At 42.2% G+C, this 144,179-nt stretch overlaps 2 protein-coding genes across 2 annotated transcripts; one reads left to right on the top strand and one right to left on the bottom strand.

The window, feature by feature from the left end:
• The first annotated feature begins 27,446 nt into the window (after positions 1 to 27,446).
• Positions 27,447 to 43,309, top strand: LOC124555499. The gene is made up of 2 exons (XM_047129426.1): positions 27,447 to 27,576; positions 40,968 to 43,309. Exon 2 carries the CDS (start codon positions 40,983 to 40,985, stop codon positions 41,910 to 41,912), a length of 930 nt encoding a protein of 309 aa, XP_046985382.1. The 5' UTR covers positions 27,447 to 27,576; positions 40,968 to 40,982; the 3' UTR covers positions 41,913 to 43,309.
• A 22,477-nt stretch (positions 43,310 to 65,786) lies between these two features.
• LOC124556646 (guanine nucleotide-binding protein G(f) subunit alpha) lies at positions 65,787 to 136,105 on the bottom strand. The gene is made up of 11 exons (XM_047130613.1): positions 135,980 to 136,105; positions 126,823 to 126,948; positions 108,227 to 108,299; positions 105,929 to 106,103; positions 103,630 to 103,727; positions 103,493 to 103,547; positions 99,177 to 99,323; positions 88,566 to 88,696; positions 70,997 to 71,124; positions 68,122 to 68,180; positions 65,787 to 66,673 (listed from the first exon to the last, which is right to left on the bottom strand). The coding sequence occupies exons 2-11, from the start codon at positions 126,932 to 126,934 to the stop codon at positions 66,470 to 66,472; spliced, it is 1,182 nt and encodes a 393-aa protein (XP_046986569.1). The 5' UTR covers positions 126,935 to 126,948; positions 135,980 to 136,105; the 3' UTR covers positions 65,787 to 66,469.
• Positions 136,106 to 144,179: the final 8,074 nt, after the last annotated feature.

Raw genomic sequence — 144,179 nt, 5'->3', positions numbered from 1 at the left:
ATTTCACTTCTACGCCGACACTTTGTTCAATTTATAGTGTTTCTCCCATCATGCATTTATCTGTTGAATTTCAGTTCCAACATTTACTGTTGATCAAGACTTTTTCAACAGGTTAATGCAGAGAAACTTAGTGACAAGTTAGAGACTAAATTTGAGACTAGTAATACAGAGTTCAGTGAGGTGTTGGGTGAAAGGATTGAGACCAAGGTAGTGATATAACAGATAAATTAGAAATAAACATCGTCACTTTGCAAGGACAGATACATAGTGTAGAACAGAAATTTGAATCCATGGATGGAGATGTTGCAAAACGTTTGGTGTATTTAGGACACAATTAAGAGAAGAACTGCATTCAGATTTTGATGAGACTTTCTGCTGTTGAAGGTAAGCTTCCCACCACTGAAGAAGATCAGACTAAATACCAGAATTTATTATTACTGCATAGAACGAACCGTTAAAATCAGAAATTCAGAATTTAATGGAAGAACGAGACAACAATGAGGCTGAGTTAACAGAGAGATTTGAGGTAGTGCCTAGTCAAACAGTTACCAGTATGATTCAAGAGCCGGTGACAAATTATACAACATTACTACAGAGTTTCTAAAAGAATTTTCAGGATTTGATAGTTCAGAGAAGGAGATATCAGAGAGTAGGGAAGAGATTAAGCAAATAGTCGACAAGGTTGGTGATTTGGGAACTTCTGTTGCACAATTGGTTGTTGATCCTAAACAGAGTTCCAGTATGACAGTACCTGTGGTTATTGGTGAATCTGAGAAGGTGAGATCATTATTAAGGTTTAGGGAAGAGCAGTTGGAGATTAAGTGAGGGAGAAGAGAATTAGGTCAAAAACTGAATCAGAGAATATCTAAGATTGAAGAAAGGTTAAGTGAAGGTCACTGTTATAGCAGAGGTCGTGTGCCTGACGCCATGAAGATGAGCCAGAGACTGTGTCACATTATGAAAGGACTATAACTAATCATAGTCATAGCATTTTAATCGGAAAATATAAATTTTGGATGAATGTCTGGTTTAATCAATTGAAGACATAAAGTCTGAACATTAGTCCTTTATCACATTTTTGGCATTTTATTTTACAGGTTTGTCTTGATCACACAAACTTTGGTACTTCACTATTACCGGTTTCGGCTACTGTCATCTTCAGATGTGTTACAAACAAAAGCAGTGTGTAATCAACTTAGTTCAGTTTGCTGAAACTAAATCTATAAATGGCCTGGTGCTGCATAAGAAAGATAAAAAGTGTTTACATGATTAACAGCCGTGTATACCAGCCATACATACCATAACATATTCTGATGTAGTATCAACGTGAAACTAAACATGTAGGTACATAGCAAGTGCTGGTGATGATCAGAATGCGTCTGGTAGTTATACAAAGAAACTGAGGCCAGTAGAGGGCACTACAGCTAGAGTAAATTATTAATCAGTATCGCCAATGTAATGGTTAAAATGCGGTATGCATAGTCACTAATTAAAATTACTTCACATAGCAAAACGAGCGTCTGACAAGAAAACATATACTGACATACTATATGTGGAATTAGATCCATACTTGAAACCCATATAAAAAGTGCAAATACTAACAATGTGAAGCTCCTGGTCTGGCATAATAAAATATACAATTATATAAAAGCCAATATAAAAAGTATAAGATTAAAAACACATGTTTAAAATGAAATCTTCCAGCCTGAAAGATCAATCACCGTAAACGTAATTGTAAGGTAATTAACGAAACAGTGACTACTAATTAAAAATTAAAAAATCGATAGTCGATAATTCTTCCGGAGTGTGGTCTCCATGGCGGTACGTCGTGGCTTCTCTGTATGACTTTGATGTTTTCCCGCAGTGAACTTCAGAGCTATGATCAACACGATGCTAAAACTGCCACTCACCCCTAATGACGATGTGGAAGAATTAAATGTGATTAGACAAGTAGCCAAGACAAACTGATATAAGGATCGTGATGTAATGAAACTTTGTAATAAACTAAAATCAAAAATATGTGACAAGAAGGAGACAATAAAACCAAAAGGCAAGAAGTTTGTTGCTTTGACGTACAATGGTGCATTTTCCGAGAGAACTGCGCAGGTTTCCAGAAAAACGAAAATAAAAACTGGATTTCAAACGAAAAGTACAGTTGGTTGTAGGCTACGCCACAAAGTTGACAACAACAGCAACAAATATTTGGAATCTGGTGTCTATAAGATCAGCTTCCAAGACTGGGGTTGATGATGATGTTTGGTTTGTGGGGCGCTGAACTGCGCGGTCATCAACGCCCGTACAAATTCCCAATTTTTACACAATCCCATGTAGCCACTGTCACGAATGATGACGATGATGAGAACAACACAAACACCCAGTCCCATGGCAGAGAAAATTCCCCAACCCGGCCGGGAATCGAACCCGGAACCTCGTGATCCAGAGGCAGCAATGCTCACCGCCAGACCACGAGCTGCGGACAGCTGCCAAGACAAGTTTTATACCGGTCAGAAAGGAAGGAATTTCAAGACTCGTTGTAGAGAGCATACGTATAACCAAATTAAGAGCGCTTTCGGTACACATTTGGACAGAAAAAACCATTCGCTAGGAAACACAGAGAATAATGTGAAAGTGTTGCATAGGGTGCCAAAGGGGCAGCTACTGAACCCACTCGAGGAAATGGAGATTCATATGCACAGAAAACGGCAACTGGAATTACTGCTGAATGAACAGAATGAGTTTAAGCTAAATGCTTCTTTTGATGTATGCAGAAACCTATTAGTTTGAGCATCGTCGAGCGCCCCAGCGGATGGACGTGCGGTCCTGTGCACGGGCCGCCGGCGACGAGCAGACTGGGCCTTCCTCCGCAAGTTCCGCCACAGGGAAACAAGAAAGTGATACAAAAAGCCACGACATGCCGCCATTGAGACCACATTCCGGATGTATTATCGACTATCGATTTTTTAATTTTTAATTAATAGTCACTGTTTCGTTAATTACCTTACAACTGCGTTTACGGTAATTGATCTGTCAGGCTGGAAGATTTCTTCTTATAGATGTGTTTTTAATCTTATACATTTTATACTGTCTCTTATACAATTGTATGTTTTACCGTGCCAGGTTAGGAGCTTCACATTATTAGTATTTGCACTTTTTATAAGGGTTGTACGTATGGGTCTTATTCCACGTATAGTACGTTAGTACATGATTTCTCGTCAGATGCTCGTTTTGCCATGTGAAGTAATTTTAATTAATAACTACGCATACAGCATTTTAACCATTACATTTGCCGTATTGATTAATCATGTACCCTAGCTATAGTGCCCTCTGCTGGTCTCAGTTACTTTGTATAAATACTAGACACATTCTGATCATCACCAGCACTTACTATGTACCTATATGTTTAGTTTGACGTTGGTGCTGTATCAGAATATTTTATGGTATGTATGGCCGGTATACACGGCTGTTAATCATGTAAGCACTTTTTATCTTCCTTATCTTATAGATTTAGCTTCAGCTAGCTGAACTGAGATGGTTACACATTGTTTTTCTTTGTACCAAATCTGAAGATGGCAGTAGCCGAAACTGGTAAAGGTGAAGTGTAAAAGTTTGTGTGATCAAGACAGGTCTGTAAAATAAAGTGTCTGGTTTTTATTGCAGTCATTTCTTATACATCAAAGAGTTTCATGTGTTCAGATATACAGGGTGGAGAAAAATTCTGTCATGAAATTTTAACTTCGGATAGCTGATGCCCGTAGGAACCAAAATGACTATGTTGTGTAGGTCGACAACGCACCATTTTTAAACTACGGCAATTTGGCGCCACGCCATGATTTCGGAAGAGACAGAGATGCGTTGTCCAGAGCATCCAGCAACAGGGCAATCGCGCGGCCAATCGGAGTGCGTGGTGCCAAGTTTCCGTAGTTTAAAAATTGTGCGTTGTCAACCTAGACACATTAGTAATTTTCGTTCCTACTGACATCAGGTATCCGGGGTTAAAATTTCTGTTATTGCTTCCATATTGATCTCAAGCAGCACAAGAAATGAGTCAAACATAGTATTCTGATGATGCAAAATTTTAATCGTCCTGTTTGTAGCAACTATGCTCGATTCCTTGAACATACATAATTGAAAAAACAGTTTCTGTACATTCCTTACAGTTCTCCAGAGTTCATTCGAATTTGTCTCATGAAACTTCCTTCAAGCACATGACAGCTTATTTTTGCTGATCTAGATAAAGATCATTTGGAAGATTTTCAAAGTTTACTACTGAAGTTGGAATACGCAGGTAGTGATGAGAATGATTATTGTCCGAATGATAATGAGTTCTTTTATACTGATCCGTCACCTTACAGAATCAGAAACTACAATCCTGGACAATTTGATTCGTATCATGATAGATGGAGAAACGGCAGAGGTTGGCATCAAGATGAAGTAATGATTTCGGAAGAGACAGAGATGGATGAAATGCTACACACTTCGGTTATAATTAAGGAAGTAAGGGAAATAGTTGAGGTTGTCACTGAATGATAGTGGCTCAGGTTCTTGCATTGTGGAGGTGCGATGGTTCAAATGGTTCAAATGGCTCTGAGCACTATGGGACTTAACTGCTGAGGTCATCAGTCCCCTAGAACTTAGAAATACTTAAACCTAACTAACCTAAGGTCATCACACACATCCATTCCCGAGGCAGGATTCGAAACTGCGACCGTAGCGGTTGCACGGTTCCAGACTGTAGCGCCTAGAACCGCTCGGCCACTCCGGCCGGCCATTCAAAGAAAGAATACGTACAGTGACGAGGAAACAGCAGGATCGTGCAAAATTAGTTGATATCGACTTTAACCTACAGAGTATAGACTGTGACGTCTATGGATTCAATGCAAATAGTATGGGCACGCAGTCTAGTGGAGTACTTTTGAATACATTTTACGATAACTGTCTTGAGCAGTTAGTTAGACAGCCCACATGCACTGGAAATATTTTAGACCTTGTAGATACAAACGGCCTGGTCTTACCAGAGTGTCAATATAGAGATAGGGATTAGTGATCATGACGTCATCATAGCGATGATGGTTACTAAAGTTAATAAATCCACGAAGAAGTCTAAGAGAATATTAGTGCTAGAAAGAGAAGCTACAATGTCGTTAGCATCCAACTTAGACGTTGGATGGACATCATTTAGTTCCAATATGACGGACATAGAGGAATTATAGACGAAGTTTAAACTGATTTTAAATAGCGTTCTGGAGATGTATGTTGCTGAGTAAGTGGACTAAGGACGGAAACGATCCACTATGGTTTAACAATTTTCGGAAAATGCTGAGAAAACAGAGAGTACTGCATTCGCTGTTCAAAAAAGAAAGCACAAATGAAGACAGGCAAAAGACAGTGGAAATTCGTGCATCTGTAAATAGATCTACGTGAGAATCATACATCTTCCACCGTCATACCTTAGCAGAGGTTTTGTCGAGAAATCAAGAAAATTCTGGTCATACATAAGATCGTTAAGTGGGTCGAAGGCTTCTTTCCAGGTTGGTTGATTTGGGGGGAGGGGAACAATCAGCGAGGTCATCGGTCCCATCGGACAAGGGAAGGATGGGGAAGGAAGTCGGCCATACCCTTTCAAAGGAACCATTCTCGCATTTGCCTGAAGCGATTTAGGGAAATCACAGAAAACCTAAATCAGCATGGCCGGGCCGGGCGTTGTGGCCGTTCGGTTCTAGGCGCTTCAGTCTGGAACCGCGCGACCGCTACGGTCGCAGGTTCGAATCCTGCCTCGGGCATGGATATGTGTGATGTCCTTAGGTTAGTTAGGTTTAAGTAGTGCTAAGTTCTAGGTGACTGATGACTTCAGATGTTAAGTCCCATAGTGCTCAGAGCCATTTGAACCATTCAGCATGGCCGGGCGCAGGTTTGAATCGTCATCCTCCTGAATGCGAGTCCAGTGTGCTAACAACTGCGCTACCTCGCTCGGTCTTTCTTCCCAGTCACTCGTTCACAAGTCTGGTGTGGCAATAGAAGACAGCAAAGTGAGAAAGAAACTCTTAGACTTCCTAGCTACAAACAGACCTGATCTTATCGAGTCAGTTAACGTAGAGAAAGGTATCAGTAATCGTAAGATTTTGATAGGAACTATGACTACGTGTGTTATAAGGAATGTTAAGAAAGGTAGGAAAGCATTTTTGCTTAGCAAGAGTGACACGATACAAGTTGCAGAGTATCGAGTTTTCAGCATCGAATATTCAGTGCTGATGACAAAGAAGTGCGGCAAAAATGGGAACAAATTCAAAAGCATCGTTCAGTACGCCTTAGACAAGTATGTTCCGAGCAAGGCCTTAAGGGGTGGGAGAGACCCACCATGGTTTGATAGCTGTATTACAAAACTGCTACGTAAACGATGATAAGTCAAAATTTTGTAGGCAAACAAAAGCTGAACAAAGCGGAACGCGTAAGGAGACCAATGAGAAAAGCGTTCACTAACTTTAGAAGTAAAATTTTGTCAACCGATCTGATTGAAAACCCCACGAGGTTTTGGTCTTACATAAAATCAATAAGCGGATCGACATCATGTATGCAGTCACTCAGTGACCATACAGGCACCCAAACGGAAGATACCAAAGAGAAGGCCGAATTACTGAATTTTGCTTCCGAAATTGTTTCACCCCGGAAAATCGTAATATGGTTTCCCCTTTTAATCACTGTACTAACGTCGAAATGGCAGATATGGAGGCAATCGATCGCGGAATAGCAAAGCAACTATAATCGCTTAGTAGTGGAAAGGCATCAGGACCAGATCAGATGCCTCTAAGATTCTACAGAGCTTATGCGAAAGAACTTGCTCCCTTCCAACAGTAGTTTACGGCAGTTAGCTGGAGCAACGGAGGGTACCTAGCGACTGGAAAAAAGCAGCACAGGTCATTCCTGTATTCGAGAAGAGTTGTGGGGTAAATGCACGTAATTATAGATCTATATCATTGTTGTGAATCTGTTGTAGAATAATGGAATATGTTTTATGCTCAATAGTTACGACGCTTTCGGAGAACGAAAGTGTCCTCTGTAGAAATCAACGCGGATTCCGCAGAGATCTTACGAAATTCAGTTCGCTCTGTTCCTCCATGAGATCCATAGCGCTGTAGACAACGGCGCTTAGGTTGAGGTCGTATTCCTTGACGGAGGAAAGGCATTTAACACCGTCCGCACTGCCTTCTAGTGAGAAAAATACCTGCTTACTGAGTATCGGACCAGATCCGCGAAACGATTCAGGACTTCCTTGCAGAAAAAAGTCAACATGTCGCTCTTAATGGAACAAAATCTACAAATGTAAAGGAATTTTCGGAGAACCCCAAGGAAGTGTGATAGGACCGTTACTGTTTACAATGTATGTAAATAATCTAGTAGAAAGCGTCGAAAGCTCTTTAACACTGTTCACAGATGATGCGGTTCTGTATAGCAAAGTAGGAACGCCACAAGACAGTACTGATTTGCAAAATGACTTACAGAAATTGACGAATGGTGCAGTCTCTGGACGTTGACACTGAATGCAAACTAAATCTAACGGACTGCGCTCACATAAAAAAAGAAATCCACTACTGCACAACTACACTGTTGACGACAAATTGCTTAAATAGTATGTAACGTAAAATATCTAGGAGTAGCTATCTAGAGCGACCTTAAGTGGAATGACCACACAAAACAATTAGTAGGAAAAGCAGACACCAGACTGAGATTCATAGGAAGAATCTTAAGGTAATGTAACTCATCCACGAAAGAAGTGGCTTGCGAGAAGCTTCTTCGACCGATTCTTGAGTATTTTTCATCAATCTGGGACCTTTACCAGGTAGAATTGATAAAAGAGATGGAGAAGATCCTCCGAATACTGGTGCATTCCGTCGCGGAGTCGTTTAGTCGGCATGTGAGCTTAAAAAGATGCTGCAGTCGCTACAAGAGAGGCGTTGTGAATTACGGAGAGGTTTACTATTGAAATATCGAGAGTTCTTTCCTGGAGAAGTCGTACAACATATTACTTCCTCCCACGTACATCTCGCGAAATGACCAAGATGAAAAAATTTGAGAAATTAGAGCCAATACGGAGGCATACCGACAATAATCTTCCCTACGACTTATTTCCGAGTTGAACGGGGAAGGAAAAATCAGTTAGTGGTACCAGAAGTACTCTCCACGACACACTGTCGGATGGTTTGCGGTGTATTAATGTATATTTAGATACAGAACGAAAACTGAAATTTTAAATTTCGCATTTAAGAGATCATTCGTGCTGGAGAATCCTGCAAATATAGCGTCGTTCGACCATCGCATAGACACCCTTATGAAGGGCACAGACACAGGCATCTCTGGCGTAGAGGAGCAACTGAAAGAGTTGCAAACAAATGAGTCGCCAGACCCACATGAAATTTTGTTTTACGGAGAGTACTGTAAGGCATTGAACCCCTACTTAGCTTGCATTTATCGCAATCTCTCGCCTAGCGCGAAGTCCCAAGCGACTGGGAAAAGCGCAGGTGACTCCTGCGTATAAAAGGGTAAAGGAAGGGACTCGCAAAGTTACGGATCCTTATCCTCAACATCGATATGCTACAGAGTTCTCGAACATCTTCTGAGTTCGACTATTATAATGAGACGGGAAAACTTCTGACCACAAATCAGCACGGATTTAAAAAGCATAGCTCGTGCGAAACTCAGCTTGCCCTTTTCTTGCGTGATATCCTGCGAACAATGGATGAAGGGCTACAGGCAGACTCCATATTCCTAGATTTCCGGAAGGCGTTTGACACATTGTGCAACTACTGACTGTCAACGAAGACAGGAGCCTACGGAATAGGTTCCCAGGTATGTGAGAGGTTCAAAGACTTACTAGGTAATAGAAAGAGTACGTTGTCCCTGACGCCGAGTGTTCACCAGAGACAAGGGTATCGTCAGGTGTGCACGAGGGAAATGTGACCGAGCGAGGTGGCGCAGTGGTTAGCACACTGGACTCGCATTCGGGAGGACGACGGTTCAATCCCGTCTCCAACCATCCTGATTTAGGTTTTCCGTGATTTCCCTAAATCGTTTCAGGCAAATGCTGGGATGGTTCCTTTGAAAGGGCACGGCTGACTTCCTTCCCAATCCTTCCCTAACCCGAGCTTGCGCTCCGTCTCTAATGACCTCGTTGTCGACGGGACGTTAAACACTAACTACCTACCTACCTACCAGGGAAGTGTGATAGAACTCATCTTATCCTCTGCATATGGACAGGGTGGGCAGCAATTTACGGCTTTTTGGTGATTTAGCTGTGGTATACGGGAATGTGTCACCTTTTAGTGACTGTAACATGATACAAGATGACTTAGACAAATTTGTATTGGTGTGATAAATGGCAGCTTGTCTAAATGTAGAATAATGCAAGTTAATGCAGATGAGAAGGAAAAACAAACCCGTAATGTTCGAATAAAGCATTAGTGGTGTGCTGCTAGACACAGCCACGTAGATCTGGCGTAAGGTTGCAAAGCGATATGAATGGTCGACTTCGGTTTATTGGGCGAATTTTAGGAAAATGTAGCTGATTTCTAAAGAAGACCTTGTATAGAACACTTGTGTGACCCAGTCTTGAGTGTTACTCGAGTATTTCGGAACCCCACCAGACCGTGTTAAAGGAAGACATCAAAGCAATTCAAAGGCGTGCTGCTATATTTGTTACCGGTAGGTTTGATCAACGCCCGAGTATTACGCAGATGTTTGGTGAACTCAAATAGGAATCCCTACAGGGAAGACATCGTTCTATAAGCGAAACACTATTGAGACAACTTAGAGAACCAGCATTTGAAGCTGACTGCAGAACTATTCTACTGACGCTACGAGCATTTTGCGTGAGGACCACGAAGATAAGATAAGACAAATTATGACTCGTACGGAGACACATAGAAGTCGTAATTTATTTGCTCTATTTGCGAGTGCAACAGGAAAGGAAATAACTAGTAGATGATCCTTACTGCCACGTCTTAACAAGAAATTATATTGACATCTACTGTAAAACCATCAAACACTGCGCATACACCCAGTATTAAATAAATCGTGCTGTGAGAGCATAACATATTATTATTCGGTGAGAAGTACACGACATTCTACATTTGGATTCTTATTTTTTTCTCACTTCTATTAATATTATGACCAATAATAGCAAAAACGAAACTCTAAAAGTGAAATGCACACGCCACGTCACATAAATGTAACAGCTTCCATGAGAACAACATCCAACGATTTGAAGAGAACAATCGGGAAATGCTTGCGTTTCGACATGTTGCAGAAGAAAACTCGTCCATTTATTTCAGCAGAGTCAAGGTTATGTCTTTACAGACTTTACTTGCAGGCCCCAACTGTCTATAGTGAGGATTCATATCAACATTGATGTTCTGGAATAGAATCAGCTCCTTGGCCAAACCAAATCACCTTCGACAAATCTGTTGATTACCGACCATCACTGTTCCCATCAAAAACACAAATATTATTGTACTTTACTGATTAAAGCTGTGTACCGTGACTCGAAGTCAAAACCTTGCCTTTCACAAGCAATGTTCTGACCACTCAGCTATCCGGGCACGTAATAGGACTTATCGTCACAGTTCAACTCCTGCTAGTACCCCCCCCCCCCCCACCCTCTCTCTCTCTCTCTTCTCTCTCTCTCTCTCTCTCTCTTCTACTTTCCAAACTTCACTCCGTTCTGAGATGGAGTGTGCTGCAGAGTAAAAGACTGATTCTGGAGACGTGGATTATTGTTACCAAGAATATGATCAACAGCTCGCCTATACTGCCGATGAGGCTTTCGCACCACCTTTAATAGTGTCCCTATAAATGCGCAGTAGCAACGGATGCGAACAATATGTCTGGACTGTCATTTCGCAGATTAAATTGTCTCGGTACTGTAATTAACAACGCTCAAGGATTTTTATTGCTACTCTAACCTCTAGCAGCGATTTATACGTCTGAAAAAGCAACATTAAATCTATAACTAGTTGGGTACCTTAATTCACATGTCAGAGGAAAGTAAGGACATAGCACCTTCTACTCGTAACTTAAACTTAAAATGAGGGTGTAGTGTGTATAGACACAACATATTCTCAGAATCTAGTACCACAGGACAGTAGTGGGCAACAATATGCAAAACAGATTTTGTCGGTTCGTCTCAAAAGTCTGCCGCTGCCGCAACGCAAAAATCGCTTTAGGTGGGTGATCGATACAGCTCATATGATGCGACTTCCAAATCGATTCCTTATCGACGTTTCCACAAAAAGGTTTTTTTATACAAAATTTTATTTATTGAGGCATTTTGAAACATCCTCTCATATTCAGCCGGTTGGCGTCGCACATAAGGGTATTTTGCTGTAAGGTATGGCTAAAAGTCCACTTTTCAAATACGAGTAGTTCCCGGAACGCATAACTGCCTGCGATAATCTGATAGATCGTGCATGACTGAAGCAGTGTGTTATTTGTTTATAGTACACTGATTTGCGGTATAGCTAGTCTGTATTTACGTCTCGCTTGCAGTGCATCTGAAACTTCTATAGTGGCTTGAAATCACTCTGCTTTTGTGACTGTGTTAAAGTGTGCTTTTACTTGAAATGTGTTGAAAAGCAACATGTATTCCGAAGGTCCGGGTATGTACCGTTATTTACAATTATTTTCATTGGAAATTTGGGATAAGGTCTTATGGGACCAAACTGCTGAGGCCATCGGTCCCTAATCATACACACTACTTACTCTAACTTAAAAGTTCCGAGAATTTGGAAATGTTGAGGGTTCCAAAGGGGTTAGAGATATTACTTCATCTCCCTCACGAGGAGCTAGATACAGATAAGCATTAGATCGGAGCCGTAGAAACTTAGAACTAAAAAAACGACTTTCATATATCCAAGTCTTGTCAATCTTTGCGGGAGCATTGCCTATTAGGAAACAATACGAAATAACCTAAACAGCTGAGAAGAAAGTCTATCCCCGTTACAGTATCCCTCAAGAGGCTAAAAAGCAGTGCTACTCAGTGACTCAATCCTGTCAGGTGACTGCCCCATGTGCGGAGACTCAACTTAAAGCCTTGTTTAATCATATGTGTAAGCGGTTAATATTACGTTTGTGAAAGGTTTTAAATGATCTTTCAAATGATGACATAAATGCGTTGGAATTCATATGTAATTCGGGCTATAATAGCTCACGCCAAACCCAGTTTAAACAAAAATTTGAAATCAACCGTGATTCTGATGCGAACATATTTCAGTCATCTTTAGTGCCTCTATGACCTATTTGTCACACCAATAAAGACCAATTTGTTTGGAAAAAATCCTACACCATCGTCTCCTCGCTGTTTCAGAATAATAAGTATTAGATTTATTAATGAAGAAATTTTTTATATCAGCAAGCAAATTAACCATTAAAAGAAACAAAAATTGCAGGAACGTAGAGTGATTTATCGATAAAACACACATTGCTGATCACTATGGCAGTTGCAAAGTTCTGCAATGCAGCAACAGAGACATTATCGACAATGACATACTGCTACATGTGCAAGGCTACCTCAAAAGACTTTAATGAATTATCAAAAACCAAAGTAGTAAATACAGAAGATTTTCAGTTCGGCCTGTCTATAAGCCACGCCCAAATTAGATTTTTTGAATATTTGTTACAATTTTCCCAAAAAAATAAGCATTGGCAAATCCATTCAAAAGAGGAAAAGATACTTGCTCAAGCGAGGGAAAATATCACACAAGAAATGTTTCGAAATCGATTAGGATTATCTGTAGATATTCCCAAGCAAGACTATGGAAATAGTAATGATGGAAATACCAGTAGAAGATGTACTGTAGACCCTGAAACATCGACAGAAATAACAGTTGTAGATCTGCAGCTCATTTATCCATTCAGGGTTATTCTAGAAGCTATTTGCAGTGGACATAAGATAGACGTAGACAAGGTTTCTGCTCGTACTGTTGAAAAGGCAAGACTGTATATTGACTTATATCTATGACATCCTATGTCTCCTAGTGTAGAGTAGATTTTGGTGCACTGCCCAACTGTCACTGAACATGCCCCATTACCCACAGGCAATTTATCAGAAGAAGTAGACAAGACCTGCAATAAGCACTTTCGTCTGTACAGACAAACGTGTGCCAGGAACTTCTCACAAAAAGAATGCAGTCGGTAACAAGTATGAGGCCGAAACGAAAGAAAATCAGCAAACCTTTGCTACAAGAAACATTACATTTAATGTTCTTAAGCGAAGAATGGGTTAGGCAGGTCCCTCAGGATGACAATGATGATGAGAGGAGTCCCCAATAGAAACAGACTGCTCTTACGAGCAAGGCTGGGAGGCATCATCTCAATAATACATTGTACTGTAGCTAAGAAATAAAGAATCTAATAAAAGCACCATAATTTTGCTTTATTTCATGTTACAAAATATGTAAACACCTTATTATCCTAAAAATATGTTCTCTAGGGTCTCACAGTACAGAAAATACCAAACACTGATTTTCGCCAATTTTTTGACATGAAATACCTTATGTGCGTTGTCCAGATGGTGATATGTTTTAGCAAGATGACTTGTTATCACCTTCATGCGGTCGTTATGATTGCTTTTTGCTGGAAGCCTTCTTAAACGTCCCGTCCCTTGAGCGGCATTTAAGACGGCGACAAAGAGAAGACAGTTAATCATCAACATTCCTGAATATGGTAGTTGGCTTGACGAAATATCGTACCATTTTGACGACACCACCCGGTAGAATACCTGGGGACATTTCTAACTCATCATAAACAGGAGAAGCCTAAAATCAAATATTAATGCATTGCTTTTAAATGAGTGGGTCGTGTCTTCAGTGACGCAGAACTGAAGTCTTTTTCTAGTTTAGTGACACAGTATTTGCAGATAACTAATTAATCATTTTAAAAACAATCACACACCTCATCTGGTGTTGTAACACTTCTACCAGACTTAATTAGCAAAGAGAGTGATATTACCAAAAAAGAATATCTTTGCTCAGTGTGAAACACTAAAATTTAAATCTGAGAATCTTTCTTGAGTTATGACATCAGGAACATAATAATGGGTCCTAACAGGATGTAACACCACTAGAGAAAGTGCAGCACATACAGAGACGTACACCTATCGTTATTTATAAGGCTTATAATTTAAAACAGTGATCAGCCATTACAGGTTTCAGATTTATTTCAAATCTACCTTCAGAAGTAGTTAACTCGAGACCATTAATACTTAAATAAACTGATTTAAGCAATAGTTGTGACTGGTTGCTGTTTTAAATTACAAACTTTCAAACTGCAGTACAGCCACGGTTCTCATAATATCCGCTTTCGACAAGATAGTGTCATATCGTTATTTTTCTCACTAAAAATTGAACAGAAAAAATGAAACTATAAACTACCCGCTGTTTTTCGAATTATAAACATATGTGAATATACGAGTACTTATTCTCGTGTAAAATATTTGTTTAAATGTCTGGAAGAGGAAAACATTAGGAGCATTTCGTAACTGGTCCATAGTTTATTTAGACCAATGTGGGTATCCACTCAGAACTCTCATTTCTATTTCTGTCTTTCTATTTACTCATCAAAATTAGCAGCACTGTCTTCCACGCTGGAATTTAGCATCATTTTCGTCGTAAGTTTGTTGATGTGAGCTTGACATGCACGGGCAGACTTTTGATGTATTTGTCGTTGGAATCGCGAGGAAAGTGGTGGGAACCTCTCTCGATTGTGGAGCATAAACACAATTTTTCCTCCTAAAAGTAATCTGTGGACCTTAACTTTCAGGTTTTATCTCAGTTTCTGCGCGTGTGACACATTATCGCCGATAAGACAAAGGCTTCCTTCCACACGTAGATGTGCTTCTAGTGATATTAACAGAGATAACCTATTACGGAGCAGATCACTGGTGTAGCTTTTCATACAGCAGTTATTAACTGCATGTAACTAGTGAAATGGCACAATAATGACACTCTGGACTCGTATACTGAAGAAGACGGGTTCTTAATCCGGTCCGGTAATCATGGAGTAAATTTTAATTCAGGATGACTGTTGAGATACTTCATTCACCAGAGTGCTAGTTCCACCTGTCACCTCAAATCAGGAGAACTGATGCTGCAACTATAATAATCCTCCTGTGCGTGGAATGTTAAATCCTGTGTACATAGCGCAAATCCGAATTGTTCATCCCAAGGGGTTGGACAAAAATATGGAAACACCGCGATAAATGGATGTTCCAACGTAGATGCAGATGCTAGTGAAGCTTGCAGTTGACGCTGTTTTATTTGAACACGAATGGCACCTGTTCTCAATACGTTGCAATAGTCAATCGTGGTCTGAACAGTGTTTGGTGTAGTTGTCAGTACATTATGTAGGAAAACAAGTGAATTCGAACGGGGGAAAATTGATGGTGCTCTTAAGATGGGTTCTCCTGTAACCAATGTAGCACGAAGTTTTTTGGGTTTTCAAGAGCCACCATAACGAAGATTTATACCGCATAGAGGGTAAGCGGAAAAACATCATCCAGTAAGTTAGAACGCAGACGAAAGTGTGTGCTAAGTGATCGTGACAGACGATCTTTGAAGAGGATTGTGACGAAAAATGAGAGGACGGCACTTGAAAAAAGTTACTGCAGGACCGAATGTCGCACTTGCGAGCACTGTCAGCACCAAAACACGATAGGAGTTCTACAAGTTGAAAACTGAAGGGCGAGACGGTATTGCGAAACCACTCGTCAGTGATGTATGTGCCCGCTGCAGGCAAACGTTGGGCCGAAGCCATAAAATCTGCAATGTGGAGCAATGAAAAATAGTCATTTGGTCAGTCCAGTCTTATTTATCACTGACTCCAATTTCTTGTCGAGTTCATGTCCCAACAATGACACGTGGCTCTACGATGATGTGGGCAGTCATATTGTGGTATTCCGTGGGCTCATGGTTACTCAGTAAGGTCACGTTACTTCCTAGGACCATGTGACCAATTTGGCTGATCAGGTTCATTCCATGTACAATATATTTTCTCAGAATGAAATTTTCACTCTACAGCGGAGTGTGCGCTGATATGAAACTTCCTGGTAGATTAAAACTGTGTGCTGGACCGAGACTCGAACTCGGGACCTTTGCCTTTCGCGGGCAAGCGCTCTAGCGACTGAGCTACCCAAGCACGACTCACGCCCCGTCCTCACAGCTAATTCCGCCAGTACCTCGTCTCCTACCTTCCAAACTTCACAGAAGCTCTCCTGCGAACCTTGCAGAACTAGCACTCCTGGAAGAAAGGATATTGCGGAGACATGGCTTAGCCACAGCCTGGGGGATGTTTCTAGAATGAAATTTTCACTCTACAGCGGAATGTGTGCTGATATGAAACTTCCTGGCAGATTAAAACTGTGTGCCGGACCGAGACTCGAACTCGGGACCTTTGCCTTTCGCGGGCTAGCGCTCTACCGACTGAGCTACCCAAGCACCTTCCAAACTTCACAGAAGTTTGGAAGGTAGGAGACGAGGTACTGGCGGAATTAAAGCTGTGAGGACGGCGCGTGAGTCGCGCTTGGGTAGCTCAGTCGGTAAAGCGCTCGCCCGCGAAAGGCAAAGGTCCCGAGTTCGAGTCTCGGTCCGGCACACAGTTTTAATCTGCCAGGAAGTTTCATATTTTCTCAAATTGTGACAATTGTGATGCTGAGTTGCAAGACGACAGGACACCCGTTCACACTGCTCGCGTAGTCCAGGACTGGCTTTGTGGGCACAGGGGTTAACTGTCGCATCTCCTCCAGCCACAACAGTCACTAAATCTCGAGATCATTGCCCCTTTGTTATCTACTTTGGAGAGGAGAGTTCGTGTTCACAATCCTCCTCCTCCATCATTACGCGAACTTGGCATTTTTTTTGCAGGAAGAGTGGTATAATTCCCTTGAAAACCATACAGGACCTGTATTTATCCATGCCAAGACGACTGGAAGCTGTTTTGAATGCCGGCAGTTTTCCTACACCATATTAGGCACGGTAATGTGTTGTGTTTCTGATGTGGCCGCGCGGTCTTGGGTGTCTTGCTGTTGTGCGCCCGGATCTCCCCGTCGGAGGTTCTAGTCCTCCCTCGAGCATGGGTGTGTGTGTTGTCCTTAGCGTAAGTTAGTTTAAGTTAGATTAAGTAGTGTGTAAGCTTAGGGACCGATGCCCTCAGCAGTTTGGTCCCATAAGACATTACCACAAATTTCCAATTTGATGTTTCCATGTTTTTGTACAACCCGAACTTATCTTGACACCTCATAATCGTCTGTACTTACCAGTCCAACTACTTTCAAGCTCGTCTTCCTATTTATTTCATATTACACACATAAAAAAAAAGTTTTGCATCACCTCGTTTCCGAGAGTTCCGGAACCCGTACAGAAAATTGGAATAGACATCAACTTAAACATCACTTCCGCCATTTTTATTGCTCATGAAAACCACACAGTGCATGTTGTACTACCATACAGCGAGATTTTCATATGTGGTGGCCCAGACTGCTGTACACACCGGTACCTCTAATACCCAGTAGCATGTCCTCTTGCACTGATGCATGCCTGTATTCGTCGTGGCATATTATCAACAAGTTCATCAAGGCACTGATGGTGCAGATTGTCCCACTCCTCAACGGCAATTCGGCGTAGATCCCTCAGAGTGGTCGGTGGATCACGTCGTCCATAAACAGCCCTGTTCAATCTATCCCAGGCATGTTCGAAAGAGTTCATGTCTGGAGAACATGCTGGCCACTCTATTCGAGAGGTGTCGTGATCCTGAAGGAAGTCGTTCACAAGATGTGCACGATGGGGGCGCGAATTGTCGTCCATCAAGGCGAATGCCTCACCAATATGCTGCCGATATAGTTACACTATCGGTCGGAGGATGGCATTCACGTATCGCATAGCCTTTACGGCGCCTTCCACGACCACGACCACGACCACCTTCCACGACCACCACAAATATTGGGTACGTCGGCCCACATAATGCCACCCCAAAACAGCAGGGAACCTCCACCTTGCTGCACTCGCTGGACAGTGTGTCTAAGGCGTTCAGCCTGACCGGGTTGTCTCCAAACGTCTCTGCGACGATTGTCTGGTTGAAGGCATATGCGACACTCATCGGTGAAGAGAGCGTGATGACAATCATGAGCGGTCCATTAGGCATGTTGTTGGGCCCTTTCCGTACCGCGCTGCTTGGTGTCGTGGTTGCAAAGATGAGCCTCACCATGGGCGTTGGGAGTGAAGTTGCGCATCATGTAGCCTATTGCGCTCAGTTTGAGTCGTAAAACGACTCCTGGGGCTGCACGAAAAGCATTATTCAACATGGTGGCGTTGCTGTCAGGCTTCCTCCGAGCCATAAGCCGTAGGTAGCGGTCATCCACTACAGTAGTAGCCCTTGGGCGGCCTGAGCGAGGCATGTCATCGACAGGTCGTGTCTCTCTGTATCTCCTCCATGTCCGAACAACATCGCTTTGGCTCATTCCGAGACACCTGGGCACTTCCCTTGTTGAGAGCCTTTTCTTGCACAAAGTAACAATGCGGACGCGATTGAGTCGCGGTATTGACCGTCTAGACATGGTTAAACAGTCAGGCAGCAGTAGCCGACCGCGACAGACGCAGCAACAGATAAGTAAGCGCTTTTGTGCCGTTTTCGAGTTCCTAACCAGGAGCGAATTTTATTGTGTCATCTGTGTGCTTTAATAGTTCAGTTTCTTGTGTTTCTGCGTGTAAATTTAACATCTAATAGCCACAGTTCTCGCGATTTCGTTTGCGTCAGAAAGTAAACCGATTTTGTGACATATTAAAAGTTCCTAATCAGGGGAAAATTATTTAGTTTCACTTGAGTGCTTCGGTAGTTAGGTTTTTGAATATCTGTGTATTACTAGACACAGTTCGTGCGTTTTCGTCTGGATCTACAGTAGAGCTGCGCAGCACGTGCCGATAGTCCGTTTATCTGAATAGTTTAGTTTTCCACTGTCTTTAGTATGGACAGGGACTGCGATTGTTGTGTGCGGATGCGAGCCGAGTTGGTGACTCTTCGCTCTGAGCTTCAGGCTGTGATGGCTTCCGTTACACAGCTTGAGGCTGCAGTGGATGTGCGCCACTGTTGTGGGCCGGCCGCAGGGATCCAACGGACGTCCAGCACGTCAGAGTCCTCCGAGCAGTCCTCGCCGGTGGCAAACCCAGTTACTGCTCGCACTGGGGTCATTCCTGGTGGAATGACTACAACTGATCAGCTGTCGGACCCCCTCCGTCTAACAGGCGTTGTTCATATCTTTGGGCGGGTTTAGTGACAACTCTGAACAGTCAAAGGGACTGTGTCTGTGATACAATATCGACGGTCAACATCTATCTTCAGGAGTTCTGGGAACCGTGTTGATGCAAAACTTTTTTTGATGTGTGTATTATTACATTTATACCGTCTGGTTCCAAATATTTTACCCTGTGAATAGTTTCGTAATACCATATTTCCTTTACGTCACAACATGGTTATTACTTTGTTGCCGATTTTTCTACCACATTTTCTGTGTTTTGGCTGCTGTTTCTTCGGAATACAGCATGTCCTGTCCAACTGTATGAGTGGCTATTAGTAAACAATTACGAAAAGAGTCAGCTTTATACTATCGGCATTGCGTTAGTGTTGTGGATGTAGTTTTGGTGTGTACTATGTTGTTATGTAGTTCCAATGTACTCACATTTGTTGGAGGGCTTGCAGATGTTTTAAATAGAGAAAAACATAACTTTTGCACCTTGTTCGTAATACAAAACGTTACGCCATCTTTCTGTTCGCGTGTGTCGCGAGAATGTATCGCATTTTGCGAGAAGATTTGGAAAATCATAGCAGGTGTTCTAACGACTTCTGTTCCTTATTTAAGTCTGTGTGTAATACGGGAGTGGTTTTTTGCGTGTGCGTGTGTGCGTGAGTGTGTGTGTGTGTGTGTGTGTGTGTGTGTGTGTGTGTGTATGAGTGTGTGTGCATGTGTTCCCGTTCTGTGTCCTGCATCAGTTCGCTTAGAGCAACAAATAGTGTGTTGCTGCATTTTTTTTTTTTCATGCAGACTCGGACCAATGAAACAGTTTCAAGATAAAATGACAAAGCATTTCTTTCCCAGTAATTTACAAACAGAAATTCCTCAACTGTGCAGAGGGAGAGAAGGAGAAAGGTGTAGTAAAACTTTCACAATTAAATGGTGTTCATACTCCAATCGAATTTCAGAACTTTCAATACGCACGTGGAGTAATTAAAACTCCTAATAGAGGAAAGACTCCTCGCTCCCAGCACATGTCTACAGGAGCACAGTCCACAGAAAAGACAATTTTACTGGTGACTGCAAGCATAGGCTGCAAGCAGAGGCTGTCGTGATTGTTGTCCATATAAACGTCACTACGTGCACTGAGGACGTCGTATTGATGAACGTGTGTCACGTTACTCGTTTCAGCACTGCTACAGGGTGTTCTACTGCCATAGTCCTCTCATTCTGCTCACCTGCCGTCGAAGACAGGTTCACGCCTGGAAGAAAGTGATCACTTACCCATCTGGCTCCTTTTGTCAGACAGAATACTTCTCAAAAGCAGAGCTGATTTGGTAATTGTAGAAGGAAGGGTTACCCGCCAGTATGTTGCAAGAATGGTAGAACCTCTTGTCATATCCTTCATGACTTGTTGTAACACGACCGCTGGTGTGTCATATTAATACATGCTGCATTACGTCTCTTCACTGCAAAGATCTAATTGTTTACTTTCTTATTTTTAAGAAGCGGACAGTGAAAGGTACAACTGGTACGAGTTATTGGCGGATTTCAGAAGGTATGGTTTATTACTGAAGTTATTACTCCTCTCAAAACATTACAACTACACTTAGTTTTGGAGACATCCATAATACCACATTACAACATCAGTAGCTTCACTCTGAAACTTTAAGAACGCCAGAACGCAGAGCGAATAATTATCCTGAATCCGTTGTTTCCGAAAACGCACGTCCCACGCGAGTGCAGCCGCCCAACGACAATGATACACTCACACAGACTACTGTGAGTGTGCTTAATGACGTGAGAACACAGGGCGAATAATTAGCTCGAATACATTATTTATTCACAAACGTCTCACGCGAGAACATTTAGCAAGAGCGGCCAGCCTGTGTCGACTCACTATCAACACTGTTATGCCAAGCTAGCGCACGAACCAACAATCACAATTTCAACAGCTTTGTCAGAAGGTAAAGATTACTCTTAAATGCTGGATACGGCTAAACCAGTAATATACTTTTAAGACAAAAACACAGACGCACCACGAAGGAATTATCCGAAAGAGATGGAAATCGGTAGATGTGATGTGCATGTACAGACAAACAAATTCAGGAGAATTGGATGATTTATTCAAGAGAAAGAGCTTCACGAACTGAGAAAGTCAATAAAGCATTGAAAAACCTCTCGCCATTATGAAATCAGTTATTCGGCTTGTCACTGATTGATAGAACTGTTGGATGTCTTCCTGAGGGTTTAGCCCCTTACAACATCCGTCGGAACAAATGAAATAAACCACCTAGCTCCGTCCATCTTTTCCCCAGAGATTTTAGTGCAGTCTAGCCAGGGCAAAAATTTAGAGTAGCAGACTCGATAACTGCGCACAAACATGACACATAAGTGACAAATTTCGTCAAGTTATATGAAACGAACCGACGGCACGTCTCAAGGTGTAGAACAGGCGAGACATGCGAGCCTCCAGCGTTGACGTAAGTCCTGTCAGTGAAGTCCTTTATGTGTGCCTACCAGTTACATGGCATCAGTACAATAAAACAAGTCCATGTGAAAACGTGACAGAGTGGTAGAAATCAGGTCTCGAGTTTAGACATTCTCATGAGCACTCAATGAATGAAGGCACACCATTTGTTTTGTATCAACACGACCTCTCTAACGCGTCTACAACAAATCATGTATGACTTCCAGCCATGTAATACGGCATAAGAAAAGTGGCAGTAAATACGAGGAGCGTCCAATAAGTAATGCAACACATTTTTTTTCTGAAAGCAGCTTGCTTTCATTCCGAATTCGAATACATCATATTAGTTCCCACTCCTTTTGCTACAAAACCCTATATTCCAAAATAATCTTCATTCAATGCGACAGCCTTACGCTGGTTTACTGGGAGGGCTTTTATGCCCAAAAATTGTCGGCGTCGGGATCAACGTCTTGCTGCGTCAACAACCTCCTCACCATCCACGTGCTGCTTATCGTGAAGTGTATCCTTCATTAGGCCATACCGATAGAAGTCAGGAGGTGCGAGACCCGGGCTGTAATGGGATGTCCTCCTCTAGCATTACTTTTCCTCAACAATAACTGTCGATACCAGTATTCTTTTTCAAATTTTGGACAGGTCAGTATTATCTCAGCTGCTCTCCTGAAAACTTTCATGTAACTTTATACACAATATGTTATATTTCAAGCAAAAATTTACGGAAAGGAATTACTTTATTTTCGATGCTACAAGCGAGAAGTTCTAGCTCTGAATGAACATTAAAATAATTTCTTTAGAAACATTTGAAATTACAAATTATTTGGCACACTTAAAATTTCTATTACTAATTACGTAATCTAGCACTGTTTACTATGTTTATTTCTGGATTAATCGAAATTAATAGAAATTCATTTATCAAGAGAAACTGTAAACTCTTTGGAATATGGTTATTACTGCAGAGGGAAATACTAGTAAGCATGGCTCTGATGTGATCGGACGTATTTTTCTATTTTGGACGAACAATGTAATTTCGGCTTTGTTAATGTAAAAATTCAAAAGACTGTATGTATACTAAAATGTGACAAAATATATTAACGTAACAACAAAAATTCTGCAACAACAGTCTTCGAATTTATTTAGAGCAATTCAACCATGAGGGCCTAAACTGTGAGAATGTGAGCTTCAAGAATGAGACCCCTAGACAAGAAGAACTGGAGCCAACTCTACACGAAAAGCCAAGTAAACTTGAAAGAGTATTGTAATCCTCGCTTCTCTCAAATTTTTTATAAAAGACTTTGCTTATTGTGGACAATAGCTGGAATTATAGGAAGGAGAGGAGAGATTACAGGTGGATGAGGAAGAGTGGTCCAATGAAGTTTTGTAAGCTCTTCTCGGCTGCGTAGATTTGTGTGACTCCTTGCGTTGTCGTGGAGAAGGAGAAGTTCGTTTGCACTTTTGCGGCGACGAACACGCTGAAATCGTTTTTTCAGTTTCCACTGGGCAGAAAAATACACTTCAGAGTTGCCGTTGCACCGTGAGGGAGAGCATCAAACAGAATAACTCTTTAAGGGTCCCAGAAGACCGTCGCCAATGTTTTACTGGCAGAAGGTAGTCCAGTTGAGTAGCGATGTGTTTGATTGTGACTCGTCGATCATCTCTAATGAGAGTGTCGGCACGTTCCAGCATTGCAGGAGTCACAGCTGTGCGATGCTGGCCGTCACGCTTGAGGTCCGACACGTCTGTGCGATCTCGTTGCAATGTCGACACATTCCCCGCCCAACGAATCACCGTACGTTTGTTCACTACCACACATTCTGCAAACGCTTAGGAATAACTGCGAGGTTCTTCTCTATAGCAGCTGAAGTGAGAATATTCCACGACGTCCCACAACAAATTACACTGGACTCGCATTCGGGAGGACGACGGTTCAATCCCGCGTCCGGCCATCCTGATTTAGGTTTTCCGTGATTTCCCTAAACCGCTCCAGGCAAATGCCGGGATGGTTCCTTTCAAAGGGCACGGCCGACTTCCTTCCCCGTCCTTCCCTAATCCGATGAGACCGATGACCTCGCCGTCTGGTCTCCTTCCCCGAAACAACCAACCAACCAACCCACAACAAATTACGCGTTCTTTTTCGGTAAAAATTGGCTGAGAAAAATATTCGTTGCATTACTTACTGAATGACCCTCGAATCAAGACTGGAGGTGGTGTTATACAGTATTAGCCTGACGTCTTCTAGGTATTATTATTATTTTTTTTTATTTTGTCCGTCATGCTTATTCAAGGAAAAACTAATGAAGTAAATGTTTGCGTCTGTGTCAGTAGCTTTATGTGCTGGCGCTGACCAAGGGGACTGCCACGTCATGTTTCTTGCGGGCGTGGGGGTAACCGCGCAAGTTGTCGCTCATTTCCATGTGCCCCGACAGGCTGTCTGATTCGCTGTCGGGTAGGGACACAAGAATGTTCCTTTGAGAAAGCTGTGGAGTACTAGCATAGAGGCACCCATAACCATTTTCACACATCGCCTCGGAAAGTAGCCTTAAAAATCACTGTGCTCAAGGATCGGATCCTCCGAAGAGGACGTTCTTCAGGTACTGCTCAGCAGTGAGAACAGCCGTCCAGTGTGTGCAGGAAGAAAAAAAGGAAGGAAGATTAGCTTTAACGTCCCGCTGAAATCAGGGTCATTAGAGACGAAGCAAAAGCTCGGATTGTGTCAAGGATAGGGCAGGGAATCGGCCGTTCCCTTTCAAAGGAACCATCTCTGAATTTGCCTGGAGCTACTTACGGAAATCACGGAAAACCTAGATCTGGATGACCGGCCGCAGGTTTTAGCCGCCGTCCTCCATAATGCGACTCCAGTATGCTAACTACTGTACCACCGCGCTCGCTGTGTCCACAAACCACGTGTATGCCTCCGTACAGACAGTGTGAACCCATCGTGTATGTTGTCCAGACCTACCCACTGTCGAGCCCAAGTTACCACAGGTCCTCATTAGTCCCCATCGAATCTATGGTTCTCGTACTACACTGAAAAGCCAAAGAAGCTGGTACACTTGCATAATATCGTATAGGGCCACCGCGAACACGCAGAAGTGCCACAACACGACGTGGCATGGACTCGACTAATGTCTGAAGTAGTGCTGGAGGGAACTGACACCATGAATCCTGCAGGGCTGCCCATAAATCCGTAAGAGTACGAGGGGTGGAGATCTCTTCTGAACAGCAAATTGTAAGGCATCCCAGACATGCTCAATAATGCTCATGTCTCGGGAGTTTAGTGGCCAGTGGAATAGTTTAAACTCACAAGAGTGTTCCTGGAGCCACTCTGTAGCAATTCTGGACGTGTAAGTTGTCGCAGTGTCCTGATGGAATTGCCCAAGTCCGTCGGAATGCACAATGGACATGAATGGATGCAGGTGATCAAACAGGATGCTTACGTACGTGTCACCTGTCAGAGTCATATCTAGACGTATCAGAGCTCCCTTATCACGCCAACTGTACACGCTCCACGCCATTACGTCCGCAGCTCGTGGTCTAGTGGCTAGCGTTGTTACCTCTGGATCACGGGTCCCAGGTTCCATTCCCGGTCAGGTTGGGGATTTTCTCTGCCTGGTGACTGGGTGTTTGTGTTGCCGTCATCATTCCACCATCATTCATGAAAGTGGTGAGATTGGACTGTGTTCAGATTGGGAATGTGTATGGGCGCTGATGACAGCGCAGTTGAGCGCCCCACAAACCAAGCATCATCATCATCATCATCATCATCCACGCCATCACAGATCCCTGCTGACATGCAGGGTCCATTGATTCATGAGGTTGTCACTGTTTGCACGTTGTCCGGTCTTGAGGTCATACACAAAATCAGAGTGATAGTAACTGGGAATCGTCAACAAATCTCATTTCTTACTGAGAGGTAAACTGCCGAGAAGTGTGTAGATCAAGATGTTTTTCTAATTCTGACATTATTTCTCTGACGAATATTCTTTTACGTAATGCCAAGAGCATATAAACAATGAGAGAAAAAATGTTCGTTTAGTTAAAGCAATACAGTCGTCTGGATAAAATTATTCGTTTCGATACGTAATATATACAGATTTGTAGTTTGATAAAGCTGTTTGTTCCAGCACTACACAAGTAATGGTGGTACTGGTGTGTGTCATTAGCGAATGGAAAATAATGAGAGAAGAAGAACACTCAACTGACAAAATGGAACTCATTTACTTTGACATGTACAATCAGAAGGAATCCACGTACAGAGAAAAAAAGAAGTTTCGACGCATTTAAATAGATTTATTTATTAACTCTTTCGGTACCAAACGAATTAATGTATTTGTTAGCAAAGTAAAAAAGCAGAGATTACCGGCGAATCCGTCTGAAGAGAGGACCACGGTCACTGACATTACATCACACTGTTGTTAATGGAATGTGCAGCTACCAAGATGCATCTCATACTCATTCATTGGTCTCACGTTATTATCTCTCTTCCAGCGGTAAAATTCCAACGAGACGTAGCCCTACTTCTCACAGGTGTGAAACGATGGGTATGTCTGCAAGAGAGTTACATTTATTCCTGCCGGTCGCTGTGGTCGAGCGGTTCTAGGCGCTTCAGTCCGGAACCGCGCGACTGCTACTGTCGCAGGTTCGAATCCTGCCTCGGGCATGGATGTGTGTGATGTCCTTAGGTTAGTTAGGTTTAAGTAGTTCTAAGTTCTAGGGGACTTTGACCTCAGATGTTAAGACTCATAGTGCTCAGAGCCATTTGAACCATTATACATTTATTCGTAGGCACAAAGGCATGCATGCACGCATGTCCGAAGAATACAGGCACTGCTATTTAGTATTTATTCGTCAATACCAGGCTCTCGGCTATCAATAAATATGTCATTTCTGAACGGGAATATACTCAATCTACGAGTGCAGGTTGTGACGTACGGACGACGACACACGGAAGTCTGTGTCTGATTCTTGCACGGATAGCCGAAGTTGTTAAGGCGACCGCTGGCGTAAAGCGGGAAATGCGGGTTCGAGTCCGATCCGGCACGAATTTTCATTGTCGTCATTCCAGTATACAGCCGATGGTGGTTCATATTCACACCTGGGAATACATTTTCTACAAAGAATTGTATTACCGCACTGCATGATAAAATATTTGGTTTGTAATTAGCCGCGTACTAAAAAAGTGCAATTCTATCACAAAGTTTTCGAGTATATTGTGCAGTGGCTCCGGGTGTCGTGACTGACTGATCGCAGAACGTCATCAGCTAATCAGACTCTTGCACGTGACCATTCTGCGACACTTAGCGGGCTGCTTGCGAAGTTGAGAATTTAACACTATCTACTGAGCACAGGAGGAGACCAATACAGTGCACGTGAATTGTGGATCGCTCGTTGAAACTGCAGTAATTTGTTGCAGTTTACATTTTCTCGTCATATCCCAGATTTCTCTATTTCTTTCCATTTCAAAATGTCCTTCTGGAAGTCGGTATTTTTTTTTAAGTGCGTGTAACACATTTGTTATTCTTTATTAGCTCGAACTAAGCGTACCTTCCTCTAATGCCCTTGGATGGAAACACTGTAAGCTGCTGGAGACAGGCGGGCGAAGGCAGCGGCAGACATAATGCGAGATTGGCTAAGATAGGTTATCAGGCAGATAGCGGGCAGGTGACGGCCAGCGGGCAGTAGAAAGCGAGCGGGCGCGCAAGAAAGTCGTCGCAGCCGAGTGGAACATCGGCCGTCGCTTGCCCGCGCGGTGCCAACACTGTTCTCAGCTGTCTTCATGCGTTAGCACCGAAGCTGTCGAAGCCTTCCACAAGTGATTGCCTGTCGGGTGAGTGCGCTTTCTCTCTCTCTAAGCACAGCAGTTTGGCGCTGCTGCTGGATTTATAAAAAATGACATCTCTACCCAATCCACACTATTTGTTATCAAATCGAGCGGGTTTTGGTATGACTGGAAGCCAATAATTCAACTTAACTACGAGGAAAATGAATTTGCAATGTACAGAACTCCCTTTTGCTCACCTGAAACCGTAATTGGATGTGGTTCTCTTTCTGTGACCTTCGTTCGTTCTAATCTGCGTTATATAGTCACGATTATTCACTTCTCTCAGAAACAGCATATAACCTGGGCATTATTCACTTATCTCTTCATAATTTATTGCGAATGCTTCACCTTTACTTTTCAACTGTTATAAATGTATTATAATTTATTCCATAACGTACACATTTCTCAGGGGCAAAAATTTCCAGTCCCGGATCAAAATTATTATCACGTTTTATCAGTTGTAATAACCAGAGAAAATGAATTTAGAAAATACGCGATGTAAATGAAAAAGTTGCTGATAAATGTAACTTCCTGATATTTAAATCCATTTTCCTAGTTACATATTGTGGTAGCTGCGTAGAAGCAGAGCAGGAACTAATATTTTGCGCTGTTATGCACAGACCGAATTCAAGTACGCTTACTTTTTTCTCTATTTGGGTAGGACGTGAGTCATTCCATACGACCAAAAATTGATGTATTGTTTACAAAATTTAAAATTTCCATTAGAATATATACCCCATGGAACATTTGACACCGGCCGCTGTGGCCGAGCGGCTCTACGCGCTACAGTCTGGAACCGCGCTGCTGCTACGGTCGCAGGTTCGAGTCCTGTCTCGGGCATGGATGTGTGTGACGTCGTTAGGTTCGTTAGGTTTAAGTAGTTCTAAGTCTAGGGGACTGATGACCTCAGATGTTAAGACCCATAGTGCTTAGAGCCATTTATTTTTGAATATTTGTCCCATGGAACTGAAAGCGGAAAACTATTTTTAAATGGGCTTAAGAGTACCTATGTTGCATATTCTACTTCACACATAAAAACCTTTCTAAGATTACGTATTCTAAACCTAATATACCACACATTTTCACAAATTTGCATTGTATGTGAGGTCTATGCGATATTCTCGCCCTCCAAAAGCATTTACCCAAAACCGTGAGTCAAATTACGCAGCAGAACCAAAATAAAGATCTTGATGGATGTTGTAACATACCCTATCTGATGAAGTGTCATGTTTAAAATTATATTCTTCCATAAAATGTTTGTATCCCTTCGTGCTACTTCAATTCTGTTTGAGGTTTTGATGACTTTTATTATTATGGTGTTAACTATAATTTGACATTCAATGTTATCATTTACAGTAGGAAATAATATGCAAACAATCGAAATCTAAGAGGTAATATTGTCACGTTTGGTCTTACTATCCAGTAATTTCTCCACTGTACATGTCCTTGCAAACACCAACGCTTTCTGTACGAACCTTTAGAGTTCTGTTGCTATTTCCAGTTTCCTCGGAGCTTCAAACAGAGTGTGAGGTGTGACCACGCTGCTTGAAATTAATGTCGATATAGTAGGATCACATTAACGCCCTATTATCTCTGTACAGGCTCTACAAATTCCGTATACTTATTGTACTTTCTACTAATACTGTGGTTCTTTTGCAGTGCACTTCAAATAGTTTTCTGTCAACATTAATTGACCTTGTACAGCCAGCAAGAAAGCCTCGATCACTGGAAATATGATTACGAAATTCAACCAGTAGTACGATCTTTCTGCGTCGCTCTTTTGTTGTTGATTTCATTATCATGTCGTCGATGTAAAAGACTTGTTATCCACGCATTCATTTCCTTGCTATCGCTACTGACGTTTCGAGTTTCTGGCTGGCTGAGATGCGCGGATATTAAATTATCTGTCTGATATTTCGCGTTGTGCAATGTTGCCGAAACTTATTATTTCTGTTATTATTTTAAGCTAACCAGGAAATTAGATTGTTTCGTGGCGTCGACCCTGAAGTCAAAAGAAACGAATTACTGGTTCACTTATGTAAGACGAGGAACTAAATCAGCTTGGTCTTGTTGAACGATCCATCCATCATCCGCCTGAAGGGATTTAGACAAATAATGGAAAATCCCGAAATAGGTGGAATGGGCAGAGACATGAAACCAAGCACTCTCAAACACAAACCCAGCACTTCAAATGCTGTGCTTTTTTTCCTTATCACAATTTTTGACCTGCCGAGGTCAGTTTCATTAGTTACAGTATTATTTCGCTCGACAGAACATTACCTCGCTGAACAAGGATAGAAAAAGAAATATCGGTGGCCTCGCAGAAAGATGGCTTAGCGGGAAAATAATACGGAAAAGCACTCGTAAAATATGCTATGTTGGCTTACTGGATTCCAAGTCCTCTCTTGCTGAGAACAGTTTCGTTATTTTACAACTGAGTCACTTTGTTCGGACACTTGCTACGCCAACAAAAAGCAGACTTCACATCCTGGGCAACTTTTTTGCACAACTGTAATCTCTTCGATGACCGAAGGTACTGCAGTAGTACGTCATTTATATCATTACGGATGGAAAGAAAAGTCAGAATTGTGGATAACTTTGGTCTCAAACTCACTGTAGTTGGCTCGGGCCTCATACCACTTTAGCAATCACATTGTAGTTGTGGAAAAACAAGATGAATTGCTTCCTACAGAACCTTGACCAAGATGCAAAAGATGCAAAACAGAATAGTTTAACCAAAAAAGGCTCCTTGGTTTCTGAGAGCTTCTGGGATGCGCAGGTTTTTCCTTTACAAGCACAAAGGGTTCTACGATATGATGTTGAGCATTTTGTTATCTACTTTACGTCACCTGAATTTGCTTTGTACAAGACGCCTCGCAATGTAAGCCGCGCGCACAGAGTACAGATAACGTGCGTTACTTTCCTTTAACGGATAAAGCTTCGCAGCCATTACAAAGACAATAAAAGGTTTCATCAGACCACCATTATTCCTTTGAATGTCCCAGAAATTAGTTTTGATGGGTGCCTAGAAGAGTAAGATACTCGTGGCGTTGTATCCAATTGATGATTTTAATTAATTAATTCGGTTGTAACGTGCCGTGAGCGGTATTCTGTAAAATTATTTCTCCAAGAAACTGTCGTCAATGTCATATCGAGCTTAAAAGTTTCATCTTCACTCTTCTATAAATCTCAATCTAAATCTGACAATATCGTCGGCCAAGTAAGTTGCGCCGTGTAATATAAGTAAATATTTTCTAGATAGAGATATTAAAGTTACAGGTTCAGTGAAACAGGGTGTCAAATAACATTCTTAGATTAAATAACAGTCTCCCACAGTTCCCGAATTAATGTAGATATGTTGCTAAGAAGTAACGCTTAGGGTAGTTTCACTTTGATTTACTGGCCCAAAGGTTTGGTAAACGAAGGAAGTTTGACTCTGTCCTGCACCTGCAATTTTCTACTAATGCAGAAGCATATTAAGTAATAATCTCCCAGACTGGTGAACTACTAATCACATTCACACTAACAAAGTAACTAAGAGGCATTACAATGCCTCTAAACTCGACGTAGTTTGCTAGTTGTCTTTCACATTATCTTTAACAACAATTTCTGTCTGTTCCTCTGTCTGCTGCAGGTAGTCACTGCATGACCATTCGTAACCCAGGCCCATACAATGAAAATTGTGCGATACATATACAGACGTTTAGTCTATTTCTTCCCCTCGTATGATATGATAAAGTAAACAGTTTGTAAAATTTTTCACAAAGGGCGCTGAGGCAGATCCAGCGAGTTGTTACTAAGGAAAGGGTAAGTCAAACTCAAGCAGGCGACAACCGGGAATGCAGACCTGTATGGCGATCGAACGAATACAAACTAAAAAAGATGCGTGTATCATTTCACCCTTACCAATACAGCTATGATATGAAAAGAAAAGCAGCATTCCCCATTAACCTCGTTGCACTGTTTATGTATCTGCTGTTTTTTTAAGATTCTGAAATTTATTCATCAACCCGGACGGATGTTTTAAATTAGGAAGCTCTGATGTGTTTCGTCTAGACAGGATCCTTCCTAAAAGATCAATGCACAGACCAGCTGGTGCTCTTCCTTCCAGTAAAGTGTCGTAATCCGTCTACAACTGAACAGCACTTCTCTAGTAAAATCAAGTTGTATTTTATCAGTTTGTGCTGGTGCTCTAATTTCTTCTTTCCGGAAACTTTTCATTTTGCCTTTAAGAACATCAATTCTCTATTGCAACCAAATGAAGAATATTTCAAATTTTTAACTCCTTCATTGCAAGGAGGATCTGCCCGGGCATAGAACTTTTCCTGCAATGCTTACGTTGTAATTGGTGAATTGTGCGAATTTTTTGTCACATTAACTACAATGCTTTCCTAAAATATTTAATAAGTTTTTCATTAACACAGCGTCGAAAGTTATTATTACATGTAATCTTTTTTACATGATCGTTTTTACACTATTGGTTCCATATGACCAGCTTATCATTTGTTTTTGATTTGCGACATTTAAACGAAATTTACAAATCGTATTATATCTCGGGAGGAAAAATTTCTATCACAAATTTTTCCATATGTTAACATTCTGTCTTCCGTTCGCCTACTCCTAACGAAGAAAACGGCTTTTGCTGCTATTCGTGTAGTTCTAGCATCTGTTTAGATCATTGAAACGAAAAAAAACACATACTAATCGAATGGGCCTTCATTTAAGTAATGCATCATTATCTCTATTCTATGTGGTTTGTGGCATCATGTATTTAGTAACGGAACTCTGTAGAGTACTGAAAATCTAAATTTAAAACGACTGCCCCAGCACCCGCCGAAAGTGATATAGCGCATCGACGAGAGACATGAATCTGGGTGGTAAACTACAGGGGGCGTTGAATAAGTAATGCAACACATTTTTTTCTGAAAGCAGGTTGCTTTAATTCAGAATTCCAACACCATATTATTCCTCACTCTTTTGGCTACAAAACCCTATTTTTAAACATAATCTCCATTCAATGCGACGGTCTTACGCCACCCAACTGTGAGGGCCTGTATGCCTGCTTGGTACCACTCTACTGGCCCACGTCGAAACCAATGTCCTATTGCATCAATAGCTTCGCCATCATCCACGTACTGCTTCACGCGGAGTGCATCCTTCACTGGGCCAAACTGCGTGGAGTCATGCGTTGTCGTGGAGAGGGAGACGCTCGTCTGCATTTTTGTGACGACGAACAGGCTGGAGTACAACACTGCGTGAGTCACAGCTGTGTGTTGCCGACCGGCACGCCTGAGATCGGACAGGTTTGTGCGACCTTGTTGCGATGACAGACGCCTCACCCAACGACTCACCGTGCTTTTGTAAGCTGGCAGGTGGCAGACATTCTGCAAGCGCCTATGAATATCTGCGATGTTTTGGTTTTTCGCGAAAAGAAACGCGATAACAGCTCTGTTTGTAACACACCTCCGTTACAGACGCCATTTTGAAGGCAACGTATAGCGCAGCCATCTGTCGAAACTTCATGAAACTATAGGGGCTGATGACCAACACAAATTCCGTACTTTTTCAACCGAAATTAGCCGAATAAAAAAATGTGTTGCGTCACTTATTGAACGCCCCTCATAAATACGCACTGTTAGTAACTGCAAAGAAGTACTTCAAATACCTTTAATAATTTTTGAGTAACTACGCACACAATGGCCACAAAACTGAAGAACAGATGACTTAAATTATTTTTACCTGTTTGATTTGCATACACCGGTATCGCCATCTTCTGTTGGAAATTTATTAAACTTTTTCATTTTGCGACTTCATACACATAGTGACTTAAATAATAAAATAATAATATGATGATGTCATGGTCTCCCTAAGTAGTGTGACAGCGTCATACAGAGTGCGCTTGGGCCCTAGAAAGGCATTATATCATAATATCGACCTAACTAATCACTGATAATCTGATAAACCTTGTAGCCTATCCACGGCTTCGTTCTCCTAGTTCAACATTTCCGATTCTTACGCATAATTAGCTAGCAGTTGAAACATCAAAACACAAAGAAGACAGTTTATACGAGGCGCATCCGAAAAGTAAGTACCCGATGTTATTTCCTTTAAAGTAGACGTATTTAGCAGGAATATTGATCATGCGCAACAGATCCATGACGTGACGTGCAGGCCGGACAGGTCCCACCTGGTGCCACTACCGAATGACGTCTGTTATTCGTTCTCCCTCCGCCTTCGAGGTTCGATCAGTGATAAGGCACAAAAAGTAACGCCCATCGAGATTCATCGTCAGCACTATCAGATCTCCTGGCAGAACATCATAAGCAAACAGATGGTGCGTCGCTGGTGTAAGCTTTTCCCCAAAGATCGTGAAAATATCCATGATGAAGAGCGCAGCGAGCGACTGTCCTTCATCAATGATCACCTTGTTGACCTGGTGCGGCAGCGCATACTGGACAACCGTCGCTTCACGACTATGGAGCTCAGTAGCATTTTACGCAGATATCGCGATCCTTTGTTGCATGAAATTGTCACTAAGCACCTGCTGTTCAAGAAACTGTGTGCCAGGGGTTGCCGAAAAATCTGACACCCCAGCACAAAATGAAGCGCTTTGAAGCAGCGCTGACGTTTCTGCGGCGGTATCATGATGACGGCGACGAGTGCCTCGACAGGATCCTCAAGGGCGACGAGACACAAATTTCTCACTTGGCTCCGGAAATCAAGCAGCAGTCAATGCATTGGTGTCACAGTGGATCTCAGATCAAGACGAAATTCAGAGAGACTGTGTCGGTGTAAAAAGTAATGCGCACGGTGTTCTGGGACAGGAAGGGTATTCTGCTCATTGACTTCCTGCACAGAGGTGAAACAGTGAACGCTCACCGTTGCTGTGAAACGATGCGGAAACTGCAACGTGCCATTCAGAATAAGAGGTGTGGAATGCCTTCTGCAGTTGTCGTGCTACTCCATGACAATGCTCGTCCCCGTACAGCTTGGCGCACACCAACTGTCCAGCAAAAGTTCAGCTGGGAGCTGTTTGATCATCCAGCATACAGTCGTAATCTTGCTTCTCCGGCCAGCGTTTTGACAATGACGGAGAGATGAAGACGACTGTCATACGCAGGTTCCATTTACAGACGGCAGACTTCTACAACACAGGAATACAAAAGTTGATCCCAGGTTATGACAAGAACCACTATTCTTTTAGTGACTATGTCGTAAAATAGCTGTACCTGTTGCCAGCAAAGTTTTTTATGTAACTATGTTGTCTTTATTTTAAAGAAATAGGGAAGCTAACTCTCTGGATACGTCTCGTACAAGGAAACACTGAGTATTCACGTGACATACCTACAAGTTGAAGCGTGACAGCTGGCCGGGGTGGCCGAGCGGTTCTAGGCGCTACAGTCTGGAACCGCGCGACCGCTACGGTCGCACGTTCGAATCCAGCCTCGGGCATGGATGTGTGTGATGTCTTTAGGTTCTTTAGGTTTAAGTAGTTCTAAGTTCTAGGGGACTGATGACCTTAGCAGTTAAGTCCCATAAGATTTCATAGACATTTGAACGTTTTGCAACTGCAGTGCAAGTAACTGACAGGGCTTGGCTACTAGGTATCGCTTCCTGCACCCACAGTTTCCACCTAGCAGCCAAGCTCTTTCTGTTGCTTCCATTGCAGCTGCGTGCACAGAATAGTAGTTTATTATGTTTTGAAGGTGGCAGCCTCGGCTAAAAGCTTTTTGTGTGTTGTTTACTAATTTAAGAACACAGGCCCATCTTGTAGATCGAAACTCGTCATAAAATAAAGAAAAAAAATTGGCATCAAAGACTGTTTTCAGCTCAAAATATCTGCATTACCATCTATCAAACTTCACTGGCATATCTTGTAGAGAAGATATCCATTAGCAGCTAAATCAGGAGGTGAGTGATCTCTCTCAGATTTGTTTAGCCAGCTCGTCAAAGACACAGAAATAATCAACGAACTCTGTTGCAAGGCACTACAAGAAAGGAGTCGTGCAACGCAGAGAGGCAAATTCCGAGAGCCCACGTTCGAGTGCGAATCACAAACCATGTTGATTCGAATTAGAAGTTGGTTCAAATGGCTCTGAGCACTGTGGGACTTAACATCTGAGGTCATCAGTCCCCTACAACTCAGAACTACTTAGACCTAAGTAACCTAAGAACATCACACACATCCATGTCCGAGGCAGGATCGAACCTGCGACCGTAACGGTCGCGCGATTCCAGACTGAGGCGCCTAGAACAGCTCGGCCACACATGCCGGCCAAATAGAAGTGAATGGGATTTAAATCTGTTTGGTCATCCCGACTCAGATGAAATTTACTGCTGCCGAATGTTTCCTTCGTTATCCTTTTGCAGCACTACTTATTAACCAGTAAAGCAATTTCCCTGGCTGGCACCTAAACGACGTTAAACTCTATCTCTCTCTTATCTAGATGTTATACTGTTTATTGTCACTGGTTGCCCTTCCCGTTGGCAAATCCCATTTAACCATAATAATAATGATAGATATCCCTCAAAATGTCTGTTTTCGGAAATCAGATGGGAATCTGGCACTAAGCGACGAAGAAAACTGTGAAGAATTAGCCAAATATTTTGAAACGCTACTAAACTGTCCAGAACCAACAGAAGCTCTTCCAATATCCAGCACTAAAGCCCCGCAACAGCAAGACTCTGTACCGCCAACTGAAGAAGAAATTATCAAACACATAAACAAACTCAAAAATAACAAAGCATCAGGAGAAGATGGAATTGTAGCCGAATTTCTCAAAAGTCTAGGGTCTAACTCAAGAAATGAGCTAGTTAAAATTATTCAAAACATATGGGTTACTGAAGAAATCCCAGAAGATTGGAAATGTGCCCTAATACATCCGTTACATAAAAAAGGGGATAAATCGGATGTGAACAACTATAGAGGAATCTCCTTACTTGCCGTCACATACAAGATATTATCAGCTTGTCTTCTTGAAAGAACACAAAAACTGCTAGAACCCAAAATCTCAGATTTCCAAGCTGGTTTCAGACCAAACAGATCATGTCCAGAACAAATTTTAAACTTGAAATTGATTACAAGGATGAGACAAATGCGAAGGAAGCCTACAGTATATGTCTTTGTCGACTTTAAAAAGGCATATGATTCAATTCGCAGACCCACACTATTTAAAATTCTTGAAGAACAAGGACTGGATAAGAAGACACGGAACATCATAGAGCAGACATTAACAAATACAAAATGCAAAGTGAAATTCATGGGAAAACTTTCAAAATCATTTGAGATAAAAACTGGGGTTAGACAAGGTGATGGATTATCACCTCTGTTATTTAACTTAGTTCTGGATAGAGTCATGGCAGAATGGGAAAAAGAACTCAAAAAAGAAAAGTACTGGAAACCAATATCACTGGGAACCAAAAAAGATGACCTACAAATCCCCTACTTAGCCTACGCAGACGATCTTGCAATAATGGCAGATTCTAGTGAAATGGCAGTCAAACAGATAGAAACCTTAAAAGAGTGTGCAGGAAAATTTGGCCTACAAATATCTTTTGAGAAAACGGTGTTTACAACAACAAATCTAGAAATTTCTAAGTTACAAACCAAATATGGAGAAATTAAGACGGTACCATACTTTAAATATTTAGGAGAGATAATTTCTGAAAAATACTCACAACAAGAAAGAATATTAAAAGCTCGTAGGGGTCTAGGGCTGGTCCAAAACATTTACAATAAAAAATGTCTATCTATAAATACAAAAATTAAACATTATAAGTCGGTAATTAAACCAATAATGCTATATGCCAGCGAAACCTTGACACTTAAAAGGAAAACAGATATGGAAAATCTGAAGAAAGAGGAAAGGAAAATCATTAGGAAAATTCTGGGACCAAGATGGACCAAAGAGGGGTATAGATTACAGAAAAGTTCTAAAATTGAAGAATATTCTAACATAGAGATAGACATGAGGAAGAGGCGTCTAAAATTCTATGGCCACATAATGAGACTTCCCGATCACAGACTTACAAAAAAAATAGTAAGATACGTAGCATCCCTTGTTAATGGAGGAGAATGGATCAAAAATGTAAAGAAAGATCTGGAATTAGCCAACATTACTACTGAAGACATGAACAAAAGAAACAATTTCAAACTTAAAGTTGACAAATGGGAGGTCAAACCAGAGACAAAAGCGCCGAGAACTGGAACAAAATGGAGCGAAGAAAGAAAAGCTGAATTCTCGCAAAGAATGAACACCTGATGGGCAAACAAGAAGAATAAGAAGCCCCAGAAGTGAACCATCTTTACTTAGCGTCTTCCATGTTGGGAGCTTTACGACTAATAATAATAATAATAATAATAATAATAGTAATAATTATAATAACAACGAGTGTGAGATAAGTATCTTATGATAAAGAAAACACCACATCATAAAAAGGCGATATTTATATCACATATTTTCGCCATTGTCATAAAAATGATAAATGTTTCAGTTCGTAACATCTTCATTATTGGCATAGAATCAGAATCTGGTGGAAGAGTTACTATCGGATTTATCCATCGATATCACACAAGCGACTTTCAGGCAAAATGTCTCACCTGTACGGGAATATGTATAATGGATTTACGAGTATAGATTGTAGATGCATGGTGGACGACATGTGAAAGGTTGGGTCTGGCCTTGAGTCGTGCATAGATGGCTAAATATTAAGGCAGCCTCTCGTGATAGGCGGCAAATCCTGGTTGGAGTCCCGGTCAGGCAGAAATTTTCAACGTTGTTATTCCATTCTACAGCTGATGGTTGTCCATATTCGCAATAGCAAGTACATTTAATGTATAATACGAAAATACGTGAAATACATTGTATACTAGGTGGTTCATCTGCAAAGGAGTCCACATATAGGACGTTAGTGCACCCTGTTCTTGAGTAAGAGTGTTTGGAATCAGTAGCAGGTCTAATTAAGGGAACACAACGAAGTAATTCAGTGGTGAATCGATACATTTATTACCGGTAGGTTCGCACAACTCGCAAATGTGACGGAGATGCTTTGGGAACTCAGATTGGAATCGCTGGAGGGAAGGTGAAATTCTTTTCGAGGAACACTAGTGAGAAAATTTACAGAACTGGCATTTGAAGCTGATTTCAGAACGATTCTACTGCCAGAACCATACATTTCGCGTGAGGACCACGAAAATAGGCTACGAGAAATTAGTGTTCATACTGAGGTACATAGATAGTAATTTTTACCTAGCTGTACTTGTGAGTAGAACGGGAAAGGAAATGAGTAGTAGTGATACAGGGTACCTTCCGCCATGTGCCATACAGTGGTTTGCAGAGTACGTAGGTGCAGAATGTTAGGAGAACTTTTCCTGTGGTTCTCAAGAATATCTTCATGCTTCCTATGCACGGATTTAACAAGTGTTTTTGACTGAGTTTATGTGTTCACGCATACCCTCCAAAATCTACTTACAGATTTTGGGATCAGTTCGTTATTTGTATGTATGCAGTAAGGAGGATTCGAATTTTGATGCATACCATGCATGCGATTGTCTGTATCAGATTAGACTCTGTTTATTCGGCATTAACCTTATCATCTTCCGTATCGGTAAAATTACGATCAGCGAGTAACCTAATAAGTGATACTGATCTGTTTTCTGGCTTCATTGTAGGCAGATTCTTCTTTATGTATTTCTTATTGTTGCATTATACACTAGTGGCCATTAAAATTGCTACACCAAGAAGAACTGCAGATGATAAACGGGTATTCATTGGACAAATACATTATACTAGAACTGACATGTGATTACATTTTCAAGCAATTTGGGTGCATAGATCCTGAGAAATCAGTACCCAGAACAACCACCTCTGGCCGTAATAACGGCTTGATACAACTGGGCATTGAGTCAAACAGAGCTTGGATGGCGTGTACAGGTACAGCTGCCCATGCAGCTTCAACACGATACCACAGTTCATCAAGAATAGTGACTGGCGTATTGTGACGAGCCAGTTGCTCGGCCACCATTGACCAGGCGTTTTCAATTGGTGAGAGATCTGGAGATTGTGCTGGCCAGGGCAGCAGTCGAACATTTTCTGTATCCAGAAAGGTCCGTACAAGACCTGCAACATGCGGTCGTGCATTATCCTGCTGAAATGTAGGATTTCGTAGGGATCGAATGAAGGCTAGAACCATGGGTCGTAACACATTTGAAATGTAACGTCCACTGTTCAAAGTTCCGTCAATGCGAACAAGGTGTGATCGAGACGTGTAACCAATGGCACCCCATCACGCCGGGTGATAAGCCAGGATGGCGGAGACGAATACACGCTTCCAATGTGCGTCCACCGCGATGTCGCCAAAAACGGATGCGACCATCATGATGCTGTAAACAGAACCTGGATTCATCCGAAAAAATAACGTTTTGCCATTCGTGCACCCAGGTTCGTCGTTGAGTACACCATCGCAGGCGCTCCTGTCTGTGATGCAGCGTCAAGGGTAACAACAGCCATGGTCTCCGAGGTGATTGTTCATGCTGCTGCCAACGTCGTCGAACTGTTCGTGCAGATGGTTGTTGTCTTGCAAACGTCCCCATCTGTTGACTCAGGGATCGAGACGTGGCTGCACGATCCGTTACAGCCATGCGGATAGATGCCTGTCATCTCGACTGCTAGTGATACGAGGCCGTTGGGATCCAGCACGGCGTTCCGTATTACCCTCCTGAACCCACCGATTCCATATTCTGCTAACAGTCATTGGATTTCGACCAACGCGAGCAGCAATGTCACGATACGATAAACCGCAATCGCGATAGGCTACACTCCGACCTTTATCAAAGTCGGAAACGTGATAGTACGCATTTCTCCTCCTTACACGAGGCTTCACAACAACGTTTCACCAGGCAACGCCGGTCAACTGCTGTTTGTGTATGAGAAATCGGTTGGAAACTTTCCTCGTGTCAGCACGTTGTAGGTGTCGCCACCGGCGCCAAACTTGTGTGAATGCTCTGAAAAGCTAATCATTTGCATATCACAGCATCTTCTTCCTGTCGGTTAAATTTCGCGTCTGTAGCACGTCATCTTCCTGGTGTAGCAATTTTAATGCCCAGTGGTGTAGTTACAGATTTGGGGATCAGTTCGTTATTTGTATATCGAGGTATCGAATTTTGATGCTATGTGATTGTCTGTATCAGATTCGACGCTGTTTGTTCGGCTTTAACTTTATCATCTTCCGTATCGCTGAAGTTACGACCAGCGAGTAACGTAATAAGTGATACTGATCTGTTTCCTGGCTTCATTGTAGGCAGATTCTTCTTTATGTATTTCTTACTGTTGCAATATAGTAAATAAGGTGTTTCTTCCTTCAAGGATGTACTGAAACGTTTGTCGTGTTCGTTTCAGTGAGCGCGATACCGGATGCCAGAGCAGGGAAAGATGGCAGACGACGAGTACGGGTACGAGCACCGCGACCCGCGCCTGCTGCAGAGCATCGAGTCGAGCCAGACGCTGCCGCAGGACGAGGAGGCCGACGCCAGCGCCAATGCCAACGCGGACAGCGGAAGCGTGCGCTCCGACGCGGATGCGGACGCCACAGATGGCCTCTCCGCTTCCGGGCAGCGGCTGTCGTTCAGTTCGAGCACGGGCTCCACCGGCGCCGGACCGGACGACGACGACAGGCGCAGCTCGTTCGGTTCCGACCTGGGTGCGGCGACGCAGAAGCAGCAGCAAGAGCGCAAGGCGCGCCCGAACCCGCCGGCGCCCTCTCTGCGCAGCCGCAAGAAGATGTCCGCCGCCGCCAGCGACGCCGACGACGCCACCGTCAAGGAGGAGGACTTGCCGCAGAAGTTCCAGGTCAAGTACCTGGGCTTCCGCGACGCCAGCGGGCTCTGGGGCATCAAGCACACGCGCAAGCCGGTGGACGCGCTCGTGGCGGCTGCCAAGTCGCTCAAACAGGGCACCGTGCTGCCCATAGTCAACGTCACCGTCTCTATCGACGGGCTCACCATCACCGCCGACAAGAAGCACGACGACGTCATCGGCTTCTTCCCGGTGGACACCATCTCGTACGGCGTGCAGGACTTGGTGTACACGCGCGTCTTCTCCATGATAGTGGTGCGCGAGGTGACCGACAGCAAGTCGCAGCACCCGTTCGAGTGCCACGCGTTCGTCTGCGACAGCCGCTTCGGCGCCCGCAAGATCACGTACGCCCTCGCGGCCGCTTTCCAGGCGTACAGCCGGAGCGCTAAAGGCCAAGGCAAGGTGCCGCAGAAGCGCTTCGCCATCGACCTGCGAGTGCCGGAGCAAATTGTCGAAGTCGATCAGGAGATGCCCGACTCCGAAGCGTAAGCTGCCTATTACTTTCTCGTGAGGCCACTGCCGCATCTGCACCTCAGAAACAATCTCCGATGCTACTATCGTACTGTTGTCACTTCTATGGTGGTGGAAAAGTGTGTATGGCGGGCATTACTGTGGAACTTTCCCCACTCTCACCAGGTTCCCACAGTCTGCCAAATCAATCGTGTGATTCGTTTCTCGAGTATAGTTTTGAGAGAAGACTGAATTAAATCATTTACATGGACAGTCTTTTCTAACTGTTGTGCTTCAGTTATTGGAGACCCATCAAAACTGTAGTCTCAGATCGAACATATTCTCTGTTTTGCTGTACCCCCTCCCTATTATCTTTTGTTTCACTTTACTTGAAGAAAGGTGATTACAAGTTAAATGTGCATCTTTCTTTGGCGAATTGAAATTAGTAGTAGCACCAGAGGTTGCGGTCAGCCATTTCTACTCGCAAGATGCGAAACATGTAATTCAGTGCAATCAGTACATCGCAGAACTGGAAAAGCTTCATTTGTAAATATCAGTAAACTCTGGACCGTAATGTTGGTGTTACGTAGTTTCACGTCTAAAATTCGTTTTTATGGTGACTCCATTATTAGTACAGCCAAGCAGTGCAGTGTCCATTGTAAAATTTGGTATGTCAACTACTTCAGAAATATACTCACATGAAAACAGCCCCCCCCCCCAATAAATTTTAATACCTACACGACATTCATAATTTTAGCGCTAAATATATGCCGTGCTTCCATACGAGATACATAGTCTGGAACCTTCAAAAAATTCGACAAACTTCTTCAGATATTTTCAAATTTCTGCACTCAGTGATACATAGAATCATGTGATATGACACTGCCGTAATATGTTTGTGACAAGACTCGAACGAGAAAGACACAATATTACAGTTTGTTCAGATGCTCTGCTCTTGATAACGAGTGTTGTATACAGCTACTGTCGAAGGCACGACGCACGTTATCAGAACATCGTGTCGCTGATATAGGGCTTATACAACGGTCCCACAGTCTGTAACTTTACACGTGACTTTTACTGAGTGCACTTGAACTAAACAAATACATCTTGTTGTAGCAATAATTTAGGTGTACGGAACGCGAATATTTGAACTGTGAAATTGTTTAAAATTGTCGTGAGTAGGCTATTTTGCGTATCTTTCCATTACGAAGCAGATCATACTAATACCTATCAGCATGTATAAAGTTAGTTTCACAAAATATATGTGTTCCTAAAATTTATGTACTTGCAAACAAAAACTTATTTAACATTATCGCTGCACCATGGACGTTCATAGAAGATGCTGACAAACTCTATAGTTTTATTTTGTTCACTTTTCATTGAATGTATCCGTGAATTTCAAATAAAAAGTATATGAATGCATTGGAATAACGACATGTGATTGTGATGATGCATGATTTAGAAGGATAATTTTGATACAGAGTACATGATGTGGAAAGACGAATACGTGGTGGATCGGAGACAGAGATACGATAAAATAGAATCTTAAAAAGTTTTAAAGGTGGTGTTAATAATTATTACCGTTTTTAAAACTTTTCTTAGGTGTCTGTCCACAGCTGTTAAGTATTTTGAAAAAATCATATTTGCGCCAACAGTTTTACAAATAGATATTTCTTATCTACCGGTTTGAGTTATAAAAACTATCTTCACAGGAAAAAAATAGTATACATTGACGTGTATTGCTTTCTCCTATGATGATGGTTATTGTAACTGAAACCGATAGAGAATAAATATACAGTTGTGCAGCTGATGGCGCTGATACGCTTTTATTGCTTTTTTTTTAATTTTATGCTTATATTTGTTACTTCATCGACATCAGCTAGACTAATGAAGTGATTATTCTCGCACCGCTGTTTTAGCGTTTCCTAAACGCCTAATTATGTGCCTATTAAAATTCTACATTTTTTTCACTCATTTCCCTCTTCCCTATCACTGGTGCCTTCCTTGACCACTGAAACGAAACTGAACGGTAATTTTTATTTTGCATACAGCATATACACGACTCATCATAATCGTATGGAACACGACAACTTGTCGTTCAAGCACACTGCTGCATGTGGAGTACTGCCAGGTAAGCATACTAAAGGGAGAAGAATGTTTTAATTTGGTAACGGTAGTAAAACAATTTTGCTCTATGGTTTATATTAATTTTCACTTGACAATTTCATTTGTGAGGTAAAGTAAATTGTCGAGTATGAATAAATTTTGATCACCTTGCATAGACCTTTTTCTCTCTATAAGACTCTTATGCTGCTGTATAAGTGGCCAAAGATTTTTGTAGCAGCTTTGTTCATCTTTGTGTGAATCAAATAATGCTTTACTGAACGTAACGGTTGACATTTTTGTCTCTAATACTGTATTTGCGGTCTCCACTGTTCCTTTCAGATTTGGTTACTAGAGGCAAGTTTCATAACACAATAAATATACTACAGAGATTCAATCCATACGTCACACACACACACACACACACACACACACACACACACACACCGAATGTTTACAAATGTTTATCAGTATTCATTATATGTTTGCTCCACGCTTTTGTGCCGCAGGCGTCTTGTATAAGAAATAAGTTACTCAGTGTATTATTCCAGATGCTTTTCTCAGTTCAAACAGGCAGATTTTCTTAAATTACTAATTTATTTGTCTTGAAACTGACAATGGCAGGTTATGGAAAGTTAATGAGCTTTGATTTTCGAGAGGGTTTTAAGTAAGTTTCACCCATTCTAAACTGTCACCTATACATTTAGTCAAATATTTTAAAATTTCATATTTAACAAGCGACTTGTGACGTACTACGTTTATCAATTATGGTATATCTAGATATAAAACACTGAATTGAAAGTTTGTGTGTTTTGGCTTGTTTATTTGTGTCCCTTGGTGTATCAGTATCCGTGAGTGGCTCTTTGCGTCTGTGAGTGTATCTATATCCATGAGTGTCTCTTTACCTGTCTTTGTGTATATGTAAGTGTGTGTGCTGTTCAAATTTAAGGACGAATACAGGTGTGGGATAGCACTTAAAGTACCTTCCAAAACTTCTTTTTCCGGTTTTCTCTCTTACTGTTTGTTCACCAGCAGTACCCAGAAGAACTAATTCTCCGTGTTACACACCCAGCGTAGCAACATTCAAGCACCCAGTAACAACGAAAGTCTTATCAGCCGCTGTGGATTCGTGAAGAATGCCTGACAAATTGCAGAAAACTATCCGGACTGCCTACATTAATTTATTAATTATTGTAGAAAACGAAGTAAACCAACCGCCCATTACTCTAATAGATCCACCTACTGTAATGTCTTCAGCCGTCCGCTGTGGCCGAGCGGTTCTATGCGCTTCAGTCCGGAAACGCACGACTGCTACGGTCGCAGGTTCGAATCCTGCCTCGGGCATGGATGTGTGTGATGTCCTTATGTTTGTTAGGTTTAAGTAGTTCTAAGTTCTAGGGGACTGATGACCTCAGATGTTACGTCCCATAGTGCTCAGAGCCATTTTTTTTATTTTGTAATGTCTACTCGCGCACTTCCCTTGTTTGCGGCTAGCGCTACGTACGAATGAAAGTTGCTTGCTAAACGTACCGTTATTACCAGAGTGCGTGGCTACATCTTCTCAAAAATTCTGGAAAAAATTGGAGCAATAAAATGGTGCGTTAAATGATCGACAACTTTAATGATTACAAAGAATCCGCCTCGATTGCAAATTGAAACCGGATGTTGACCTAGGTTTCGGCGCGGATAACCACGCCTTGTTCGGAACACACTAAAAATACAAACTGCCTAAAGAGGCATGGTCCAACATCAATACAGAACATTGAAGCATGCCTCTTTAGGCAGTTTGTAGTTTTAGTGTGTTCCGAAGAAGGCGTGTTATCCGCGCCGAAACCTAGGTCAACATCCGGTTTTAATTTGCAATCGAGGCTGACTCTTTATAATCTTTAAATTATTCACGATTGCTGACGTGCTGCAATGTTAAAAGTTCTCAAAATCTATAACTTTATTATGCTTGAAAAGAAGCTTTGTAACGAAGCAGCTTAACAGAAAGAAGTAGCCATAGAGTACGAACGTGAAAACAAAAATCATTAACAAGCAAAATTGAAAAATCTTGCACAGTGTACTGAATACTATGTTAAACTCATACAAGCTTTTAATTTTTCCACTTTTGAATCATATAAAGGACCACAATTAAATATGTGAAAACGTGCGACATCTCTTTTTCTTTTGAACTGGTTCAGTTAACTTTTCTTTATCACACAGCCATTCATTAGCCGGGTAAGAAATGAAAATCAGAGTATTAACTGACTTTACACAAAAGTCCAGAGCCATTTGTCCGTTAATTTGTTGTAAAATTATGGAATACATTTTGCGCTACACCAGAAAAAAATTAAAATAACCACATGTGCCTCTGATAAAAGTCTCAAATGTTGTCACACGGCCCACTTCTGTACATTGCTTTGTGTAATAATTATACCTTTGGCTAAGATGGTGTGCAAAATCGTAATCACGATAAGACATTGGACAGGTTTTTGTGATGCGTTGGTATCAAATCACTGGTTGGTATCCTGAGTAAATTTCATTGCGGTTTTCCTAAATTGTTTCACATGTATGCCAAGATGGTTCCTCTGTGTCACCTCACGCACGTGCGTGATTTTTCTGTCATTGTAACAGTAATGTAACATGTAAAGAGCGCATTAATATCCGAGACGGGGCAAAAGCCCAAACCCTCCGCATTCCAAGATGGCAGCACTGGCCCTGAGAATATGTGGGCACGATTCATTCGTTTATCTGGTCCCTCTGCGTTCGAGCAAGCGACAGACGCATTACTGGACATATGAGATAGGGAACAGATCGTTTGAGTCTTTGGTATGCTGTTCGCTCTGACACTAGGCAAAGACGTTACTATCTTTCGCGAGTCGACAAGTTTTGTCACACTCTTAGTTATGTATCAGTACTGTATTGGATGTTCTTAGATTATCATCTACTGACTCAGGGCAAACTTATTCAGCACTCACAACAATCGTTGTAGCTTACAAACAATATTTATTCAAGATGGTGCAGTAGAAAATTTCTTGTGACTCTGATCTGCTTCCTGGCATCCAACTACTTCTCGCATTCAAATAACAAATACATCAATTCTGTGATTTCGCTCCTGCAGCTTCCACCACAGTAAGTTCACAGATTACATTTTAAACCAGGAATGATTCGTCGTTTAAACCTAAGATCAAGATATATTGAATATGGTGCTGGCTTCTTACGGCAGACGTACAGGAAAGTGCGACAAAGCTGTCTCACCACACATTTTCGTATGAACCTTGTTTTACAAAGTGCCGTCTCTCTAGCAAATGCAGACGTAGATCGTCCAGCAGTGCTGTTTCTTTTTGGTGGCCACTTTTGTCGAAATAACGTTTCAAAATTATTAACTACATTATAGCCCGTACATATTGCACTGAAAGTGATTATAGTCAGATGCGGAGCTCCTTCATTACCATGCATCATCAATGGCTCTGGTAATTTATCACAGCTTTCTCTTCCTCCTGTTTTCATCTACTTACCTGATAGTATCGGCATACGTTTGTAACAGTCATCAGAGATTTAACTTTTTCGGCCTTTGCCATCATCATGGCAACAGTGTTTGTTAAACATGTAATGTATTTGTGTATTTCTTCTTTGAGCATCAACATAGTCTGCGTTCAGTATATTCTTCGAAGGCGAAATCAAAATTCTCCAAGATCCGAGACATCGAACCCACTAATAAATTAAGATTCAACGTAACTGTTGCGTTACTCCACGAGATAAACCGTACTGTTTTGTTCCGACAGTTATACCGTATCAATGAGACTGAAACATTTGGTTTAAAAATATCATTATGAATACTTTCCGATCGGTTCTAGGCGTTTCAGTCTAGAACCGCGCCACCGCTGCGGTCGCAGGTTCGAATTCTGCCTCGGGCATGGGTATGTGTGATGTTCTTAGGTTAGTTAGGTTTAAGCAGTTCTAAGATCTAGGGGACTGATGACCTCAGATGTTAAGTCCCATAGTGCACAGAGCCATTCCAACCACGAATACTTTCATGAATATATTATGAGTTGCACAAAATATGGAAACACCGCAAGAAATGCATGTTTGAACACAAAAGCAGATGTTACCCAAGCCTGCAGGATATCTTCGAGTACGAACGGCGCCTGTTCAATGTCCTCAATACGTTGCGAGTGTCAATCGTGATCAGAACAATGCTCTGTGTAGTTGTGAATGCATTACGTCGGACCTAAGTGAATTCGAACGTGGACAAACTATTGGTGCCCGCATGGTGGGTGGTTCCGCAATCAGGATAGCCGAAGTGTTTGGTGTCTCACGAGGCATCGTAACGAAGATTTATACAGCGTACAGGAAAATCGCAAAAACATCATCCGCTAGGTCGCAACGCGGAAGAAAGTGAGTGTCGAGTAATCGTGACGGCCACTCATTGAAGAGGATTGTGACGAAAAATAGCCGGCCGGAGTGGCCGAGTGGTTCTAGGCGCTACAGTCTGGAACGGCGCGACCGCTACGCTCGTAGGTTCGAATCCTGCCTCGGGCATGGATGTGTGTGATGTCCTTGGGTTAGTTAGGTTTAAGTAGTTCTAAGTCCTAGGGGACTGATGACCTCAGAAGTTAAGTCCCGTAGTGCTCAGAGCCATTTGAACCATTTGACGAAAAATTAAAGAAAGACAACTGCAAAAAGTTACTGCCACCGAAACAACAAGAAGGGAATCGCAGACGCGCTGGAATTCCAAAACCACCCAACAGTGATGCAAATGGCCGTAGCAGGAAGAAGTGGTGCCGAAGCCATAAAACATGGACTATGGAGAATGTCATTTGGTCGGATGAGTCTTGTCTCACATTGTTTCCAACTTTTGGCTGAATTTACGTCCCAAGAGCGTAACATGGTGGGGGTTTGGTGATAATTTGGACAGCCGTATTGCGATATTCCATTGGCCCCGTGGTTAAACTGCAAGGTCGCATTACTGCCAAGGGTTGTGTAACCATTTTGGCTGATCAGGTCCATCACATGGTACAATGTTTGTCCACCCAAAGGAGATGATGTGTTTCAAGACGACAGGGGCCCTGTTGACTCAGCTCCCATCGTTCAGACTGGTATTGTGAGGACGGAGATGAACTGTCGCATATCACCCGCCCACCACAGGCACTAGATCTCAGTATTACTGAGCCTATGTCGTCTCCTTTTGAGAGGAGGGTGTGTAATCCCTATCACCACCATCATGGTTATGTGAACTTGCCACTATTTTGTAGGAAGACTGGTATAAATTACAATGAAATGAACACCCTTAGCTGCTTTCAGGCGTTGACATATGTCAACGGGGACAGATGAAAATGTGAGCCCCGACCGGGCCTCGCACCCGGGATCTCCTGCCTATATGGCAGACGCTCTATCCATCTGAGCCACCGAGGATACAGAGGATAGCGCGACTGCAGGGATTTATCTCTGGCACGCCTCCCGCGAAACCCACATTCTCAACGTATTGTCCCGCACTACATTCGTAGCGCCCCCGCCTATTATACTCATTACTCGCGGGGCGTTGCCGATTCCTGTAAGAGTTCGGGCACTGTTTGTGCATTCGCACAGAAGAAGAAGATGGTCAAGTGGCCGGTGAGCCTTAACTATATATATATTTCGCGGGAGGCGTTCCAGAGATAAATCCCTGCAGTCGCGTTATCCTCTGTGTCCTCGGTGGCTCAGATGGGTAATAAAAAAACTGAGTGAACGGATCAACGAACAACCTGAACGGGTGTCAACGGACGTCCGCCACGAACAAATTCAACGAACAATATAGAACAAAAAAAAAAGATGGATAGAGCTTCTACCATGTAAACAGGAGACCCCAGGTTTGAGTCCCGGTCGGGGCACACATTTTCATCTGTCCCCGTTCACGTATGTCAACGCTTGAAAGCAGCTAAGTGTGTTCATTTCATTGTAATTTCATTCTAACGAGCTGCATGTCCGAAAGAACAGATACCATCTTAGTATATAGACTGGTATAAGATTCCCTTTAAAACCATACAGTACCTGTAATTATCCATTCCTAGGCGACTGGAAGCTGTTTCGAATGCGAACGGTTTACCTACAACGTATCAGGCATGGTAATGTTGGTGGTGTTTCCATATTTTTGTCGACTTCCTGTACTTCCAAACAATCTTCTTATTCTGTACAAAAAATGAGAACATACAGAACTATATCGCGTAGACTGTAACGAGGAAAGAGGAAATTCTACAGCACTGACAAAAAGCTGGACTTCGACTTGTTGCGAGCGTTATCGTTTAGCAGAAACACTTCATGCGGTCTTTCCAGACATTACAACATTAGCTGCGTTATCAATAAATCTTGATAGCAATGGTTACATATCTGAGAATCGATGTCCGCAACATTGCACATCTTTGTCTCGTCAAACGTGTAGCATTATCTCGTGGGGTTCGATGCCAAGTTTTACCGAGAGAACTACTTCTCTGTTATGTTGCTCTTGTGGTCTTTAGTTCACAGACTGGTCTGACTTAGCACCTCTCCGTCCTGGTCTATCTGTGCGAGCGTTTTTATCTCAGCATAACTACCGCAACCTACAACCACCTAAACCTGCTTATTGTATTCAAGCACTGGCCTCCCTCTACAATTTTTATCCCCATACAACCTTCCACTACCAAACTGACAATCTTTGATGCCTTAGGATATGTACTATCAATCGATCTCTTGTTTTAGTCAAGATATTCCGTACATTTTTCCCTCGATTCGCTTCAGTACCTCCTCATTTGTTATTAGTTGGGTTGTTTGGGAGAAGAGACCAAACAGCGAGGTCATCGGTCTCATCGGATTAGGGAAGGATGGGGAAGGAAGTCAGCCGTGCCCTTTCAAAGGAACCACCCCGGCATTTGCCTGGAGCGATTTAGGGAAATCACGGAAAACCTAAATCAGGATGGCCGGATACGGGGTTGAACCTCATCCTCCCGAACGCGAGTCCAGTGTCTAACCACTGCGCCACCTCGCTCGGTCATTTGTTATTAGATTGTGTTATTTCTATAACACAACATTTCAAACCCTTCTACTCTCTTCTTGTCTAAATTACCTATCGTCCACGTTTCACTTCCATACGGGCTGCACTTCAAACAAATACCCTCACAAAATATTTCTTAACTGTTACATTTATATTAGATGCTAATAAATTCCTCTTTTCCATAAATGCTTTTCTTGTTGTCGATAGTCTGTATTTTATATCTTCCATCCTTCTACCATCATCAGTTACTTTCCTATCCAAATAACAAATCCATCTACAACTTTCAGTGTTTCATTTCCTATCTAACTCGCTCAGTACCGCCCGATTTAATTCAACTACATTCCATTACACTTGTTTTACTTTAATTAGTGGTCATTTTATAATCTCTTTTCGAGACAGTATTCACTCTGCTGAACTACTCTTCCAAACTCTCAGACGACGCTGACAGAACTGTAACGGCATTGTCAAACCTCTAAGTTTTTACTTTTGAATGCATTACGGGAACAGCAGTGATCAATGTCTTGTAAATAATTACTATTAAAAACAGTCTTGATCACGATTTATTTAACAAGGTGACCGGTTTCGACCACTACTGTGGCCATCTTCAGACCATTGAGTAGGAACCCCTTTCTGTCTACTCAATGGTCTGAAGATGACCACAGTAGTGGCCGAAACCGGTCACCTTGTTAAATAAATCGTGATCAAGACTGTTTTTAATAGTAATTATCTAAGTTTTTGTTTCTTATCACTGAACTTTAATTCCCTTTCCAAACTTTTCCTTCGTTTCCTTCGCAGTTTACTCATTGTACAGATTGAATAACATCAGGGATAGGCTACAACCTTATCTTACTCCCTTCTCATCTATGGTTTCTCTTCCATCTCCTTCGACTCTTATAGCTATCGTCCAGTAACTGTGCAGACTGTAAATAATCTTTCGCTTCCTTTATTTTATGCTTTGTACCTTCCAGATTTCAAAGAGTCTAGTCCAGTTAACATTATCAAAACCTTTGTCTAAATCTACAAACGCTGCGAACATAGTTTTGGTTTCTTCAGCCTAATTTTCTAGGATAAGTTGTAGGGTCGATACTGCCTCACGTGTACCTACATTTCTCCGAAATCCAAACTGTTCTTCCCCAAGCTCGGCCTACACCAGTTTTTCCGTTCTTCTGTAAATAATTCGAGTCAATATTTTGCAACCATCACTTATTAAACTGATGCTTTCGGTAGTGTTCACATCATGCGGCAGCTGCTTTCTTTGGAATTGAAATTCTTACTATCTTCCTGACGTCTGAGGATATTTCGCCTGTTTCATACATCTTGCACATCAGGTGAAATAATTTTTCATGGCTGGCTCTCCCAAGGGTCTCAATAATTCTGAGGGAATGTCGTCTACTCCAGGGACCTCGTTTCCACTTACGTCTTTCAGCACCCTATCAAATTCTTCTTGCAGTATCATCTCATATCGCATCTTCACTTACTTCCTCTTTTCTTTCTATAACATAGACGCTCTATGTATTCCTTCCATCTTACAACTTTCCGTTGTTTCCTTAGTACTGGCTTTCCATCTAATATTCATACAGCTGCTTCTTTTTCTCCAATAGTCTCGTTAATTTTCCTACAGACAACATCTATCCTTCCCCTAGTTATGCATGCTTCTACGGCTTTGCATTTGTCCTCTAGACATTTCTGATTAGCCATTTTGCATTTTGCGTCAATCTCATGTTTTACACGCATGTATTCCCATTCATCTGTTTCATTTGCTATATTTTTTATCTCCTTCTCCCTTATTATTGATAAATCATTTACCTCCGTTCGTTAAAGATGACCCAAAGACTTCATTTACCAAAACCTGCAGCAATTCTGGAAAGAAACGATCAGTGCCATTCATCAGCTAACTCATAAGAATAAGCAACGATACGCAACTCTCTAACCAAGAATTTCTGTCGTTTTCCTGTAAAATTCTTACTAACTACACACCTAATAATAAAGCTTCCTCCGTGAAACGTAAATGTCCCGCGATTGGTGACTTCATGCAGTTCATTATATCTGCTGGTGTATTGTATCACTAACGTGAATCAATGAGTATCAGTAGGTATTAACGGTTTTCACCAGAAGACCTGAAAGTGAAAAATTAATATAAAAAATACATATTTAAAACGATTAAACCATTTACTTCTCATACATACAACCATCACATTCTAACAGATCATGGTGATATTCAAAGTGAGGTGCCTACTTCTTCTCTTTGGAGTAGATACCGTTTTCTTTTTTCTGAAACTGTATGATCAGTTAGAGCTTTTACTTTATTAATAACATCAAGTCACATTCACCTCGTCTCTTGATTTACTCAACACCTTTTATTTCTAATTAGACTTACTAAGAAAGTGTCTGGACATCCGGATTCTTATCTCGATCAACATACATGGAAAGTGTTTTGTAGATTTTCTCCGAATTTTCGAGATTAACTTTCTTTTAAGAAACTATAGATGCTACAGAGTATAGATATAGATGAATGGAACAGGTTTAATATTGTTTCTGTTCATATTATAATGTTTCAAAACATCTTCAAGCGAGAGAGTAATAAATTAAATAAAAAATAACAAGAAAATTAAACATTCCATTAGCAGATAATGCGTATTTTCTAGAAGGAACACGTTTCAGATACACATCCGGCTATCCTGATGTAGTATTGTCATGGATTCCCTAAATCATTTCAGACGAATATGGGGATACGTCCTTCAACAAGTTCACGTCCTAATTCCGTCCCTACACTTTCTCAATGGAGCTACTACTCACACATTAATCATGAACGACGAACGTTAACCTTGAACGTTTCTCATTTCTTCGCATTTCCACACGAAATCAGAAGTCACAGTGTACATAATTTACACATTACAGAGGCTGTTGTCGTGTTTTATCAACGAGGTTGTTGTTTCGATGTGCTGCTCTGTAACTAACAGTTGCTAGGAAAGGTTAAAATGGTTCAAATGGCTGTGAGCACTATGAGACTTAACATCTGAGGTCATCAGTCCTCTAGAACTTAGAACTACTTAAACCTAACTAACCTAAGGACATCATACACATCCACGCCAGAGGCAAGATTCGAACCTCCGACCGTAGCGGTCGCGCGGATCCAGAATGAAGCGCCTAGAACCACTCGGCCACAACGGCCAGCAAAGGTTAAAACTAACTTATACACTACTGGCCATGAAAAATGCTACACCATGAAGATGACGTGCTACAGACGCGAAATTTAACCGACAGGAAGAAGATACTGTGATATGCAAATGATTAGCTTTTCAGAGCATTCATACAATTTGACGCCGGTGGCGACACCTACAACGTGCTGACATGAGGAAAGTTTCCAACCGATTTCTCATACGCAAACAGCAGTTGACCGGCGTTGCCTGGTGAAACGTTGTTGTGATACCTCGTGTAACGAGAAGAAATGCGTACCATCACGTTTCCGTCTTTGATAGAGATCGGGTTGTAGCCTATCGCGATTGCGGTTTATCGTATCGAGACCTTGCTGTTCGCGTTGGTCGCTATCCAATGACTGTTAGCACAATACGGAATCGATGGCTTCAGGAGGGTAATACGCAACGCCGTGCTGGATCCCAACGGCGTCGTATCACTAGCAGTCGAGATGACAGGCATCTTATCCGCATGGCTGTAACGGATCGTGCACCCACGTCTCGATCCCTGAGTCAACAGATGGTGACGTTTGCAAGACAACTACCGCCATTGGTGAAGCGTCTCGGTCAACTTTTGTTCGCATTGACCGCACTTTGAACAGTGGACGTTACATTTCATATGTATTACGACACGTGGCTCTACCCTTCATTCGATCCCTGCGAAACCCTACTTTTCAGCAGGATAATGCACGACCGCATGTTGCGGGTCCTGACGGGCCTTTCTGGATACAGAAAATGTTCGACTGCTGCCCTGGCCAGCACATTCTCCAGATCTGTCACCAATTGAAAACGCCTGGTCAATGGTGGCCGAGCAACTGGCTCGTCACAATACGCCAGTCACTATTCTTGATGAACTGTGGTATCGTGTTGCTGCTGCATGGGCAGCTGTACCTGTACACGCCATCCAAGCTCTGTTTGACTCAATGCCCAGGCGTATCAAGGCCGTTATTACGGCCAGAGGTGGTTGTTCTGGTTACTGATTTCTCAGGATCTATGCACCCAAATTGCTTGAAAATGTAGTCTCATGTCAGTTCTAGTATAATATATTGGTCCAATGAATACCCGTTTGTCATCTGCATTTCTTATTGGTGTAGCAATTTTAATCGCCAGTAGTGTAGGTCAAGTATATAAACTATATAGGAAGACCTAACTGTGAAATGGAGGTGAGCTGACATGCACCCAAGTCAGTGGTTGGTGGATGAACCAACATCTTTCTTTTCTGGATTGAAAGAAATAAGAAAGATAAAGATATCTAATGCAGTGCGGATGGATGGCATTAGAAAATATTGGGACATTAGTAACAACACGCATGCTTTTAGGTTAAGGACGTATTGCACAAAAATGTCTAGAGGAGCTCTTTATCTATAGTAGTGAGTAACTAATGGCTTATGGTGACGACATAGCAGGTTGAATTTTGAGACTGAATCACGTTAGCATCATACAGAATACGTAGTTTCTATTAGCTGAGATTAAGTTACTGATTAATAACAGTAGCACCTTCGTGCTTTAGTTAACGATAAGCTACAATATAAGCGCTGTATACACCGAGGTGACAAAAGTCTTGGGATGCCTCCCATTATCGTGTCGGACCTCCATTTGCCCGGTGTAGCGCAGCATCTCGGCGTGGCATGGACTCAACAAGTCGCTGAAGTCCCCTACAGGAATACTGAGTCACGCTGCCTCTAGAGCCGTCCATAATTGCGAAAGTGTTGTCTGTGCAGGATTTTGTGCACAAACTGACCTCTCGATTATGTCCCATATATGTTCGATGGGACTCATGTCGGACAATCTGGGTGGCCAAACCATTCGCTCGAATTGTCCACAATATTCTTCAAACCGGTGACATGGCCCGTTGTCATCCGTAAAAATTCCATAGTTGTTTGGGAGCGTGAGGTCCATGAATGAGTCCAAATAGTCTTCCTGCAGCCGAGCATAACCAATTCCAGCCAATGATCGGTTCGGTTGACCAGAAGATACAGTCCATTCCATGAAAACGCAGCCCACACTAATATGGAACCACCATCAGCTACAGAGTGCCTTGTTGACAACTTGGGCCCATGGCTTCGTGGGGTCTTGAATCTCAACATCAGCTCTTACCAACTGCCATCATGATAGCAGCTTAAATGACTTAATAAAAGCAAGGCTTCCGGTCCAGATTGTATACCAGTCAGGTTCCTCTCAGAGTATGCTGATACAATAGCTCCATATTTAGCAATTACATACAACCGCTCGCTCACAGAAAGATCCGTACCTAAAGACTGGAAAATTGCTCAGGTCACACCAATACCCAAAAAGGGAAGTAGGAGTATTATGTTGAATTACAGGCCCATTTCACTAACGTCGAGTTGCAGTAGGTTTTTGGAACATATACCGTATTCGAACATTATGAAGTACCTCGAAGAAAACGATTTATTGGCACGTAGTCAGCACGGATTCAGAAGATATCGTTCTTGCCAAACACAAGTAGCCCTTTATACTCATGAAGTAATGAGTGCTATCGACGGAGGATGTCAAATTGATTCCATATTTTTAGATTTCCAGAAGGCTTTCGACAACGTTCCTCACAAGCGTCTTCTAACCAAACTGCGTGCTATGGAATATAACCTCAGTTGTGCGACTGGATTCGTGATTTCCTGTCAGAAAGGTCACAGTTCGTAGTAGTAGACGGAAAGTCACAACTAAAACAGAAATAATATCCGGCGCTCCCCTAGGAAGTGTTATAGGCCCTCAATTGGTCCAGATCTATATTAACGACATAGGAGACAATCTCAGCAGCCGTCTTAGATTGTTTGTAGATTATGCTGTCATTTACCGTCTTGTAAAGTCATCAGTTGACCAAAACGAATTGCAAAATGATTTAGATAAGATATCTGTATGGTGCGAAAAGTGGCAATTGACCCTGAATAAAGAAGAGTGTGAAGTTATTCATATGAGTACCAAAATAAATCCGCTAAATTTCGATTACGCCATAAGTCACACAAATGTGAAGGCTGTAAATTCAACTAAATACTTAGGGATTACAATTACAAATACCCTAAATTGGAGCGATCACATAAATAATGTTGTGGGTAGAGCCAACCAAAGATTGCGATTCACTGGCAGAACACTTAGAAGGTGCAACAGGTCTTCTAAAGAGACTGCTTACACCACACTTGTCCGCCCTATTCTGGAGTATTGCTGTGCGTTGTGGGATCCGCGTCAGATGAGAATGACGGATGATATCGAAAACGTACAAAGAAGGGCAGCTCGTTTTGTATTATTGCGAGGTAGGGGAGATAGTGCCACAGATACGTGATTTGGAGTGGCTGCCATTAAAACAAAGGCGTTTTTCGTTGCGACGCCATCTTCTCATGAAATTTTAATCACCAATTTTCTCCTCCGATTGTGAAAACATTCTGTTGGCACCCACGTACATAGGGAGAAATGATCATCGCGATAAAATAAGAGAAATCAGGACTCGCACAGAAAAATGTAAGTGCTCGCTTTTCCCCCGCGCCGTTCGAGAGTCGAACGGTAGAGAGACAGCTTGAAGGTGGTTCATTGAACCCTCTGCCAGGCACTTCATTGTGAATAACAGAATAATAACGTAGATGTAGTTGTAGAATGGCACTTGTATGCGTCCTCTGCTTCTATAGCCCATTAACGCCAAATTTCGCAGCACTGTCCTAACGGAAACGTTAGTTGTATGTCTCACATCGATTTTTGCTGTTATTACACGCAATGTTGTTTGTCTGTTAGCTCTGAAAATTCCACATAAACGTGGCTGCTCTCGGTTGTTCAGTGAAGGCCTTCGATCACAGCGTTGTCTGCCTGGTTAGTTGGGTGGTGACGCCGGCACTGTAGCTCAGCGTGTTCGGTCAGAGGGCTGCTCGCCCTCTGTAATAAAAAACTGAGTAAAAGGAATCAACGATCAACTTTAACGGATGTCTTATGACGTCCGCCCAGGCCAAAAGCAAAAAAAGTGGTAACGTGCTTTCTTACCATGCACAGGGCCCGGGTTCGATTACCGGCCAGGTTGGAAATTTTCTCCGCACAGGGACCGGGGGTTGTGTTATCCTCATCATCGGCCGCAAGTCGTCCAGTGTGGCGCCGACTGAAATAAGACTTGCACTTGGCGGTCCAACCCCAATGGGACCTCCCGGCCAACAATGCCATACGAAAATTTCATTTTCTTTTTATACCACTGAGTTGTTCCTAGTGCGAGGTAAATCCCGAAAATTAATATTGTCGGCACGCTCTTGACACTATCTATCTCGGAATGCTGAATGTCCCAACGATTTCCGAAGTGGAATGTCCCATGCGTCTAGCTCCAAATGCGATTCCGCTTTCAAAGTTTGTTAATTCCCATCGTGCAACCATAATCACGTCGGAAACCTTTTAGCATGAATCACCTGATAACAAATGACAGCTCCGAGAATGTATTGCACTTTTATACCTTGTGTACAATATACTAGCGCCATCTGTTTGCATATCGCTATCCCATGGCTTTTCTCACCTCAGTGTACCTGCACGCATTGTTTATACCTCGTTGAACAGTGGACACACAATATGACATAGGCTTTTGAATTGAATGGTTCCAAAGGCTCCGAGCACTATGGGACTGAACTTCTGAGGTCATCAGTCCCCTATAACTTAGAACTACTTAAACCTAACTAACCTAAGGACATCACACACATCCATGCCCGAGGCAGGATTCGAACCTGCGACCGTAGCGGTCGCGCGGTTCCAGACTGTAGCGCCTAGAACCGCTCGGCCACTCCGGCCGGCTTGAACTGAATGCATTAAATGAAACCATGGCACTCAAAATATTCACTATTATAAGAGGGTGTTTTCTTGGGCATTGGGCTGCTTCGTGAAGCTGAACCCGCAGCGTACTAGCTTGCAGGATGTGGAGGTGAGCAAGACTAGGCCCGAACCCATACGCTGGGTTGGTCTTCTATAGCTACTAGCCTGCCAATGGTTTTCATGCCGTTTTCGACGTTCTCAGAATGTTCCGAACTTGTTATCCGTCTTAACCTCAGAGACAAGATACTCGTGAAAACGTGGTTACTTACAGGCCAAAGTTTACACGATTCACGAACAGATGGCGCACAGGACTTTCCTCCTTGAAGATAACAACGTTAGCGGCGACGGAACGTACATCCCACTTCAGAACTAGAACCACTTGATTGGGTGGAAGATTACTCATCCGTGGCACATCCCGACACGGCGGCAGAAGCGTTGACGAAAATCAAGACGGTGCACTTCTAAGAGCTTCTGTTTCTCTTTAGTTTTTCTTTCTTCATGTTTATTCTCGCTAGAGGTACAGTAGTTGCCTTATTGCCACATTTGCTGAAGTATCGTATTGTGATTGAGAATACGAAATGCAGCCAAATATAGTCTTGATTTCATCATAAATGAATGACAACGGTTTTTAAACTGTTTCACACAGACTTTCGACAATGCTTTGTCACTTTGTCTACATTTAACTTTTTATAGTTTTATTCATTTGTCTATGATGGGGTTGACGATGGAGCGTAAATACTGTTTAAGCAAGTACAGTAGCGCTAAAATATTCCAGATTCTTCATTTCATTATTTATTTATTTATTTACACGTCAAGTTCCGTAGGACCAAATTGAGGAGCAAATCTCCAAGGCCATGGAACGTTTCAGTACATGAAATTATAGCATAAAACTAATAACAGATAAAATAAAATGTTTATGAATCCGAAAAAAGTCAAGCCATAAGTTTAAGTAAACGTAAGCAACAATACAAGAAGAATCAGTTCAATTTTTCAAGGAAATCCTCGACAGAGTAGAAGGAGTGACCCATAAGGAAACTCTTCAGTTTCGATTTGAAAGCGTGTGGATTACTGCTAAGATTTTTGAGTTCTAGTGGTAGTTTATTGGAAATGAATGCAGCAGTATACTGCACACCTTTCTGCACAAGCGCTGAGGAAGTCCGATCCAAATGCAGGTTTGATTTCTGCCGAGTATTAATTGAGTGAAAACTGCTTATTCTTGGGAATAAGCTAACATTGGTAACAAAAAATGACAGTAAGGAATATATATGTTGAGAGGACAATGTCAAAATACCCAGATTCGTTAACAGGGGTCGACAAGAGTTTCGTGAACTTACACCACTTATTGCCCAAACCGCCCGTTTATGAGTCAAAAATATCCTTTTAGAATGGGAAGAATCAGCCCAAAATATAATACCATAAGACATAAGCGAATGAAAATAAGCAAAGTAGACTAATTTTCGTATCGAACAATCACTCACTTCAGGTACCGTTCGAATAGTAAAAATGGCAGCATTAAGTCTTTGAACAAGATCCTGAACGTGGGCTTTCCACGACAGTTTACTATCTGTCTAAACGCCTCGAAATTTGAACTGTTCAGTTTCACTAATCACATGCCCATTCTGTTAAATTAAAACGTCAGGTTTCGTTTAATTGTGTGTTAGAAACTGTAAAAACTGAGTCTTGCCGTGATTTAGCGTTAGTTTATTTCCTAGAAGCCAAGAACTTATGTCATGAACTGCCCTATTTGAAAGCGAGCCAATATTGCACACAGCATCCTTTTCTTCCAAGCTAGTGTCATCAGCAAATACAAATATTTTAGAGTTACTCGTAATATTAGAGGGCATATTATTTATATAAATAAGGAACAAGAGTGGTCCCAGCACAAATTCCTGGGGCACCCCCCACTTGACCATACCCCATTCAGACCCCACATCACAGCCATTCTCAACACTGTGAATAATGATCTTTTGCTGTCAGTTGCCTAAGTAAGAGATGAACCAATTGTGAGCTACTCCCCGTATTCTGTAATGGTCCCACTTCTGGAGCAATATTTTTTTGATCAACACAATCAAACGCCTTAGTTAAATCAAAAAATATCCCTATCGTTCGAAACATTTTGTTTAACCCATCCAGTACCTCATAGAGAAAAGAGAATTAGCTTTTTCAGTTGTTAAACAACTTCTAAAGCCGAACTGTACATATGATAGAAAATTATGTGATATAAAATGATCAATTATCCTTACATACACAGCCTTTTCAATAACTTTTGACCGAGCGAGGTGGCGCAGTGGTTAGCACACTGGACTCGCATTCGGGAGGACGACGGTTCAATCCCGTCTCCGGCCATCCTGATTTAGGTTTTCCGTGATTTCCCTAAATCGTTTCAGGCAAATGTCGGGATGGTTCCTTTAAAAGGGCACGGCCGATTTCCTTCCCAATCCTTCCCTAACCCGAGCTTGCGCTCCGTCTCTAACGACCTCGTTGTCGACGGGACGTTAAACACTAACCACCACCACCATAACTTTTGAAAATACTGATGGCATGGAAATAGGTCTAAAATTGTCTACATTATCCCTTTCTCCCTTTTTATAAAGCAGCTTTACCCCTGAGCACTTAAATCGTTCATGAAACTGACCATTCCCAAAGGAAAAATTACAATATGGCTAAATACAGGGCTAACATGTGCAGCACAGTACTTTAATATTCTGCTAAGCACTCCATCATATCCGTGAGAGTCCTTAGTCTTCAGTGACTTAATTATTGACGCAATCTCCCCCTTGTCTGTATCACAGAGGAGTATTTCAGAGATCAATCTCGGAAACGCATTTTCAATGAGAGTTATATGATTCCCTGTAGAAACTAAATTTTCATTTAATTCACCACCAACCCTCAGAAAATGATTGTTAAATACTTTACATATATCTGATTCATCGCACTGTCAACCTCTTCAAGGTACATTATTCTTATGCTCTGGAATTGCACGTAGCAGAGTGGACATCAGTCTTGACCCGAAATCAGAGCCACTATTGGTTGACCGTAATATCTAGATCTGCATGGGCATTGCTCACTGTTCCCTCACGCACTTGTCAGCTGCACTGCAGAATAAAAATTTTCCAGTACATCAGTTTAGTAGATAAGAAGAAATTTGTATAGGCCTAAAATTATAACTTTATTTTACATCGAAGTAGTCGTGGCCAGTTATTAAGCCATCGACACAGCCATGTAGTTCTTTTCTGCTGTATTTACACCTACAGAAGCAACATCCCAAACTACTCTTACTGAGAAATGGCCACATTGTAGCTCTTGCAATCTCAGATTTCGCTCTAGACACACTTCAAGGCGGTTGATGCAATTCGCCGGATATTCTATTAATCTGTACAGTGTTAGGGAACACAACGTGGTAGCCTATACAGGTTGTCCCAAATTCTACATTTTATAGGTGCTAGAGGATCCTAAGCTGAATACCTAGAAATAAATATCTGAAATAAAGAAATGAATATTTATTCGATTGTTGATATAAATATCTGACAGCTTACAGCAACAGCCTGAAATCATAGGAACCGTTCAAAATGGCGACATCTAGTCTCATAACGGCACTACACCTTCTAGGTATCCCCGTTGTCTGTTGTACAATGAAACAGGCAGGTTGGGTCCGTCAACGAATTATCCTGTTGCATCTGCTGAAGCTTTACACACGAACGATGACATGATAGGAGTCAGATACGTAGTTATTTCATAAAGTAAGTTACACATTTCGTCTCACATTAATGTCATTGCGCCACACGACTGACACATTGCCAGAAGAGAGTACATGTTCCAGGTTTTCTACAGGGGCGGTTCCGATGAGGTACGGTTAACAGGTGCATTGCAGTATGCGAGTAAAACGATGCGGCAGTTGGTAACGTACTCCAAATTTGAAGTGTGCAGAACAGTACGATTCCCGCGAGCAAAACATTTAAATTGCACACATTCGCCGTGAAGTTCTGGCGGTATATAGACGAAGTTAAATGCCGTGTCTAGTCGTAGTGGAATGGTGCCAACAATTTGACCAAGGCAGCCCAGATATGAGTGATTCTGATCAGAAAGGAAGGATACGTTAATCCATTCGGTTTCCATGTTTTCGACAAGCTAAAAGAACGTCTGGGGGGAAGGAGACTTTGCAGCAATGAGCGCACAGCGCTTCTGGAATGGCTCCGTTACCAAGTTGTCGAGAAATTGAACGACTGGTAGAACTTTCTGACCGTTGTTTACTGACAGTTGGTGACTGCTCGAAAGTAGTGTCATGCATCAACGTAACTTTGAAGTGTTGTGTAGCATTGAATAAAGGTGACTTGACTTTCCATAACAAAATAACTTTCTGAAGACCCCTCATACATGAGTACGCAACAACCAACCGCAACACGCTAAATGTCATGTGGCTGACATAGTGAAGTTTAAGACTGAATTAAATAACTTTCTGTTGGGCCACTCCTGCTTCACTGAGGAATATCTTCCCAGAAACTCTTAATGTTTTAGCTTAATTTATAATTAGAATTAGCACTGTAATATCATTTGACTATATTGCACTTACGCTAAATTTAATGTACTTTAACATTTTTAATTGCATTACTACTGCACTGTCGAGGTTTACATTTACTCTGTGTTCGTATCTTTCTCTTGATGTGTACTATTTTTTTCTGAGATTTTTCACAAATATTGTATCTTCATTGATGGGAAAAATCAATTATAGTCTGATGATAGCCTAGTAAGCAGTTAACAAAAATAAATTAATTCCTTAGAACATACACAACATTATGCTATTCATTTGTAATTACAAAGTTATTCTGCTAAGAAGTGATGGAAGAATCAGTTAAGGAGAAATACATTTAGCTGAATGGCTAATGAAGATTGCGGTGACAGTATCTAGAGCTTTCATTAATATATTTTCAAGAACAGCTGTTCCATACATACCCTGTAGGTAACTATGTAAAACTGTAAAAACTACCCAAGAATAGAAGAACGATGGATTGTTAAAAGCCGTTAACTCTGTTGTTGGTGAATGGCATAGACAACTGAAGTGAGGGGACAAAGCTGTAAAAAGTAGTTTGGATATAATGCTAGACTCACATGACATTAGTGTTTTCACAACATCAATTTGAACGATTACCATACATATTTAGATAAATGTGTAAGAGGATGCTGTCAGCACTTGGATACCTTTGCAATGAACCTATCCCAGCAAATTAAATACTGGCAATTTGTGTCATGGAAGTTATCCTTGTAATTTAATAGGAAATCAGACTTGGAGGAATTTACCAAAATCAGTGAAAATGGCAGTAAGAAATTGAAGAAATAATCATATCCCACCATACCTTAGGTGATTAATACAGCGCCTGTGAAGATAGCGTAATCATAAAAATACACATCAAATTTATGACCATGTATCTTTTCTGTGATGTACCTTTTTTTCCTTTCTTTGTGTCTTTCTTCTCTTCTTTCTTCCTTATTGTGCTTTGTAAGTGTGTTTTCCTGTTACTTTGAACAAACAACTGTTTGACAAATACTGCACTTTTGTATCAGATTTTTTCCACATATAATAAGTAGATATATTTCCTAGCATTTCTAAAACAAGTATATTTGTTGTGCCCTATATTTTAAAAATCAGTTTAGATGAGATGTTCATTGATGGTAAGCATTTTCCTATAAGTATTTTAAAATATATGTCGTACCTATGATAATATACTCAACACATGAAACGAAATAATGGAAAGTGCATGACCAACTAATGGTATTAGGGGACAATCTGTAACTTGTGTTATATGTAAGGTTGTAGTACAAGTAGTTTATTGTTGCAACTTTTTACCACTGAATGATATGCTAAATGTTTATTGTGACATGCAAATAGCCAGGGGAATTTTTTGTCCTATATATCACTGTGTTTGTCTTCAAAACAGCAAGTGTAGAATTTTCCACACTTGCCAGCATATACACTGTTCATCTAATAATTAAAAAATGGATGAATCATTGTCAGCAGTGTCTTACAACATTGACAATACTGCAATATAATTTCATGCACCCCACAGCCCTTCATCTGGAATTAACATCAATGATTTGTGTCAGTGACTTCTTTTAAATAAATTATTTATGTAACTCAATCCATGCTGACCTCATGAGATTGACTATACTTCAAATTAGAACTCACCACAACAGAAGAATTAAAACAAGTTAGCAGAAACTAAACCCAGGAACTATTTTTCAGTAGACTGACACTAAGGCCATAAAAACAGTCAACGCACAAACAACTGTCACAAGTTCCATAATACATTAGAGAGGTTTGGAAAATGGCTCAGAGCAATGATACACAGAATGGTGTTCGGAAATTGGATACCATCATCTTTCCTCCCATTTGCGAAGGTATACTACTATTGTATTTCAGGGTCATCATCATCATCATCATCATCATCATTATCATTATTTATTAGACCATATTCACTATATTTAATGACAGTTATATGAAATGAGCTTTATTTACAATTTTTTTCGAATTATTTTGCAATTGCAAGTATATAAATATTTTTGATGTTTAAAAATGCAAATAGTTACTTACAAAAAGAATTTCTTTGTTTACTTACATGTATTTCTTGCTGTTAATACTTCTTCATTAGGTTTTTTTCTGTTTTGTATACATGAGAAATTTATTCCCTTTACTCCAAACATCTAATTTTGCACTATTTTGTCAAGTGCCCAATTTCTGAGATTCCTGATGTATATCTTTGTCCACCACAATTTGCGTATAGAAGCTTAAGCAACAAAATTGACTTGTTTATGATCATGTAAGCCTCTAATTGAAAATGGATGCAAACTTACAGGCAAGTAGTATAACAAAATTGGGTGAATGAGAAAACCATAAAAATCAAAGTATCTTACATTCAATCAATCTGCATCACTTAAAATTGGGACAGCAGAAATTTCATTTCCTGATTTTCCTGATTCAGAACAAAATAAGCTATAAAACGCAATTTTTGCACTTTTTTTGTTTATTTCAATCTTAGCATTATTTAGAGTAAATAAATACTTCAATTGATATGCTGAAATTTGAAACATTTCACACTTTAAGAGGATGAGCACAAATAGCCATGTACATGCACATACATTAAAAACAAAAAAATTAAATAAGTTTAAAGATATATCATTTTTTGAAGTACAATAATGGTTTCAGATCACTTCTCATTTCTGATTATTCTCAAAGTGAGGATTTGATTGTTCTAAACATGTGATTATTCCAAAGCAAATGATTGAACCAGAGGAGAATATTACAATTTAATGCTGTTAATCCAATTGTTTTGGTGTATACAATACTAGTATTAGTGATAATAAACTTGCTGTAATGTGCTGAGCCTACTGCTATGATTTCCGTTGTATACAGTATAGTCACATTAAAGCTTGAAACATGTACCATCATATGACATTTTAGTCTATGTGCATATATTTAAAAAATTTCAGACCAACAGCTAAATCTTTTCTGGATGTTAATACACAGTGTCATTTTACTCTAGTCCAGCAACACTCAAATTTTCAGCTAATATCATTGAATGGACATCTTCAAAAACCATTTTTATGTTGTTAGTATCTGTAGCTGTTGTAAAATGGTAGTAGAAACCTCTCTTCCTAATAACGTCCTCTATAGGTAATGAGACTCTATGGAAGACAACATATTCATGATGTGCAGGTGTTTTTTTGGTTGTAATTCCCTGAAAAAATAAAACTCTTAAAATCCTACTTAGATAACATTTCAAACACTACAATACTTTGAAAATGTATTACCTAAATAATATAAATGAAAAAGATTAGATCATGTAAACATGCCTAAAAAGGTTGCTGACCAGTATTAAATATTACAATGGTTTCAGGGTAATACATAACAATTATGAAACTTGTGTCTAGATTACCTACAGGGATTTCTTTGCCCAGACAAGAATGAAAGTAGGTAGGTGGGAAGAGGATATAAGCCTCTTAAAAACATGCCATAAAACAAGAATACAGAATACATGTTTACAAAGAAAAAATGTGCTAATGTATCTTCCACAGATATCAAGAGGAATGGTCTTAAGCATCAAACATTTAAGAAAACCTCCGAAAATCTGAGTGAAGAGGGTTAAGTCGGAATTAAAGTCCTGTAAAATAAGAGACTTAATTATTGTGTCATCTCACTACCTGGAAGCAATATACTAACCCAAGTGAGACATAGTAAGCATAGAGAAACAGAATGGAGTGCAACAGTTAAGATTCCAAAACCAATGCATTCTGAACGTGCTCTATCAGAAATTGTGTTGATAGGTCAGAGATAAACAAGGGAGAAAAATGGCATAAAATGGCTCACTCTAGGGGAATACCCTGGGGTTTGTTTGTGGAATGAATATTTCACTCAGTAGTAGAGTATTCACTGTAATAAAGTCTTATCATACATCATTAATACTGGCAAGCATTTTCGTTTGTAATTAGTCAAGACATGGTTAAAGTTTCACACCATTAGAGCCACTATTAGCTGAAATAAAAAATTGGTATGTAGTTTATTCTGGTCAACAAGAAACACTACATTTCAGAATATGTTTGAATACCCTATTAGATGCTTTACATGCATGATGATGTCTCAATGAACCATGTAGCATTACTAATAACCTCAGTGGCTATAATTATCAGGTATTCTTAACACAGGTCATCTGCTTAAAGAAGGATTGGGGATTAAACATATAATCTTCCTTCACTATTGTCTTGACATTCCATTCAACAATGACAATATATGGCAACATATTAGAGACACATTGATCTGAAGATCAGAGAAGAACACTTTGCTGCATGCCACTTTCTCGATATGATAATCATTTTCCAGCAGTAAGTTACTTGAATATTGTATGTGATGTTGGTCAAACTGTAATACTATTTTACAAAAACATCAAATTACATTCTATTAGTTTTATAAACACACTACAACACACTACAATCACAAAAACAAAGTAATAGGCTTTGTTGTCCCTAAAACAAAATATAATATGTTCGAAGTGGAGAATTTTCTTAAAAATATGGCAGCTTTCCAATATATTTAAGTAAAGTAATTAATTTCTGAACTCAGTTAAGTAGTAATGAAGTTAATAAGTAACATTATTTAAACAATTTACGTTTTATACACTGCATCACTTACAAGGAAAAGGTCTCTGATAAAAGATCTTGTCCGAAGGTACTCATCATCAGAACGGCCATCTGTTGGATAATTAAAATCATTGTCAAAATGTATTAAGAACACACTGTTCGTCTTTTCATAATAATTAAAATACAACTTTACTTTCAAATAAAATGAAAATATCTTAAATAGCTCTGAAATGATATGAAGACAAGTAGACTTCTTTCAACTCTTAAATTTCAATTAGTGATTGAGTGATGGACAAGTGTTGATTTAATTTATAAAAAAGTCAATATGGGTTCCCAAAAAAGTTTTAATTTTATCTATCTGTGATCTGGTGGTATTTGACCAGTTGCAGTCTTTTAAACCTGCTGTATGTACAAACGGAAGTAGTACATTATAACAATGATAACTAATTGTTGAAAGAACTTTGTATATTAGCTCACATTCTTGAAGAACTAAATGTAGTGATAACTTACCACATATTGATTATGTGTCATGCATAGTTACAAAATACGCCTATGTATATTAAAATACACGCTCTTATAAAGATGTGTGAGGGACTCTGAACAATAATTTCGCTGACAGAAGAGGTATACACGCTCTTCTGGAGCCATAGGTAGTACACACTGTGCTTTCATGTCGTACAGATGCTATGTATTGTACTAAGTGGAAATAAAAGATGTCTACGGAAAGCAACATGGTCGTAATAATTCACTATTGTATCGCCTGGACTGTGAAAATCGAACACAGATGTATTCCCTTAGATTACGACAACAATACAAGTATTCCTGGTATTACACATAGCAAACTAAATTTGCGAACACAGCATAATTTATTGAAATGTACTGATGCAAGCTCTGTAACTTTTGATGTAGATTCAGACACAACAGGAAAGCTTTTTCACTACCAGAGTAGCTAATAAACAGATGAGATATCCAAAATTACTATCCTACTGTTTTATAATAGTTCGTGTGTTCACATACATGTAGCATTGTTGTTCAAAGAATTATAAAATTTTTTTCAATGCATTTTAATCACACTATCAACAGGTAAAATCCAAAGGAAACAAAATGCTAGAATTTTTTCCCTTTTTCTTCTTTCTGATAATCTCCTTTACCACTTCTGTAGTATTACAGAAACCACTGGGCTGTAGTATGTTCTGTAGGTAAGTGCATAAAGTGCTGAATATGTACTGATGAATTTATAGCAGAAAAGGATAGTCATAATACATTGATCAACACTGATAAGGCATTTCCTGTGAGACGATTTTAAGAAATTTTACAATAGAAGCTTAATACCCAAGTCCTTCCTGTCCTTCTGGGAACAAGTAACAAAGCAGGAATAGCTATGATACACTAAAAACAGATATAAGATAATATCTATGATATGATCAACATATATAACAGCAAATTTACAACCAAGAATTCCTTGCCCCTCCTCAGTAGTCTCCTTTAAGAGTACTTCCACAATATTTCTTATTGTGGCAGCATCAGTGACTTTTTAATTAATTGTATTTCCAGCCATCAAAATTCATTGCTCAACAATAGAACAATACCTCTACTTTACAATAAATGACTTACCCATACTGTTTGAAGGTGAAAATTTGGCTTGTGTTTCATGCTTAACAAAAAGCCTGCACATTGTGTACTGGATGTTTGGTTGTTTCTGAATCACACATGTTGTAACAAAGATATGTATGTATTATATGTTTATAATACCTACCATATTTCCAGTATTAAATTTATTGCAGTTTTGACTAAAAGAGAACATTTATTGTATCCAGTACTTGATTGGTTGTGGAACCAAAATATTTCACCTTTTTTTCAATAAGTTAGATAATCATTGCCATTGTGTAGTATCATTTGTTGGTACTGATGACTTATCTTGTGGTCACTTAGTTATTGTCTGTTTTTATCAAACTGTTCTCTACTGAAGGTGTTTTTCTAGATACGGTGAATATTCAGAATGAAATATGAACAAATAAAACCAATAAAGTGTAGCTGTGGATGTACTATTTTGTCCAGTTGCTAACAACCGTGCAGTACTTAAGTTGGTGAATAAGAAATTCTCATTTTGATGTAACAAATTATGACATCTGACTGTAATTAAACATGAAGACACAATGTACAAAGACATCACCAGCTAGGATGAATGCTAGAAACATATTATATTAAAGAGAATGTGAACTGAATGAAGATTTTCCTTATTTAAAGTAACAATAATGTTCTTATAACCGTTAATTTTTTCTACCATTATGTGAAATGACACATGGAAATCAGATAAACAAGTGAGAGATGCAAGAAACACTGGCAAGAAATAGAATCATTGATGAATAAAACTCGGTAGCAGCACTTAAAGAAAAAAGTAGATACAAATGGTAGAAATGATCAACCAACAATATATAAGAAAACTTGCAAAGAAATGAGTGAAAGAAAAAAATGATAAACATCTGAATGTGTACCAGAGACCAATATAGAGGTATGGGTAGTAAAACAATGAAAGGAGAAATTAGTATAATTGAGGCCAGGTGAGTGGCAAGAGCCAAGCAAAAATTGTAGATGCAGTTTCTATCTGTTAAATTCTATATTCATCATACAGCAACCATAAAGGTTACACTAATTTCTGTTATAGTTATGTACATTATTTTCTTTTTATTAAATACTTTTTCATTTTTTAATTACCACTTCCATATTGCACAAAACTATTAGCATAAATATCTTCAACAAGGTCATACTATAAAAAAATATCAACATCTAGTAGAAATGTCAGGAAAGAAAAATTAAATATAATACCAAAAAAATAATTTTTAATGTGAGAATAACATACTTCAATAATGCTTGGTTTGCTATGAATCATTTTTAAACTACCTACCCAAAAGTTTTAAGTGATTTACCTTTAGGATTCATTATATAGCTGTCATATTCAGGGAAATTTTGTCTAATGCTCTTCCCCTGCTTTATCTTCTCCATTAGCACATCTTGCTTATTCAGAAACAGTATAATTCCTGATTCTTGCAGAAACCTGAAATCATAGGTTTTTAGACCATATTTTCGCTTGTTAAATTTCAACATGAAATTGGAGATTTACTTTTTCATAAACCATGTAGCTCAGTTTTACATAACATACTTTTGTTATAGATCAGTTACATTATATATATTATATTATATTCATAATTTTCTCGGACCATTAATTCATTTTTAAACCCTTTGAAATGACATTGCACTTAATTTTTTTCTCAATAAGAGAAACAGTCTTCCTAAATAAATTAAAATGAATCAGCATTTTCCTCTGTTTTCTGAAACTGTAAGCAAATACGAGGGTCATCCTCAAAGTTAGTTCCGTTTCTATTTCTATCCGCGGCAGAGCTACCATTGCAGTTCCGAGCATGCGCGGCAGTTACTCTGACTCAAGGAGAAGAAATGTACGCCATTTTCAGATCGCTGCTGCCGACGTGTGCATTGTAGTGCTTCTTTGTAATGTCAGCAGTAATTGAAAATGCCACCACGTGTGAAATCAGATCCGTGATTCGTTTTCTAAATGCAAAGAAAGTTAAACTAGAGGAAATTCATCGGCAAATCTGCGAGGTTTACGGAGAAAATGCTATGAGTTATTCGATGGTTGGAAGATGGGTCAGACAGTTCAATGAAGGACGTGATCATGTGCGCGATGAAGAACGAAGTGAACGCCCATCTGTGGTTACTGATGAACTAGTTCACACAATTGAAGAGAAGATTAAGCACAACCGTAACTCTACACTAAGTGTCCTTGCTATGGAAGTTCTGTAAATCTCACGATCACCAATTCATGAAATTGTTACTTAAAAACTGAAATTTTGAAAACTTTGCTCATGTTGGGTACCCAAAATTCTTACTGAACAACACAAAAAACAACAGATGGGCAGTGCACTTCAGTTTTCGAGACGCTACAATGAAGAAGACGATGGTTTTCTTTCTCAGATAGTCACGTGGGATGAAACTTGGGTATCATACGACACCCCTGAAACAAAACGGCAATCAATGGAATGGAGGCACACTTCATCCCCAACCAAGGTTAAGCTAAGCAAATCTTGAGACCTCAAAAAGTCATGTGCACCGTTCTTTGGAACAGAAAAGGCATTTTGCTGATTGATTTCTTACCACAAGGCCAAACAATCAATGGGCATGGTTACTGCGAGACCATTAAAAAATTGCGCCGCGCAATACAGAATAAGCTCCGAGGATTACTGTCAAAAGGTGGTCTTTTTTCCACGATAATGCCCGACCTCACACGGCGAATGTGACCAAACAACTCTAATGGGAATTTCACTGGGCCGCGTTTGATCATCCTCCATACAGCCCAGACCTCGTTCCTAGCTACTTTCATCTTTTCTTACACCTAAAATCTAACCTTTGTGATCAAAATTTCAACGATGGCAACGAGCTGAAAGAACATGTTACCACATGGTTGAATACACATGCGGCAACCTTCTATGAAGAAGACATACAAAAATGTGCCAGTTATGACAAGTGCCTACAAAATTTCGGAAGCTATGTGGAAAAGTAGTTTAACAGCTGTAGATTTCTGTACAACAAATATTTATTTCTGTATCTGTACACGTTTGTTCTATATAACCAAACGGAATTTATTTTGTGGACGTCCCTTGTATATCAGTGTGATATAACTCGCAATCTTTGAAATATCCTTATTGCATGTAAAATATAAGTAAACCTTTGTATTTAATGGGTGAAACTTTTTTTACATTATCAAATGACTTGGATTTCCACATACAGGTTATATCAAATGCTCTTTTTCAATTTTTTCTGATATATCTTCTAACCTATTAGTTTTGCTATTTACTGTTAATACATATTATAATTTAGCTACCATGCTCCAATTTCCAATTAAAACATGCCTGAGAAGCCTCACAACAAATTATGGCATTATTTCATTAATTAATTATTTTTATTACCAATGAGTATAAGTGGTTTTCTTCTACTAGATTACTGAAACCTCTGAGCGATCTATAGGACCTACAGTTCTGTGTGCCAACCCTTTTCATGTTGTCTTAAATTTCTCAATTTGCAATATCTGAAGTAATATAGAGTGTCGTACCTTGCTACATGTTTCAGACTTTCAACTTTAGCTAGCTCTGTAATATAAATTTAGTACATTTTATTATTCCATGTTTAAATAATGGCGTTCTCTTTTTACACGAAGCAGTCTTTTTCTGAAATTACGAAAATTGCTCCAGAAAATCAAAGTTTTTCCAAATATAAAAACATCATCCAAGGCACAACATGGTCATGTATGTAGGAACAAACATTCAACTGAAATGTAAAAGTACTGCAGTCAAGAAAATCTTGTTACTATTGAATAGTCTATCTGTTACATTATTACTATAATACACGCCAACAAGCAGTAAGTGAAATAAAATTAAGCAGCAGTATTACAAAAAACCAGGTGTAAGACAAATAAATTTTGAAATTGAAGATAATTCTGTATCAAGGTACAAGATGACGCACAAAGAGTTAAGTGTGGCTCCACTATCCCTATGTTGTATTAAGGGTTCTAAGAACATATAGTAATTTACTCTCCATAAAATTCTGTGCCTGAAGAATTAACAATGTATTCCACATAGCTTTCTTTATGTATAAAGCAGCATGTGTATGTATGTATGTCCAATATCTCATCCAGAACCTCTGAATCGATTTCAACCAAACTTGGCACACAAACAGCACACTTGACGAGTATGAGAACTGCGGGGCTAGAATCTCCTAGCTCCCATAGGAATGTAGATTTGGGTAAAAAATATTTTTCAGTCCCTGATATGAAGGATGCCCTGTACGAGAGGCATGTTGAGTGGGAGTAGTCCTTCCTTGTCGACTTGCTTTGCAAGAAGGCAGCCTATATATCAGAAGCAAGAAACTGTTTTACAACCACCAATATGTAGGCTGCCCTGGACGACAGCCGTGCTGTGGGAGCAGTACAGGCCTGCTTTATCGATTTTTTGCAAGGGCTATACATGCAGATGAGCATGGCTGAACAGAGAGGGAGGAGAGGAGGAAATGAACAGGGGGAGAGATGGGAAGAGGAGGTAGACACAGAGAGAAGCGGGAGGAGAAGGGCAGAAGTATGAGGGGGCGGAGGAGATGGACTGAGAGAAAAAGGAGAGGAGTAGATGCACGGAGAGGGAAGAAGAAGATGGAGGGGAGGGGATGAGGCAGGCAGAGAAAGGGAACAGAAGGAGATGATCAGAGAGAAGGTGAGGAAGAGATAGACAGAGAGGGGGGGAGGAAGAGAGTGACAGAGAAAGTGAGAGAACAAGATGGATAAAGAGAGGGTGTGGGGAGAGATGGATTTGTTGAGTAGGGCGGGGGGAGGGAGATACAAAGAGAAATGGGGGCAGCAGAAGATTGACAGAGAGAGAGGTGGGAGGAAGAGGGTGAAGGAGGAGGTGAGTAGATTATAGGGGGAAGGAGAAGATAGTCAGACAAAAGGGGATGGAGGAGATGGAAAGAGAGAGAGAAACTGTAGTACATGGACAGAGAGGGGAGAGAAGATGGAAGGAGAGACAGGGAGAGAGGAGGGGTTCGGTAGAGAGCCGGTGGGGAGGGGATGAACAAAGAGAGATGGGGAAGAAGCAGATGGATAGAGAGAGGGAGAGGAAGATATGTGTCTCATATACGTGTGTAACGCATATGCTGGTAAAGTTGTGGGGAAAAGGCGCGCAATTATACAGCCTTTAACTATGCAGAACGCGAAGTACTTAGAATTCTTGTGTGAAACACGATCTCATGTCTAACAACTACGAAAACTGTAAAAAAAATCGTGAAAACTGCTTATGAAGGTATCTACTGCACATTGTTTCATGTGATTCTGAAATCAGTCACTAGAATGAAGTACCGACCTAAAACCCTAATGCGTTCCTAGGTATCCTGCCAGTTACGTAACAACAGTCTCCACCACTAACTGTAATTTCGTTTATCTTGAAGGAAGGAAGCTTTCTGTTCATGTAATGGAGAGCTTTCTACGAACTATTTCATTTCCTATTTCTTTCTACTGAGAAGTCTTTGTAAATTTAGATTCACTTCACACATAGTTTTAGCTGCGTTTTTCTCTTTCTATTTGATTTAAATTTAATCTTTTTACTAATATATCTGTTACCTAGATGAGTAATCCCTTTATAATTGTAGCTAACAGGGTTAACACTTCTCTGTGTAGCTGCAAAGCTCGCTATGGAGCATGAAACTCTTTCATTTCCATTGGAGCCTTTTTTTTTTTTAACAATACAGCCTGTTGTCAGTGACAAAAGCTACCACCATTCCTAATCTGAGTCTGTATTAAAGATTGGGTTCAATACCAGCAAAAATCATTATTAGCGATAATGAAGTAGTAAGTCAGACACCCACTGTGTTAATACCACATACAATGAGGTGACAAAAGTCACAGATACCTCCTAATATCGCGTCGTACCTCCTTTTTTCCGGCGTAGTGCATCAGCTCGAATCGCATGGACTCAACAAGTCATGTAACGAAATTCGTATTGAGCCAACATTAAAGAAACGTGGGATCTCTGCAATAAACGGGGTTTGATTTGTTAATTAAATCAGTATGAATGAGAAAGAAATACACACATCAAAAAAGTTTTGCATTACCCCAGTTCCCAGAACTGTATCACAGACACAGTCTCTTTGACTGTTCAGAGATGTCACTAAACCCGCCCAATGATGTAAACAACGATGAATGAGCAACGCCTGTTACACGGAGGGGGTCCAACAGCCGATCAGTTCAAGTCATTCCATCAGGAAGGAGGTACACGGCTCGTGTTGTCTGTAGTTCAACCATGCCTAGACGGTCAATACCGTGGTTCAATCGCGTCCTCATTGTTACTTTGTGCCAGGAAGCGCTCTGAATAAGAGAAGTGTCCAGGTGTCTCGGAGTGAACCAAAGCGATGTTGTTCAGACATGGAAGAGATACAGAGAGACAGGAGCCGTCGCTGACATGTCTCGCTCAGGCCGCTCAAGGGCTACTACTGCAGTGGATGACCGCTACCTACGGATTATGGCTCGGAGGAACCTTGACAGCAACGCCACCATGTTGATAAACGCTTTTCGTGCAGCCACTGGTCATCGTTTTACGACTCAAACTGTGCGCAATAGGCTACATGATACGCAACTTCACTCCCGACGTCCAAGGCGAGGTCAACCTTCGTACCACGACACCATGCAGCGCGGTACGGACGGGCCCAATAACATCCCGAATGTATCGCTCACGATTGTCATCAGGTTCTCTTCACCGATGGGTGTCGCATATGCCTTCAACCAGACAATTGTCGGAAACGTGTTTGAAGGCAACCCCGTGAGGCTGAACGTCTTAGACATACTGTCCAGCGAGTGCAGCAAGGTGGAGGTTCCCTGCTGTTTTGGGATGGCATTATGTGGGGCCGACGTACGCCGTTGGTGGTCATGGAAGGCGCCGTAAAGGCTGTACGATTCGTGAATGCCATCCTCCGAGCGATAGTGCAACCATATCGGCAGCATATTGGCTAGACATTCGTCTTCATGGATGACAATTCGCGTCCCCATCGTACGTATCTTGTGAATGACTGCCGTCAGGATAACTATATCGCTCCACTAGAGTGGCCAGCATGTTCTCCAGAGATGAACCCTATCGAACATGTCTGGGATAGATCGAAAAGGGCTGTTTACGGACGGCGTGACCCACCAACCACTCGGAGGGATCTAGGCCGAATCACCGTTGAGGAGAGGGACAATCTGGACCAACAGTGCCTTGAAGAACTTGTGGATAGTATGCCACGACGAATATAGCCATGCATCAGTGCAAGAGGACGTGCTACTGGGTATTAGAGGTACCGGTGTGAACAGCAATCTGGGCCACCGCCTCTGTGTGGTTTTCATGAGCAATGAAAAGGGCGGATATTTATGTTGATCTCTATTCCAATTTTCTGTACAGGTTCCGGAACTCTCGGAACCGAGGTGATGCAAAACTTTTTTTGATGTGTGCATATTCTATCGTTTGAAGATTAATAAGCTAAGTCAAGGAATATCGTCTTTTATTCCAGAGAATCATTGTCGGCACTAGTTATTAATTTTGTGTGGAAGTTAAATACAGGCGCATCATGGGCAGTAGACACACTATTCCATCATTTTTCCGAGCGTGTTCTCTTGTAAGTTGCCTCCCATCAAAATATCCTATTGTCTCAAATTAAATGAACTGTAGTATTACGAAAAAGAGGTAGGGCAACTTACAAGACACAAGCACACCCAACATTATTAACTGCACAGTTGCTGAAGGCAAGAATCTGGATGCTACTGATTAATTTGGACTGTAATCTGTTGCGTTATTTGATTGAATTCCACACACAGTCGGAGTTGAAGTTCAGCTTCATAATCAATAGTATGTACACGGTGACAGTTAATTAACTATAAGAAGAAAACGTAAATTAGTTACAAACTACGGCGTGCACACACTTAATTCATCATGCAAACGTCACTACAGATGTTCGGATCCAGGTTATGACATGTTCGATATGCCTTTCATCTTTGGCGATGATATGGCGCAGACGAAAAGCGAGATTGTGTATGACCCGCCGAAGTGTCGGAACATCGATTACCTCCTGAATGGCTGTTTTCAGCTCACCAATAGGTTTGGGGTTATTGCTCTACATCTTGTCTTTAATATAGCCTCGCAAAAAGGAGTCGCATGTCTTCAGATGCGGGGAATATGGCGGCCAATCGAGGCCCATGCCAGTGGCCTCTGGATACCCCAGAGTAAGAATGCGGTCCCCAGTGTGCTCCTCCAGGACATCAAACACTCTCCTTCTTTGATGGGGTCGACCTCCGTCTTGCAGGAACCACATCTTGTCGAAATCAGGGTCACTTTGGATAATGGGGATGAAATCATCTTCCTAAACGTTCACGTACCGTTCGGTAGTCAACGTGCCATCAAGGAATATCATACACATTATTCCTTGACAGGACACTGCACACTACACAGTCACTCGTGGAGGGTGGAGAGACTTCTCGGTGGCGAAATGCGGATTCTCAGTCCCCCAAATGCGCCAAGTTTACTTATTTACGGACCCATCCGAATGAAAGTGGGCTTCTTCGCTAAACCAAAGCATACTACACTCCTGGAAATGGAAAAAAGAACACATTGACACCGGTGTGTCAGACCCACCATACTTGCTCCGGACACTACGAGAGGGCTGTACAAGCAATGATCACACGCACGGCACAGCGGACACACCAGGAACCGCGGTGTTGGCCGTCGAATGGCGCTAGCTGCGCAGCATTTGTGCACCGCCGCCGTCAGTGTCAGCCAGTTTGCCGTGGCATACGGAGCTCCATCGCAGTCTTTAACACTGGTAGCATGCCGCGACAGCGTGGACGTGAACCGTATGTGCAGTTGACGGACTTTGAGCGAGGGCGTATAGTGGGCATGCGGGAGGCCGGGTGGACGTACCGCCGAATTGCTCAACACGTGGGGCGTGAGGTCTCCACAGTACATCGATATTGTCGCCAGTGGTCGGCGGAAGGTGCACGTGCCCGTCGACCTGGGACCGGACCGCAGTGACGCACGGATGCACTCCAAGACCGTAGGATCCTACGCAGTGCCGTAGGGGACCGCACCGCCACTTCCCAGCAAATTAGGGACACTGTTTCTCCTGGGGTATCGGCGAGGACCATTCGCAACCGTCTCCATGAAGCTGGGCTACGGTCCCGCACACCGTTAGGCCGTCTTCCGCTCACGCCCCAACATCGTGCAGCCCGCCTCCAGTGGTGTCGCGACAGGCGTGAATGGAGGGACGAATGGAGACGTGTCGTCTTCAGCGATGAGAGTCGCTTCTGCCTTGGTGCCAATGATGGTCGTATGCGTGTTTGGCGCCGTGCAGGGGAGCGCCACAATCAGGACTGCATACGACCGAGGCACACAGGGCCAACACGCGGCATCATGGTGTGGGGAGCGATCTCCTACACCGGCTGTACACCAGTGGTGATCGTCGAGGGGACACTGAATAGTGCACGGTACATCCAAACCGTCGTCGAACCCATCGTTCTACGATTCCTAGACCGGCAAGGGAACTTGCTGTTCCAACAGGACAATGCACGTCCGCATGTATCCCGTGCCACCCAACGTGCTCTAGAAGGTGTAAGTCAACTACCCTGGCCAGCAAGATCTCCGGATCTGTCCCCCATTGAGCATGTTTGGGACTGGATGAAGCGTCGTCTCACGCGGTCTGCACGTCCAGCACGAACGCTGGTCCAACTGAGGCGCCAGGTGGAAATGGCATGGCAAGCCGTTCCACAGGACTACATCCAGCATCTCTACGATCGTCTCCATGGGAGAATAGCAGCCTGCATTGCTGCGAAAGGTGGATATACACTGTACTAGTGCCGACATTGTGCATGCTCTGTTGCCTGTGTCTATGTGCCTGTGGTTCTGTCAGTGTGATCATGTGATGTATCTGACCCCAGGAATGTGTCAATAAAGTTTCCCCTTCCTGGGACAATGAATTCACGGTGTTCTTATTTCAATTTCCAGGAGTGTAATTCCCGTCATGCCCCGCGGCCAACCGTGCAGTTTGAAGGTCCTAACGCAAACGGTTCAGAAGTTACGACGATTTTACTTCATAAGGTTCAATAATTGTCACCCTTTAAATCCCTAGACTATTCCATTCCAATAATGTACACAAAATACACTTTGACCAACGTACCATATGGAGAGTTTCAATAATTTGTCGTTTGGATAATTCTGTCTCCCGTGGCCCAAACGCCAGTGATCATCCCTTTTTGCAGTTGAAAGGATTAAAACATAATAAAATATAATTAATATTGATAACGTTCATTTCAAAACACTAGTGACGATAATGTGGATGGTGTGTCGATGTGGATAGCGATGTTAACGACGGAAATTTAGCGATGGTTACATTCCAAAGCAGAAAGAACATAGAGACGAATGATCCCTTGGTGAGGTCATTAGAACCAAAGCACAAGCTCTCATTGGAACAGGTGGGGACCGGTAAATGGCCGAGAACTACACAAGTGAATCATTCTGTCGTTCGTCCTAAGTCAGTTAATGAAACCATAGAAATCCTTGATGTCGATGAACGGATGGGGATTTGAAGTATCTCCCAAGGGTAAAAAAGAGCAATATTATACTTCAATTTACCGTCGACGTCAGAATGCGAGACCAGTGCCTTCTTGATCACATCCCACAGTTTGCTCCCAGTTAAGGTGACATGGGAACAACGGCGGGTGTGACAAACGATATAGTGATATCACTATATTTAGGGGGGGGAGGGGAGTGAGATGGAGGTGTTGAATATTGAGAAGTGTTTATCCGAGGAGTAGGAGTGCACGGATAGAATTTTTAGTGCCTTGTATACCTACTTTCACAGAGCAATATGGCATATTCACATACCTTCATGAGCATGTAAGTTGTTTTATTTTCTGCCACTTGCAGCTTTAGCTCAACACCAGTTCTGTATCAGGCTGAGAGCTTCTTTCCATTTCTCTTCTATATGTGCTCTGTAATCCACTCAATCAACAATCAGCTTAGTGCTTCAATAACTTATTGACATGCTTCTAACAATGATTTTGATTTTTTGTAAACCAACATTTGCTGCTGCGAGTCACGATTTTCGCAGCATTTCATCAACCACTCCATAATGAATAAAATGATATATTTTCTGATATTTCAAGAAGAGGCATTATCACTATGACCCAAAATTTAGCCCTACAGTCGCACATGTGTAACCACTCATTTGTGATATTTCTTAAAGCTTGTGTCAGAGTGACCCATCTACCTTCCGAATTTTGTAGTAATATTGGAGATAGCTAAAAATACCTCATATCTCCCGTCTCCCTGAGGCTGGTGAATAGGGGGTTAGATTGCACCATAAGTAATGAAAAGCGAACTAGATGTCGATCATCACTGAAACGGCAGGGCGAGACGTCTTACTCTCGAGTAGTTCTAGCGCCACATGTATTCCATCCTCGATAGACCTTCCTTTCTGAATACAGTATTGATTACTATTTAGTCCTGTCAGATCTCTATGTGTAAACAACCGCGCGTAAAAAATGCAGTTCTTTAACTTTTGCATTTCCTCCTTGCATCAGGAGATATATCGACTTTTACAAAATTGTTGAGGCTTTCGTGGCCACTTGTTGACAAACTGCCTATTGGCTTCTGTCTCGGGTTCTTCGGCCGACGTTCATCTAATGATTTTTCTGACATTTCGCCAGCACGAGTGGCTGGCATTGTCAAAGCTTCACCCTCCATTGCCGGTGGTGAACTGGAGCCGCTGCTGCTCTCATCTGTTGCTTTCCCCTCTTTGGGGAAGTGTGAGGGGGAGTCTGCAGCCTTTCGGCTTTTACTCCCCTGTGAACTTGTGTGTGTGATCTTTCTGTAGTTTTTGGTGTCTGTGATTTGTGATGATTGTTGTGAGTGTGTCTGGTACTTGCCTGAGGTAGGCGAGAAGTTTGGTGTTATATGGGAAGGAACAGGATGATGGATTGGGTGTTGGGATTTTTTCTTCGACTTAGTCGTCGAAGATCGTCATAGGGCGCTTGTGCTTATCGCGGGACATGTCATACCGACCTAGGGAGTGGATGAGCGCGTTTCCGGATCTGGAAAAACCCTCATAGAAGGCCCTTGCCAGTTCCTGGAAACGCTCTCTCAGGAGTGGGATTTCGGCTGCGGCGTGCAAGTCATCTGTAGGGAATCCAAGAGGTAAGTGCAGTGCCCTTCTGAGGGCGCGGTTCTGCAGCCTCTGGAGTTTGTCCAGGTGCTGCTTTCCCGCGTATCCCCAGACAGGGCATGCATACTCCATTACTGGCCGGATCAGGGCCTGGTACACATTTACTGCTACTGGGCAGGGTAGGGAGCTGGTTGTGTTCAGGATGGGATATAGGATGGACATTCTGGTGCAGGCCTTCCTGTGGACCTCGTCTATGTGGGGTTTCCACGTAAGACGAGAGTCCAAGGTTACGCCAAGGTACTTGGCGGTTCTGCGCCAGGGGAGTTGGGTTCCATTTAGGTGAAGGTGGAGGGGGGGGGACGTTGAGGAGGATCGCGCCTTCCGAGCCTGCGGGTAATCAGCATTGCCTGCGTCTTCTCAGAGTTGATGGTGACGCGCCAGCGACGGGCCCAAGTTTCTGTGTCATCTAAAACCTTTTGTATCCTACGGATGACCAGGTCCTTGTTCGCGTTTCTCGTGCAGAAGGCTGTATCGTCAGCGTACTGTGCAGTGTGCACCAGGGGGGCCGTTGGAGTGTCCGCAGTGTACAAACTGTACAATACGGGCCCCAGGACCGATCCCTGTGGCACCCCAGCACGAATACGCCTCTTGGTGGAGGTAGCAGTTTCTACTTTGACGGAGAAAGTCCTATTCGTGAGATAGCTCTTGATCAGCTGAACTATGCTCCCGCGAAACCCTTGTGTGTACAACTTGCAGAGTAGCCCTCTATGCCATACTGAATCAAAGGCTTTGGCTACGTCTAATAGCACTATCCCGCAGTAGCCTCTGTGGTTGAAGCCCTCTGTGGCTGCTTCAACCATTCTCATGACCTGTTGTGGGGCAGAGTGGTTCTGTCGGAAGCCAAATTGGAAATCCGGCAGAATTTGCTCTCTGGTAATATGTTCTTGTATGGGTCTTAGCAGGAGGCGCTCATAGATCTTGCTGAGAGTTGGCAAGAGGCTAATCGGCCTGTAGTGCTGCGGGAATAGAGGGTCTTTCCCTGGTTTGTGTATCGCGACCACTTCCGCATGTTTCCAGCAAGCTGGGAAAACACGGGATCGAGTAATCTCGTTGAGGACGTTCGCGAGGTGTGTGATCGCTGTGGGTGGAAGTTTTTTGACTAACTGGTTTGTGACACTGTCGTGCCCTGGCGCCTTTTTTGTAGGGAGGGACCTGATTACTCTTGCCACGTCCTCGGGGGCAAAAAGTATGGGTTCGTCCTCTGGGTCCTCCTCGGCATTGAGGAAGACGGCCAGTTGACGACTGACTACCTCTTCATGCTCTTCATCCTGGGGTTCTGCCGCTTGGAACTGCTTCTCGAAGGAGTCGGCGAGGGCGTTGGCCTTTCCAGCATGGCTGTAGACCAGTCCCCGCTCACCATGCAGTGGCGGCATCCTAGCGCGTCGTTTTGTAAACTGTTTTGTCGCTTGCCATAGTGTATGATCGTCTACTTTGAGAGCTGTGAGGCGGTTTTGCCATTGCTGGTTTCTGTGCTCATTGAGCGCTACCTTCAGTTCTCTCTGTAGACGATTGAGCAGCCTCCTGGTGGCCTGATTTCTGGTGATCTTCCACTCTTTTGCTACTCTGTTCTTATGTCGAATTTGAGCTAGCAAGTGTTCCAGGAGCTGTATTTGCGGTGGTGGGCCATCCCTTTGTGGAGGGGTGGCTTCTTCCGCTGCCTGCAAGATGGTGCCTGTTAGGTCTTGTAGCGCTTGTTCTACTGTTTCGGCAGTAGGTGGCGGAGCGCGAGCGATATCAGAGGCGACAGTTTCTTGGTATCGCTCCCAGTCTGTACGTTTGTACGACGTGTGGTACCGTGGGAGTGCTACCCATTCTCCCACATCGACCTCCAGAATCACTGGGTTGTGGTCGGAGGACATTCTGTTGATTGTCCTTGCGGTCACAAACCCTGCGATCCTCCTAGTGAGAGCTATATCTATCACGTCGGGCCTGCCTCCATTTTTTGGAAAATGTGTGGGCTCGACTGGACCCTATGTTTCGAAGTGGTGGGCGCGCGCTAGTTGTTGCAGTTTGGCGCCTGTTCTGGAGGTTACTCTAGAATTCCAATCAGGATGTTTGGCATTGAAGTCTCCCCCTATTATGAGTTTGCCTTCAATTTGCCCTAGAGCAGCTATGTCTCCCTCATCTATCTGGTCATGTGGGGGTCGGTAGACTGCAACAATTGTTAGGGGTCCAGTGGCAGTGGTTACTTCCACCGCCACTGCTTCGATTTTGTTGGTAGCTGGTAAGAATACCTGGTGGTGGGGGATCCCTCTTTTTACATATATGGCCACTCCTCCGCCTTGGGTTGGCCTGTCTTTACGGTAGCTAACGTAGTTGGGAACTGTCGCTTTTACTCCCGGTTTTAGGTGGGTTTCCCCCATCATGCATATGTCGATGGAGAACTCCTTCATGAGTTCTCGGAACTCGACCTCTTGATTAACAATGCCGTCTGCGTTAAAGATGCACATTGTCAGGCCTTGAATATTCGGTCGTCTATTCATGATGGTGTTTTGATGCTACTGAGGAAGTCGCAGAGGGGAGTGACTGCTGGACTGTTGCCTGAAGGGCGACGAGGATCTGTGTATTCTGCTTCTGGGCTTCCCTGAATTCCTTCATCATTTCCATGACGAGGTTCATGGTCTGCACCATTACGCCTAACAGCTGATCCATGGGGGGTGTGTGTGTGTGGGATTCCCTAGAGCTTCCTCCGTCATGGAGGACCTGGTCGTTGTTGCTGTGTATTTCCCGGTGTTGTTCTCGTGATAGAGTCTCGTGTTGTGATGATTCGGCCACGCTTTCATGGTTCCTCGGAGGAGAAACCACTTCCGCATAAGTCGCCCTCGGTGTGTCCGGCCTTGGTTTTACCCAGGCCTTGTCTGTGTGTGTTGTTGTATTTTGTTTTCTTGTGTGGCAGGTTGGGTTTGTCGTGTTTTGTTTACGTGTGTGGGGGGCGGCCTTTGCGCCCTTTGCCCGCTGTGAGTGTCTTTTGTGGACCTCACACCCTTGGTAACCCGCTGTGTGGTTTTTGCCACACAGCGCGCACCTTATTTGTGGGTCCGTGTGCTTGAGTGTGCATGTCCTGGTGTCGTGGGCCTCGGCGCACTTCCTGCATCTCACTGGCATGTTGCAGTGCGCAGCGATGTGGTTCAGGCCCTCACACCTGAAGCACTGCACCGTCTTGTTTTTACGGCGCAGCGGCTCCGTGGTGACAGGCACTGCCAGGACCATCTTAATCTCCCTCTTGTTTCGGGATATGTCAGGGAGTGTTACCTGGTACAGCGGCCACTTACTGTCTATGCTGCCCATTTGCTGTACTACCTTGACAACGTACCCCCGGGCAGTCAAGTCTGTTTTGATTGCCTGGGGGGACACACGTCTTGGTAGGTCTCTTATAACAATGTTCCTGCTTCTTGTCTTACTTGTGGGGAACGTGTAGTGAGGTATGTTTTTAGTGTTGAATGGTGTTTTGACTGTGTTGTAGTGTTCGAGTGTGTGTACTGTCACTTTTATTTTGTCTCCACCAGCGGGTTTTGCCTGGAAACTGCCTCCCCCGATTTCTGACTTGAGCAACTCGAAGAGCTCCTCGTAGTTTTGAGGAAACTCTGCGACAATCGGGGGGAGGTGGTGGGCGACTTGGTTCTGTGTTTGTGTTGTGTTTTCAGTCTCTGGCTCGTCAGCAACCGCCTGAAATCTGTTCGGGGTGGGTTCCACTCCCCTGGCTGGCGGAAGCTTCGGCTGGCGAAAAGTTTTCTTCGCCAGCACGAAACCATCCGAGTCCTGCCCGGTTACGTGGTTCCCGTCCAGTGTCGGTGTTTCCTGGTCCCCTCCCAGTGCGACGACAGGTGCTGTCGGGGGCGCTGGCTCCTCAGAGGGTGTGGAAGTGGTTGGGGTGGGAGTGGTGGAGTGCTTTTTCCCCTTGGAGAGCTTCTCCTTTTTGTCTTTCCTTACACGCCGTTGCTTTGATGTGGTGGACTTGAGTGGGGGGGATTTAAGGTATTTGGAATGGGTGGAAGACTGAGACGAGGGGGTAGGTTTGGGGAGGATTTTGGTCGGCAGACGGGGCATCTGCTTGCCATTCTTCATGGACGTAAGATATTCGGGAAGTGTGCCGGTGGCGTGGGCAAGCAGGAGCGGAGATAGGACGAGGTTAGGAGGGGCAGGATTGCAAGTACTGACTATATATTTCGATGTCGGTGTGTTGTGTATGACTGCATTGTTTGCTGTGTTTCTCGCCATGTCCGGAGCGGGAAGTGGGGCTGCTGCCAAGGGGGCAGCTGTTCTTCACCATGGCTCCACACGGTGACTTCCTAAGACACTTGAACAGCCTCCATGCCAACATTACATTTACCATGGAATTAGAAAAGGACAAGAAACTGCCATTTCTAGATGTGATAGTCACAAGGGACGGCGAAAACCTGGGACACAACGTGTATCGAAAACCGACTCACAGGGACCGATACAACACCTGGAAACTGTCCTGAGGAGCAATGGGTACTCCACAAATTATATTAGAAGTGTAACAGAGCCAAACACTCGGCGAAGTAAGGAACCAGAAAAAGAAATGTCGGGTACGGCCTTTCTGCCATACATTCCCAGAGTGACGGACAGAATCGGCCGTATATTGCGCAAACATGGCGTAAAGACGATTTTCAAACCGACAGGGAAGATCAAAGAGTGTCTTAGATCGGCGAAGGAGAAAAGAGACCCACTTGCAATGTCGGGAATATACCGCATACCATGCACATGCGGAAAAGTTTATGTCGGAATGACTGGACGATCCATTGACACCAGGATCAAAGAGCATAAGCGACATTGCAGGTTGGGGCTGGTGGAGAAATCGGCCGTGGCAGAGCACGCACTGAATGAGACCGACCACGTAATAAAATTCGCCGACACGGAAGTTCTGGCTGTAGAGAACCACTATCACACGCGCTTGTTCAGAGAAGCTGTAGAAATACAAAAACACGCCAACAGTTTGAACAAGAAAGAGGAAAGCCTTAAGGTAAACGGATCCTGGCTTCCCGTACTGCAGCGAACGACCGTCGCAGGTAGCAAGAGGAGAACCGCACCGGAAATGACCGCGGAGAAGCCCTCGGACGTTGGCGCGCCAGGTACATATAGTCTGCGCCCGCGAGCTCGGCTCCAGTTCACCACCGGCAATGGAGGGTGAAGCTTTGACAATGCCAGCCACTCGTGCTGGCGAAACGTCAGAAAAATCATTAGATGAACGTCGGCCGAAGAACCCGAGACAGAAGCCGATAGACAGTTTGTCGATATCGACTTTTGTCCTTGAGTAAAGATCTCAGTATATATATTAAGCCGGACATGTAGATTTTGTATTCGATAAACAAAACCTGCATGTCTGGATTAATCCGAATACAAATGCCTCTTGAGTTTAAACCACCACTATCTCTGTTTCAGGCTTTGAGCTGCGCGCAAGAGTGATAAGATCTGTTTTTCCGAACTGATAAACTGTAAAGCGGGAAAGCAAGAATTTATTTTTTGGTATTAGTTTAAAGGAGTAGAACTGAACTTTAGGACAGCCGTAACAAAAGAATTTGAGTGAATGGTATTTCATGTGGGCGATACATGTCGGGATTTCATGGTTCATTTCCTGTCTTCAGAGACAGATGGCAAATGACATGTTACATATCTAGACCTGCTTTACCCATGTTCTTTGTTGCCTCTTTCAAGAGATATAGGGAAGATTTTCAGTCGAAAAACAAAGAGGAATTCAAGGGCTGCACAGTCATGATGCAGCATCTAGGTACTTTTCTATATAGTGCGTGATTTCCTTCTACAAATTATTCAAAGAAATACAGCGCAAACTGTATTTGTTCCTTAGTCATACAGAATGTTCCCAAGAGCGCAAGTCAGTATCCCGGCAAGCAGCAGAAATCGTGGCCGTCTTCCTAGCAGGGCGTATAGGTTCAATCCACTGTTTTGATTGTTGTTTCACTTATGGCCTTCCACGTCTCATCCATAGTAACAAATCAGTGCACAAAATCAGTAACGACTCTATTCGAAACGGTCTCGGCATTACTGCGATCTGTTTTTGCATTTCATTTTTACCGTATTCAACAAATGCGAAACCTATTTTGCACAAAGCTTTTTCATAGATAATTTTACATCTAAAATGTATCACGCTCATTTTTCTTATACGCCTATGGCGTCTACTGTTTCATGAACCAGGAAACACCCGTTATACAATACCACAGTGTATTTTCTCGATGTTTTCATCTGAGGATGCAGTTTCGGTTCATGGATCACGCGGCTACTTTCAACAGAAGTACTTCAAGTTTTGAATCCATCCATCCTCATTTAACTCTTGAAAAAAGAGCACAGAAATTTTGGAAACCCTTAGTAACTCTGGTTAGTTACCGCTGGCTATGAACAATCATGAACAAAGAATTTTATGACGGCATGGTGTTCCACTTTATCCATTTCAACGAAGTACGCGCAACACTATTAATTTAAAAATTTCGTATGAACTATTCCACTTATATCACTGAACTTTCACTGAATTCCTGCACAGGATATAAAAACATAACAAAACACAAAATTTGGATGATATCATTCATATCATCTGTGTGCCAGACCAAGAGTTTTTCATCCTATTGTCATATACTATGTAGGTAAACAATTTAATCAATGATAACGCGTATAAGTAAAAATCGAAACATTTGTGCCTAAATATCAACCGAGATGGTTACGTACCTGCTGTACCACATGTTCTCGAACAGAATCAAAGCTTCCTTCAGCCGATTAGTAGATGTCTGCTCACGCAATGTTTGATCAAAGTCACTACATGCGACAAGGAACAGTACTGATCGAATACCGTCGAAAACCTGCAAACCAATGGCAAGATTAGGCTTATAACAGAGCACACAGAGCCATTCACAGTTGCTCTTCCCGCACTCCATTCGCGAACAGAAAGGGAAAGAAACTCGTACAGTGGGGTGTACTCACTGCTGTGCACATCACAGTTGTTTGCATAGTTTGGATCTGGACCTCAAATACATTTATTTAACTTTTAATAAAGGAAATGCTTTTGCTGTATGAGTTTGTGATAAATACGAATACTTTGTGTACAAAACCGTCTAGATTGCTATTAAACCGTTCCTTATTTATAACGCCGTTTCGGCTACTGTCATCGTCAGATACCGGCAGCTAAGATTATAGGAACATAAAGAGCGACGGGCTGCAAAAGTTCTATCTAGACGGTTTTATACCAAAAAAATCAGTTAATCTAAATAGACACGTGTTATTCGTTTGTTTTATTGAAGACTAAGGTAAAAAGAACAAAACGCTGAAGAATAACACCGCAAATATTTGGATTAATCCCAGTTACATAAACTATACGTTATAAGGAATTTCTTTGTAAAGTTTATACACTACTGGCCATTAAAATTGCTACACCACGAAGGTGACGTGCTACAGACGCGAAATTTAACCGGCAGGAAGAAGATGCTGTGATATGCAAATGATTAGCTTTTCAGAGCATTCATACAAGGTTGACGCCGGTGGCGACACCTACAACGTGCTGACATGAGGAAAGTTTCCAACCGATTTCTCATACACAAACAGCAGTTGACCGGCGTTGCCTGGTGAAACGTTGTTGTGATGCCTCGTGTATGGAGGAAATATGCGTACCATCACGTTTCCGACTTTAATAAATGTCGAATTGTAGCCTATCACGATTGCGGTTGATCGTATCGCGACATTGCTGTTCGCGTTGGTCGAGATACAATGACTGTTAACAGAATATGGAATCGGTGGGTTCAGGAGGGTAATACGGAACGCCGTGCTGGATCCCAACGGCCTCGTATCACTAGCAGTCGAGATGACAGGCATCTTATCCACATGGCTGCAACGGATCGTGCAGCCACGTCTCGATCCCTGAGTCAACAGATGGGGACGTTTGCAAGACAACCATGTACACGAACAGTTCGACGACGTATGCAGCAGCATGGACTATCAGCTCGGAGACCATGGCTGCGTTACCCTTGACGCTGCATCACAGACAGGAGCGCCTGCGATGGTGTACTCAACGACGAACCTGGGTGCACGAATGGCAAAACATCATTTTTTTCGGATGAATCCAGATTCTGTTTACAGCATCATGATGGTCGCATCCGTGATTGGCGACATCGCGGTGAACGCACATTGGAAGCGTGTATTCGTCTGCGCCATCCTGCCGTATCACCCGGCGTGATGTTATGGGGTGCCATTGGTTACACGTCTCGGTCACCTCTTGTTCGCATTGACGGAACTTTGAACAGTGGACGTTACATTTCAGATGTGTTACGACCCGTTGATCTACCCTTCATTCGATCCCTGCGAAACCCTACATTTCAGCAGGATAATGCACGACCGGATGTTGCAGTTCCTGTACGGGCCTTTCTAGATACAGAAAATGTTCTACTGCTGCCCTGACCAGCACATTCTCCAGATCACTCACCAATTGGAAACGTCTGGTCAATGGTGGCCGAGCAACTGGCTCGTCACAATACGCCCGTTACTACTCTTGATGAACTGTGGTATCGTGTTGAAGCTGCATGGGCATCTGTACCTGTACACGCCATCCAAGCTCTGTTTGACTCAATTCCCAGACGTATGAAGGCCGTTATTACGGCCAGAGGTGGTTGTTCTGGGTACTGATTTCTCAGGATCTATGCACCCAAATTGCGTGAAAATGTAATCACATATCAGCTCTAGTATAATATATTTGTCCAATGATTACCCGTTTATCATCTGCGTTTCTTCTTGGTGTAGCAATTTTAATGGCCAGTAGTGTGCATGTGCTGACGGTTTATTTCCGAACCTAAGACAATTCATTGACAACCCTTGTTAGAACAAAGTATTACTGTTCAGTAATTGGAGTCTGCCATAACCAGAAAATGACGAGGAGCATCTGCTCGGAATAATTTAAGAACGACCCACCCCCTTGGGAACGGCAGAGTCCATCTGACTCATCTGAAGAGTTCGAACGAGGAGTAAGATATCTCTTTTATTGTTTGTCAGTTTATAACCCTTACTAAATTTAGCTATTTTCCTGATTTACCTTGCGATTTTAATCATTAATCTAATTTAAACTAGTTGTTTCTGGGACCGAAAGCCGTTTTTAATAACAAGTATGTTAATGAGTTTTAATTTTCAATTAGAGGATTTTATACGAGAATTAAAACTGAAAAAGTAAACACACTACGCAGAATTTTACCACTGTGTTAAAAGTGTTAGCAATGTCACCAACGACAAGCAACACCCGGCAAAATAGGGTATTTCGGCCTTATATAAGCCTCGTGCCCTTAACCGGCATCAACCGCCACTCGTGCAGCAGTACGACCCATCGGCCGCGTCAGTTTCTGCTACGACTTCCTAGCGGTTGTGTCTGCACACGATGTTATCATTTCTTCATCACGGCCGAGATAGCCATTTTTCTGGGTACTATCAGGAATTAAACACTTGTAAGTCACTAACAAACAATATTTACTGGATTCTTATGATCCAGTTTCGTGTTCTTCCTCTTATCCACCCTATTTTTCAGGTCCACATTAGTATGTCCCTCAGTGGTGACCGATAAGTATCTAAGATTACTAATGGATATTTCAACATTCACTGCATTTGATGTTGCCAGGAATGTGCCTCACAGAACGTTGGGAAATCGTAATCGTTTAATGGCTTACTGTAATCTAGCTAAGTTTTTAACCTCCTCATTAGTAGGCGTTACTAGTTCTTTGGCTTACAGGCCCATAATTCGTATGTTTGTTGTTGTAGATTTTTCCTGAAGATGGCTGGCCGCGGTGGCCGAGCGGTTCTAGGCGCTCAGTCCGGATCCGCGCGACTGCTACGGTCGCAGGTTCGAATCCTGCCTCGGGCATGGATGTGTGTGATGTCCTTAGGTTAGTCAGGTTTAAGTAGTTCTAACTTCTAGGGGACTAATGACCTCAGAAGTTAAGTCCCATAGTGCTCAGAGCCATTTGAACCATTTTTCCTGAAGATGCGATTCACTATCGCGTAACCGGTTGTACCTTGATTCCACTATAAACGAGGATTAGTATCTACAAGCAGACTCTACAATTTTTTAGAAGATTTTACTATAATTTTTTTAAAATACATTTTTTTCTAAATTGGATTAGCGGAGGAGATGCTGAAGATTGACCCAAGATCTGTGAGAATTAAAGATTTGAGAAAGGAAGCTGACGAGCTCAATAGAAACGGAGCACAAACCTGGATAGGACAAGGTTGTGGACAGAAAGCATTTGTGTCCCTTACGACCATTCGCCTTACTGATTTAGGGAAACCGAAGATAAACAAATTCTGCATGGCTGGAAGGAAATTTGACCCCCTCCTCGTGAATGCATGTGCATCAGCTAAGCTATTATGGCACTTTGTTCTGTACTGGTTTTATCAGTGGCAAAAGAGTAACAGAAGTGCCCAACAGCATCCGATGGGAGACACAACGTGAAAGACTCCATGAATCGTAAAGAGCGTTACTCTCCAAATACAAAGTCACCGCGTTCCAATATGAGTCCTTGCGAAATGACTAGAATGGTAAACTCTGAAAATTTGGATTTACAGCGATATAAACTGTCCTCCCGCATGCCATCTGCGAATGGAATAGGAAAACTGATTCTGATTCACTTTGTAGCCACCACCACAAGCCTATTTACAAATGTAAATATACATATATTTTTGGCAACAGTTGCACCCGTAGTTGCAAATTGATATCTGCTTTAGGGCTCTTTCGAATGCAGAAACACAGTTCTTGCCATACTAAGAGCCAAATATTCCAAAGGACGTGGAATGTGTTACGCCATGAACACCTTGGCCGGACGCCGAGCTGATACTCAAGTAATGCAATGTAGGGTTTCATGGCCGGTACTTGCGATTTTACTGATATTAGATTTATTGGCATAAGGCCGTGGTCCAAGGCATAATTCTCTGCTTAACGTATCGTCTTCCACTGCTGCAGTCTTCATACAGGGTGACAGTTATTGCACCATATGAAATAAAATCGTCATAACTTCTGAACGGTTTGCGTTAGGACGTTCAAACTGCACGGTTGGCTGCGGGGCATGATGTCAATTAGTATGCGCTGTATGGTTTGGTTCAGCGACGAAGCTCACTTTCATTTGGATGGGTTCGTCAATAAGCAAAATTGGCGCATTTGTGGGACTGAGAATCCGCATTCCGAGATCGAGAAGTTCTTCACCCTCAGCGGTTGATTATGTGGTGTCGAATGTCCAGTCACGGAATAATCGGTGCCATATTCCTTGATGGGACGGTGACTGCCGAACGGTACATGAAGGTTTTGGAAGATGATTTCATCCCCATTATCCAAAGTGACCCTGATTTCGACAAGATGTGGTTCATATATGGCGAAGCTCGACCCCATCGAAGCAGGGGAGTGTTCGATGTCCTGGTCCTGGAGGAGCACTTTGGGGATCGCATTCTGGCTCTGGGGTACCAAGAGGCCACTGTCACGGACCTCGACTGGTCGCCATATTCTCCGGATCTGAACAAACGCGACTCCTTTCTGTGGGGCTATATTCAAGACAGTTTATACATCAATAACCCCAAATCCATTGCTAAGCTGAAAACAGCCATTCAGGAGATCATCGACGCTATCGATGTTCGACACCTAAGTGATCATGCAGAATTTCGCTATTCGCCTGCGCCGACTTCATCGTCAGTCATGGCAGGCATATCGAACATGTCATAACCTAAAACCGAATATCTGTAGTGACGTTTACATGTTAAATAAAGTGTGTGCACGACGTAGTTTGTTATCAATTTACCTTTTTTTCAAATAGTTCAATAATTGTCACCCTGTATCAGGCTTTAACTATAGAAAGCTTTTACAGACTCAAAACTACATCAGCAAGTCGAACTGTCTATAATGGGTGGTTATAAATAAAATGCAACGACTCACGGAGGTCCAGTGTAGGCTGTAATTATCGTATGGCAGGGAAACTTGGCAGATATGCTAATGCGTTAATGCGGAACCGATTTACGCTGGAAAAATACAGGTAATTAGTTGCAACGGTGGCCACCAGGTGCAAACCTGGCGTTGTACACTGTTTTTATGACAGTATGACATCCACGGCGTCATTTGACAAGCCGTACCGTGAGTGAGCCGGCCGGAGTGGCCGAGTGGTTCTAGGCGCTACAGTCTGGAACCGCGCGACCGCTACGGTCGCAGGTTCGAATCCTGCCTCGGGCATGGATGTGTGTGATGTCCTTAGGTTAGTTAGGTTTAAGTAGTTCTAAGTTCTAGAGGACTGATGACCTCAGAAGTTAAGCCCCATAGTGCTCAGAGCCATTTGAACCATACCGTGAGTGAATAGTATTGACTACTGTTAAGAAAGATCGTGCACTGTTAGTGAAACTGTTTTGTGTGAATGGCACCAGTTAAAATGAAGGACTGAGAGATTCTCAACGACTGAAAAGTCTGAGGAGGCGTCCGATTTCATTAAATGCTGTAAACAAAAGTGTAATGACATTCGAAAATCCGGGTGAGCTCGATGTGACACCTCGAAGAGGAAGGCCTCCCATCCCGGTGGAAGTTACTAACAAGGCTGCTGTTACTGTAACTGACCAATAGCACATGCTCCAGGTAGTGCTAGTACTTGTGCAGTATCACAAGAACTGTCCATCCCATGGTCAACAGTACGGAAAGTTTTGCGGTCTATTGTACACTGGTACCTGGACAAGTACCGGACAGTGCAGCAACTGAAACCTCATGATGCGCAACAACGTTCTGAATTTGTTATTCGATTCCTGGCATTGGTCGAAGTTGATGACATGTGGCCGGATACTATTCAATGAAGTGACGAGGCACATTTTACACTACAGCGCGCAGAGAATACACAAAACTGCCGAATTTGGTGTACTGTCAAAACATGTGTTGTGGAGCCACTGCATTCTCCGAAAGTGGCTGTGTAGTTTGGATTCACAAGCACCTTTATTCTCAGTCCGTTCTACTTTGAAGAGAACATACCCATAGAATATGTGTAGGTTATCAAGACCCCTTTGTACGGTATGTGATTCCTGCTTTAGAAGAACGCAACTTTGTGGAAACCGCTGTTTTCATGCAAGATGGGACAACACCTCATGTCACTCGCCCAGTGAAAGATGTGCTTAACGCAACCTTCCACGAACGTGTTATCTACAGAGGTTTTTCCAGACACATGGCATGCAAGATCGCCTGATCTGTACCCATGTGACTTTCTCTCTAGGGATACGTAAGCGAAAGCATTTATGATGGACACTTCCCGTCTCTACCTGATCTGAAGACCAGTATATAGTAGCACATTGCTCAGATTCCACCAGAACTGCTGCGAACAAGTGTTGATCACGAGGGCGGTGCTCTTACTGAGCCGGCCGGTGTGGCCGTGCGGTTAAAGGCGCTTCAGTCTGGAACCGCGTGACCGCTACGGTCGCAGGTTCGAATCCTGCCTCGGGCATGGATGTGTGTGATGTCCTTATGTTAGTTAGGTTTAATTAGTTCTAAGTTCTAGGCGACTGATGACCTCAGAAGTTAAGTCGCATGGTGCTCAGAGCCATTTGAACCATTTTGCTCTTACTGAACAGACTGCGTAAGTGACAGTTAATAATAAAATAGCCGGCCGTTGGGCCGAGCGCTTCTAGGCTGCTCAGTCCGGAACCGCGCTGCTGCTACGGGCGCAGGTTCAAATCCTGCCTCGGGCATGGATGTGTGTGATATCCGAAGGTTTGTTAGGTTTAAGTAGTTCTAAGTCTAAGGGACTGATGACCTCAGATATTAAGTCCCATAGTGCTCAGAGCCATTTCAATAATAAAAAAAATATTGTGCCTTTCTCACTTGTTCGTGATTTTCTACCCATGTCCCATTACTAATCCATTACATATGGAAACATTTCTATACGTGTTTCTTGCATTCACAGCACCAGATTTGCTCCTAGTGGCCAAAACTAGAACTAATTTTTTTCCAACGTAAATCGGTTCCGCATTAACACATTAGAACCAAGTTTCACTACGATACGGTAATTACAGGCAACGCTGGACCGCTGTGAGTAATTGCACTTTAATTATAACAAATCAGTATGAATCCACGAAACGGTCCTTTCGTAACGTCTTCAGGCCGCTGCCTAGGACCGCGGAGTCGCGCCGACGTATGCTGTTTTTTAGGGCGGGGGGGGGGGGGGGGGGGGGGGGGGGGGAGGAGACCAGACAGCGATGTCTTCGGTCTCATCGGATCGGATTAGGGAAGGATGGGGAAGGAAGTCGGCCGTGCCCTTTGAAGGGAACCATCCCGGCATTTACATGGAGCGATTTAGGAAAATCACGGAAAACCTAAATCAGGATGGCCAGACGCGGGATTGAACCGTCGCCCTCCCGAATGTGCGTCCAGTGTGCCGACGTATGCCTTGAGCTTGTGGAGGGTGTGTAGATAACACAGACCGATATGGATTTTTTTTTCCTTTTTCTGTACTTTATTTTTCCTTTTCCTGTACTTTATTTTCCTTTTTTCTGCCCTATTTTTGTGATACATTGAAACGGTTATTTCAGGATATTTCTTTGTATAATTATGTTTCTGTTTACGTAAGGTAGTTTTTAGGAATGTGATTGCCATTTTCCTTTATTCAGGCGTATGTTTTCACGTTTATTGACATGCCGTTTGAATTCATTTTCAACGAACAGAATAATATGAAGCTGTTGCTCCTATAAAACTGTGAATCGATATAATCAGAATCCTTGAGAATATTACATGTAGCGAGATGTATGAGAGATGTAGAAACATATGGATAGGTCGACAGGGGAGAGCACCAACAAAGAGTCTTGAGCGAGAATAACGGAGTAGAAGAGACTGTCGTGTCGCGCGTTTACAGTTACGGTAAGCATTGTGTTCGTGGCCGGTGAAAATTATTAGTGTTTTAACAACGCTACATTTATGATTCCGCTGTATACCGCTGTTAAAGAACTAGTGACTTGACGTGTCAAATTGATGGTTACCCGGAACTGCGTTTTGAATTACTAAGCATAAAACTTTGATGTGCAGAGCGGTAAGCCGTGTGGACGTCGTAAAGATACTGTTTTCGATCGTAGGCAGCAATGATATCTGTGAAATCAAGCAGAAACTATAGTAACTCATTTTCTTATCGTATATTGATACAAATAACTCTAACTGTGAATGTACGATGTGCTGACAGCCGCGTGATTGAAATGATTACGTAGACAATTGTACACGACACTGATTGTTCAGTATCAACCGCGGACTAGTGTTTGACAGAATAAATACGTTGATTTACTTTCGTAGAGCAGACGGATATACTATGGAAAGTGCCGCGCCGCGATCGAATAGTAAACTATAGATCTAAATATTGTGGTTAAGCTGCGTACCGAGCATTATGTCAAAGCGAGGTGGCGCATTGGTTAGCACACTGGACTCTCTTTCTGGAGGACTACGGATCAAACCCGCCTCCGGCCATCCACATTTAGAATTTCCGTGATTTCCCTAAATCGCTTCAGGCAAATGCCAGGTTGGTTCCTTTGAAAGGTCACGGCCGACTTCCTTCCCCAGGCTTCCCTAAACCGATGGGAACGATGGCCTAACTGTTTGGTCTCCTCCTCCAGACCAAACAAACAAACAAAATTTATGACGTCAGGTTACGTCACGCGCTAATGGAAAGAAGCGTGAGCAGGCCTATGTGGCCGAGTGGTTCTAGGCGCTTCAGTCTGGAACCGCGCGACCACTACGGTCGCATGTTCGAATCCTGCCTCGGGCATGGTTGTGTGTGATGTCTTTAGGTTAGTTAGGTTTAAGTAGTTCTAAGTTCTAGGGGACTGATGACCTCAGATGTTAAGTCCCATAGTGCTCAGAGCCATTTGGACCAAAAGAAGCGTGTCGTATGCTCTTGGTTGCATGCAGATATGCAAACTGGAATTAATTCTGCAAACGTCGAGTGTTTCTGTTAAATTCGCAACAGGTGCCCACGACCAAGGAGCTCATCATGACAATGACAATTATGGGATTACACGTTCAAGGATCATGTCCTAACGTCGCGGAAGTCGACGACTTGCCTAGTGCGTCAGCTAGGTGGAGATACCGGAGATAGGAGATACCGCGAACAACATTGTTCTAATTAGTGATGCGAAAATACTTTATATGCAAACAACAGTAACTTTTCTTGGTCATTTATTTTACTTAATCGTAAATTGTCATACCGTAATGCTATTCTTCCTTGTTTCCGACGACATTCAGAACAATAATTAAAATAGGTTTTCCTTCATTGAACAATTTCTTTCCATAGTCATAATAATTTTGCAAGCTCACAAACCTGGTTCAAATGGCTCTAAGCACTATGGGACTGAACATCTGAGGTCATTAGTCCCCTACACTTGGAACTACTTAAACTAAGGACATCACACACACACCCATGCCCGAGGCAGGTTTCGAACCTGCGACCGTAGCAGCAGCGCGGTTCCGGCCTGAAGCGCCTAGAACCGCTCGGCCACAGTGGCCGGCGTCATAAACTTATAACACAGTTCTTATAATTGCAAACGGTTGCTATTAATGCTAATTATGTAAAAGTTAGAGTTTTATTCCTTTCCATTTGCTTTTAATTGCCAATGTTTCTTTATTTGTGTAGTTTGCAAGTGTTTATTCGCATTCGCATGTTTCATTGTTTTGCATTTAATCTCATGTGGAGTATTGCGCTGTACCAATGAAGTACGCACGCCGTGTATCATCTGCCATTACATTAGAAGATACTAGCACGCCCCGAGTTATTCAGTTTGTTTAGGAGAATATCTTATCAGTGGTTACGTGTTCTGTGAAGAGGTGTAGACGTCCAACGCCCTGTCGTCCACTCATGATTTCCCCTGCCCAACCACTTTCCATAGATTCTCACGACAGTAGATCGCGAACAGCCGTCCAGTTTCGCTACTTGCCAAGCCCAGGGCCATAAAAATCCGTCCTTTGTCGAAGTCACTTATCTCAGTGAATTTTCCCATTTGTACCCCGTATCATCGCTAGAACGATTCTCCATTAGTGCACCCAACACTATCAGCTACATTGTCTCGTTGTGGGCAGTGGTCATAATTGTTTAACTCATCAGTGTATGTCTTGATATTCGTGAGACTTTAAAACTTTTGGAACCATATAACACTTGCAAATTCAGTATCGCTTTATGGCCAACGATAGACCTTTAAATTATCAATACGGCTCGCACTTTTACAGATGATGATTCTTATGTTATATCAAGAGAACGTGAGAGACATTGCAAACGGCTTATCTGTTTATGAACAAGTAGCAATACAAAATAATTATTACAATATATTTACCTGTATCCATTTTTTTCTTGCCCCTCGCTGTCCGCCGACGTCAAACATCCAAAATGTCTGAGATCCCCCACCATACCTTTTCGGAATTTTCAGGGAGAATTCTATTTTCTGGATCTCCGTAGTCGTTTTACGGCTGCGAAGAATATCCTGAAACAAATCTGTTAGTTAAAAGTCGAAAGGAAAACGTCTGTCATCTTACGATAAATGACAAATAACCTTTCATTTTTGTCTCCATCAGATTTTAATATAAATAAAAATTTGAGGATTTCTGTAGTTTTCGTTAATTTTTTTTCAGTAAATAAAAAAACTGTAACCTATTTATCTCAAAACTCAGGAATCATATTTATTTCTCTAGCTCGAGTAAAAAGTGACACGTACCACGAATGTTAAAACGAAAACAGATCTGTTGAATTTTCCCTCGAACCCGAAAGAAAAAAAGGAAGAAACTTTAGGGTTCAACTTTAAGTCAATGACGAAGTCATTAAAGACGAGATGGAAGCTCAGATCGGGCAATGATTGAGAAGTAAATCGCCCGTATTCTTTTCAAAGGAAGGTGCTTTCAACAATTTAGGAAAACCACGAAAATAATTTATCTGCATCATCGAATGGGTGTTAGAACTTGGCGTCTGACGAATTCGAATCCAGTGATTTGACCGTTGTTTCACCTAGATCAGCCATGAATCGAAAGAGGAACGCTGGGTGCATCGCAGCTACATTTCTCGACCGTCACACTCCCTCCAGCCAACATGCCAGAGACATTACATGGAGAGATCCCGCGACCCGCACAGCGCAGCAGAGGAGAGATACAGTGAGCAGATCATCCCATGCGTAGGGACCAGTGTAGCCATCTTGACTACTCGACATTCCTATTGTTCGTCTGGCTTCAAAACTATTCGAAAATTATAACTGAATGAAATGAATTGACATGAAATGAATGGATTGATGAGGATGAAATCAGTGAAGATACAATAGCCTGGCATGGTATCAGTACAAACCGTTCACATATGCTGAATCTGCAATGCAGAGAAGAGGTAGCGCCACTTGGAAATTCGTAGCAGACCGAGACTTGAACTATGATTTATCCCTTACTGCTTGAGTCGCCTTAACCATCAAGCTATCAGAACACGCCTACAGACCTGTCTCTAATATTATCTCTGATGTTTCCACATGTAAAAGTTCTAAAGCGAGCGAGAACAATCTCACTTCCTCTAGTAATATAAGTTTCTGTCCACTTGGTTTGTTTTCGTTTCATTCAGGTCGCCATTTACGTCCATGTCTGTTTAACGAGAAAGTTCTCTAAGGCTACCGCCTAGAGAAAACCGCAATAGTCTATTTCTTTTTTATACACAGGAACATTTCGGTGCTGCTGCATCGTCACCAATAAGTTTGCTTTATTTACTGTATGATGTAATCGACATTGAACAAATAAGTATTCATAATCACGGTTATGATTAATACATTTCGCTGAAAATTTTGACACATGCTGTACCCACAGCAGAAAAATTACTGCATGAGTACAGAGATCTCTGCAGTGAGCCTCTGTTCTTTGCCCTGTAAGAGTTCACAGGGAACAGCAAAATCAAAATAAAACCCTTCACACACGAACACACCTACATTAGAGTGAGCATGTTAAGTATCCCTATGAAGACACTTGACCAAAAAAAAGAAAAAAAAGAAAAGAAAAAGAAAAAACAAAAGGAAAAAGAAAATCTGGGCTAGAAAGAAACAAAATATCGTGCAGAGGTGAACACTGTGGAAACGTCATGACAGTTCAATAGTTGTCAGCACGACAGAACTGATAAAAATTTTCTTTCAGTTTGAATGCATAAAATCTCGTAAAGTGGTCGCTGAAATGAAGACGTAAATGAATGTATCAAGTACAAGTAGACATCATTTGACAGTAGTTCCACCAAGCAATGAATAACGATTCATAACCTAATGAAGAACTGACGAATGTGCTTTGTAAAAATGTGCTATGCAACTTCTTAACTATAGCCATACCTACATGTAATTATTTGATTCAGTGTAACTTACCTCTTACAGTAAATAAATCAAATCAATTTTTTCAAAAGCGCCAGTGCTTCTTTCGAATTTGTTAAATTTAGCAGACGCTAGTGATTGACCTGTGTCATAAGCGTATGAAATGCTTAAAACGTCTCTCCAAATGTTAAACATACACTCTAAGACGAAAACAAAAGTAGCACGTGGAAATTATCTGCATGGGACGGTAATCGGTAGATCTGATGTACGTGTACAGACAAACAAATGATTACAATTTCAGACTACCGCTCATGGTTGTGGGGCTATATGATGGGTTGGTATCCCACTGCCGTCCGGGGCGTCTCCAGACAGTCTTCGGCCTGGAATCTCGTTGACTGGAGTAGAATTGTCTTCGGAGATGAGTCCCGCTTCAAATTGATTCCCAATGATCAGCGAAGACGTGTTCGGAGACCTCTGGACAGAGGTGGGATACCAACCTGACGGTCGCCCCCCATACGGACCGACAACCAGATGTGCAGGTGTGTGATGCCATTTCATTGTATAGCAGGACCCCTCTGGTTGTCATCTGTGGCAGCTTTACAGCACACCGGTACGTTGACGATATTCTTCATTCCGTTTTGTTGCCTTTCATAGGCAGGCAAGCCATCCTGGACTCACATTTCGCCGGCTGCGGTGGCCGAGCGGTTCTAGGCGCTTCAGTCCGGAACCGCGTGACTGCTATGGTCGCAGGTTCGAATCCTACCTCGGGCATGGATGTGTGTGATGTCCTTAGGTTAGTTAAGTTTGAGTAGTTGTAAGTTCTAGGGGACTGATGACCTCAGATGTTAAGTCCCATAGTGCTCAGAGCCATTTGAACCATTTTTCTTACTCACATTTCAGCAAGATAATGCCCGCCCGCACATGGAGAGAGTTTCTAACGCTTGTCTTTGTACTTGCCAAACCCTACCTGACTACAAGGTCGCCGGATTTCTCCCCTATTGACAACCTTTGGACAATTATGGGCAGGGCCCTCCAACCAACTTGGGATTCTAACGATCTAATGCGCTAGTTGGACAGAATTTAGCACGATATCAGTCAGAAAGACATCCAACGCGTTAGTCAATCAATGCCAAAGTTGTATAGCTGCTTGCATAAGAGCCGAAGGTGGACCGACGCGTTATTGTCTTGCTCAGTCTGTGAAGGTCTTTACTTGAATAAATAATCCAATTTTTCTGAAATTGTAAACATTTGTTTGACTCTTCATACACGTCACATCTACCGATTTTCGTCCCATTTCGATAATTCCTGTGAGATGCGTCGGTGTAAAAAGGAACTACGCCTCGTTCAAAGTGCCACCCGCAAAGTACATGATCCTTAAAACATATTCATCCGACTTCACAAGACTAAATCTTCTACATAAGTAAAAGTAGAAACTTGTTTCGGTTATCGCCATTAATTACCATAAACTCTGTAAATTCGTAGTCTGCCTCCGTGGCTGAGTGGTCAGCGCGGCTGACTTAAAGCTGGAGACGCGAATTCGGTTCCCTGTACTGCCAGGGAATTTCTTTGGTGGGAGGACTGGTACAGGGTGCAGCCGGTCTCGTGAGGTCAACTGAGGAGCTGCTCGAACAATTGGTAACGGTTCCACGGTCGAGAAACCCGACAACGAGCGGGAGGGCGGTGTGCAGCTCACATGCCCCTCCATACCTCATCCAATAAAGCCATTGGCAGGGGATGACAGCCGTCGGTCGGGTCCGAGCGGCCCGTCTAGGGTCAGAACGCGGAACTTTACCTAGTTGACAGGCTGAAAGAAAAGCCAAATTTTGAGACTGCATCCAGAAATAAGGCACAGTTTGACGCCTTAAAGCGAACGATAAAACAGTTATCGGAGGTAAAAAACAAAGAAAAAACAGAGGAAATCTTGAATTTAAAGATTTTAATGAATATGTGACACACTTACTGAATACTGAACACAAGATTTGGCAATCTTAACACTCAGTTACTGCTGACAACGATCATAAGAACACGGTGATTAAGTTGTCAGTGGTGCCTACTGAAAGACAGTTACTGTGCTGTGAAGAGAGTGATTTTTTGTACGGTTTTGAAATTTTTATTCTATATTTCCAGGTAGTTTTCCTCGTAAATGTTCCTAATTTCTAACCGCCCACATCATGCAATGTTTATGAACCGCATAAAAAATCAATACTTACCAAGAGAAATTAAAGAATTTACGTTTAATTGCTGACAGTCCTTTGCCATAAAGTTCTCGAAGAAGTTAATTTATACAAAATTTTCGGTGAATAAATAAGAAATCATGAATTTTGAAACTAACATACCTGGTCGCTAGGGACGTAGTCAGGCCGCTTCAGAGTTTCCAGCTGATCAAGAAAGCTGTAAGTATGAAAACTGTATGAAGACACTCTACATTATAGTAGCAAAGACATGAAGAGAATAACCTAAGTCTGTTACTTACTATTTTGCACTGTCGATAAGCTGGTATTCGTTTGAACGGCGGTAGCTCATCTGGACACTGCGGTCTTTCCACAAAGCTTCAACGTGTTGGAAGTATTCCTGTTCCGAACATATTACAAAATATTTGCACTCTTCTTTAGACTGATTGAAGAACAATTTTATTTCGCAGTTTACATAGCGCGGGTATCCAACCAGTCGTATTCCTAAATGACAGTAAGGGGGAAACTACATATACGACAGAAACAAAGGCCTGAATAAAGTCAATCTTTGAGGCTGCGTAGATCAGTTGACCAGCAATAAATGATCAGTCCTTCAAAGAGATTGCGATGGCTTATTCCCAGCAGCATCCTCTTTTGCTTGACTGCAGAAGGCAGTGGTACGCCTAGCTAAGTCATGAAGAGCTATCAGACGAAGTGGAAACATGAAGGTAACTGACTGCATGCGTCTTCGACACCCAAAGACTCAGTATTAGCGTGTGAGTGAGTTCGAACAGAGCTTAATGAGTTAGCTGTATCTGGGAGCCTGATTAGTCGCTCTGGAACGCTTCTCCTCGTTCAAGGCATGTTGCTACGCCAGTGTTCCGTGTTTTAAATCTGCGGTACAACGCAATGTGAGCAATACATGATGCTGGTACATAAGGTAGGTTTTTGCTCGGTTTACTGCCTCTAGTTCAAGCAACTTCACGTATCATATTTCAGTAGGACAATACCCAGTCACACATGGAGAACAAACTGAAAGCCTTCTTTAATAAAAGGCGAGGAACACTACTTTCCTGGCATACACTTCCGACTGACATACCGCAGATCCAACAAGTTGTCGGTCGTCAGCTTGTTCGTGTCGATCCTTTCAGTAAACACTGTTGTTGCTTGTGGGTTCGCAAACAAATCGCCCGAAGGGAGACTCTACAATAACATATCCAGGCCCAACTTCGATCACACGCCACGACATTTAGAGATTCTGATCGCAGCAAGTGGGAGCTTTGCACCATATCACTAAATCAGATATTGTGTGCAGTTCGGTAAACCTAATTATTTATCTATTGCCGTGCGCTTAATTTGTGGTATGACGTTGATTTCAGTCACAGATATCCTTTGAGTTGCAATTTTTTCAAAAGCGCCAGTGCTTCTTTCGAATTCGTTAAATTAAGCAGACGCTAGTGATTGACCTGTGTCATAAGCGTATGAAATGCTTAAAACGTCTCGAAAATTCATGCTCAAATGTAATGTACCTACATAAAAACAAGACTGTAAAAATGCACGAAAATAATTTATTGGCTGAGGAAAGAGAAAGGAACAAGATAGGGAATACACGCTGCTTCTTCAGCCAACGTTGGTATCAAACATCAGTCTTTCATGGGAATAACAAGTAAACATTGTCATTTGTAAATTATTTTGTCTCCTACGTGTAACATCCACTAAACATAGCTCCTCAGAGCCTCTCTCAGTTGGTCAAAGGAGTCATCATGTGGTGTGATACATCGAGGATTAACGTTGACCGAGATGTGTCACAGAAAGTCATCGCATACTTTCGCCACATGATTACATCCACGGTTGAAGTGTCCCTTGCAGAAACAATTCGAGCCACTTTTAAATTTATATGTGAGAGAGCAGTATGTAGTCATGCTGACGGTATTGTTTTGCTCAGTTTACAGCAACCGGCTACGCCCATGGAACAAAAACATTAGCGTCCCGTTGGCAGCTGCTGCAGGTAAATTAGCTGCCTGTCGTCCCGGGAACAATTGGTTCTGATTTTTTATGTAATTCAAGATGCAAATTCTTTTCCAAATTCTGAGACTAAGTAGATGCACATCTGTAAAACATTTTCCGTAATTGCAACTCTTTATTATAAACCGTGACGTTGAAAGTGATAAGTGGTGAGTTGAGTTGCTGTCGTTTTAGAATAGGAATGATTGTGCTGAAATTTTTGTTTGATCCGGGAAGACACACGCTATGCCAGCCCCTTTCTTGTAGCCTCTGCAAATATTTGAAATGAGTGAGGCCGCTTGAAACAATCCCAAAGCCTATTACCTACTTACACTCCCATCCGATATTGCTGACCTGTTGCAGCAAAATATACGCAGTTACCATTGAGTATTGTGTCAAATGGACTGTATTCCAATCTAGAAGTAGAGAACCTCAGCTATAATAATTTAATATATTTGTTAGTTAGTAATATGACACTGATCAAAACGTACGCTGGTGCGTAAGCCACGTAACACATGTTTTCAAGATAATTAAGTTCATATAACATAAAGAATGCTCTCCACGTTTGGCTTCAAAGATAACTATAAAAATACATACCTCAGAAAAAGTAGATGGGCCATCAGGACCAAGTTGCACTATATATTTTAAACTCTTTTCGTTGTTCGAATTTTCCAGATCCAGTGGTGGATTCAAGAGCCTCATGTTTCTCACGATGTCATAAATTGATTCATGAACATTCTGCAGAATTTCCGCTACTTTTTCACGTCGCTCACTGCACAGAAGTATGATGAGTACGTTACGTTTACTTTGTTACTTGGACCCAGTCGCAATGAATGTCAATAGTGCTACGATTAATACACACTGCACATAGCGCAACGACAAGTATAACAGAAACATTGAGCGACACAAAATAATGTAAACGATTCTACTCCTATACAGGGTGTTACGAAAAGGTACGGCCAAACTTTCAGGAAACATTCCTCACACACAAATAAAGAAAAAATGTTATGTGGACATGTGTCCGGAAACGCTTAATTTCCATGTTAGAGCTCATTTTAGTATCGTCAGTATGTACTGTACTTCCTCGATTCACCGCCAGTTGGTCCAATTGAAGGAAGGTAATGTTGACTTCGGCGCACATCAGTACGTAGCATCAACAGGTTAGTGTTCATCACGAACGTGGATTTGCAGTCACTGCAATGTTTACAAATGGGGAGTTGGCAGATGCCCATTTGATGTATGGATTAGCACGGGGCAATAGCCGTGGCGCGGTACGTTTGTATCGCGACAGATTTCCAGAACGAAGGTCTCCCGACAGGAAGGCGTTCGAAGCAATTGATCGGCGTCTTAGGGAGCACGGAACATTCCAGCCTATGACTCGCGACTGGTGAAGACCTAGAACGACGAGGACACCTGCAATGGACGAGGCAATTCTTCGTGCAGTTGACGATAACCCTAATGTCAGCGTCAGAGAAGTTGCTGCTGTACAAGGTAACGTTGACCACGTCACTGTATGGAGAGTGCTACGGGAGAAGCAGTTGTTCCCGTACCATGTACAGCGTGTCCAGGCACTATCAGCAGCTGATTGGCCTCCACGGGTACACTTCTGCGAATGGTTCATCCAACAATGTGTCAATCCTCATTTCAGTGCAAATGTTCTCTTTACGTATGAGGCTTCATTCCAACGTGATCAAATTGTAAATTTTCACAATCAACATGTGTGGGCTGACGAGAATCCGCACGCAATTGTGCAATCACGTCATCAACACAGATTTTCGGTGAACATTTGGGCAGGCATTGTTGGTAATGTCTTGATTGGGCCCCATGTTCTTCCACCTACGCTCAATGGAGCACGTTATCATGATTTCATACGGGATACTCTACCTGTGCTGCTAGAACATGTGCCTTTACAGGTATGACACAACATGTGGTTCATGCACGATGGAGCTCCTGCACATTTCAGTCGAAGTGTTCGTACGCTTCTCAACAACAGATTCGGTGACCGATGGATTGGTAGAGGCGGACCAATTCCATAGCCTCCACGCTCTCCTGACCTCAACCCTCTTGACTTTCATTTATAGGGGCATTTGAAAGCTCTTGTCTACGCAACCCCGGTACCAAATGTAGAGACTCTTCGTGCTCGTAGTGTGTACGTCTGTGATACAATACGCCATTCTCCAGGGCTGCATCAGCGTATCAGGGATTCCATGCGACGGAGGGTGGATGCATGTATCCTCGCTAACGGAGGACATTTTGAACATTTCCTGCAACAAAGTGTTTGAAGTCACGCTGGTACGTTCTGTTGCTGTGTGTTTCCATTCCATGATTAATGTGATTTGAAGAGAAGTAATAAAATGAGCTCTAACATGGAAAGTAAGCGTTCCCAGACACATGTCCACATAACATATTTTCTTTCTTTGTGTGTGAGGAATGATTCCTGAAAGTTTGGCCGTACCTTTTTGTAACTCCCAGTATAAGTCTCAGTATGAGATATTAAAATGGGAAGTTAAATATACAAATAGGCCCTTGCTTCACTAATCTGTTACAATATTCTTTTAACAAATTGCTCTTATGAGACATCAAAAATCTTCGAAAACAGTGATTGTTTCTACTTCTTTTAAAAGCACCAAAATGTTAAAGATACAACAGTGTGCTTCTCCTATTTTATTACGAATCACAGGTTTTAGTCCTACCACAATTTTTCTCGTTCAGGTGAGTACTTCCACCATTATCCAATGATTTTTATGTGTTAATGCAATATACACGATGTTCTGAAACTGTAGCTTACTCACAAGGTTTCAGATTTTGTGAATAAATAATCAGGCATGTACCATTTACACGCAGTACTATACATGAAATGTTTAATCAGTTTAGGAAACACATTGTATAACATACCTCACAGTATATCCCGAGATGTGAAGAATTTTCATCTGCTTTAAAATTGTTGTTTTACCAGACTCTCCAGTTCCTGAAACAAATCAGAAAACAAAAATTATTACGTTTTACAGATTTTCAGTGGCAATAACATCTTAGTTACACTAATATAAACGTTGAAAACTGCCTGTACTTTTCAGTAGCAGTCAGTGGCAAAAACATGTTTTTCATAAAAACTGATGACTTTAAACATAAGGAGGCCAAGGAAGAGTGTAAAAAGTTATAAAAAAGAGTGTAGTGGCCTGTTAATCGCGAATAAATCCATAACTAGTCCTCTCGGCAACGAGAGCAAAGTAAGAAGATTAGGGTTTAACATTTCGTCGACATCGAGGTCATTAGAGACAGACCACAAGCTCAGATAAGGCAAAAACAGAGAAGTAAAGTTAACCGTGTGTTTTTCAAAGGAATCATCCGGTAGCTGCCTCGAGTGAATTAGGGAAACCACAGGAAACATAAATTGGAAGGCGACACGGGATTTTCAACCCGTCTCCTTCTGTGTACCATGTAAATGCTTCAATCACGACCCCACATGGCTCGGTTTTGTGCAAGGACACACCAATATAAGCAGTTTTCCTTCAACAAATATTATGTTTTTCTGTGCCGCAGATTTTATCTTCACGGATTCCTATTTGTCTCGGGTCAACAATCTACCACACAAACTCCTTTTTTCTACCTAAGGAGGGGCAACTACAACTACGTCCAGTACTAGTTAAATTCCTTTACTTCATGTGAAAGAACCTGCCCATCTTCTAACAGTCGTCTGGAGGAGCGAAGCGTTCTTACTAACCGAAAAAACGCGCACATCATTCTCGTTTTCAAGAAGGTTCGTCGAACAGGCACTCAAAACTATAGGCGTATATCGCTGACGTCATTTTGTTGTGTAATTCTAGAATACGTTTTGTACTCGGATGACCTCTCTGGAGATAGAGAAATTTCTCTGTAAGAACAACATGGATTCCGCAAACAATAATCGTGTGAAACTTAGCTCGCTCCTTTCGTTCACGAGACCCAAAAGGAAGTAGATGCCGGCACCCAACTTGATGCCGCACCTCGTAACTTTCAGATGGCGTTCGATACAGTTCCATACTGTAGTGTAATAAACAACGTACGCGCATACGACGTAGCAGACCAGCTTTGTGACTGGATTGAAGAATTCCTTCAAAATTTGCAAATATAACAGAGTACTTCATTTTAAGGGAGAGAAATCTGCAGGCGGAAAAGAACTTGGGACGCACTCATAGTGAGTGTAATAGCACCATTACTATTCACTATATACAGTGATGAGACAAAACATTATGACCACTGCCCAGTGCAAAATTAAACGTCACCTGGTGGCGTTTCAGGAACGTAACGTGGTAACGGAAGCAAATAAGCGGATCAGGGACTAATGGAGAATCATTCCAGCGACGATGTGACCGCAGATGGGGGAAAATCCACTGGTATAAGTGAATCTGACAAAAAGCAGATTGTTATGTCTCCGTGCCTGAAAACAAGCATCTTGGAAACGGCAAAGTTCATCGGCTGTTAGCGAGCTACTTTCGTGAACGTCTCTGGAAACTGGTTCAAGAAGGGGGAAAACGCTAGAAGGCGACAAAGCGTTGGAGGTCCACAACTCAACACAGGACGTGCAAATGGGAGGCTTACCCGCTCTGTAAAGTCGGATGGGCGGCCGTCTGTGGCATCTGACGATAGGGCAGACAAAAGTGTTTCCGAGCACACCGTGCAGCGCACATTGTTGAAAACTGGGCTCCGCAGCAGACCAGTCCTACATGTACCCATGTTGATCCAAGGACTTCGTCAATTGCGATTACAGTGGGCGCGGTCTCTTTGAGACCGGGCCGTGGATCGATGGAAACGTGTCACCTGGTCAGATGACTTACATTTTTGGTACATTAGGCCGACGATCGAGCCCGCTTAGCTGTCATCCAAGCGAATGGCTGAAGGATGCACTGCGCCACAGACGCAAGCTTGTGGAGTCAGCATTATAAGAGCTAGTCAAATGTAAAACATCCGCCACAACGGGACCATGAAATGATGTCATTCAAAGTAATCACCACACACGTTAAGACAGTTACTCCACTGGGAGGAGAGGCGATCAATTCCTGTTTCGAAGAGCGCGGTCGGAAACTGACTGATCCACAATCGCACCCACTCTTGCACTTACTAGTCCTACTGGAACCGACATCCATGCATGTCTTTCCTCAGGTTGCCAAAATGTGCCTCGGGCATGGATGTGTGTGATGTCCTTAGGTTGGTTAGGTTTAAGTAGTTCTAAGTTCTAGGGGACTGATGATCTCAGATCTTAGGTCCCATAGTGCTCAGAACCATTTGAACGATTTTTGGCATTCACCTGGGCTCCATAGGACCTGTGATAGTAATCGAAGGTAGCATGATAGCTGTGGACTATGTTGGTAATATTATGGACCACCAATATTCCTCCGTGTCTGAAGTCTTCCCCTACGGCGATGACATCTTCTGGCAGGATAACTGTCTAAGTATTGCTTAGCAAGATGGAGCAACACACTACTAAGCAGGTCGTCATCATATTTTGGTTCATCAATGTAAACAAATGACCTAGTGACGTATAGCGGAAGCTATAAGAAGCTGTTCACAAATTATGCTGCTCTATGCAACCATATCATAAATCAATGAAGGAATAGCTGCAGACGATCCACGGTTGGCGAGGGATTGGCACTAAGCATAAAAAAAATTAATGTATTGCGATAAGTAGGCAGAAAGACCCTTCTTTACCGAACAATCTTTGGAAGCTGTCACATACACTGAAGCGCCAAAGAAACCGGTATAGGCATGCATATTCTAATTCAGAGATGCGTAAACAGGCAGAATATGGTGCTGCGGTCGGCAAGCGTATATAAGAAAACAAGGCCTGGCGCAGTTGTTAGATCGGTTAATGCTGCTACAATGGCAGGTTATCAAGATTTAAGTGAGTTTCAGCGTGGTGTTATTAGTCGGCGCACTAGCGATGGCATATAGCATCTCCGAGGTAGTGATGAAGGGGAGATTATCCTGTACGACCATTTCACGAGTGTACCGTGAATATCAGAAATCCGGTGAAACATCAATCGTCGACATTTGCGGGCGGAAAAAGATCCTGCAAGAACGACGGCTGAAGAGAAACGTTCAACGTGACAGTAGTGCAACCCTTCCGCAGATAGCTGCAGATTTCAGAGCTGGGCCATCAACAAGTCTCAGCGTGCGAACCATTCAACGAAACATCATCGATATGGACTTTCGGAGCTGAAGGCCCCATGTACCGTTGATGACTGCACGACACAAAGATTTACGTCCCGCCTGGGTCCGTCAACATCGACATTGGACTGTTGATGGCTGGAAACATGTGAATGGACGTGTACGGGTATGGAGACAACCTCATGAATCTATGGACCTGCATGTTAGCAGGGGACAGTTCAAGCTGTGGATGGATGTGTACGGGTATGGAGACATCCTCATGAATCCATGGACCCTGCATGTTATCAGGGAACAGTTCAAGCTGGTGGAGGCTCTATAATGGTGTGGGGCGTGTGCAGTTGGAATGATAAGAGCCGCCTGGTATGTCTAGATACGACTCTGACAGGTGACACGTACGTAAGCATCGTGTCTGATCACCTGCATCCATTCATGTCCATTGTGCATTCCGATGGACTTGGGCAATTCCAGCACGACAATGCGACACACCACACGTCCAGAATTGCTACAGAGTGGCTCCAGGAACACTCTTCCTAGTTTAAACACTTCCGCTGGGCACCAAGCTCCCCAGACATGAACATCATTGAGCACATCTTCAACGTGCTGTTTAGAGGAGATCTCCACCTCTTCGTACTGTTACGAATTTATGGACAGCCTTTCAGGATTCATGGTGTCAGTTCCCTCCAGAACTACTTCAGACATTAGTCAAGTCCATGCCACGTCGTGATGAGGCACTTCTGCGTGCTCGCGGGGGCCCTACACGATGTTAGGCAGGTGTACCAGTTTCTTTGGCTCTTCAGTGTACATTAAATCCCTGGTAGCAGGTGTATGGAGCGGATTAAAGTAGAACGACCATGTAAAATTAACCCTAGGAAAAGCACTTCGCAGACTTGATATTCGCTTAAAGAATTCTCAGGAACTGTAATAGACCCACGAAGGAGATGGCTTACAAAGCCGTAGTCTGACAACTACTTGAATATTGCTCGTCAGTCTGGAACTCGTGCTAGACATGGTTGACGGATAATATAGAGAGAACGGCGTGTTTAGTCCCAGGTTTGCTTTGTAAGCACGAAGGGGTTACGGAGATGCTCATCCAACCCCCGTGGTACACGCTGCAAGAGAGACGTTGTGCATCACGGTGTGCTTCAGTGTTAAAGTTCCGTGACTGTACTTTCCTAGAAGAGTCAAGCAATATATTGCTTTCTCCTGCCAATATCCCACGAAGAAACCTTGAAAGTGAAACTAGAGGGATTTGATCTCACGTGGATTCTTGCCAGCACTCGATCATACGGTGCACTATTCATGTCTGGAACGGGAAAGGGGGAAAGTGACAACGATACACGGAAGTCCCCTCTGCTACAGTAAGGTGGCTTGCGCAGTGTAGGTGTTTCATAGTACACTAATTATCCAAATAAAGTCGCCACATATCTAGCAGCTTGTTGCTCCATCTTTGGCAACCGAAACAGCGGCGTTATTTAGACTGGGGTATTCCACAAGTCCTTGGCCTCTAGCCGGAGTTTAGGCGACAGATGATCTACACAAAAATCAAACCACTCCTTTATTTTAGAAAGCGCTTGTTTCAGAGCACTGAGATGGCAATCTAGGAAATAGGGAGGATGATGAAGTTCCAGCCGGCCAGAGTGGCCGAGAGGTTCTAGGCGCTTCAGTCTGGAACCGCGCGACCGCTACGGCGCAGGTTCGAATCCTGCCTCGGGCATGGATGTGTGTGAGGTCCTTAGGTTAGTTAGGTTTAATTAGTTCTGAGTTCTAGGGGACTGATGACCTCAGCTGTTAAGTCCCATAGTTCTTAGAGCCATTTTTTTGATGAGGTTCCAACGTCCCGTCGACGACGAGGTTATTACAAACAAAGCATAAGCTTGGATAGGAGAAAGATGGGGAGGAAAATCTTGTAAAGAGGAATCATCTCAATATTCATTTTAATCGTTTTAGAGAAGCACTGGAAAACCTAAATCTGGGTGATCGGGCCGGGATTTGCAACACACTTACCCTCACATTCGGGTTCAGTGTCAAATCACTGCAGCACAACGTACAGTATGGTTCAAATGGTTCAAATGGCTCTGAGCACTATGGGACTTAACATCTATGGTCATCAGTCCCCTAGAACTTAGAACTACTTAAACCTAACTAACCTAAGGACAGCACACAACACCCAGCCATCACGAGGCAGAGAAAATCCCTGACCCCGCCGGGAATCGAACCCGGGAACCCGGGCGTGGGAAGCGAGAACGCTACCGCACGACCACGAGATGTGGGCGTACAGTATGATTTTAAATTACGTAAACGGCAGGGTACGAGAACAGCGAGTAGGATGTATAACCATGCTTCTCAATTGCCTGTGTCAAGCTTCTGGTCTGGATGATAAATTGTGTCCATAAGGAAGGCACCAGCAATGGAGACGTATTAGTGGTCAGCAGCGCTGACTTCGTGTTTACATGATCACTTTCAAAGTACTCATCTCCCACTTGCATGTACTTTTTATAGCTTCTCTGCCAGTCCTCAAACACATGGTGCAGGCCATTCTTTGACAGGTCCTTGAGAATCGCCTCACATTTCTTGAGTATTTGCTTCAGAGTTCTCAAATCAAATGCCCCAAAGCTTTCCCTTTAGTGACTGACGGTACAAGATCGAGGCGATAAGGCGGATGCAGTACACTGGTAATGTTGAAATGAGCCAGAAACGGCATGACTTGATTTACAACATGAGGTCGTACATTGTCATGATGCAGTTGCCATCCAGTCCAAGAAAGTTCTGGTCGTTTTCTTCCAATTTGCTTCCTCAGTTTAGCCAATACTAACGTTTAGTTTGCTACTGTAACAGGTAGTGTGAGGGGAAACTGCATGTTGGTAATTATACTCAAGAAAGTATTATCACCATCACTTTCCCTGCAGGTGGAACAACTTTCACCTTTTTTGGTCTAGGAGAACCTGGCGATTGCCACACTGTCCTGGCTCGTTTTCCTTCAGGATCATAATGATGTAGTTGTAACATCGATTCCAGAAACAGATTGTATAAGTACTTTTCCTTAAAATTAACTAGTTTTAACCAAGGGGTTCATTGACTGCATACTCATCTATACATGGTCAGTAACTTCCTCAAAAGTCCACTTACAGACTTACAGAATACTGTTACCAAATTGTTAATTCCACTTGAACATCCCTTGACAACTATTTAACAGTAAATTGTCTTAATAAATTCTCCACAAAATTACACAAAACAGAATTCGAATGCTAATACTGACTCCAACTAATCCATGTAACCACTGACAAAGCTTCGCCGTGCCGTAAATTGCTTAAATCCTCTATTTAGCATCACACATAAATCGCTTAATGGCACTTTGCCATTATTCTCACAGGTGCGCTATATTCCAAAATAATCTCCATTGTCATCCATTGAACATCTCGGCCACCCAAAAGACTAGTCTTACCACTATTCATAACAAATGCTCATGGGTAACACCAAACCAACAGTTATAACCAAATTAAAATCAACACTAGGCAAGTATTTCCTCTTAGCAAACTCTTTCGACGCAGTCCAGCCTGCTGGTAGCTAGTACTCCAAAAGTATTACAGTGTTGTAGTTTTACGTTTCTGCGCTCTACGAGAAACGCGTGCCCACTCCTGTTCTCCAGCTCATCTTTATAGTTCTGTTCTTCTCAGCTTGCTCCGTCCCGGGTTTCCGTACCAAAAAGTGTTGTGCCTTGAAAATGTAGTAATGACAGAGTGTACTAACAACAACTTCAGTTCTTGTCACAGAAGAACATACATCGACAAATATCAACAAGTCAGAGGTATTCCTCCAAAGAATTAACAGATTGTCTCTCCACTGGACTTGTTGTATGGTAGCAAACGGTGTACAGAAGGCTTCAGGAGAGTGTCCTTTATTGTCGGAGACCTGCTGTATGTGTACTTCTGACGCGTCTTCACAGAAGGGAACGTCTAGAGTGGAGTCGTCAACATGCCACCTGATCGGTCGATCAGTGGGCCAATGTTATTTTCACAGATGAGTCCCGGTTTGGTTTGGAGAATGATTCTCGACGGATTCGCATCTGGAGGGAACGTAGCACACGATTTTGGGAGCCAAACATTGTGGAAAGTGACCGATATCGAGAAGTGAGTTCCACCATAATCGTCGAAGGACAATTTTGGCATGATGCTTGAACAGAAAGTCTAGTCCCAGGATTGCTCAGCAACCTTCACTTACATGAGGCACTACTTTCTCATACTCCTGCAAACTCAATACTTCCGAACCTAGTGACTCCACATCTGTCTCCCACTCCACACAAACTACATCTCGGTGGGTTTAACTGTTTCCTGCCTGTAAGGTCGAGACTTGCCACTGACACATGTGCCCCTGTGTCCGACAAACGTTTATGTTCTTTACCACTTACAACTCCTACTGTGCCACACTCTACTTCTACATACATCTCTGTAGCATTAAAATTTAATGGGAACGCCACTCGGCGGTCTTATTTTTACCGTTTGCATTTAACATCTGACTGTTTAGCCATTGTCCGTTCCTTCCCTTATTTCCACAATCCCTCCATCAGTGCCCAACCACATCACACATCTCAAATTGTGGCTGGCAGTATTGCCTCTAGATGTGCCCTGAAGACTCACACCTGTAATGCCTTATGTCAGTAGATAAATTACTTCGCCTATTCTTCGCAACCCTGTCACTATTCTATTTACTTCAGCCTCGTTACTATCCTGCTGGCAGTGTTCAGGTCTTTCAGCATACCTGCCCAAACCCTTCAAGACATATCAGGCAGCAGACCCCTCAGCAAGGCATCTAGTACTCTACGCTCGGCCTCCTGGAAGATAGTGTTATTCATTTCATCACTTCCCGTTAACTAGTAAGTATGTACATTGACTTTTCTTACCATAGCAATGAAACTTTCCACTCATTCACTGTACTTCTGTAATAGTCCACATAAATGTTCCCAGAAAAACTTCACGCTATTCTACTACTTATAGCGTTGCTGGAGACCTTGTTTTAATTGCTCATATGTTAGTGCACTTCTCGACTCTTCATTATATCTAACAAATGCTTTTGTCCCCTTGTCAATCTTAACTTAGCCATTTGCAACAGCTGTTCATCTGTTCGCCGGCCGGGGTAGCCGAGCAGTTCTGGGCGCTACAGTCCGGAACCGCGAGACTGCTCCGGTCGCAGGTTCGAATCCTGCCTCGGGCATGGACGTGTGTGATGTCCTTAGGTTAGTTAGGTTTAAGCAGTTCTAAGTTCTAGGGGACTGATGACCTCAGAAGTTGAGTCCCATAGTGCTCAGAGCCATTTGTTCATCTGTTCCAACACCTAGCCTTTGCTGCTGCTTCCAGCTAATACAGGATGATTAAATTGAAGATCCACTTTCAAAACGTTGTAAAACACGAACCACTGCTGAGAATGACGTCAAATTTGAACGTAATATTATCGAAGAAGGGGGAAACATTACGGAAACAAAAGAAAATTCACGAAAATTTTATCACTAGATGGTACTGTAAGCGGCAGAATATCCTAAATAAAAGACTCAGGGTACTTGGCTGTTCCTCAGTCTGAGTCTTAAGACGCTCGGCATGACTCTCTCAATGCAGTATTGCGTGCTGCTGGTAAAGCTCTTTTACACGAACGGTGACTGTGCACCACAAGCTGTGCAAAAGTTCCGGACGCTCAAGGGTGTGAAAAAAGGTATTGGTCCGATGTCTTTTAGCGGTCTGGAGAAAATGATTACGAATTCGAAAAGACACTTTCTTTTTAAGTGCAATGTGTCAGAGGGAGGGGGGGGGGGGAGGAACAATTGATCCGACGTCTGTGGAAGATATGGCCACAGCATAGCACGAGAGATCGAGCGGCGGTGTGCAGATACGCAGTGCACGCGAAATTACCGAAACTTTGGACATGTCTGTGAGCACGGTGCATAATTTTCTATGAAACATCCTGCATTGCTACCCTTACAAGATTTCCCATGCTCAGGAGTTGCTTGACGCTGACCCGCCAGGAGGACAGGACAAACATTTGCTCTAGAATTTCTTGCTGGCGTGGAAATGGACAATAAAAAGCCATGGAATGATGATAAATGATAATCAAATGGTTCATATGGCTCTGAGCACTATGGGACTTAACTTCTGAGGTCATCAGTCCCCTAGAACTTAGAACTACTTAAACCTAACTAACCTAAGGACATCACACACATCCATGCCCGAGGCAGGATTCGAATCTGCGACCGTAGGGGTCGCGCGGTTCCAGACTGTAGTGCCTAGAACCACTCGGCTACCCCGGCCGGCCGATCAATGATAATCCTATTTCCCCCTAACACTAAAACAGGAGAAGGGAAACGAAACAGTTCGTCCACTCACCTCATCTTCCGAATTATGATTTCCATCTCGAAGGACAGACAATATATGGAACAGTAATGAATGAAATGAGGAGATAGGTCCTGCAGATCATGTTACCAGTACCGTCACTGGTAAACGCTATGAGAGTCTTTCACGCTCCAACGTCATTCCAACCCTTCGACAACGTGGGTGAGTTAGTAGGATCATTTTTATGCAAGAGGGCACTCCTCCGCACATTGCGCACCCACTGAAGCGGTGCGGCAGAGGCATTTCGGAAATGTTAGAATTATCAGTCGCCATTGCCCTACAGCCTGGCCGTCCGGATCACCTGATCTGACTTCTGGCTCTGGTGTTATACGAAAGATGCTGTTCTCCGATTCCAAACGTAGGTGAAATGAATGTACGCATTGCAGAACGCATTCCGAGCGTGACCCCTCAGGGATTCCGATCTGTTGTGGAACATGCTTTTCCTCTATTTCAATTAGTTGCAGAAAACGGTGGGCAGCATATTGAGCATGCCTTGCGCCAAACCAACGACAGTTAAAAAATGATTACATTCTTATTTTCGGCCTCAGTGCAGTTAAAATACGATGTCATTTCTGCTTTTTATGCAGGTTTTGACCTCAAAACAATTAAAAACCGATTTTTCCTCTCCGATGTGATACGACCCCGCCATGATGAATGGGCTTACATCACAAACAGTTCCACAACTGTTGAACGCCAAATTTGCATAGTACGATTGGTTTAATGTGCAACTCATGGAGCGTATTGCGATGCATCTGTCTTTTTAGTCGAACTCATTTACCTTATGACGCCTACAGCGCCATCTAGTGCGATAATTTTCCTTAGTTTTGTTTTTGTTTTCATAATGTTTTCCCCTGAGCTACTAATATGCTGTTCAGATTAGACGTCATTCTGAGCAATAGTTCTTCTTTTTACAGTGTTTTGAAACTGAAACTTTAATTATAATCACCCTGTACACTGAAGCGACAAAAGTCATGGCATATTTCCAATTATCGTGACGGATTTCCTTTTCCCCAGCGTAGTGCAACAATTCGACGTGGTATGGTCTCAACAAGTTGTTGGATGTCCTGTCCTCTGTAGAAATACTGAATCATGATGCGTCTATAGCCGTCCATAGCTACGAAAGTGTCCCTTGTGCCGGATTTTGTGTAAAAACTGACCTCACGATTATGTCCCATAAAGGTTCGATAGGAGTCATGTCGGGCAGTCTTGGTGGCTAAACCACTCGCTCCAATTGTCCAGAATGTTCTTCAAACCAGTCTCAAATACTTCTGGCCAAGTGACATGGCGCACTGTCTTCCGTAATGATTCCATCGTTGTTTGGGAACAGGAAATCCATGGTTAGCTGTAAATAGTCTCCAGGTAGCCGAACATAGCCATTTCTGGCCAATGATCCGTTCAGTTGGACCAGAGGACCCACTCCATTCCACGTAAACACAGCCCACAGCGTTTTGACGCCACCACCAGCTTGCAAAGTGCCTTGACAATTTGGGTCCATGGCTTCGTGGGGTCTGCGCCACACTCGAACTTTACCATCAACTCTTATCACCAGGCCACGGTTTTGCTGTCGTCTAGAGTCCAACCGATATCGTCACGAGCCTAGGGGGACACTGTAGGCGATGTACTGCTGCCAGCAAAGGTACTCGCGTCGGCCGTCTGCTGCCATGGTTCACGAACGCCAGATTTCGCCGCACTTCACTAACAGACGCATTCGTCTTACGTCCCACGGTCGGCCACTGCATTGTCCGTGGTGAGAGGTAATGCCTGAAATTTTGTATTCTCGGCACACTCTTGACACTGAGGATCTCGGGATACAGAATCCCCTAACGACTTCCGAAATGGAATGTCCTATGCGACTAGCCCCAACTACCATTCCGCGTTCAAAGTCTGTTAATTGCCATCGTGCAGCCATAGTCGCGTCGGAAACCTTTTCACATGAACCACGTGGCTACAAATGACAGTTCCGCCAGTTTACTGCCCTTTCATACCTTCTGTATGTTATACAACCACCATCTGTATGTGTGCATATCGCTGTCCCATTACTTTTGTCAGCTCACTGTATATCCTGAGTTGATTTGCCAGAAAAGGGCGTAACTAAACTAGTGGCAGCTGGGCGCACCAATGGAGTAGCCACACTGGATGATGCCCTATCTGTTTGTCTGTGCATCTCCGCCTTCAATTGAGCTACCTGATTTATTGATGACTGAATCGCCTCCTGTCCAGAAACAACCTGCGTCCCAGACTGTCATTGTGGAAACTTTATCCTCAGTCCATAACCAAGTACACCAAGAACAGGAGCAAAAAGAAAAATTAATGGCTTAAACACTTACAACCATAGGATACTGACTTACATCTTACAGCATATCATGAGTAACATCTGCTCTCTGTGAAGCTCTCCACCGATTCCGACACACACTTGGTGGATTGTGGTCTAGTAGGTTGTACTGACAGCAACGCACTGGCTGAAAATAGTGCTCCTTAATATTGCCAAGAAATTGCGACAAATCAGCCAGTTCCTCTGGCTTCATAAATGTTACTTTCAGATTACGATGGGAGTCCCACCTTGAATCTATTTCCCCCTAACACTAAAACAGGAGAAGGGAAACGAAACAGTTCGTCCACTCACCTCATTGTAACTCTCGGTGCTAACGGTTCGTAGTAACTGACAGAAAGTCATCGAGGAAAACACAAGTAATATCTCTCGTTCCCCAAGGATGTGTTATAGGTCCTCTGCTGTTCCTGATCAACATAAACGACTTAAGAGACAATCTGAGCATCCCCCTTAGGTAATTTGCAGTCGATGCTGTCATTTAACATCTTCTAAAGTCATCAGATGATCAAAACCAATTAAAAAATGATTCTGACAAAAATCTGTATATTGCGACAAGTGGCAACTGATCCTCAATAATGAAAAATGTGAAGTCTTTCGCATGAGTACTAACAGGAATCCGCTAAATTTCAGCTACAAGATAAATCACAAACGTCAAAAGGCTGTAAATTGAACTAATTAGCTATGGATTGCAATTACGAATACCTTATATTGAACGATCTCATAAATCATATGTTGGAGCAAACAAAGCAAAGACTGCTATTTATTGGAAGAACACTTTGAAAATGCGACAGGTCTACTTAAGAGACTGCTTACACTACGTTTGTCTGCCCTTTACAGGAGTATTATAGTGTGGTGTGGGATCAGCATCAGATAGGGTTGACGGAAGGCATCGAAGTTCAAAGAAAGAAGGGCAGCTCGTTTTGTATTGTCGCAAAATAGGGGAGAGAGTGCCACGGATATGATCTGCGACATGGGGTGGCAATCATTAAAACAAAGGCGTTTTTCGTTGCAGCAGGGTCTTCTCATGTTATTTCATCACCATCTTTCTCCTCAGGGTGTGAAAATATTTGCTTGTTGCTCACCTATATAGAGAGAAATGATCTTCATAATAACATAAAAGAAATCATAGCCCACATGGAAAGATTTAACCGTTCCTCTTTCCCACGCACTGTTAGAGAGTGGAATGATAGGGAAAAAGCTCGAAGGTGGTTCTATGAACCCTCTACTACACACTTAATATTGGATTGCAGATTAATCATGTAGATGTAGAACAGCTGTGTCAATAACGTGGTGCTGCGTCCAGCTGCAGACATACGTCTCAGTGACGGTTAATTCATCAGACAAAACAATGTAAAGGTTGTGGGTGGTTAACCGCTATGGTGGCAGTGTTGAATTGAGGCAGTGGGTTGGTTCAAATGGCTCTGAGCACTATGGGAATTATCATCTGTGGTCATCAGTCCCCTAGAACTTAGAACTACTTAAACCTAACTAACCTAAGGACATCACACACATCCATGCCCGAGGCAGGATTCGAACCCACGACCGTAGCGGTCACGCGGTTCCAGACTGAAGTTCCTAGAACCGCACGGCCACACTGGCCGGCGAGGCAGTGGGTTGACATCGGAATGGTGACTGGTAATTGTTAAAGAAACGCCATTGATAGTCATACATTTTATTAGCAAGCAACTACAATTCTTGTAGCGATGCTCTGCAGCAGCAACACCCCCCCCCCCCCCCCCCCCAGTGCGTGCTAGCAGCAGTGAGCACAGCGGCACTGATGCAACAGGTGGCCAGTGGCCGGGTTGACGTCAGTGATGGGGCAGGAATGCTGACATGCAGAGTCAGTAGTATGTAAGTACATTCTTAGCTTGGGCCTGCAATTTAGGGCAGGCACACACAGAGCGCAGATAGGTGCGAAGATCTGCTGTGATTCTTACAATGGAACAATGGAAAACAGGCATCAACTTAGGAGTGCAGTCGTACAGCACCTGTGTGGTGGGGTTGTGAATGGTGGCATGTGGAGTCCGTGGCACACGTGTACCACCTCAACAACACGATGAGCACGTACCGATAGACGAGGAGACCCACCGTGATTCTGGTAACAGTAGACCACCCACGGTAGTGGCGTCCCCCCCTCGTCCCCCTTGTGAGCGGAGGTGTACAGCATTGGTATGCTCACCCAGGCATAGGTTGTAAAGAAGCTCCCCCTCAGTGCAGAAGACTGGCTGTGGGTGGAGTCAGTCTAGAGGTGACCTATCAACTAGAAGGCGCTATGTCCACTGTGATGGGCTTGGAACAAGTACTCAGTGCATTGTTGGTGGGAATCAGGTCTTGTGGTGGATTCTGGCGGATCCATGTAGCTAAAGTGCCTGGTGTAGTTCTCCCTTTGTAAATAGTGGTGTCAGGCTGAGATCCCTTTGGCTAAAAATGATGGGTATTTATACAAGTTCAGTGTCTTCTTGCTTTGTCAAAGCACCACTTACAAACACATACACCAAAAAAAGCCTTTAGCTCAGGGTTGTAGTAACTGGCCTGCTAGTCCCACAATCTTGCTACCTTTCTGCTCTACCAACATTTTTGCATTGCTGGCCCCCAGCTGGTCTCTCCATGTGGAAATCGCCATGCCTACTCAGAATGCCCTCTTGTAACCACTGACACAACGCTCCTTTTTTATTCAGTAGGAACTAAAAATAGTGGCTGCTCTGCGTATCTAGAGAAGTCACTGTGTTCGATGCAGAATCTTGAGGGCACTGGAGCAGATGAAATTTGTTCAGACTGACAATTGCCTCTTCATCTCCGAAGCCCTGAGGGCCCTCCAATCTCTACAGCACTCGTACCCAGAAACTATAGTAATCCAGAATATGCAGGACACCCTTCTCCACCTACAAAAGCTCAAGAAGGCGTCCTTCTGAAAGATATCAGGTCACATGGCAATTCAGAGAAACAAGTTACCTAATGTGTCAGTGTGCCGCCCCCTTCCCCCTGCTATCTGCCGTCACCTTGCTGCTGAGGTACAGAGGGAAAGAAGAGGGGCTGAAAGTGATGGTCAAAAAACTGCTAATACTGAAGTCACAACACATCTATGGTGTACCTCCTTCCAGCAACAAAGATGAGATCCTACCCACTCGTCTTCTCATAGGTTGAGGAGGAGCTGTGTAACATGTGGGCACAATAGGCAAGGCAATGCCATTCAGGCATGCTGCATTGCATGACGTAGCGTTTTCGGAGGAGTCTTGCTTCAGCATGTCCTAACATCATGGCCCTTCAGTAACTGGATGTTACTATGATGGCCAGAATCTGACAGCTTTCACTGTTGAATGACATTGTGGACAAATGACAGGTGTGACTGTTTAGAGTGCCATTTGACAAACATGTGGATTTCTACACAGAGAGGGCAATCTGAACAGAACCCACTTCAGTCCTCATTTCCCACAGCCTTATTCTTGTTCAGAGTCATATTATCAGACCAAGTTACTGTCTTTGTGTTACTTTCAGCAACAAGAGTATACAATTGTATGGGTTCAACTGAAAATATCACCCTAATGCACTGCTGTGGATTCAAAATACAAGTATGGCACCATAGTTTGACATGACAGCTGGAGTGAGTCATTAGAGTTCATTCGACATTTTTTGGGGCTTGCAGACCTATACTGTGCAACTGTCGTTAATTGATTCTGTGTGAATCTTGCACACCTGGAGCACTAGCAAGTTCTGAAGTAATTTGTGCAAGAGTAGAGAACTTCTTTCTATTCAGCATTTGAATGAAGACTGTTGTGCCAACACATTTCCTATTACCTCCACAATGGACAAACACAGCTAGTCTTGTGATAAGAACAGCTTTGTTCTGTTGTGATACTACCCTTTTTCCAATCATATTATATTTGCAACTATGGTGAAAGACAGGGCTGTCTCAAGACCAACCAGTGGCCTTCCCACTATAATAATCACTGAGATCATGCCTTGAAGCCATCCCCCAACAAGTTTATTCTTTATAGGTGATCTCACCTCACTAAAAGTGATTATTCGCACATTTCATAATCCACAATGACTAAGGCCAACTTCAAGGTGAATTCAGGAGAATTTACTGGTAAGTTTTCACCACAAATGCTATTGTATGTAGCACAATGTTAGATTACTTGCGTGTATCTTCTGTCAAAAACTTTATTCAGATAAATTGCTGCAACAAATGGCAATTGTGGAAACCAGATATTTTCCTTGCATTTGGAGAGCACTGTACACCAGCTGCTACATCTTACCACAATCAACAACAGTTTTGCTTGAGTGATATCAAACGCATTTTCTTTACTCAGTTTTTTTAATAAAGTGAGCATAAAGAATATCTTAAATCTTACATTAAAAACCCACCAGAAAAACAGGTCTTCATTTCCAGTTGTACTACTCAGTACTCAGCAGTTGACTACCTAATTGTGCAGTTCAATTAGTAGTCACAAGTGCCATTGAAGATAATTTTAAACATGACTTACAGCAGCAACCATAAACAAACTTTCAATAAATGATGTGTACAGCCATTCGCTTGCAGAAAGTTTATTGTAATATGTCTTGACCAGTTTACAATCCCACTGGGGGCATCTCTTCAGAAGGAATAAAGTCACATTTTTTGTCAAAACTGTAAGCATATATTATGTCCACCTGCTTAGCTGGGTGGTAACGTGCTCAACTCCCATGCGAGCGAGCCCGGGTTCAATTCCCGGTCGGGTTGGAGATTTTCTCTGCTCGGGGACTGGGTGTTGTCCTCATCATCATTTCATCCTCATCACCAATGCGTAAGTTACCCAATGTGGCATCAACTGAAATAAGACTTGCACTTGGCAGCCGAACATCCCCGAATGGGGCCTCCCGGCCAACGATGCCGTACGCTCATTTCATTTCCAAATATTATGAGTGAAAATGCTCAAGTCAGATACCAGAAATCATAGATTAAGTCTGCCATGCAAAACAGCAAGAATTACTCCTCAAGTACAGCTTATTATAAGAACAGACATTCAGCGTCAAGTACAATGTCTGTTCTTATAACAAGCCGTACCTGTGTAATAATTCTTGCTGTTTTTCATGGAGGACTTCATCTATGACTGGGTGTTGTCCTCATCATCATTTCATCCTCATCACCAATTCGTAAGTTACCCAATGTGGCACCAACTGAAATAAGACTTGCACTTGGCAGCCGAACATCCCCGAATGGGGCCTCCCGGCCAACGATGCCGTACGCTCATTTCATTTCCAAATATTATGAGTGAAAATGCTCAAGTCAGATACCAGAAATCATAGATTAAGTCTGCCATGCAAAACAGCAAGAATTACTCCTCAAGTACAGCTTATTATAAGAACAGACATTCAGCGTCAAGTACAATGTCTGTTCTTATAACAAGCCATACCTGTGTAATAATTCTTGCTGTTTTTCATGGAGGACTTCATCTATGATTTCTGTTATTTGACTTGAGCATTTTAGCTCATATTTACACATATAGTTTTAATGTATTGTGACTTTATTCCTTCAGAAGAAGCTACCCCTAATGGTATTAAAACCTGGTCAAGGCTTATTACAAATAAACTTTATGCAACTGATTATCTGTATATATCATGTATTGAAAACGTCATTGAAGAGTAAATGTATGGATGTATCAGTTCAGATGTCAGATTTCTTTGAAAAAGACTCTGCATACCAATCTGTTATCAACTTTACAAAATATCCTACTGTTCACATGTTTCAGGACAAAATTTTCTCAGTATATAGTGTATTCCCCCGAAGAAATTATCCCATAAGACAGCAACAAATGAAAAGATTTCAGGTACCACATGTTAGATGTTTTTACTAAATGCTGATATACTGGCAGATATATGCAAGTATGAAGCAAGAAAAATTAGGTTCTTTACTCAGCATATCAGTGTGTTGCCTTTTTTAATTATTTTATGTAAAAGATGTCTCCAAAGACTGCTACACTCTAATAGAGGAATTAGTCATATTTTCTTTTAAAGAAATTACTCTAGAAACATGCTTAGATAAAATAAGTATACAGTCTACGGAAAGCAATAATGGTTTTGAATGAAAGCTCCATAAAAACACAGTTAAACACTTGTCACATCTGATATATTCATTCTTTCTTCCATAATATAAAGTCAAAGTCTCACCAGAAGAAACTTCTCATAACTGCATTGCTCATTTACTATAGGGAAGTGTATGTTCACAGCAAGAAACTCACTGTGTAGGGAACATTTTCTTGCTGTCTATAAATGGCTCTCTCAGGCAGTGACAGTTTTTCTATTACTGACATCTCACATGTACTAAAATAATCCTGTGTATGCTAAAGAAAGCATTTGTTTTACCAGAGGTATTTAATTATGGTGGAAACGAATTTGAGTGTTTGTACTAGATCCAATAAGCACCTACAAATAAAGTGCAGAACATAAGTCACATTAAATGTTACTTGAAGGTGAAACATCTCCAGTGACGGATCAAGAAAATGATGTGATTCTTTAACATCTCCTGGCATATTTGTTCACAGAAGAGTCAATTAATCTATCACTGGTACTCAGAGGCCAAAGCATTAGCATAAAGTGTTTTTCAACTAAGGTACACTTTGTTGTAATTATTAGTTGATTCTATCTGAAATAGTTTGGTCACTCACCAAGAAGTAATAACTTCACTATTTTTTCATACTTTCTGTGCCATATTTTCAGCTGCTTGTCCAGCTCATCACTGTGTTTTTTTGCTTCGTTAACTTTTTTCACACAGGCCATAGTGGTATATGTCCCTGTTGTCAAAAATAAAAATAAAAATAATTATACTTGTAAGTAGCATAGCTTGAATAATTATATTCAGGTTTCTGATGACAGTACCAGTTCCAAATATAAGAAACCAATCACCCAGAAGTGAAAAAAATCCAAGGAATCTTCCAGAATTTAATGTGTTTAATGTGATTTTGATTTTTTATTTAGTTCTGTTGGATTATTCAGTATAAGTAACTGGAAGAACACAGTTGCTTATAATGGTAAGCAAAATGCCTAATACAGAAGATGCTGGTGGTGAACCAATACATATTGTGGTGTTTTATTGTATTCTTTCTGTTTCTTTATCTATCTGCAGGCAACAAATGTTGTATGGGTGTTGAACAAATATACATATAAATTTTATGTCAATTCATTACAAGGTTAATGCGACATACAAATACACTCCTGGAAATTGAAATAAGAACACCGTGAATTCATTGTCCCAGGAAGGGGAAACTTTATTGACACATTCCTGGGGTCAGATACATCACATGATCACACTGATAGAACCACAGGCACATAGACACAGGCAACAGAGCATGCACAATGTCGACACTAGTACAGTGTATATCCACCTTTCGCAGCAATGCAGGCTGCTATTCTCCCATGGAGACGATCGTAGAGATGCTGGATGTAGTCCTGTGGAACGGCTTGCCATGCCATTTCCACCTGGCGCCTCAGTTGGACCAGCGTTCGTGCTGGACGTGCAGACCGCGTGAGACGACGCTTCATCCAGTCCCAAACATGCTCAATGGGGAACAGATCTGGAGATCTTGCTGGCCAGGGTAGTTGACTTACACCTTCTAGAGCACGTTGGGTGGCACGGGATACATGCGGACGTGCATTGTCCTGTTGGAACAGCAAGTTCCCTTGCCGGTCTAGGAATGGTAGAACGATGGGTTCGATGACGGTTTGGATGTACCGTGCACTATTCAGTGTCCCCTCGACGATCACCAGTGGTGTACGGCCAGTGTAGGAGATCGCTCCCCACACCATGATGCCGGGTGTTGGCCCTGTGTGCCTCGGTCGTATGCAGTCCTGACTGTGGCGCTCACCTGCACGGCGCCAAACACGCATACGACCATCATTGGCACCAAGGCAGAAGCGACTCTCATTGCTGAAGACGACACGTCTCCATTCGTCCCTCCATTCACGCCTGTCGCGACACCACTGGAGGCGGGCTGCACGATGTTGGGGCGTGAGCGGAAGACGGCCTAACGGTGTGCGGGACCGTAGCCCAGCTTCATGGAGACGGTTGCGAATGGTCCTCGCCGATACCCCAGGAGCAACAGTGTCCCTAATTTGCTGGGAAGTGGCGGTGCAGTCCCCTACGGCACTGCGTAGGATCCTACGGTCTTGGCGTGCATCCGTGCGTCGCTGCGGTCCGGTCCCAGGTCGACGGGCACGTGCACCTTCCGCCGACCACTGGCGACAACATCGATGTACTGTGGAGACCTCACGCCCCACGTGTTGAGCAATTCGGTGGTACGTCCACCCGGCCTCCCGCATGCCCACTATACGCCCTCGCTCAAAGTCCGTCAACTGCACGTACGGTTCACGTCCACGCTGTCGCGGCATGCTACCAGTGTTAAAGACTGCGATGGAGCTCCGTATGCCACGGCAAACTGGCTGACACTGACGGCGGCGGTGCACAAATGCTGCGCAGCTAGCGCCATTCGACGGCCAACACCGCGGTTCCTGGTGTGTCCGCTGTGCCGTGCATGTGATCATTGCTTGTACAGCCCTCTCGCAGTGTCCGGAGCAAGTATGGTGGGTCTGACACACCGGTGTCAATGTGTTCTTTTTTCCATTTCCAGGAGTGTATATACTTAACATAATAGATTCATAGTCTGTTCATCGTAAGTCTTGCCCTCCTTAAGCATCAAATCCTTTTATATACAACAATGATAATCTAAAAGTTTTACATCACTAACAGTTGTCCATTAGGTATGTAAAGATGACCGAAAATTTAAGGGCCAAAGGACAGCCTTTTCAATTTTGGCTCTACATAAACATATCTACAAAATATTATTGGCCAACATAGTCACTTACACAGTAAAATCATTGCTCAAATGGAACTGTTTTAAGTTCTGCTTCAAATTTCTTTTCATATTCAAATTTTCTGTGCATACTGGCAGTCTGTTGTAAAGTTTAACATCAATATGGCTCATGTGCCTTTTTGTGTAAGTTCTTTTTGTTCACTGTATATGAAGTGCTGTGCTGTATTGGGTATCTGTATTGGGTATTGTAACAATTGTATTTTTAATTGGAATGTTATCCTTTACGGCTATGAAACCTGGACACTGTTGAGCACAGATTGAGCTTCTAAGTGATAGAATTGTAGTTTCAGATGTGGCTAATGAGGATAAGCTGGAAAGAAAGAAAATCTAATGTTGTGAAATAAATCAGTGTGCCAAGAGACCTCATAGCTATTGAAAAACATAGAATATTTTTTGGTTGGTTGTTTAGACATGATAACTACATCTGAATGAAAAATTCTGGGAAAGAAAAGAATCAGGAGGCTAAGAAAGAAAGTATCGTAGTAGAAGAGCTATTGAAGGTGCTAAAATCTGAAAATAATCAAGAAATGAAGTGGACATCACAAAATAGAGATGAGTTGTGGCAGCAATAAGACATAGCATTTCAAAGTCGATGATGATGAAATTTATTGCTAAAGAACATTTTGTTTCATAACACAATCCATTAAGATATCCTACTTCTCCATTGGTCTTAGTAAATCTTTATCTAAAGGAGTATTCTTTAAATGTTGTTCTCATATTAGATGCACTATCGACTGTTTAGTGGAGTTTGCTTTAACCTTGTGATAGAGCAGTTAAGATATTTTTCAGTAGGTTTAAGCCTTAAGTGTACCTTTTTATTTTTACTGTAAGAGTGAAATAGTGTGTTTATTTCCAGTCTCAAATTAGTGTTAACTAATAATTTTACTGCTTAACATGAAAATTTTGGGATGAATCTATAAATTAATATCTGCAAGAGTCAGACCATCTTTTCCTCATCATTATATTTGTTGAGATAAGAATCTTTTCATATCATGGCTGTCAGGATGTCTTAAGGATTTTACTCAACATAGCATGTACTATTCTATGAATTCATGGCATATGGCTGATGCATTATGTTTCATTGCTCATTGTAAAAGCTGATTTGTTATTAATGTTTATAATATTGCACAGTAAATGGCCTACATTTGTTGGACAAAAAATTATCCACATGATACACAGGGGTAATACTAGTTGCAAGAACCTGTTTGGAATAAGCTACAACAGTGACCACAAATTTCAGAAGTGTACCCTAATACAGATGATGTCAGCAGAGTTAGGATAGTGTAGTGCCATTTATTTTCACTACATATACCTTGGAGTGGAAGGGTAAAGTGACACAGGAGCAAAAGAGGATTACAGAATTCAAGTGTATTAGTCTGTGAGAGATCTGGTAGTTTTTGTAATAGTGTCAGCTCCTTCTCTGCTACTGGTTTATCAGCAGTGGTAGATACATAATAGGCATCAGATATATAGTGGAGAGATGCTAATGACAGACTAATACCACCTTCTTGTATCTCACCTCATTGCAGGAAATTGTTTTGATATGGAGAAGCAAATCAACTTTGAACATTCCTGTGTTCTTCTAAAGAAGAACTTTGTCCAAAAGCTGCAAATATTTGCAGTGTTACTTTTTCATTGTGTAACTGAATGTGTACTTTATGCAGCAAGTATCAATCTATCCTTCCTATATTGTTGAACACTCTTACTCATTTTGAAATGATTGCTCCAGAGAGAATTGCACTTCATGGTTATTTCAAATAGATCTGCAGATAAGAGAACCCAGGCCATTCCTACCTATGATATTTATTTGTTACAGTGGATTGGAGAGACATTAGTATTGGTCAGTGGTGGATATTGAATGTGCTGTCTGGTTAAACAAATCATATTTCTGCCTGAATGTGGATGAATCACAGTACTTCAGACCTCAGAAGTCCCAGTGGTACTAACTGACCACCGTGTCATGCTTAACAGATAGGCTTCACTGGATGCGGATATGGAGAAGGAAGTGATCAGCACACTGCTCTCCCAGCCATTGTCAATTTTCGTGACTGGAGCTGCTCCTTATCAGTTAAGTAGCTCCTCAAATAGCCTCACAAGGGCTGAGTGCCCCTCACGTGCCAAAAGTGCTTGTCAGATTCAGAACCCAGATAGTCACCCAACTTACAGCCCGACAGTGCATAACTTCGATGATCTGACAGGAACCAGTGTTACCACTGTGGCAGGGCCTCTGGAAAGTGAATCATGGTACTATTCTTCCTGCATATCTCAGGATACTTTACAATATGGCTGTATACAAGAGGTTTAACATATAGATAGATTCCTCCTTTTGTTAAAATGAGAAATGAAAATTGCATCACACTGAATTTTCCTGCAATTATTACAAGAACCCCTACCAGCCTTGCCTTGCAAGAGGATTATTTTGATGTCCACCAAGCTAAAACTGTAACGTCTTGAGACGAGGAGCATTCTGAACCAAACAAACACCCGGACTGACCCACAACAGCTTTGCATATAAATTATAACTGAAAATACCATAGAACTGATTTTTTTGACATGCAAAATTTTATGTGAAATGTCCACATATTTTAACTGATTTTTACAAATTGTTGTGCCAGCTACCACAAAAAATGACATTTTCTCTCTATTTAGATTTAAAATGATAACATTTTTTGTCAGTTGATATGTTGTAATATTTGTTGATATAGCTTCTCTTGTCTTTACCCTTTCCAAAGACAGCACATAATATTATCCATATCTCTCTGACAGTATGTTCTGCTTAATTTCATAATATCCAGGGTACTCTGTAAGGAGCAATACAAACATTATGTCATATGGATGACACCAACATCAACACTCATCTTCCACTTTAGGTTTTGTTTTCACTGCTGCTGCTGAGCATTCCATACCAGTATGAGTGTTAACCCACATGTCATGCTTCAACCAAAAATCACTATAAGTTTGCTTGAAATACAAAATAGAGTCTGTTTTTTGTATTTTCCTGCACAAACCTGGCAAGCGAATGTCACTTCACTATGGTTCAGGAAATAGTCAATTAGTCATATATATTATGAAGAAATGGTCCAGTAGTTCTTACATTACTAGCTGAGACAAAATTCTGTATGTGGCTCCAGAAGATTCTATTAGGAGGGTCTGTGTTTCTTTCTAACTACTTAAAGTTTGTGCTGTCTCTAGAATGTTTTATACATCTTAATTTTTTCACCTGTTTGAGCAACAAGCCATGCAATATATACACTTGCTGACTTGGGCATAATTGTGAGTGAAAAAAAGAAGTAACAAATGAGTGGAAATAAACCTGCATGTTGACATTCAACAAAAATATGTAACAACTGACTGCTAATTCTGTGGAATAGACTGTATGCATCAAGTGACTGATTATTATTAATCTTATGATTTTCACTTCAACTGTCAAAGTTGTAACAAATATACTGTTAACACATTGTTTACGTTTTCCTTACTACATCCCATTCATCAGACTGAAATTTCTTTTTCATTTTTCTTCTTGTGAAGTTTGCTCCATTATCAGTCATGATATAAGTTTGTATGGTCAGTATTGAAGGCAGAAGAGTAACATCTGCTTTTGAAGTTTGTAAAATATGAGCATGGCTGCTTGACATATAAATTCATCTGTGTCTGTTGCATTAACTCCTTACAATTAACATAACATTTATTGTACTGATTGTGTTCATAAAATACATACTTCAGGCAGAGTTGAGGAATCTGGCAGATTGTATGGAATACACAGTTGAAAATCATTTATAACTACTCAGATGCCTGATGAGTAAAATACAACAAGCATCACAGCTATTTGATCTTTCATCTTTCAGATAGAGGAACTCCTCTTTCCAAAATTTATTCACTGTACTGAGATGAACATCACTGTCAGCTTTTTCGTATTATACTTCAATTCATAATTACACTGCTAAAGCAGAAACTGTATTCCAACTAAATATTTTTACAGCTTTGCTTATTTTTCTGAGTAAAATGTGTTCTCCTGCAGCATAGAGTTATATTTCTGTTGTGGTAAGCAGAGAAGTATAGTGATGATGATAGGCTTTTGGATTTTAGACATCCAGTTATTAGAAGCTATGTAATACATGTTCAGTAATCAAATTTCAAATGAAATAACTCATTTTCTTTTCAAAATATTGGAATATCTGTTGCAAAGTTCATGTTTGGATGTGTGTGAAATCAGGTTAGTAGATGCATTATTGATAATATTAAAACAATATGAAAATGATCTTTCCCCATAAAATACGTGTATAGCATTTGCAGTCCTGGAAATTCTCAGGAGGAGACCTCAAAAAATTATTCATTTTCTAAATAGGTTCTCTAGAAATTTCTGCTTTAGAGTGCTAATGACATCTATCATTGCCATAGTCTGTATGGTGGCCTTAACATTTTAAACATTTTGCTATTATATAATTTACTGAGACAGATGACCTGTTACATGTTTTCCACCAAAATGTTTACTTACCGAATGAAACTAAAAATTTTAGGTCTTATAAAAATAGACTTGTATACAAGCGCTTCATAATTTCCCACAAGAAAGCAAACAGAAACTGAAATTATTTTTATGGTTATTCACAGCTCTGACAAAAGTGATGGGAATGACACAGATATTTTTTTTTTTTTTTTTTTTTCAGTTTTGGTGAGCAAACGTTTTACAGAGACATTCCTTGTGAAATGATGAAAAGTATTCAATGTTAAATTTTTCCACAATATTCTAATGTTGATAGTTAATATATCTCAAACAGCTCATCACATTCACTTACAAATCTGACACAATTTCATCAAGTTGAATAAATGAGTCAGATAATCAATATTAAATGTTGAAAGATAAAAATTTATTGGTATTCTTGTGTAGTATATGGAATCAACAAAGTTAGGTAAAAATGGAAATGGAAATGTCGTGTGGCTAGGGCCTCCCATCAGGTAGACCGTTCGCCTGGTGCATGTCTTTCGATTTGACGCCACTTCGGCGACCTGCACGTCAATGGGGATGATATGATGATGATTAGGATAACACAACACCCAGTCCCTGAACGGAGAAAATTTCCGACCCAGCCGGGAATCGAACCCGGGCCCTTAGGATTGACAGTCTGTCATGCTGACTACTCAGCTACCAGGGCGGACAGTTAGGTAAAGTATAGTATTAAATACATAACAGATTAGAGGCTGTAATTATTTTGTGCAGAATAAATTATTGGTGCAAGAATTTAAGTTACTTATACTAACATTATACCTATTGGCTTTCTTCTGTAAGAGGTACACTTCTTTTACCCTGGCAGAATTTCCTCTAAGGAATATTCCATAATGTATGCGTACATGGAAAAAGACATAGTATACCTTAATAATGGCTCTTTACTCACGCAGTTCTTCAGTTTACTTAGGCAATATAAAATTCCTGCCAATTTACCACAGAGTCTTTCTGTATGAGTATTACAGCATTCTATTGAAGTAGTTGCCTGTTTTCCATCTAACATTTATTAAGCTACCTCAGTTACTTTAAAAAGTTTAAACAGTGTAAAAAGTTAAGATTGTGGTTTTAATTCCCCAGATGTTCTGAATAGTCACCCCCCACTTGAGTGCAGTGCACAGAATGTTCATACAACCATGTGAAATGGTCATAAAAGTTACGATTTGCATACAAGCACTTTGAGAAAAAGCAGTCACCGGATCCACTTAAACACTTTGAGATGTCTTGACCACAATTTTATTCTTCCAATATGACTTACATATTTTGACTTTGATTGTTATCAAAAGCTATAAAAAGTCCTTCTTGGGCATATTTTAAAATCATGCATCACACTGGCGGGGTGTCAGTTGTGTCGTTAAAAGATTGACTCCTCATGTGAATTTTTGCACTTTCTCATTTGTGATAGGTTTCTATTTATAACACCTAGTCTCAGACTAATCATCTTGCCACGTTGGAAACACATGTTCCCTTCCAATTATCAAAGTTAAGCAATGTTGGGCCTGGTTAGTAGTTGGATGGATGTCAAGTGCAGTTGACTCAGGAAATGAAAGTTGCTCAGGTGGCATCCAAATGATTTTCTCCAGGCCAGTGACCATATAGTATTATTATTACAAGGTCTCATCACTCAAGATGATTTTTTTTTTCAGAAAATAATTATCCATTTTCTGCATTTCAATCAAGTTACTGCAGGCATCCACAGTTTTTGTTTATGTTTTGGAATCAAAATGTACAGGATAAACTTTTCATACACTTTTCTCTTCTTCAAAACAGTCTTGAGAGTATTTTGAACACTTGATTTTGACATTTTGCTCCATTGCAGTTTGTGACACAAAAACGTTTGCACACTACCACTACATGTCCACTACTTAAAACTGCCTGCTCACAACTGACTGGTCAAATGCACAGCCATTGTTTGCAGTTGTTAGTATAAGTTGCCACCATAGTTATGGCACTGACACTGCTTATACGCAAGGAATAAAATCAAACTTAGGACTATTTTGATGGATGGTTACTTATGTAGTAATATTTATATATGTAAATCATTTGTACAATGACATATATACTGATTGTGTCTTATACCCTACCATGGTTATTTACATGCAAATAAATCAATTTGAATTTGAGCAGTTTGCTATAAAAAGCATGCAAGAAATTCTGATCCCTGACACTTTTATCCCTAGCTACTTTGATTTTTATAAAGCAAGATGCAAAAATCTGTTCTAATATAATCAGTAACATTTAGCTCTATATATCTGTATTAGTTTGTGACATATTTATGCATTCAGTAAGGTGGTAATCTTTTTTTAAAAAGATACTACTCCATCATTCATCTCATCATGTTAGAATTTGCAGTGTCATGGATTAATGTAGATAAATGTGATCAGTTGGTTAAAGATACGAACATAAATATTATAAAAAAAGCTCTACCAAAAATTAATGCCACATAATTTTACTTACTGGATTCATTTAGTGCATTTACATTGACAAACTATGGACAAAATTAGAGCCAAAATATCAATCACTTTCATAAATCAGTACCAATTTTCACAACACACAGCACATACAACTCTGAAATTAGTGAAACAGTTGGAGCAATCACTCACACACTTCTTTCTTATCTGCAGTGTTGCTCCTTAGATGAAATAAGATGACAGTAGAATAAAAGATAAGATATGTTTCTCTAAAGATATAAGCCTCAAGTCCATACAAAGATAACAGCCATTTGCCAATAATGAGTCATGAGAAGAGAAGTGTATTCCATTAAGTCATAGTTACTGAAAATAACTATAGTAGTAAATTAAATATCAGGTGAAAAACAACCATGCAAGAAGAAAATAAGTTAAGGTGCTGTGTAACTGAATGTTATCAGCACTTTCATAATGGTTCTGTATGGACTTACTGCCATACAGAACTTCACTAAGAAACAAAATTTTTTAAACATTGATTTGTATTCAGTTATTTTAATGGTAAATTTCTAGGTACAAATTAATGTAAAACATGTACCAATTTCAGGTCATTCCATCTCATGGTTAACTGATCTTAATATTGTGTCTGGAAATTACTACTTTGCATAATGAACAGGAAATGCAGTTTTAGTTTTTCTCTCCATTTGTGTACCAATTTATTAGACAGTTTCCTATAAACTGAAAGATCATGTGCATTTATTCAATGTTCTTTTCATCATTGCAGTATGTAGTGATAGTTTGTGACAGAAAACGCCTTATACAACTTATTTCAGTCACATTTACACTCAGAATCATTGCAAATCTTCCGAAGTGAGAAATTAGTCAGCACTATCAACAAAACAGGCTCTGCTAATGGTATACTACACCTTCCACATCACTGACAGTGGGTTCTACACAACACTGGCGACTACTTTGAAAGACAGCAACAGGTGCAAACATGTAACTCTTTTGTATCATTTGTAAATAAATATTTGCCACTATTTAAGTTCCAACCCTCATAATTACTTTTATTTTCCCTTTCGAGATCCTCCAGGAGCAGTGCATGTACATTGGTGACTATAATATATTATGAGATTCTGTTCACTAGCTGATGTCTATCTTTAAATATCTGTCAGTTCAAGTTTTCCATCATGTTTGCGATGCTCTCCTGTGAGTTAAATAAATCCATTGTGTTGCTCTTCTTCATTCATATTCAATATCCCCCATTAGTACTCTTTGTTGTATAAGTGCTTTGCAAGCAATCTTCTTTGTAGAGTCATTACATCTTACCAATGAGCCAAAATTTGTCACCACCTATATCTAGAGCTGAGCCTGTATTACCATTTTATTTCATATCATCATAAATTATCACACTGTGGCATTTGTATGAGTTGACTGATTCCAGTTGTGACTCATTGATATTATAGTCATAGGATATTGTGCTTTTATGTTTTGTGAAGCACGTAATTTTACATTTAAAGCAATTTGTTGAGGTGTGGACCACTTTTACATCTTATAAAAATATAACTGAAAAATTGTGCAGTTTCTCTGCAGATATTAATTCAATGTAGATAACTGTGTCATCAATGAAAAACTGATGTTACTATTAACATTGTCTTGCAGGTTATTAATATACAACATCAACTGCAATAATCCAACACACTTTCTTGATGCATACCTGAAATTACTTCTACATCTGTGGATGACTCTATATCCAAGTTAATATGCTGCGTCTTCCCTATCATGAAATCCTCAGCCTAGTCACAAGTTTCATTTTATGCCCTATATGATCATACTTTCATTAATAAGTATTGATATTTTAATGAGTCACATGCATTTCGGAAGTCAAAAAATACTACATCTACCTTATTCCCTCGATCTATGACTTTCGGGACCTTGTGTGACAAAAGTGCAAAATTGGTTTCACATGACAAATGTTTATGAAACCCATGATGATTGGCATGGAGGAGACTATTCTGTTAAAGGTACCTCATTACACTTATGCTTAGAATATGTTCCAAGGTTCTACACCAAATGGTTTTCAGCGCTATTGGATACTAGCTTTATGTATCACCAGAAATGTTATTCATAAATTTGTATGGACTCTGTAAATCTGCAGTTGCAGAGTTTTCAGTTTGTAACTCTTTTGAAAATTATCATCTTTAGGAATAACATAATTCAGCAACATCTGATTACCTACATACTTCATAACAGAACCAATGTCAAATAACTTCATATGTGTCATTTACATACTGTTTCATGCAAAGTTTACACTTCTACAAGAGGTAACATTTACATAAGCTATCCAGAAAAAAATGTAACACCCTCAAGGACTGTGTTCTGACACAACAGGGTACAACACGTTCATACTGATGGGTTGTAGTGTCAGTGATTAATTTGACATGGTCATCAGTGAGGCCTGTCTGTTCACTCTCTTTTTTTTTTTTGGCTCTGCAGGAAGTAACTGTGCTGAGATTAGATGTGAATAGTGTTTTCAATATTAATTCTAGGTAACAACCTTGCCCCAGTGTCTAGTATGCCCTCCTATTGAACGGCTTCAGCCATATGACGGGGTCACACTGTGGCTCTGTGGGAAGCTGGATGGATGCATTGACTGGTCGCTGCACATCTTGGACACAGTGTATTGGTGGTTTGTCACTGTTTTAAACAGTGGTATGAAGTATTCCTACATCTGTAGAACAAGTTCTGGACATCCGCATGGTACAGACACACATCTAGATCAATGCAGTGTGCAACGAGTGGTGGCCAATCAAGTATCATCCAGGAACAAAATCACGGTGCATGTTTCAACTGTTGTGTCATCAGGAACCATTTGGAACTGTGTGCCTGTAGAAAGATTAAGATCACTTGTGCCACTGCCCAGGCTACCACTGACATCATGGCACTACTAAGTGTGGCTATTCTGATCTCATGAAAGAGTAGACTGGAAAGTGGAATGGGACTCTGTTGTCTTCAGTGATGAGGATAGGTTCTGTCTGTATGTGAGTGATGGATGTACATTGTATGTCACAGACCTGGGGATCTGCGTATTCCAGAGTGCATTTGCCCATGACAGACAGATCCCATCCCAGGCTTTACAGCGTGGTGGCCACCAGTTACAAGTCACAGTCACATTTGGTGTTTCTGTAGGGTAAAGTAGCCAGTGCCTGCTACATCATACAGGCTGTTATCCCTGTGCTACTGCCATTTCTTCAACAGGAAGCTGATGTGTTTTTTTCAGAAGGACAGTGCACATCACATATGGCTGCTGCCACACAATGTGCTCTTTGTGGTGTACAACGACTGTTTGTGCCAGCATTGTCACCAGATCTCTCACAAACTGAACCTGTATGAGACATGATGGAGTGGGAACTTCTCATTCTCCTGTTCCCCAAGAATCATTGTCAGATTGCAACAAAAGGCCAAGATTCTTGGGACAAAATATCACAGGATGTCATTCGGCACCTTTATGATTATTTGTATATGAGAATACATACCTATGTTGCTGCCAGATAGGGGTACAATATGTACTGATTGGGTGTTTGGACACCTTTTAGTCCGATGTGTGTTTCTTTTTGGTACCACATACAGAGCACTGCCTGTTGTGTTCCAAATCAGCAGCAGGACATTACATGCAGTCTGATAATTTTTGTTGTACTGAACAAGCAGTATTAATGACATTTGGTGCTTACAAAATATTTTTGTTTAACTTGGAACAGGAGCTTCAATATTAGGAATGGAACAGTGATCAATTGGAAGTCTTAAACTAAACCCAAAATACTTGTTTCCCATGTGTGAACGTAATGATTTTGTATAGTAAAAACACTGTTAAACTTTGTCTTGAACTATATCTGCATTAGTAACTCTTGCAATATTTTGCTTCATAATATTGGGCCCATGGCTCTTTTGTGGGTACTTTTGCGGTGCACACAGGACCCCAAGCTATTCCAGCCTTTATTCTTTTCTGGGCTGCTTTACCTTCTCCTTCCTTCTCCTTTCCTGTCCTTCTTCCTTTCTCTTTGCCCCTTCCTTTCCCTCTCTTGGTGTTCTTCTTTATATTGGCCCGGCTATCCTCATGACTTTGCTTTTTCTTGGGTTTTGGTTGGTTGCTTTTCCTCCTCCTTTTTGGCTTTTCTTTTTTGGTGTCCCTCAGGGGTTTAACATCCATCTCTAAATTTAAAGTCTGTAGTGTGAGCCAGGTGGGGAATAACTCCCTCCCCAGTTTCTTTGGCATGGGTTCCTCTCCCCCTCCTCCTCCTCCTCTCCCTCTCCCTCTCCCTGTTCCCCCCTCCTCTCCCACCCCGCCATAGCCATTTCGCGTCCTTGCTAGATCACCAGCTTGATAGCCAGTCCATGTGGTGGGGCTGTTATGTACCCATCTGGCTGAGCGCCCTGACACAAAAAGGATCACACTGCTGGTACCTGTGCTGTGAATGCCTTGTGCAAGCCTAAGAGTGGTTGCCCATCTTTTCGGGCCACTAGAACTCCTGGCAAAGAGCATCCTGCCAGGTGGTGTTGCTGTGGCTGGGTGGCACCAACCATGCTAGCCCCTGTTCAGAGTCAGTGCTGCCAGGGTGGACATTTTGCACATGAAACGTGTTAAATTCTCTATCTGCTCTTCGGTGGCTGCGTCTATTCCTCAACATAGTTCTGTCTCAGTTCCTGTTTCTGCCTTCCTGGTGTTACCCTACTTGGCTACCCCCGGGGAGGAGGGCCAGACCCATCAGCTTGGGGTGAAATACTTTCCACAGTTCTTGGTCTGTACCAGGACTGATGGGGAGACTTTTTCTTTGTGAAACATATTGAGGATAAGTTTGGTGAAGTTGAGTCGTTAAGCAAGATGAGATCTGGCTCTCTCCTTTTAAAGACAACTTCTGCCAGTTATTCAGCCTCCCTCTGTGCCTGCAACCATTCAGGAGACACCCCTGTGACTATCACTCTTCACAAGTCACTCAATGCAACACAGGGTGTAACTTTCCATAAGGACCATCTCCTCCAGTTCGATATGAATTTGAGCTAATCTGGGATGATGTGGTGTTCATTTTATCTGGTGTGCCCAGAAAGACCCTAAGGACCATCGCACTTTCATCCTGGCCTTTGAAAGGGATACCCCACCTGAGAAGGTCAAGGCAATTGTGTACAGATGGGACTTGAAACCATACACTCCAACTCCCATGCTTTGCTTCCGTTGTCTCAAGTTTGGCCACATGTTCTCACGATGCGGTGCCACTCCCATCTATGGTGACTGTGGCCACCCTATTCATGTGGGCAGCCCTTACACCACACCACCTAACTACGTTAACTGCTGTGCTCTCCATTCTCCCTTCTCACCCAAGTGTCCAGTGTATGTGAAGAAAAAAATAATTCAGGAAATCAAGATCCTTGACTGTCTCAGCTACTTTGAGGCCTGTAAAAAGCTTGACAGACTTCGCCCTGTAAACCTGTCCTCTACCTTTGCCTCAGTTACGTCTTCCCCCTCCTCACCTCTCCCCCATTTCACCATCCTGCCTCCCTTCCCTTTCCACACACTCAGTAGCCCCAATCCCTTCCCCACCAGAAACCTCTCCTCTTCCTCCTCCTCCTTCTCCTCCTCCTCCTCTTCAGCCAGGGAAGATATCCTCTTCTTTGACTCCTGCTAGGGATGGGGCTCCCTCACAGAATGCCCCTGCCCAGTGTTCTCAGGACAGGAAGCTTGCATCCTCAGGCCAGACAAGAGACCTGCACTCTGAGGGCTCCAAAGCCACTTACTCTCTATCCAATCCTGACATTACTGCCACCTATTTCGTTACTGATAATGCCTCCTCCCTCCCTCTGTGGGAGAAGAAGAAGCAACGCAAGTAAAAGGATGAGACTTCCCCAGCTTCCAGAGGGGCTTCGCCCCTTCCTCCTCATCCTGAATCAGGTCCAGTTTTTATGGATGTCATCCCATCCTCGTTTGTGATGACCACAGACTGAGTGACATGACCTCCCCTTGGCTTCTTTGTCTCACCTGGACTCTCATCACATGATAATCCAGTGGAATTGCTACTGATATTATCATTACCTATCAGAAATACAACACCTTAATTCCTCCTACTCTTCATTCTGTCTTGCTCTTCAAGAAATGCACTTTTGTGACGACCACTCCCCAACATTTCATGGTTATCAAGCATTCTGTCAAAACCATGCTGGCCCTGGGATAATGTCTGGAGGGTCTGTACTTTGGTTCATGCCAATGTCATCAGTGAGTGGATGCCCCTTCATACTGCCTTGGAAGCGATAGCAATTAGAGTGCAGACAACTGTGGCAATCACCATTTGCAATATCTACTTCCCTCTGGATAGGCCACTTCCTTATGTTGAACTGTCTATTTTAATACAGTAACTCCTGCTCCTGTATCACCTCCTTGGTGACTTCAGTGCACACTACCCCCTGTGGGGGAGTGCAACTTTGTAGGGTGGGGTCTTCTACTTGAGCAACTTATTACAGGCTTTGATTTGTGTCTCCTCAATGACAGTTTGCTTACCCACTCCAGTGCTGCTCATGACACCTTTACTGCTGTTGATCTCACAGTCTCCTCCCCTGCTCTCATGGCATCCCTACATTGGTCACCCCATGATGATCTTTGTGACAATGACTACTTTCCAGTGATTCTATTATTCCCCTGCCACTGCCAGTCAGACATATCCCCACATTGGGCATTCCACAGGGCCAGTTGCCTTTACATACATTTGTGGTGCACTTCAACACCTCTCTCTCAAATAGCATTGATGCAGTTGTGCAGGCCACTCTGCTACTATTCATCGTGCTGCTGCCACTGCTTTTCCCCTATCAACAGGTCCCACTTGTCGTCGACTGGTGCCTTGCTGGACCAAGGACATAGCAGTCGCTGTCTAGGACCATCAAGAGGTGCTGCAGTGACTTAAACAACACCCTTCACAGATCAACCTCGTCACTTTTAAGTGTCTCTGTGTTAAGTCTCATTACCTTACTAAGCAGAGTAAAATGGAATGCTGAGAGCACTATGTTTCCTGCCTGGGTGTGTATGCCTCTTCATCACAGGTTTGGTCCAAACTCTGTAGCCTTCTGGGCTGCCAGCGACAGTCAACTGCCAAAGGGCTTATCTTCCAAGGCGCTCTGCTATTTATCCAATGATCCTCGCAGAACACTTTCTGACATATTTTGCAACAGCATTGGCATCCTCTTTCTATCCTGCTACCTTTCTATAGCAGAAACACTGAGTTGAACAGAACCCCCTCTGTTTCAACCCTCACCAAGCTAAACCCTATAATGAACCCTTCACTGAATGAAAATTCTTGCAGGCTCTTACCCCTTCACCTGACATGGCCCAATGCCAAGATTCCATCAACAACCAGATGATCCAACACTTGGACGTTACACAGAGGCAGTATCTATGTAGGGTCTTCAACTGCATTTTTCTCATGGGTGCCTCCCCTCACAATGGCAAGACAGTATTGTTATCCGTGTCCTTAAGTCTGGGTAGAACCCAACGTCTCTTAACAGCTACCACCCAATTAGCCTGATGAACATACTTTGTAAACTTTGTGAGAGGATGGTTAGCTTTCAATTATGTTGAGTCCTCAAATCTCGTGACCTTTTGTCCCCATGTCAGTGTGGCTTCTGAGAAGAATGATCTCCAACTGACCATTTACTCATATTGTAAACTGCAGTCTGACAGGCTTTTACTAACTGCCAGCAACTTGTCAAGGTCTTCTTTGACCAATATAAGGCATACAAAATGGCTTGGTGCCATCACATTTTAGCTACCCTCTATGACTGGGGCTTTTGTGGGCCCCTTCATATTTTTATTCATGAGTTTTTATCCCACCGGCTCTTCCAGGTTCGAGTTGGCACTTCACTCAGCACCCCTTGAATTCAGGAGAACAGTACCTTGCAGGGTTCTGTACTAAGTGTCACACTGTTCTTCATAGCCATCAATGGGCTTGTAACCTCTGTTGAAATATCTGGTTACCCTGGCATTGTGTGTCGACGATTTTTGCGTCATTTGGTGCAGCTCCCACTCGGTAGCTTCTGCTGAGCACTGGCTCCAAGGTGCTGCCAATGGACCTCTGTGTCGGTTGTTTCCCATGACTTCGAGTTTTCTTGCTCCAAAACGCAGGTTATGTATTTTTGTCATCAACCCATAGTATGCCTTGATCCAGAACTTTATTTAGGCAACCAGCTCCTAGATGTTGTCACACGTCCCATTTCTT

The sequence above is a fragment of the Schistocerca americana genome, chromosome X (assembly GCF_021461395.2).
Source record: "Schistocerca americana isolate TAMUIC-IGC-003095 chromosome X, iqSchAmer2.1, whole genome shotgun sequence".
NCBI lineage: Eukaryota > Metazoa > Arthropoda > Insecta > Orthoptera > Acrididae > Schistocerca > Schistocerca americana.
Note: the sequence above shows the minus strand (reverse complement) of the source record. Positions and strands in the feature narration are given on the sequence as shown.

Bases quoted from the DNA above. Each gene is read 5' to 3' on its own strand.
- LOC124555499 (XM_047129426.1), top strand. From the start codon at position 40,983: ATGCCAGAGCAGGGAAAGATGGCAGACGACGAGTACGGGTACGAGCAC.
- LOC124556646 (XM_047130613.1), bottom strand. From the start codon at position 126,934: ATGGCCTGTGTGAAAAAAGTTAACGAAGCAAAAAAACACAGTGATGAG. The intron at 108,300-126,822 runs GTGAGTGACCAA...GATTTGTTTCAG, and splicing joins AGTGAAGTTATTACTTCTTG to GAACTGGAGAGTCTGGTAAA. The intron at 106,104-108,226 runs GTATGTTATACA...ACTTCTGTGCAG, and splicing joins ATCTCGGGATATACTGTGAG to TGAGCGACGTGAAAAAGTAG.